This window comes from Dermacentor variabilis, chromosome 11, assembly GCF_050947875.1.
Source record: "Dermacentor variabilis isolate Ectoservices chromosome 11, ASM5094787v1, whole genome shotgun sequence".
NCBI classification, from domain to species: Eukaryota; Metazoa; Arthropoda; class Arachnida; order Ixodida; family Ixodidae; genus Dermacentor; species Dermacentor variabilis.
In genome coordinates, this window is record NC_134578.1 from 125,939,324 (window position 1) to 126,082,915 (window position 143,592).

Sequence of the window (143,592 nt, forward strand, 5' to 3'; positions counted from 1 at the left end):
CCTCCTCGTGCATAGACGGCAGACAGGTTAAATAAGCTGGACCAGACTGCCACATTGTGTAAGCAAAGATGGTCACTTCGGGGAGCAGCCTATAGGCTGCGGCCCGAAGGTTTACTGACATGCGTAACAAGCAGTTTGTGATACCACGTTATTACATCCTGCAACTGATGTGACATCAGAGATCAGCTTAAAGCTTGACGCTAAGCTATACTAGGGACACATAATGAACTGGCTACATTAAAATCTAAAGCAAAAGTGTTGAACACTGTTTGCCAGACCTGCCAGCCTGTGCACTTCATATTTTGCAAAAATTCTAGACAGAAATCCTGTGTTGGAAAGACAGCACGCACTTTCCTAAAGCTTTCTCCCAGCACCCACATTTTTCTATGCATACATTATTAGCCATTATTTACCTTGACACGCTGTACACAAGCAGCACACTTGGAAACGCAGAAACTAACATGTTTTTAGATCAGTGAGTTTTTCTCAGTGCTTTTGTTGCTGCAAATTTAGCCTGCTTCTGGAACGTATCTTAATAAACTTGCCTAAAGCAAGTGCCCCTCTGGTATTTTTGTTAGGGATTTTTCATTGCTAGCAATTAAGAAAGCAGCATAAGCGTCATGCCTAATTTTTTACGTGCATTTTCGCAATCCTATGCCACCCCACATCTCAACAGCTTGAGAACATCTTCACTAATAGAACTTCGTTCTCATTACTTAATGGAACATTAGTAAAATTGTAGAATAGCAAGAATTTATAAATTGCATGAGAGACTCAGGAAAGTTGGCAGGTACCAAATACACGAACAGAACCTAGAACACATAAATGGCTGTGACCGTTTTGAACGTACGTTTTCAAGTCAGGCAGATCAGATGCTTTCTCGTGCTGTTCAGTCTGCATAGTGCCGCAGTCTCGTATGTGGTGCAGAGATGCCTCCGTCTCAGGAAATTGTGACATCCCTAAACAATAAATGTTCAGCTTATTGTAATCACTGCTGAAACTGCAAACTTGTGATTTAACAACATCGCGTCAAATTGTGGAAAGCTCTCGTGCAGCCAGCTACATGAAGCTGCATACGCTTAGACAAATTAAATATTTCATTCTTGCATCCAGACGGTTATTCAACGTGTCAAAGGCACGAAAACAAACAGAACACGAGAAATACAGGTTGCCTTGGCGACAATCTATAAGCATCAAAGTTTGCATACAAGCTAAAATCTTCCCACGAGTCAGATCATTTGGATGCCGTCGCGCGTTGACGTTAGCTGTGAAAACATTTGCACAACACATCAACGTACTTGTAGAATTGTCTATACGACTTGCTGAGAAATCACGTACAGAAGCAGTGACATTCCCTGCTTGAATTTTTGTGCCCGTTCAGACCAAGCGATGCCCCGGCGCTAGCATACTTTATAACAAAAAGGAAATAAACAATAGATGAAGCTCTTAACAACATCAATCTCGGGGTAATTTCCGTGAAACTTTTTGCTAAATGTGCACTACGATATCGAACGAACATTAAGGAATCACTGTTATTGTTTTTGTAGCTGTACTAATCATCTTCTGCTGCGCATGGCAAGGTACAATCGCCCAATTTTTTAACCTGAACGCGCGAGCATCGACCGGCCAGTCGATAAGCGCCGTATAACGGAGTACAGCGGCGAAGTGTGCGAGAATACGCGCGTGCGCGCAATGCACAGTCCAATGCAGCTTCCCTCTGCCAGGCTGTTCCGGCAACCGGACCCCACCCCCTTTCGAGCACCGTTATCGTCTTCGTCTTTTGTTTTCTGAACGCTGCCATCACGCTATAAATAAAGGGTCAAGTGGCACCGCTTGGGCTCGATGGAATGCGACATACACCGGCTGATTGCACTACGTGCGAATCAGCACTTATTTTTATTTTTATTTTCCCTACGGCTCACGCAGCAAATTCCTGCGGCAAAAAGATATCTGCCGCTGGAAGTCCTGCTGATTAGAAACTTCGATGTTGCAAAGAATAGCGTGCCTTGCCTATGTCTGACCAGAAATAAATTTATTGCTTTTCTCGAGAGCAAAAACAGAAGAAAAAGAACGCCTCAATAAGGATACCTTTGCTCGCACTGGTTACCAAGGGGTACTAGAGATTTTGGTAATTCCAGCTGCTTGAGAAATTGTGGGGTCCCGGGTGTCGCAACTCGCTTGTTGCCCTTCAGTATTTGGAGAAGGCTCCACCAGACTGAACAACCGTTGCGATGCGTCGCGGAAGAGAGTCGTACAGCGCTGGTACGAGGTCGTGGTCGATTTTCAACAGCTCCCATTCGGCTTCAACTTTGCGCCATAGTTCATCGCAGCTCACGTTGTGAAGCCCCATTTTTGATAAGTTCTTTTTCATTAGGCCCCACACGTTTTCAATTACATTCATGTCCGCTCCTTGTGGCGGCCAGTCAATGGTCATGATTCCGAGTTCTTCCAGGCGGCCTTTGGCAGCGCGAGACGTGTGCACGGGGGACAAGTCCTGCTGTAGGATGAAGCAGCCGTCATTGAAAGGACCGTCGAGCACATGAGGCAGGAGCACCTGTTCGACGATATTAATGTAGGAGGCGGTACAAAATCGGCCCTGTATTCTGTGTAGTGGTCCAAGGCCCTCTTTGGTTACAATCCCCCAAACGTTGATGCTTTTGCGTCCACTGGCTCTTACTTGGTGGACGTATCGGGGGTCATACCTACAAGAGAGGAGAACAATAAGTCAATTTAAAATTGCGGCAATTTACACCACAAACGTATCTTAAATTAACAATAACAAGAAAAGGCTCACAGGAATAAATTTGTGAAAATAGAAACAGGCACAAACTAACTAAATATTCATAATAGGAAGAAACGAACCTCGTTAGGTCTGGTCTGTATACTTTGCGTTTTTGGTCCCACTGCGTACAGAATGTGGACTCGTCGGTAAAGACGACATTGTGCCAGTCATCTGCTGTCCAGTGCAGATGGGCCTGTGCAAAATCCAGTCTTTTTGCTTTCGCTGTGTCGGAAAGAAGCGGCTTTTGGGCAGCACTTCGATTCTTCAGGCCTTCTTCCAAAAGCCGTTTTCTCACCAATTCTTCGCTGACATCGAGGCCAACCGCATCTCTAACCTGGCCAGCCGTCATGAAGGGATTAGTCTCGGCGACGAGAACCAAGGCGGCATCCTCTTCTGCTGTCGTCTTCCGAACGCAGTTCCTTGCTGCATCACCTATGCGCCCTTCGTCTCTAAACGCGCAAATTATCCTGTTCACTGTCGCTACATGTAAATCCAAAGCCATCGCGATCTGTCTTTGGGATGTGCCGCTCAAAGACATGCGTACTGCAGCTACTCTCTTTTCCTCTGGCATTTCCTCTGGCACCCGAGGAGGCATTGTTGATGCTGCGTGAAGCAAACACTCCAGAAAGCGGATGCAAGGCCTTATATACTGTGAAGCGCGATAGCAATGACATCTGATCGGATTCTTTCACTTATCAATTCACACTTCCCTCTCCTACAGAAAAGAAGGCGGTACCACGTTGCCTTTTCTAATCCTTTGTCAGTGGCGTGCAGAAAACAGAAGGAAAGGCGATAAAGGACAAAAAAGCAGGTGGGGTGGGGTCCGGTTGCCGGAACAGCCTGGCAGAGGGAAGCTGCATTGGACTGTGCATTGCGCGCACGCGCGTATTCTCGCACACTTCGCCGCTGTACTCCGTTATACGGCGCTTATCGACTGGCCGGTCGATGCTCGCGCGTTCAGGTTAAAAAATTGGGCGATTGTACACTACATGAACCATAAGAATGTGCTAGGCGCCGGACTTACCTTCTGAGGCGAGCGCTCCTTCGTGTCCGTTCACGCCGCATCGACTGCACGAACAGTCCGTCCAGCGTAGTGTTGAATTGCGGTGAACTACAGCACGCGATAGCACAACTATCAACACATTCTTCCGTGCACTGTGAGCCGATGCAGGAGCAGCGAGAGTTCAACAGCTTCTCATGAGCCGGGACAAAGAAAGCGCGAATGGACCGCACTACGATAATCACAACGGCGCACCGCAAGAAACATACAGCGAGGTAATAGCGTTGCACAGGCCCCAGGGCTTAGTGATCGTTAATTCACGCAAAAAAGGAGCACATGTTCTCTAAGCACCGCGTAAATATGATGAAACGATTAGGATCAGATCGGCCGCCCACGCCGTCGCACCAACGATTATAGATCCTCTTTAAGTACCCTAACTCCTCGCCTATGTGTACCATGCAGCACGCTGTCGTTCCCGCCACCGCAGCGCTGCCATGGACCTCTGCGCCAAGCGTCGTCTGCTATAGCCTGGCATGGTTAGGGTTGTTTGTCTCGGCACTCGGCATTTACATGGTGCTCGATGAATAAAGCAGGTGTTATTTCTTTCTGTTGTTGTTTAAGCTGAAGTATGATATTCTACTGACACCATACCTGGGGGTGCACGTCCGAAGAAAGGAATGAGATGAAAAAGAAGTGGGTCTACAAACCAAAGTGCGCACGCAATGTTAACGCTCGGTGACCCACACTTCGCCGGTACTGGCGTCTCCGTGAGCGCAAAACTTGCACCGGACGCTATACACCTCGACCGCCAGCCACGTGCACGAGGACAGTGACAAGGCACACGCAGTGAGAAAATAAAATCGGCTACGGCACAAGAAGCGCAAACACCCGCAACTAACATGCACATGTCAGCAGAGCAGCGCCGCTCACTTGGTGCCGAGCTCGACCGCAGCGCCCTCACAGTCCCAGGAACAAGTCGCGCCCTGCTCCAAGGGAAGAGCCGTGCAATTGAGATAGTCTCGGTCCGAAATGAGGGGAAATGACGTCTTTTGGTTACTTCGCCGTCCGTGGTTCCGGTAACCGTGATCGCATGGGTAGCGTGGGTAGTAGAGGCGTATTATTTCTATGTTTTTGCGTGTTTTAGGTGGCCTTTTTCAACAACTTTTCTGACATTGCTTTCAACAGTGAGGACAGCCTGTGGAGCAGCCCTATCAACCGGCCAGGGCCGTAAAATCTGTGTGAACTTCGCAGCACATCGTCGTTTGGTTTGTGAATCTTAGAAGGTGTTCGTGTTTCTCAGCAGCGTAATCGACGACGGATTTGGCGTCGAGTGGTGTGCGCTTTGTTCCCGCTTGTTGTGCGCCGTTCTACGGATGTGTACTGTTAATGAGTGGTGCTCTTTGTGCATCGGGAAATGGGGCCACGCCGGCGGGATTTGCTTTCTTGTAAAAACATCCGTACCGTCTTTGGCGAGTGCTTTCGGAAACTGCTCGCCTTTTGTGCGTGTGTGTGTGTGCTAGCGCGCGCGCTTCTGATATGCGTCGAACGCGTAGGAACGTCCGTACAGTCTTTCGCGAGTGCTCTCGGAAACTGCTCGCATTCTGTCTGTGTGCGCGCGCGTGTGACATTCGTCGTTATTGCGATTTGCAAAGGTGTTTTTCATTCGGTGACTACGTGCGCGAATGCCAGGATGTGATACACGTTCGTCATTTAAAGACCCTGCTTCAGTGTAGGGTCACTTACATTTTGGTTGCTTGGAGGTCAGCTTTCAACGCATGGCAAGGCATTGCAGTTCGCTTAACCATCATTGGCACACGAACTGCTTTGTAATTTCTCCTTTAAATTCAAATTCAGTTTTGTGTAGTATGTAGGCAGATAATGGTCACCAAGATGCGACGCTCATCTCGATTTTTGCCACTGCTGTGCACATATGAGGATTTTCTACTAGGTCAAGCTCTCTCAGCAAACTGTGAAACACTTAGTGCAAATAATTTTTCACAACAGTAACTGTGATCATGACCACAATTGATCACAAGACATTTTAGGGATTGTTATATAATTACAATATTTTTTATTTATTTGTAAGAAAGTGCGATAGATTTTGACTGCTATTTTGGCTATCTGTTCACCAACCTATTTAGACTCTTGTGGTTCTGCTTTTATTTTTATATGTGGGCATGCATGGCCAATCTCATTCCTGCCTCCTACAATTGGACATAAACAGGCACTAATATGTTCTTAGCAAATTTGTATTTGACAGTATTGTGGTATGCAGGATCAAGTTCGCCCATTACTACCTCTGACTGATATCTCTGATGCAAGCAATATTATTAGGATGTGACAAAGTGCATACATAATTTGGCACTGATCAAACTGCTTGCAATAAACTTTGCCAACTCGTCCTTGTATGAAGTGTCTCCAATGTGCTATAATGACATTGCCAGATTATTTTATTGCGTGCACAAACAAACATGTAGCATTTTATTATGAAACTTTGATGGTACCTGACTCCTATATTGCAATAAAATCTTAGGCAGATCTACTCTGAACAAGGGATTCAAACTCTGATGATAGCTTTCAACAATATCATTGTGCTATCCAGTGCTTACTGGCTGGTCGAGGAATGCGTCATGCAAAGGCAGTAGTATCGCCATAAGTGTTCATCCGAGAATATGTCCCCAAGTGAAAATCATTGCATTAAATGTACCGACACCAGCTTTGATGGGGATGTATATGTGTTCGTTTCATGAAATTCCAGAAGTTGTACTCTGAATATCTTATTTGCTCTGTAGTTTATATCTGTCGCAATGGTTCAATGTGATCATACAGCACATTGATCACGCTCTTGCATGTACTACAAGCAACTAATAAATCTGACTGTCATTAATGAGCTTTTGTATGCACTACACGACTTAAGTGCACACACTTTGCAATTCAGAGTCATCTTCAAAGATCAAGTTGCTCATACGACTACAGTGCGTACACATCACACGCCACCTCACACACGTCATACACAATCTCGTCAGGTCTACACAACTCATCGCACACATGTCATACAAGCTCTATGCATTCTTATCGCACATCTCATAAATCTCGTGCACTTCGTAAAAGTCTGCGTAGCACATCATACAGATATCGCCCGTTTTCTACGAGAGTTCGTTCAATATGCATTTCATATCGTTCATTTCTCGTCAAATCTGTGCGACATGCATACATATCGTTCAATTTCTCGTCAAATCTGTGCGACATGCATACATCTCGTTCAATTTCTCATACAAATTTTTCAATAGGGTCACCGTGCCAGAATTCGCTGCGCCGCAACAATGTATCTTTTTTTCATTCGTGGGGCGAGGGCACCGAAATGAAAAAAAAAAAGAAAACGCGAAGGAGAATATGTTGGCCACAATGAATGCCTACTTTAGGCACCTAATGTGGCTCCTGAATGAATATCGAAGAAAACGTGAGGCGCTTGGTCCACCGAGAACCATAGGCATAGTGCTCGGTATCCTACACCGGCGAGAGAAGACTTTCCGGAGAGGTTGCGCTCAAGCGAACGCAGTGCAATCCGTCGAGTCTTCACAGTGATGGTGTTGAGCGACCACTGTTTCTTTTTCTCGTCTGCTAGTCAGAAGGCCAGAGAAAACCAAACGCGCACCGATGTGCGCCGCGCGGTGGTCGGGGCAACACGAGAAAAACGCATGCGCTCTGGCTGGCCCTGGCAGCCTGCGGGTAGGGTAGAAAGTACAAAAAAAAATTTAAGAGGCTCAATGTGTTCTCACGAATAAAAGTCAAAGTTGAAAAAATAAATAACGTAGTTAGTCTGGCTGGCTTTAGTGTCTTGACATGAATACTATGGCGAGGTGAAAAAAAATGTTGATATTTTTTGTGCGACACGATAGCACAAATTAACCACCACAACGCTTCGTCTCGTCGGATCTCGCTACGTGTTGTAAAATTGTCTGATAGTGTGTTGATTTGGCTTGTCTCGTATGTTCCGATCTAAGACTTTAGAAAAGTCAATGCACCTTTGGTGTCAAATATTTGTAACAACATTAAACCAACAAACTTTCGCACTTGAATATCTGAAGCACAACTTTGGAAATGTCAATGCACGTTTCGCATCAATAGTTTATGAGAACTTTGTGGCCATAAAGTTTCGGAATTTAAATCCATGCGCTCCGTAGATTGCGTGGCCTCCGCGCGATTCCGCGGCGAGCCCGTTCGCCATCAAAACTCCTTTGAATATGTGTGCTCAGATGAGGCTCCTGGCGTTATGTGACCCTCGGGGCATGGGCGTTGCCGCGAAATGCAGCCCGAGTTCGCAATGTTCGCGGTAAAATGTGTTTTCGAGCGTGAAAAAGACATTCAAGACAATATCCAGAATTATTTCATGGCGCCGGGGGTTCTTTGGTCGACGGTGCATGGACAGCAGAAAAAAAATTCGAGAGGGGGGCTGAAGCCACATAAGCCCCTCCCCCCCTGGCTACGCCGCTGGTGCGTAATTAGCAAAGTTACGCTAATTAACGTTTTAATTATCAGCAATAGGTGGTTACAGAAAATGAGTACTTTGGTGCCCGTGTTCGACACTACCTATCCCAATGATCAAATTTTGAATAGCGGATTTCATGTGGGAGCTTCGCGAACAATTAGTTCCCCTTGGCAGGCTCCTTGAAATCGAAACTGGCTGGACAATGAGCGCCTGTGTCGTCGTCGACGTAGCTTCATGCCTTCCTCAATGCATGCAGAAGCATCCAGAATACTGAGAGGTAACCGGTTTTTGAACTTTTGTTTCGAGCTTATCGCTCGTCGATGTACGGATCCTACTGGTGCTCACCAAAATGTCTATTACGTGACATCACAAGCTACCACACCGATGCAGAGCCTGCGCAAAGGCGAGCTCGCGTAAATTGACACTATTACATTACGGTAAGATATGCAACAATAAAATTGGAGGACGCTTAAGAGGAAGCTTTAGCTCGGGGGCTCCTATCTAAATACATGTAAAAGGAGAATTCGTTTTTCTCGGCAACCACCGCACCGAATTTGACGAGGTTTGTTGCATTTAAAAGAAAAACTCAAAATCTAGTGACTGTTGGTTTCGAATTTTTGAGTTAGGTTGTCAATTTTTTATTAAAAAGTACCGAAATGTGAGTAAAAGTCATGTTTTTCCGACCGTCGAATTTACAACTGAATATGTCGGAAAAGAAGGCCAAAACGGAAAAACTAAAACCAACAGTCACTAGATCAATCTTAGAGGACAAATTTAAGACCGCTGGTGGCATCATACGTGATGCATGTGATTGGTAAAACTAATTTTCCTAAAGCATGTAGCAACAAACAAACGAAGGCCTCAAAGACACTCTATCATGTGCTGCCACCTCACAGAATAAACTAAAACTATTCTTCGTATTGTATGGCCTTTGAAATTGCTGTCAAAATTTCCGCCTATCGTTTAACAACGGGAATCTCGGAAGCTGTACACGCGGAACGGTACACTTTTTGTGTTGTTTTCGTGAGGACTACTTTTTGCCGTCTGGGAAATAGCATTGTCCAGGCAAGAAAACACGTGTTTTGTGTTGCGGTGTCGTACCTGTAGGATTTCGCCATGACATTTGTGTACGCGAGTGGCAGTGTCGAGGTTGTGCAGTGTTCATTTAGGAGCGCTAGAGCATTGTACGCACCAGCAGGTAGCGTAATATATGTGACAGCAGCCGGTATGCCGGATCGAAAGCACATGGGAAGGCCATGTGAACGACGTCCTGAGTCGGGAGCTCGTGGTCTGATTGAAACCGCTGGCGAGCAAAAATGGAATGTGAGAAGGATGAAGAAATTGCTTGCGTTTCGTGATGTCTCTAAACTAAATGATCCGCATAATTTCGATGTGGCTGAAACTTGCGAGTCCATGAAAAAGCTGTGGCGTGTGCAGTTATTCTGTCGATAGGGAAATAATATTGGCGCACTCAGGTAAGGTGCTCTTGCACGAAATACTGAGCACTCACCACCGCACAGTTGTATGTAAGCATAACTAAAGAACTGCCCGTGAGAAACCCGCGTTGTTCAACATTCTGCGCAGTGTGTTTTTGCAACTGTTATAGCTTGATTTGTTTCGATTTCTGCAAGCTTTAGAAACTTAGAGGTACACTAGTGTGAACGCTGCCGCACGGAATATGTAAGGGTGATTTGCAATAAGAAGCTGCCTGCGCGCGTTCGGAGTACTTTTATTCCTCAAGTGACTTTGCCTAAATATGCAATGGGTGCAGCTGCGTACACATTTTGCCACATATTGTCGCGCTCACTGCGAGTCGCAACGCGAGCGTCTGTTTTTTGTTTCTTTTCTTTTTCTATGAGGGCGCAGGCACGGCGCGTGGCTGCGCCAACGCGCGCGCGCACACGAACACACACACAAATAAAAACTGAAGAGCGATGATAATAGTGTTATATGACAACGGCACTGTACGCACCGTGTTTACAAGGGAAGTTGCACTTTTTTTTGTTAGAATAATTTACTAGTGTATGCCGTATCGCAACTCGTATTGAGCGCAATAGTGCATTTAACCTGCGTAGGCGTAATAAAGAAGCTTTCCGCATTACTAATGGCATTTGCTTGCGTGTAGATTATTACACATCGAGGTTTTATGTACCTGCGCTAGCGCGTACGTGACTAATTTTACAGCCTTACCTGCTCGGCTAGCTGAAGAAGGCGTCGAGTGGTGTGTGATCATTTGCAAGTTTGTTTCAATTTTTTTTTTTCATATAATTTTTGTTTGCTTGTTTTGGCTGCATGTTGAGTATTTGATCACGCTGACGAGAGCAGAGGCCAAAGTGCTAAACGAATTTCTCTGAAGGCAGCGTGTCCAAGCACGCCTCATACATTCTTTAAAACTGCAAGGTCAAACAAATTGCTGCATGTGTAGGTCTCAGGATATAGGGAGCTTTCCTTGCATATCGGGGTAACTGTGCAAAAGGGAATCTAGTAATTTCAATAAGGTGCCAGCTAACACTCGTGTGCTAGTTTAGCATGGCGGTTAAGTGTCACTTTTTTTGCTGCTAATGTCCTGCCAAGTGTTTCGTGTGTCCTTCTCGAGAGGCAATCCTTTCCAAATGAATATAGGCTTTCATTGAATATGTAGCAACTACAAAGCAGAGGTGCCTTGGCAAGAGATACATTTTGAAGGGAGGAGTCGAAGAGCAACAGTGCACAAATGCAGGATAATCAGACAGCTGGAAGATGCAGCGAGGTAGAAACCGCACTATGTGTTAGTATCACACCTGCTTTGTAGAGTCTCGCAGTAGTAGGGTTACGAAGCCCTGCAATGCACTATGCATGACTGCAGAAAATTTGTAGCCAGTGCGGATTGAAAAATGCACCATTTCTTGTCTTGCTCACCCCATTTGAAATGTGCCGAGTGCCTGATGTGCTTGTAAAGGTTACCATGGAGAGGGACACCCCAATGAGGCTATGGCATGTCGCAGCAAACAAACGTGGGTGCCATAAAACTATTGTGCTACGAGCAAGCGCATGAAGAAACCTGACTTTGAACACAGCCGTGTGAGCATACATGGCATGGGAAAAAATGTGTACCTGAAGTAAGGGTAAAAAGTAATATCATAGTAAGAGACATACTACGGATGTCACCGATTTGAGATATGAAATGCATAGGCGTGTGTATACTCGAAGTATGCTATTTTATGTAGGATGTCAATAATTCGACAAAAACAAACCATACAGGATTAGCATTCGCAATGTTTAGATGTCGTGTGGGGTCAGTATGCTGTGAGAATTAGGTCGAGCTATTCAGAAGTTGCAGCGTTATTGATTTTAAAACAGAGCTTTTATTCGTAGTGGTGATGAGCCAAAAGACAAGCTGCAACACAATTAGCGAGTACCAACAGGTGAAGATGTAGCCTCGTGCACCAGCGACAGGCAATGGACAGTCTTCCCAACGGTCATGGTGGTGTGTGTCATTGCAAGGTAATCAAGTAGGCGTTATTCATGCTGCAAATGGCTTGAATAGTCATAGTAGAAGATATCATTTGGCACGTGGAAATAACCTGGAAAAGGAAATGATGTAAACAATACAGGTATTGCATATACAGCGGTCAGTAGTGTGCATGTACAAGAGTCAGGATATTTTTATTTCTGTACACAGCACATGTAGCAGGCATCCAAAAGGAGCGTGTATGGCACTGGACTGTCGCGCACAATATCTAACCTATGTTTCTCCAAGCTTGCCATCATCAATTTCTGCATTTCTGTACAGATTCAGCGAAAAGAAAGAATGCAAGTTTGGGCATGTCGGTATGCCAGTGTAACATTTTAGGGCACACAAAACACACAGTGTGACAGTTGTGTGCCTGTGTCCCTGCATCTTGTGTGTGGTGCAATGTCCAAAAGGTGAAATGAATGTACAGGACCACGAGATGTTTAGAGTGGCATGTGGGAGCATATGTTTTCTTAGGGGCAAACATTAATGTAACAAAAGACAATCTGTAGCAAATTGTACCCAGGAAAAAGACAATGAATGCTTTTGAAGCAAACTTTGAGCAGTGCAAAGAAAAAGAGAAGAAAGACAAGGAACAGGAAGAAACAAAATCATGAACTAACTCTCACCAGAGTCCTACTGAACAATAAATGTACATTTCACGACCAGCCAAGTGCAGTTAAAAAGAGACAGAAGAAAGGGAATTACAGGTGAAGTTAAACAGTAAGTAAAATCCTGTTTGATAACCCACAGTAGCCAACAGGGCATGTAAGTGAGGAGATAGAAAATTAGACAGACGAAGAGCACAAGCACAACTGCAACGGGTTTCTATCTCCACACACTTACACAGCACGGTTGTGCTTGTGGCAGTGTGAGCACAAAGTGATGCTACAGCCTCTTCTAAATGTCTGTTGATCTTACGAACTGTAACGGATGCCTTGTCACCATCAGCTGCTATGGCTTGTGGCAGTGAGGCTGTAAATGTGAAGATGGATGTGGTATGGTGCAGCCATAGGACAAAGTGATGCAGAGAATAAAGTAAATGTTCCCATACTGTGTTCCAAGTAACGATGTGCAGAAACACACATAAAGATGCGCATGGACATCAACATGCTGTGTTAGTTTGCAAGTACAGGTTCAAATTGTGTTTAAATCCATGCAAATTGCAGTTATTTGAAAGAGTTAAACAACACGTTCCATTTTGAGAACATCCAGAAATAAAGGATGTCGCAACACTGCAGTTTGTACAATGTAACACAATCTAACATAGCAATTGTTTGTGATGGTGTACGTCAAGTGATGATGTATACAACCTAACGCTGTGTAACACAGCAGTATGGCGTGATTAATGCATGCATTTAATTTCTCTGGATGCCTCGTTTACACTGTTACAGCAAATGTTATTGTCCATGTGTCACGTGCAAAGAGATGGTTGCCGAACAACATGTTTATGTTGTCATAGCAATGGTTAATAACCAGATTAATGTGATATGATCAAGGCACATGTAATGCATGACACCATGCACGTTGCAACGGTATTATTCAATAAACAGCGTTGTGTGAGTTGAACTATGTGTATGTATCTGAAATGTTTTAATCAGGACTACACCTCACACTGCTAGGTCAACACGTGTTATATGACCAAGGTACACCAGGAAGCACAAGCAGGGTGTTATTAAGAATGATGCAAGCCTCTTCCAGAGAAACAATAACATTAGAAAAAGAGAGAAAAAAAGAAAAGCAGGGAGGATGACTGGGTGGAGGTTTGCTTTACTGCCCTGCAGGGAAGAGGGGGATGGCAGCATGAAAGGAAAAAGGAAGAGGTACAGGTATGATTCATTCGCACAGCAGTAGAGGGAGGGTGCCTATAACCATCCTTTTATTTCATGGTAACATTGTCCCATGATACCCTTATTAAGGGCTTGTGGCCTTCAGCTTGCAATGAATTTTCATTGTTGAACACATGACATTGCTGTTAATGTATGGGTGACACCTAGCAGGAGTATAGCAAACATACCCAATCACCTGTGTGTCGTGTGTCACACTCCAAGGCCACCTTTCGATATGAACGGCAAGCACGGTGACACCTCCAAAGCAACCGATAAGGTAATTTTTGGGCTGCTGTGTTATCTGTAAAGAAGAAGTGTTGTGAGCAGACGGCATAAAGAACGGCAATTGTGTATACTTAACATGAATAAAGCAATGAGACTGACCAAAGCAAACTGGTGGGCTCCAACACATTTCTGTTGTGAAGTTACAAAGGATGTACGCAGACACAAGCAAGCAAAACAATAAAATGACATAAAAGAAAAATACCAAGCTAGCTCGAAAAACAATTTAAGTTGGCTGAAGCAATGAGAAGTAGATGTATTACAAAGTAATCTTACATTTAAGCTCGCTTGCGGAAGTATGGTTGACAAGAATTGTTTTAAAATGCACCTGATAGAGTAGTCACGTTGACTGCGACACTGTTTTACTGTAGCGCTGCTGAAGTTAGAAGAAATATTTGAGAAAAAAAAATTTATTCATTTCTTCACTGGATGCACAAGTGTACTTGCATATGAGCACGTATAAAAGGCCCATAGAAAACGTGCCGAAGTGTCGCTGAGAGTATGCTGTCGTACGCGCAAGAGTTGTTCGCTACTTTCGTTGAAGAAAAGCTGAAAGCATGGGTACAGTCATACTTCTAGTCACCGTACGACCCCAATATATCGCTCACCCTCCTCGAGTCCGCGCACTTTCAGGTCTAAAAAGTGCTTCAAGCCGTCGCCCGCAACCCTACGAATCGGGCTACATTTAAAAACTAGTACTGGAAATTGCATGCAATATTTATTTGTACATGCTGTTGGCAACATGACATCTATATCGCTCGAACGTGTTATTGGCTCAAATGGCACGTTTCATGCGATGTTGTATATCATTAGCGCCCCAAATAAGTAACATTTTTTTGGTTGTGGCAAACGTGCAGGAAATCGTACGATCAATTATGGCGGTCGGCTGCTTTTCACGTCCTGCACCCGAGAGCAGTGGGAGGGCGGCCTTCCCGACGGCGCGTGCAAGTACCGACGGGCACTGATCCTAGAGGCACGGGCCGTGGGCCGTCGCCGCAGACTCCGTGACTAGCAGCGCCTTCACGACTTCTCCTTTGCTGTCAATAAAGATGTTTCTATCATCATCCCACCGCTTGTTCCTGTGGCATGTTCGGCTCATGAATTTTTATTGTTTACTGAGCGATAACGGGGAACATGTTTCTCTCCCCCGTCGGTTCATGAAGTTAGTACCTGAGATGTAGCCGTACCGCTGCTCTGGGGGTAGAAACCCCAGCACGCGGTAACTCATGAGGTTGTGGTACGCAGCAAGAAAATATAAACTGTAATAACAGCCATAGCCATAACGACATGAAAACAGCAACTTACGTGAGAAAACGTGCAGTCCGCTTCATGCCTCGCGCGTTCTTTGCGTCACACCAGGTGTATTCACTCGAACGAAGATAAGGAGAAACTGACGGAATGACGACAAATGGCGCACGCATTGCTCCGTACCAGCATGGTACGGCAGGAACGCGTGAAATGTAATAACCGACTTAAGGTACTGCAGTTGCGCATGGTGTACCATGCACTCGATGTACACCACTACGGCGCCATTGCTACACAAGACGTTGTTTAGTGTTGTTACTTTCAGCCGATTTGCCGTATGATATATTCAATGGAAATGATTGTTTAAAAAGGATTTTCAGTCGCTTTAATGATAACATAAATAGTAAATTATATGTGCTGAGGTGCAAGCGTAGAAAACAAAAGGGCACCAAAGTAAGCGCGTCGATTACGTACATTGGCACGGAGCAATAGCAGACGACACCAAAGGGTGTGCTTGTTTGACATGTCCTTGTGCATAGCATGGGCCAAAGTAACGGCCCCGAGACGCAGTGTGGATTTATCTAAATGCTTTAGTTAGCTAACGCTCATTTGGTGTTAATTTTGTGCGTGCGCATAACTTAAGAATGTAATTTCAACGCACAAGAAATACGAAGCTGCGCCTAGCATACTCTCAACAATCCCCGGAGCAGACGGCTTTAGCGCGGGCTTTCTTGACGCGAAAAAGAGCGGTCAGTTGTTGTTAGTGCTGCTGTACGTGAGAAAGTGGTCACTTCGTTGTGTGAAGTTGAGTTCGGCAGTTTCTCGCACGCTACAGTAAGCCATGGCACGGAAGCGTAGCCAGAAGTTCGGTAAGAAGAGAAAGCGCATACTTCTAAATATGCGCAAGTTTCGCTCCTTCGCTACGTCCTCGACGTCTGGTGCTGGGCAAATGGCAAGTTCACCAACGGAAAGCGTTGCTTCAGAAGTGCTATTTCGTGAGGATGATGACACTTCTCAGCAACTAGCACAGTCAGCACCTTTGCAAGTCTCCGCATCGTTGGCGAATGAAGACACACAAGACAAGGTCGGCGAAATACTGGAAGGGAGGCGGCTGGTCGACATCAACCATTTCATTGCCTCTTGCCAGGCACTGTCGAGGCACGAGCCTTTCGATTGCTCCTTTGCGGACATGCAGTTTATGAAGGAGCGCCGGCAAGGGCTGATCAGCGCGTTCACCTTCAAATGCAGAATGTGCAACAGGGAAGACGTCATCACCACAGAGCCGCCCCCAAAGGAAAATCCGGCTAAGATGGACGCAAACACGGCAGCGACGTCGGGAGCTGTGGCCATTGGCGCCGGTTACACGAACCTCTCCGAACTTCTGGGCACGCTAAATGTTCCAACGATGTCATCAGCAACTTTCTCCAAGTGCCAGGACAAAGTCGCCGACACCATCGAGATAGCTGCATGGGACATGATGAAAGCGGCTGGCGTCGAGGAAGCACGCCTAGCCCGCGAGTGTGGAGACGTGGACGAGGACGGGGTACCGACGATCACAGTTGTTGCTGACGGCGCCTGGTCCAAGAGGTCATACAAGAACCACTACGATGCCTCATCCGGAGTAGTGAGTTTGCATTGCACTCATCGGATACCTCAATATATAATGCCGAATACAGGCCCCTGTGTTCATAGCTACGCATTTTAAACGCAAATTGTATGTATGTCAGAGCCCAGAGCACAGTAGCGTAATTTCTTTAAGATTTGCACAACAAGTGATCGCAGAGGGTATGCAGCGGTGCTTATATGTTTTGTAGTGGTGCCCGAAGTGGTATAAGCGTGTATCAGGGGCAGGAGAGCGGTTGGGGCCCCGACTGCTCCCGAACAAGTCGTCATGCGGAGACTTCTTGTATGACATTGTTCTAGCGAACGTGTTCGGTAATACTGCAGTATGAATGTGGGTTGTACGTTTCAGTGAAAGTATGCATTCAGCAGCATTGGTAGCCATTGCCGTAAATTTATTTTTATTTTATTTATTTCCCGTTTACACCGGCTTGAACTGTATTAAGTACTTGCGATCGGAAAACATATAGTGATGCTTCGTCCCAAAAGAGTAGGCAGGCGTTGTGGCCCTCTCGGTGTCAGCTGTCAACTTGCGCCACTCTTGTTTCCTTTGTGTGTTTGTATGTTTCCATGGCTAATAATAGTAATAATAGTAATAGTAATAATGCCACACGAACTTGCAGTCATGTTGAACATTTGGGCTTCGTAAGAACATGAATGTAGGTGTGCAGGTGCGCAAAGCATACAAGAAATAATTAATGTAACCTCTGTACGAGCGAACTTTCCACATGTTGTGCAAATTTAGTCGGTGCCCTGAACCCAGCTTGAACCATCACAACGAGTAACTGTAATTTATTTGCTAAGAAAGAAAGTAAGATATTCTGAACAAGTTTGCGGTGAAAGATGAGCTAGAAGGTTCTGCGTTAAGTGAAATATAAGAACATCGAGTGGGAGAATAGTAGAAAATGAAGCAGGCGCACAGAAGGTCGGCGGGCTATTAAACGACGGTTCCAAAGAAGCGTGTAAACCGTCTTTTCTTTTTTTTTTCTTTTTGCTGTTCGCACTCTCCTTGAAGGCTTCAGCGGTGCAGCGTCTAATTGCGCACTTGTTTCGTATTCCAAGTCTTTTGTAGAATCAAAGTTATTGTAATGCGCATAACTCAGACAATGTTAACATATTTTCGATTAAGTGTTACTGACTGCAATATAATCGCAATGCACAATATTTAACGTGCAATTGATGCGACCTTTTCGGCGACGCATTCAAAAATTTGTTCGATTGCAAGCGCAAGGAACTGTGGTGGTCGCGAAAGTTCCTCTCTGTGACGAGAAGAGGGAAATTTAGGTCACGCCACTCGTGCCGGCCTTGGAACGACGACAGTAAAGCGCGTCGCACGAGTGAACAGCACTTGAACGTCAATATACTTGGTGACGTATGCGAATTAGGAGTAATTCCATCTTCCCCAATAGTGACTACAAACAAAAAAAACTCCGTCATTGCGCTGCATTAAAGCAATGTTGCGTAGTCGTGCTGTTCGACAAATCTTGTTGTATGAAAGAGAAAAAAGCATGAGAATCCCCTGCATCAATTTGTTAGGCAAAGAATTGAAAAAGATGAGAAGTGCAGTACTGGAAGCACATGCACCAATTCATTTCACCGCGGATCTGAGTGCACAGACATTAGGACGTTTTATGGGAGATCTGTCCTTCTATTACACGCAAGGCTTTACCTTTTAGTTATAGTATTCCCTGTGCACGTGCAACGTTCGACATAAGAAGGTATGGAATTCATTAAAGGGATAAAATTTGTCTGTTCCGCCAACAAGGAAGACGTGCACAGAAGTACCTTGTACTGCGGAAGAAAATGCGGTTAGCCGGTACACGCAGGCGTAATAGCGTCGTAAGAGTAGCTTGTACATGAATATGTCGCTTTTGCCAGTGATGTGACGTCCATGTATGAAAAATGTATATACACGCCCTGTAACATCAGTCTTCGTACATTATTCCCGTTGTTTCCCATTATGTAGGACAGCTAACTTCTCCCACTTGGTGTTTATTTTGCTCCCCACAATGTTTGACTTAGGTCGTAAAATAAGACAGCAATGACATCGCAAAAGCACTCTTTTTAGGTCAGTTACGATTTTCACGTGCCTTTTACACCAACGGCGTTGCCAAGGGGATTCCTATGAGCAGGAAATTTTATCCTCTCAATGCACTGCACTTTGTCAGTGTGCACATTCCTATTTGCACCGGGACCGTTTATCATGTGTGTCCCTAAACTCAGGAGCCACAGCTAATCTGTTCACTTTTTATGCGGTTAAAATTGCCTAAACGTCGGGGTTTTCGCGTGACAAGACCTCGATCTCACTATGACGCACAAACTATGAAGCATAGTTTCGACCGACTCCTGCTCTTTAATGTACAGCCAACGCACAATGCACGGGCCTTTCGTACATTTCACTCTCGGCGAAATACGGCCGCCTCTAAGCCACCACGGCGGGTACCATTTGTCAATTGACATGTCTCCCTTCTAAACGCGGCTACAACTCATCGAATTGTTCTACTATGGTGTCACTGTTACAGTACGGAAAGAGTTCACTCTAGACAGATGTACAGGATGAGGGGAATAATTTAGTGAAACCTGGAATATGCACGACCAGACACGTACCCAGGATTTTTTTTCGGGGGATGGGGGGCAACCCAGTGTAACCTTTCTGTGTAAATGAGGGGGGGGGGGAGGTACCTTTAGTAGTATAAATCTTAATAAGGCCCACCATTCGCCATAAAGACGCGCAAACCCGCAAAGCACAATTGAACTAAGGTGTATCTGACAGGAACGCCTATGAGCTACACTTCTCCTTTACTTGGCAAACAAGGAACCACGTCAAATGCACTCGAGCATGAAAGAAGTAACGGAAGAACACTGACAACAGCAAGTGAACAAGAGAAAGCGTAAAGGAAAGATTTCTAGTAGCGTTTTTCTAATAAACTCTGGAAGAATTGTAGAGAAATGTATATATTTCCGGATCAACCACAGTTCTTTTGGATGCCTCATTTACTGCTTTACCAATTAGAGTGCCAAAGCCGACTGGTGTTGTTACTTGGGAAGTTGGGTAACGATGCGCGGTCACGAGTCCCGTAAAACCGCGTAGAGCGCAGGACGCTGAGGTTCTAAACGTACTGCGGCCGCCACCGGAGGGTATAAAGCACCCAATCTAGCAAAGCAGTGAAGTGGCTACATCAGATGGCTCGACTAATAACTATAGAAGCATCATTTAAAACAGACGGCATTATTCTCCAGTTTCGGCGACGTTTTCTCAGCTTCCTTTTCCAATAAAAAGATGTTCATATCCATAAATATTTTCACACATAACAGGTAAATTTGTTCATTTTCGCTTTTTTTTTCCTGCTTGGTTGTTGCCTTGGCTCTCTCGCTTGTTTCCAGTTGGCGATTTCGTAGGAACAGTGCTGCACAATTACGGAAACGCCAGACGAGGTAACGGGTGACAGTCATATTGCTTATGAGTTTAACGGTCATTGCAGGCTGTGATATTGGACGCTGGTTCGCGTTATGTTATTCTCCAACTTAACTAACCCATAGCGCGGTTACGTGGTTCTGAGGATCTGCCAGCGTCGCGGCGAGCAGTCACTCGAGGAAATGTTGTAGGAAAAGAAAAAGTTCAAGGCAACCGGCGTTTTTTCCGGCCATAACTCGTTGCACGAGCACACAGACCGGCTGAGAACGAACCAAATCGCTTTGTTGGTCCCTGGATCAGTCTAAACAAAGAAGGTTGAACTGACGAAGCAACAGCGATACGCGTGATCGTTGAATAGGTGATGGCAACTGAACGCATCTCGAGTTAATCGCGCGGGCACCGAACTGAGGAGAAAACTGGCCCAGGAGTTGCCAATAGCATACTGCCTACCAAAAGGAAAGGAAAAATTGACGACCATTCCACTATGTGAATATGGAATGGCAGCGGAAGCTGACGACAGCGAAAGCTCTCAAACGAAAAGCGAAGTACTACACCTTTGCCGTGGGTCGGCCCCAAGGTAGTACAAAGCCGGGCCATTACCTCCTGAACAGCTAATGGCCGGGCCGACCTGCGGCGGAGGTGACGTAGGCAGTCCCCATACGTGGGCCGATTCCCTAGATAGTGCAATGCCGGGCCGACCCGCGGTGGAGGTGAAGCAGGCGTTAAGCACTTTCCATACGTGGGCCCATCCGGATGATCTCGAAGGGCGCGTGTTCCCGGCCCACAGGGGTATGTGCGATTGAGCTTGTACTCTTTCTGCACTATCACCAGGATCAGCCCACATGATGATTTCTTCTGATGGCGGACGCTGGAAAAACTACGGAAGGTTAGTCGTACACAGCTTTCCTTGTAAAAGGCAGCGACATCTTGACCGCCGAATAGATTGATTTGTCGGCGCTCTAGGAATGTGTCTGAGAAGTGGTGGCGTGGGCAGGAAGGGGGGGGGGATGCCGCTTAATGTGGGGTTGGGGGGGGGGGCTCGGGCCATCCTTTGGGCGTACACGTGCCTGTGCGCGACCGTTACTGAATGGTTGAGACTGTATACGGTGCTATGACGTGGACAAACATATGACACACTTGATCAGTGAATGAAATAGCTAATTCCTTATAATGAACTGTTGCACCATTTTAATACAAGAAAAATTGTGTGTGAATAGTAATGTAATTGTTCTTATTAAAGAAAGGTACTTGTTAGTGAAACTGAATACGTGTACCCTTTGTAACAGGAATGTGAAGAGCGTTTGGTATAAGCGTTTCTTACATTGTCGCACTGACTATGCGCTGGTTAATGTGACGGTGAGGGTGCGTAGTACCAACATCGAAATAAGTTACAAGCGAAACAAGTGAAAAATAATATATAAATGTCGACGTAACGTCGGGTTAATGAAAGACAATTGCAACGTTGCGTTTAGCACACTGTACAAGATTTTCTCAGAGTTGTTCTTTCCACTACGCCTCACTCCAGATCACACTATGCCCTCCATCAATGAATAGTTGATATAGTTTAAGTTTTCCTTAGCACACTAGCTGCTTGTCATCGGCAGAACGACCTGGATGTGCTCGTCATCACCATTAGTCAGCACGTGTACTTGCAGAGCGCGTCATTCACAACCTGCTTTTTCGTGAAAGCACAAGCCACGCAGAACGTGCATCGGTGAGCGTACGCATACAGCGTAAATTTTCGCAAAGTTGTTTACTTTTCACTTGCAAGATCTACAACTGCATATATGTTGAAAAACGAAGGGAACGTGCACATTTCCATAACGAGGTAGCTCAAATGACAAAGCTTTATCGCTATTAAAAGGACATTTCTCTAGACAGATTTCAAATACCATTTATTGTGCTGCTTCTTTTCGTGGTGCATCAGATTTTCCTTTCGTCTAACAAAAACAGTGATGATGTAAATGCATTACATCTAGGAAATGCGCATTTGTTGCATCAGTGTAACCTGCCCTGAATTCGTGCATAATTTCACGTCTCCCCATGGAGGATTGAAACGGAATGAGGCTGTTCTTATTTCTCCTTGCACAGTTTCCACCTATTGCACAACGTCATCTTGAAGAAATGTTGCTTTTATTTTCGGGTTGTAAGTCGATAGTAACTGCAGCCGCCAGAAACTGGCATGGTCATATTCGGTGGCGCCCCTATCCGTTGAGGGTACTCCGAAGAACTCGTTCATGCAAGCGGTTACCCATAATAAGGCACATTTTTTTTTCATTTCCTGCACTTCCGGTCGCAGATGCGCAAATTGAAAGGATCGCTCGTTTTTCACACAATATAAAATGGTTGATAGTCACTACCCTTCCTTTTTTGCCCAGGCTGCCATCATCGGATTCCGGACGAAGAAGGTCCTTTTCGTAGGCGTGCGAAATAAATTTTGCACGTTTTGCGCAAGGGCAAAGGTCATTGGAGGACCGAGGGAGCACACTTGCTACCGAAATTGGCGTGGTAGCTCGACGAGCATGGAGCGCGACATAATTGTCGAAGGCTTTCGTCGCAGCCTGGACATCCACGGCCTAAAATACACTAGGCTGATAGCCGACGGTGACTCTAGCACTTACAAGTGCGTACTAGAAGCAGCACCGTATGGCCACCACATTGTGCAGAAGGTGGAATGCCGCAATCATGTCCTGCGGAACTACTCAGGCTGCATCAGAGACATTGCCCAGAGAAAAAGACCGCAAAGGCTGCCATCCTCCCAAAAGGTGCTCCTGCTTCAGGCAGCAGTGCGGCTGCGCAGTGGCGTCGCCTCTGCAATAAGATACCGCAGTTCGCAGGACGGCCCTCTGCATCAGAAAATTAGACAACTCGAGGCCGACATAAGAAACGGACCAAGCCACGTGTTCGGCGAGCACCAGAACTGTGCGACTTACTTCTGTTCCGGCCCAAAAAATGACGAATTTAACCGAGTTCCCGAGTTGCGGTCCACGGGCGTGTATGAAGAAATACTCGTAGCAATGAATCGAGTGGCTGACAACTCGTTCAGCCTGATACACGACGTGGACAACAATGCCGCGGAACACTTCAACTCGGTGGTTGCAAAGTTTGTCGGAGGCAAACGCGTAAACTTCTGCCAGAGGCGTTCGTACAACACAAGATGCCTCGGTGCGGCAGTATCGTTCAATGCTCGAGGAGGCTATCACCGTGTGCTACATAAGAGCATGTACAGAAGCAGCCCAGGGCGATGGACAAAAGCCCACGTAAAGAGCAAGGAAGCGCGACTGACCAGAACTCTTGGTCACAAAATCGCCGCAAGATCAAGGGCACGGAGTACCCACGGAGAGGACCCGCTGTCGCATAAAAATGCGAACGCGGATCATGATTACGGCCCGAACGCACAGAGACCCGACATGGCAGAAGAACGCTTCGCAGCGGCATGCGAGACCTTTCTGGAGACTCTCGAGCTGTCGCAAGCGCAACGAGAACAACTCGAACGAGACACGAGAGGACAGGCCGAGAGCCCAGTGTGGTTCCAGGAGCGAAGGAAGCGCCTGACCGCTTCTTCTTTCGGCAGGGTATGCAAAATGAGAGAGCATACCAGCTGCGAGAAGACCGTGCGCGCGCTCTTGTATAGTTCTGTGGATACTGACGCAATGCGCTTCGGCCGACAACACGAAGCACTAGCCATTCAGGAGCTGGAGGAGCATCTGGGGGTCCAGGTGCAAAAGTGCGGTTTGTTTGTCCACCCTGCGCACTGCTACTTGGCTGCAAGCCCTGATGGCCTAGTAGGAAAGGACAAAGTTGTCGAAGTGAAGTGCCCGAAGTCAGCTAGCACCATGACCATCGCCGAAGCAATGGAGCAAAAAAAGCTACATTACATGACCATCGACAGAAGTGGCAACATTGCACTAAAACCCAGAAGCGATTATTGGTATCAAATCCAAGGGCAGCTCAATATAACTGAGAGACAAGCTTGCTTCTTCGTTGTGAGAACGGAGAAAAGTCTGTTTGTGCAGGAGATAGCAAGAGATGACAACTTCTGGAGTGACCACATGTTGCCGCTCTTGAGTAGGTTTTACCGGTTTTGCCTTGTGCCAGAACTGGTTGACCCACGCGTACCGCGCAGCCTGCCCGTACGAGAGCCCTCGTATATTTGTGAGGCACAAAAGCGGCAATTGAAAAAGCAAGCGACTGGCACATAGATGGACGCAAATGAGTTCGGTGTAGAGGCGAGGGAGGAGCAGGACGTAATACACTACATAGTGTATATATGCTCGACAGGTGCGGAGAACTTCAAGGGCACTATGACGAGTGTGAGCAAGCACGATGACTGCAGCAAGCGAAAGTCACATAGGCAACGCCGCGTGGGATGTCCCTGTACGCATCCAGTATTACAATTACATAAATGCCCACCAGTATGAACAGCGTGGAGCGATGTTTGGGGCATGCCAGTGACATTCGTGGTGTGCTGAAGTTTCAGTGCTGCTAAATGTGCAGTGGACATCTGTTCTCCGAAGCTTTGTTCTTCAACTATTGGTGTTGTGGGTGGTGCGAGTGCGCATAAACATGCCTAATTTGTGAGACGACTCAAGACAGCAAGTCAGCTCGTCTTCTGGATTGTTTCTGTCCCCCAGCAGAGTGTAAGGTATGCGGCGTTTGGCCAGTACTGCGGCGTAAGTTCCTGTACTCCGACGAGAGTTCTTGTTCAGCTACTGGTGTTGTGTTATGGATGGTGCGAGTGCCCATAAACATGCCTAATTTGTGAGACGACTCAAGACAGCAAGTCCGCTCGTCTTCTGGATTGTTTCTGTCCCCCTGCAGACTCGTAAGGTATGCGGCGTAAGTTCCTGTGCTCCGACGAGAGTTCTTGTTCAGCTATTGGTGTTGTGTTGTGGGTGGTGCGAGTGCGCATAAACATGCCTAATTTGTGAGACGACTCAAGACCGCAAGTCCGCTCGTCTTCTGGATTGTTTCTGTCCCCCTGCAGACTCGTAAGGTATGCGGCGTAAGTTCCTGTACTCCGACGAGAGTTCTTGTTCAGCTACTGGTGTTGTGTTGTGCATGGTGCGAGTGCGCATAAGCATGCCTAACTTGTGAGCCGACTCAAGACCGCAAGTCCGCTCGTCTTCTGGATTGTTACTGTCCCCCTGCAGACTGTAAGGTATGCGGCGTAAGTTCCTGTGCTCCGACGAGAGTTCTTGTTCAGCTACTGGTGTTGTGTTGTGGATGGTGCGAGTGCGCATAAACATGCCTAATTTGTGAGACGACTCAAGACAGCAAGTCCGCTCGTCTTCTGGATTGTTTCTGTCCCCCTGCAGACTCGTAAGGTATGCGGCGTAAGTTCCTGTGCTCCGACGAGAGTTCTTGTTCAGCTATTGGTGTTGTGTTGTGGGTGGTGCGAGTGCGCATAAACATGCCTAATTTGTGAGACGACTCAAGACAGCAAGTCCGCTCTTCTTCTGCATTGTTTCTGTCCCCCTGCAGACTCGTTAGGTATGCGGCGTAAGTTCCTGTGCTCCGACGAGAGTTCTTGTTCAGCTATTGGTGTTGTGTTGTGGGTGGTGCGAGTGCGCATAAACATGCCTAATTTGTGAGACGACTCAAGACAGCAAGTCCGCTCGTCTTCTGGATTGTTTCTGTCCCCCTGCAGACTCGTAAGGTATGCGGCGTTTGGCCAGTGCTGCAGCGTAAGTTCCTGTGCTCCGACGAGAGTTCTTGTTCAGCTACTGGTGTTGTGTTGTGGGTGGTGCGAGTGCGCATAAACATGCCTAACTTGTGAGACGACTCAAGACAGCAAGTCCGCTCGTCTTCTGGATTGTTTCTGTCCCCCTGCAGACTGGTAAGGTATGCGGCGTAAGTTCCTGTACTCCGACGAGAGTTCTTGTTCAACTATTGGTGTTGTGTTGTGGGTGGTGCAAGTGCGCATAAACATGCCTAATTTGTGAGCCGACTCAAGGGAGCAATTAAGTGCGCTCTTCTTCTGCATTGTTTCTGTCCCCCTGCAGACTCGTTAGGTATGCGGCGTAAGTTCCTGTGCTCCGACGAGAGTTCTTGTTCAGCTATTGGTGTTGTGTTGTGGGTGATGCGAGTGCGCACAAACATGCCTAATTTGTGAGACGACTCAAGACAGCAAGTCCGCTCGTCTTCTGGATTGTTTCTGTCCCCCTGCAGACTCGTAAGGTATGCGGCGTTTGGCCAGTGCTGCAGCGTAAGTTCCTGTGCTCCGACGAGAGTTCTTGTTCAGCTACTGGTGTTGTGTTGTGGGTGGTGCGAGTGCGCATAAACATGCCTAACTTGTGAGACGACTCAACGGAGCAGGTCTGGCCATACATGATAGTCATTTGAACCTTGCAGTGCTGTTACTTCTTCTACTCCGTGTTTTTACTTTGTGCACACGTGGGCATTGTCATGCGTGTTTTAACGTTACTTATGCTATATCGTTCGTCACTGTTTGTTTTCATATACTCATCTATGCATTTATTTACTCATTCTATTTATTTTTTCCTTACGTGTTGCTATTTGCAGTAATTTATCTGCTTTGGCTAACATCAGGAGTTTGCTGTTGTGGCTCAGTTGACGTTACATTGTTTCCGTTTTAGTGACTTAGTCGCTTGCCGAAACCAATATTCGGTGCCATTCTGCAGAGCAAGTTGCTTTTCAAGCTGTGCCAAAATTAATGCGAGTGCGTGCGGTCGCAGTCAGCAGCAGTACGGGAAATTGTTTTGTCCCCGGTATACTAGAGCACGCGCGTTGTATTTGCTGCTTGACAATGACATTAACCGCTTACCTTGTAGCATCGTCTTGGTGGCCAGCAAAGGCATACAATGAGGCAAAAAGGAAAGCCGGTAGCTGGTGAGCGACTTGTGCTGCTGCCAGCGGGGATAACGTGCCTTCAACCTGGCACCGTAAACATCACCTCGTTGCCGGGGTATACGTCAGTGGCGGCCTTTGCGTCCCCCTCAGCAAGGCCTTGGTATGTGACGTCTCTAACCTAGTGAAGTGCCAGATAAAGGGCAAAATATCGACGTCAAAGCTCCCCCAATGTAACGCGCTAGCGAATAGGTGTCTCCCCGTATGCTTTAGCACCAGGCTGATACGTGAAGTCTCAGTGGCGTTAAGGTTGTATCGGTGGCCGTCTTTGCATTGGTGATAGCGCACATACATCCGCGTATGCTCGCGCGGATCTTGAGCACATCGAGCCAATTTGGCGCCACCCGCAGTGAAAGTTGGGCGATGTTTTTGCGGGAAGCAGAGAGTGGCGGTGATTACTTGTACAGCAGTGCCATAGGCGAACCAATGTCGATCCAAATAGGTTTCGAAGCGTCGGGCGAAAAGCTGTTCAGCACAATCTGTCACTGACAACGCAAGGGTGGTTGTAAGAGCAGCGAATAAAGCGCGACTATATTGAAAGGGAACGAACGAAGGATGCAAGAAGCCAGCGGGCTTGAAGTACTTACGCCGTGTGCGCACGTGGATGTGACTGCCAAATGTTTGTCGCATCTCTCATGCACTTCTTGCGACGAGCTCCCGCTCGTCGTGAGGGGTGCGCAAGAGCTCGTTACTGAGCAACGGCGTTGTATTGCAATGAGGCAGGCGCCTTTGTTCGTTTCTGAAAGTTTGTGCAGGAGTGAATGGCGCTGAAGAAACGAACGTAGCGTAGAAACAAACGTTGATTGGATTTTCCAGTATGCTAATTTCAAGGGAGTCGATGAGTGGCCGCATTTGTGGATTTTTTCGCTGACGATCGGCTTTGTCGGAACGAGGATGGCGGAGGGAAATATATCTGCTTCACCGACGTCGAGTAGGTCGACTACGGATCCAGCGTCGATCTATGCACTCGCCAAATGCGACCATGACTTGTTATTGCAACCAAAGACTGCAGCGTGCAACACGGCCACACTCTCCTTTCTGTTTGGCGAGCTCGCACAAGGATCGTTGTTCTGCCAAAGCTCTAATGGCTGGCCGTAGAAAGTTGGGCATATCGTTGCAATTGTTCACACAACCGCCAAACATTCTTCTTTGTCGTGAGATTCAATCCTTTAGACACAGGCAGATTGCAGCTCGCGGCACACGACCACTCGCTCAGCTCTATCTTGCTAATGCACAAGTAATGCATCGAGGACAATGTTCCTGGCATCCGTGTGAAATGCAATAGCGCTTGATTCGTCGAAGTGTTCCAGAACGCAAGGCGTTTGCTAACCTTTGTGGAGCTCGTAGAACGCATCCCATTGGCTCTCTACCTAAACCAACAGAATTTCGTGCTTCGCGGTACGGCTTTCATCAAAGAAATTGTTGCGAAGCGTACGTAGAGTACGGAGATACAGTAACATTGCCGAATGTCACTTTTGTTCGTCGGTCTTGGAAAGCCGGCAACAAGTATGGCTTTAAAGGTATGGCCTTGAATGACCCCACACCAAACAGTTCGCAAAACGTTCACATTGGCGCAGGCATTTTTAGGGCCCTAAAAACGGGCTGGCCCTTCGATTTGTGTTAGGCATGGCATTTGTAGTCACTGGGGAGGTCATGCTGAAAAGTTGGGAAAACACCACTGTCTCGCTAAACATACAGGGCGTTAGTGCCACTCCAGCCCTCGTATAAAAACTTGTTCATCACGCACTCAAAAGCATTAGGCTCTGGGCATAATTCGAATGGAATCGCCATAATTTCGTATTGTACTTTCTCTCAGACGAAATGATTCCGTTTTTTGTTTTAGGTTGCGGTTACTATTTCTTACAAGCTACCAGTTGCTGCGGATACGTGCTGATGAGGGGAAAAAAAGAAACAGACGTGCCGAAAATGGTGGAAACAGTCCTCGACGCGTGGAAGGATATAAACGTCCTTCTTCGTCACTTTGTTGAGCTGGAGGCATTCAACACCAAAGGCTTCGTATACCACCGTTATATTTCACGAAACCCGCAGGTGGCACCCAGTTATTAGTTGATAGATGTAGGACGTCGCCTGCAAGTGTATGGTCTCGAATGGCGTCTTGCTATATGAGAAATGCAGTAGGCACGGTGGTGCACATGTCGGTCCGTAGGGTCGGTTATGCATGTCACTGTCATAGTTGTGGTCTGGTTGAACTTCGATGTTTGAAACAAAGCACGCAGGAAAGCATTCTAAGTCTCTTCGATTGCTGGGCTTCTAAGCTCGACGTCGCGGAAACGGATCCCGGCCACGGGGGCCGCATTTTGATGGGGGTGAAATGCGGGAACACCCGGTGTTGTTACTTCGGGGTGGAAGACGAAATACGGACTCCTTCCGTAGAAGAAGAAGGAACGAAAAACCTCGTACAATATTTACAGATAGTGGATGATAGCGTACAGGTAGCAGTAGGAGCGCTTCCGACCGACTGGGCGGCTGCAAGCGACTCTGTGTTCTCACAATGGAACGGTTCTCCCGGCGACCCCTAGTCGGCAGGAACCGGCTTGGGCGAGTGCTCGTCGGCAGGAACCAGGCGTGGCAGGGTGATGACTTCGCCTGCGTCGAATTTTTGATTCGTCGCGGAGATGGCTGGGCGCCGCGGAGATGGCTTGGCGCTACTTGTACTCGCCTCCCGTGTCGAATTCTTCATTCGTCGAGGAGAAGTGGGTGCTCTCGTCGCATCGTGGCAGCCACGTGGTGCATGTGGTAAGGCAGCACCCGTCGCCTCGTGGTCGCCACGTGGTGCTCGTAGTATGGCACAACACCGTGTATACTTAGATTTAGGTGCACGTTAAAGAACCCCAGGTGGGCCGAATTTCCAGAATCTTCCACTTCGGCGTGGCTCATAATAAGATCCTGGTTCTGGCACGTCAACACCGTGAAGTTTTTCTTTTTCAATTGCTGGATTTTGTGTAGACTGTAGTCACGTCTTTTTCGCTGTCCATCGTAAGGTTACAGTTTCCAAACAACTGTCGGATTGTCAAGCAAATAGTAGAGCCGCTACTTTGTTCCAAATATATTACCGACGAACGTCCGACACAGTTTTCATATTCGTGATTGAGCTTAGGTGCCAAGATTTCTGCTGTCAGAGGTGTCAGCTGTAGGAAACCGCGGCACACGCAGACATGTCCAGCAAGCAGAACTAATAGCTTGCCTTCAATGATACCATGACGGCGAGCGTCATTGTAGCTTTCCAGAGTGATCAACGCGGTGGACCGGGTACGTCGCCGACAAGAGCGGTGACGGGATGTTATCAAGCGAAATGTGACTGTCGGTGGAACTACTTTGAGCGGTATTACATGACTGCGTCAAACGCAAACAGTCGTGCTCATCACATCAATGTGTACAATTTCTTCAAGGAAAACGGAACATATCAACGACCTTGTCCAGCATGATTTTTCAGCTGTCCTATGAGTGGCACGCAATGCCGCCAATGTGACGTTTACACGAATGACGTGGATGTCACCGCGTGTTTGCACATTACGTAGCATGTCCATGCTTATGTTTCTTCCGTGAAATGTATACAGCAAAAAAAGAAGAGAAAAGAATGTAGCCTTTCCAGTTTATTCATGTTTCCATTAGCTTTTTTACACTGTGTTATGACGACGAAAACATAGTTCAAGTGGCCGAAGAAGCATATTGCACTCCGCTAGTGCTTTCCCAATGTCGATCATGCACGCATGTCGGTATCGACGGAGAGAAAAGGAGAAATGTAACCGAAGCCCTGTGAATCCGGTAGCAACACATTTGCAAATGAGTAATAGATACGGGTACCGCACTATACTGAGTAGACGTTAAGGTAATAAGGACGGTCCTCAAATTTTCTCTCATTCCTGGCTGTCCTGGCGCTTGCCGCAATGGTTTCGCATTCAGTCACACGGACATGTTCTTACGCGCGAGTGGGCGATGTCACAGAATGCCTACATAGCATATTACTCATCGGTTTATTAGCGAGTCTTTCTTTCACATTCGCGTTCAACATTGCACATATACTCTTCACAAGCAGCCTCCTTATTACCTTCAGCGTGGAGGTAATCGCTCAGTTGCGTCACACTTCGAACATGCGGCCGTTGTTCGTATAGCAAAGGTACCAGTAAGCAAGAGAAATGCAGCACGCAGTCGAATAGAAATTAACGCGTCATCGCGCAGCAGTCACTTCGAAGACGACGGCAGAGGACAAAGCGGGCGAATCAATGAACAAACACGCTTGCCTATGCGCTTGCATTATATTTACGTTTCACGTGCCCTGACGAGTAGTTATGCGCCTCGGGAAGCATGGTCTGTATCATGCTTGAGTTGGGCGATGTACTGTTGCGGCTAGGGTAGCGTTCAGGGCATGAAATCCACCATCGACTGCGGCGTCAAGTTGCAGAAAATGAAGGAAAAAGGCTTTATTTAGCTAAGTTACACTGCTCCAGTGAGGGAGCCCACTCAATTCAGGAGCAATTTGACCGTCTCAGTTCACATCAGGGGCGCTATAACGTAAAACTATTGCAAATTTTTCCATTCCAATTCTGCTATCAGCCCTCCACGATTGGCCAAAAACTTTTTTCAACCACCCCCACTTCACTTGTCTGTCACGCGACGTCACGAAAACCGCGATACCTCCCCCTCCGATATACGTGTACACACTGATTATGCATGACTTGACCGAACAAAACAAGTATAGTTACTTCTGATTCGACGCCTTTTCACCATTAGCCCTCGGCTATTGGTCAAGAGTTTTCGCGTTGAACCCACTTCACCTGCCTGTCACGCGACGTCACAGAACCACAAAAACTCACCGCGTCAAAGAGATGTGCACGCGTTAAAGATGCATTATTATGCCGAACAAAACTGAGCTTTCTTCGGAATAGCCGCAGGCTGCCCCGTTCCGAAAGGAATAAAAGATGGCTGCCGCCGATCGCTCAGACACTGGCTACTCGCACCTGCCGGAGAGCATGGGTATATTTGCGTATAATAAATCTTCTTGCGTGGCCGTGCAACGTTTTCAAGCACTTTGGGCACGTTTACCCCCTCATTCTGCCAAATATTGTTTGTTGAAGGTCCGTTTTAGGGTCATTCTTCAGCTTCCGTTTCATGCCCCCGCGATTTTCCACCAGCAACCGCAAGCTAAGGCAAAGCCGACCAATCGTAGACGCCGGCACCACCCTCTTCATCCGGTTATCGACTTTCAGTGCAGTGGCTCGGCCCCATCGAATCCCTCTCCACTTGAGCGTTCTCCTCGCCTCTTGTCAGCCAATTAGATACGAGAAGCCGCTTAGTGTAGGCAATGTTATTCGTTTTTCAAGCAAACAAAAGTGACCTCCTATAAACGAGGAGAGCGTTTGATTGGTATGTTCAGACAACGCTGCGCGTGACCGCCCGGTGGTTGCGTTGACGCAAATTTGACGTCAGGAGATTGGAATCGAAACATATTGGAATGGTTTTACGTTATAGGGCCCCAGCACCCTCTGTCTTCACTTTCGCAAAGTGTCTGCTTTTAATCCCCTCGTGTTCTCTAGACGAGTCGGCTAGGGAATCTGAAGACTATCCAGCAGCAAATCACCATCGTCGACTCCGTTACGATGCCACTCCCATGCTATCCATAACCCGCAGTAACTCCGCCTCGAAGAAACTAGGTTGGAATCTGCAGAAAGTAGATAGGAGCTGCTGTGGTTTGATATGTGGCATACGTTCAATGAACACCCTTGTTGGAGTTGAGACGGTACAGTACGTAAGAACAGCGAGCGAAAAATAACAAAAAAAGAGAGAAAACTTCCGCGCCATGTTTACGGCAGTGCTCATTGTATGCGCTGTGCATGGAGAACTTTGCCGCGATGAGGCTGTCCGCATATTGTACTCGATCGCCTGTTCAAACGGCTACTGTGCACAGCTTGTTGAGGAAAGTTGAACAAATTCTCTCTATTTTTTTCCCTGAATTGGCGAGTTGACGCTGTGAATCACTCCAATTTCGCGGTTTAAAATGCGCCGATAAAGCACGTCTATGTTTTTTTTTATTTCTTTCTACACCACTTACCATAGCTCATTGTTGATGACTTCTTCACTATTATGTTCTGCCTGACCAGTGCTTGTATAATCCGCCTCTTTCACGGTGCGACGGCGCATGCGCCCTGCCCTAGCGGATTAGTTGCGAAACGTTTTGGAAGGGACGCTAGCGAGGCCGCGCGGCCAGATATCGGCAGAAAGTACCCCAAAAAAAAAAAGCACTTGGACGCTCGCTGTTGCAAACGCTCGTGCTATGTACCGCGTTGAAGCTCTACTGGTAGCTCGACGTCGGTTCGGTGCCGAAAACCTGCGTAGGACTGCAACTTCAATTTGAAACAGAAAAGGGCCAGGCCTTCGTCCGGACTGCACCGTGAAACACGTAGTTGCCGCCTTTAATTGACGGTTGTCAAATTTATCGATAAACCCCTGCGTTACACTTGGACGACACTTCAAAAACACGTTGCTGACGCAGTCTTCTTGCAGCGTCAGCCCACTGTTGCTGGTAGTGGCAGCGCGTGCCTGACTTCATGTACTGTTTTAAGGCGTGGTAACATTGATACGAGACCGACAAGTAACTGGCGCCGATGATTGGCCGACTATTCAGCACTGTATCACTAAGACCATTTGATCGTAATGGGCCGACAACCACGTAGCCGACGGGTGCGAGTTGTCATATAGCGCGACGGGCTTTCGTGTCAACAGCACCGACAAAATCATCGAGCCGACAGTGATAGCTTGACCGAACCCTACGTGATATCGAACCGACAACGCGATAGCTGCAGCCAATGTTGCAGCTCATTCACTTGTAAATAAAATTATTCGCGCTCAAAATGCGCCGAGATGCCTTCGAAGTTGAAATGCACGAGCTTCACTCCTCTCAAGCTGTGCGTGTGAAGTTTGAGTCAATGTTGATCCTATTTAGCGAAGTTTGGGTTAGGCCTCACCCCATCGAGTTCGTGCACCTGCTACCGATGGAGCTGGACTTAAAAAATAAGCAGTCAGGACGAAGGAAACCGCTCTTAGTTGCTGCCCTATAGCGATTTGATAACTGCTCTTCACCTCGCACGGCACGCACATAATAAGCGGCAAGCGGTGACACAGCCCTGTGCCAACATTTTGTATTTCGGTCACCGTTCCCGAACGCTGCCGGCCGAATCCCCGTGGATGGTGGGCCTGAGTGTATTGTTATGGTGACATTTGTTAATTCCAAATAAGTATTGTTTACCTCTGCGTCAAACCGGAAAGGAGAGACAGCGCATTCGATACAGCAGCATAAACTCGCTCAGTTGCCAACGGTTTCAGCGATGGCATCCGCCTTTGAGCGAGAGAACTACACGGCATATAAGTGGGGACTTACGCCGAGCACAGTTGTCTCTAATAATACTTTATAGCACGCGCAAACTGTAAGTACGATGAAGTTAAACAAAAGCGAGAATCAGCAGTAACAGCCCGTAATATATATGTGTCTGGATCACAGTTGCAGTTGTTTAAGGGACTCGGCCGCTCATACTGACTCGTCTGTATGTTTTGCTACGTTTCGAGACTATTTCACACCAGCGACGCGCCGTTTCTACAATAACCGAAGCTTACAGCGATCTGAAGCTGCAGAGGTAAACAAATGCACCGCTTTGGCAAATCCCACCTGGAAGGCTGCGCTCGAAGGCTTCTTGAATATGCGAAATGTTTAGTGAATGTGCAAAAGGAATACAAAAAGCAATGTGCAATTGCAGACATCAGCGACAACGAACTCAAGGCAGGCTCCTCGGCAGACGGAACTCAGCGTGCCTTTATGGGCCGCGCTGTTTCCGCAACAGCGCACTCGGGCCTGTACACCCACTATACTCAATGGGTGAACGACATGCTGCCCCAGAGAAACCGTTAATAATTAATCGCGATCCACGAACCGCACAACGGACGTAAAGCCAACATGGGCGCAGATACACAAATCAACCGGCGAAATCCCCGACACCCTTCCAAAACGTTTCCAGCGGCGTGCGTCAGAGGGCAGCTCAGGAACATGAAAGACGCGGATTGCTTATGTTGAATTCTTGTCTCGCTGTGTTTGATGTACCACTGTTCTTGATATGTTACTCCGCACCATCTGCACCGACGTGTAATGCGGGTGTTCGGCCTCGTCAGGAGACATGTTAGCCTCCTGTAGCCTCTCCCCGCGTACACCATGTGTTGTTGTCCGAAATAAAATAAAATAAAAACAGTGATGAATAAACGTGCAAAGACCACTTTTCGTGAGAGTATATATGACACCGGTTCGTGTGAGCTCAAATGTGTAACCTGACAGAGCTGCTCGGAAGTGCGAAAGACGAAGAGGCTGTATTGAGTTTCCACAAAAGAGCGCCACTGTGGACACATCATGACAGCGGACCATGCTTATATGGCACCCTGCGAAAGCCATTGTTATATAAGGTGGAAGCTTATAACCATAAGCCTTACATCGATGACTTCGTACCGCCTGTGTGAGCTGAAACTTAGTTATTCTCTTACGTTCTGCTGTTTGTACAAGGCGAAACCAACTATAGCTCGGAAGCACTGCTCGGGGGCCAGCGTGCCACATGCAGTACGTAGTGCGGATCATGCGCTCGCAGTGCAGCCTCTATAGATAGAGTGCGACGAGCGCTGTCTCTGTCTTCGACACACCCTAGTGCACGCGAGCTCTCCTGATTGGAATCAGTGGGTGTTACTTGCCAGTCCCATGAAACCCCTCTCGGTATATGTTGTTTTCGATCAGAAAGTTGTGCCCGTTTATGTATTAATTGTTGGACTAGTGTAGACGTTTTGTTAAACCAAAGTTTTTGGTGGGCAAGCCCCTTTTTCTTCCCTAGAGAGGTTTCGCCCGGCGCTCGGCAACGCGGTGAGGAGGCAAACGCGTAGTCAAGCGAGTTGGGTGAACAGCACTCCTGCCTATACATATACAGGCAAGGAGAGATGGAGTTTCGCGCATTCGTGGAATTATGATCAACCACCATTTCTGTTGCCCTTCCGTTTGATAAAGAAAAAGCGACAGGTTTTGAACCACAGTGTCACCGCAACAGAGCCGTCGCTTCTAATCGAGGAAATTGTTCACGCGCAGGCACACAGACCTTCAGCAACAAAGAATTGCGTCTGCGCCGGGAAGTGATTATCACCATGAGCAGCAGCTCATGGTGATAATCACGAGAGGTGAGGGGGCTGGGGAACTTTTGCACGCGGTTCTTTTGCACGTGTACATGTGTTACATCGTGTATGTCTCTCCTTGCCGTTCTTTGATTGCGGAGTGTGCGAGATGGAGCGAAATCTGGAAATGCGCGTTTTTTTTTTTTTGCGAGTTTTTAATGAGGTAGCTCTGCACCCTGTAAATAAACTGTTTCGTCTGCTTTTTTTTCGTCTCTTCCTTTAGCCGTTTCGGAAGCCTCTGTCAGCGCGGCACATACCTTATCGGTAAGCAGGAATGCCGCGAAGTCCGCATGCTCGTACTTGCGGAGGTTACGGCTTGTATGCAAATTGCCGTGAAAGCGTGCACTGGCAGTTTGAATAAAGCCTTGCGTTTTCAGCGCCAAACCCAGCATCTGATAATGACGTGCTTAGTAGTGGGGAATACTGGATTATTGTTTAACGTGCACACAAATATGAACAAGGCCGCTTTAGATTACCACCTGCATGTGTCTTTGCCGCGTCTTGAATGGGAGCCCCAAGCTTCACATTAGTACGGTTCAAGAGTCCTGGCTCAAGCAAATCCAGCAACGCAGAACCCCGAGAGAAATAAAATTATCCTACAGTAGTAACAATAGTGCTATTGGCAGATAGCAGAAGGAAATCTTTTCACCAATGAGGTCGCAGGACCCAATGACATTCCGATACCTGTAATCAAACAGCCGGGCCCAAGGAGAAAAGCGCTGCTGATTAAGGTCTTGGCCGGAATGATTAAAATAAAGGAAATTATGTTTGAGAGGCATGAAAGCAAGAACAGCATTATCTATTAGGGGAAAGAAGACAACAACAACACGAGCTCCTGCAGACTAATACAGGAATCTCGAGCTCGTGCAGGAATACAGGAATACAGACTATAATACAGGAATTTGGGGCTAGGACAAATGCCAGGTCGCGCGAGGAATTGGGAAATGTTTAATGGTGCCAGCGCTAGCGGTCGAAATAACAAATCTGCGCTATAAATCAGAAATATTACCGAGGTTGTATGTCAGAGGGCGGTGGGCCAACTGGCTTTGAGAGGCCATGGTAAAAACACAAATGAGGCAATGCATTGGGACATGGCTTGGGCTTCTGTTGATGTTGGAGAAGCGCATGCAGGGCAAGACTAGTTTTGAAGATACACTGTAATGTACATGGATGGAAAGAAATGGCCGGAGTTTGTGCACAAATATGTTCGCCTGAAAAGCGTGGACACGGAATAGAGGAAGATATCAAGAAAGTAGGCAACCAGGTGCAGCACAATTGAGAGTGTGTATAGACAAACATGAATAATAAAAAAAGGATTATTACAAAATCAACAAGAAATAAATCAGGATAGAATGGAAATGCGTATGATACTGCAGACGGTGGCCGCGCATGAGCTGCCGATAGCCGGACTGCCCGACGACAACGAGGCACACACCGACGGCGCAAACGGGCCTCGAGCGTCCGCGCCATTGTTATCGCCATAAATCCCGCAAATGAATCCTGCAATTACGTAAGGCGTACATGCATAGATATACCAAGATATAGCGTGACGTAACTCGGTCAGAATGAATAATCTTGAACCTGGTTGTAAGAAGACGGCTTATAATGAAGTAATGAATAAAACGAAGTGCAACTCCCCTTGAAAACCCCATAGATATACACCTATTCGACACCTCGATTTCACGTAGTGAAATTGTGCTGCCAATGGTTATGATGAACTGCATTCGGCCCCGGAACCAAAAATACCGACCGAATTGCGCCACGTGAGCCGCACCGGGCTCCGCACTTGTCTGGCGCGGCTTATCAAAAACACCCCCTTCGAATAGGACGTCGAGCAGCTGTGCTTCTTCGCACCATGGCACGTGACCGCGCGCAAACAAAATGTTTTTTTTTTCTTTCTTCTCGCACCTCCCTCTAGCTGCGGCGCGTGGCGGGCGAAGATAGGCGCATTTTTCAAAATGTCGATGTTGCAGGGCGCGCCTACCTGAGCTGCGCCACACAGTGTATAAGTAATTATCCTTAGGCGCAGCATCTTAAAAAAAAAAAAATGGCCTTCCCTTCTTTGCCTCAGTGCGGCCCGCAGCTCTGTGCTGACGCAGCTAGCGTGCCCTCCTAGAGCGCGTGCAACCAGCTCGAGCCGGGCAATCCAAGCAGGAAACACGAGAAAGGGGCGGATCAGATAGTTTCGCTTTGAAGTTGCACTCTCCAAGCGCGTCCTCATTTCTGGCGCTGTGCCAAGCTTTGTCGGCAGTATACTTGGACGCGTTTGCGAAATCTCGCGTAGGTGAACCTGCCTCCGAAAGTCATGGAGGTAGACCGAGAATAAAGATCCAGCTCGAGAGCAAGGAGCATGATATCACTGCGCAAGCGCTGTCACGTGGCTTTTTTTTTTTCCTATTTTGCGGGCCTTCTGGGCTACACGGAGACAAGGACTACATGAGCAGTATCGCACAGGAAACAACTCGATCGGTGGTTTCTGAAGGGGCTGTACAAATCTGCGTATCATACACGGGGTTCTCAGCCAACAATTTAAACAGTTGGATAATGAAACTTCATTAATTACTGAGTTATGGGGAAAACAAGAAAAAATTGTATGAGTTACTATATAGCGTAGTGCGAATAGTATGCGTTCGGTTCAATGTCGCTTCCGATGCGCCTTTCATCTCTCTATTCTTGGCTGACGTTATGTTGGACACAGTGTATATTTATGACCTTTGCATGCAAGTAGCGATGTTTCCATCTCTACAAAATGTTGTAGATTACTGGATTTTTCTATTTCTCTGAGTCGTTATCATTGCTTACTGGAAAGAGAAGCATTACTAGCAGACACAACATTTACTTGCATTTCGCACGCCATTGATAAAAGACTCTGCCGAAGGGGTCACTGAAGTCTAGTTTTCTGTCATGGTCAAAAAATCCCGCAAAGCAATTTAAAGCGAGGTGAATGTGCAGCTACATATTAATTCTCTAGGTATGAGCTATCCATACCTTTTGAAATGATTGATAATTGGGTACATTCTTCTGTTTCAAAAAATGAAATAAACTTTGTGCTGCACGTATACTGAAATGCATTGTATACGTTCGTGGTGTTTACAGTGCAAATGTAAACAATGTTGAAGTGAGAAAATACGAATGACGCTGAAGCCGCTAGTGCTTCTAATGCGCGCGTCCTCCTACATAATGTCAGGATTTGCAGAAATAAAGCGACTCGCCGTGGTTGCTTCGTGAGAATGGTGTTGGGCTACAAATCACGAGATCGCAGGATATAATTCCGGCCAGGCAGACCGTATTTCGATTGGGGCGAATTGCGAAAACTCCCGTGTACTTAGATTGAGGTGCTCGTTGAAGGACCCCAGGTGGTCCAAACTTCTGGAGTACCCTACCACGGCGTGCCTCATGATCAGATCGTGGTTTGGCAGGCGAAACCCCATAATTTAATTTTTCTTTTTGAAGAATGAAAGCGAAAGTATGAATTCGAAGCCGTTCTCATCCGCGCCAACAAGGTTGCCCCAGCAGAATTTCAAGTGAAAACGTCGAGGAAAGTTAAAAGAAACGTCACATAATGTGGGTGACAAAGCACTGGTATTGGAACGTTTGGTGGTGGTGGGGGGTGACGTGGCTCAGACTTTCCCGGAAAACTCCGGAGGGGGCTCGCGCACGTAGTGGGCGCCTATGGTCAGCAACAACCCCCGAAGTCGGAAAAGGTCGCAAACAGGCACTTCGGTCTGAGCATAACCACCTATTCCCGGAGGAAGTTTTGATTCGAAAGCGTTTTTCTCTCATTGAGAGAAAAAAAGCCAGCACCCGACGTCTGTAGCAGCTAAGCCGTAAAGTAGACACACTACGCGTCTACGTACATGCGTGTGCTCTCAGCGTCACGAGTGCAGATGACACTGCCTGTCATACAGATGCGTAAAAATGAGATAACCTCCCATAGCCACTGCAGGCTTGGTTTCTGAAATGCAGGAACATTTATTGTTATGCTAGTACACCGAGGACACGTAGCACAAGGTCCGGGTGCCCCTCTATTAGGCGAATTAGGTCGTAAGCGAGTAGTGTTGCTCTGCTGCTGCCACGAAAAAATCTAGGACGCGCGCTCGGTTCCCTGCGCCGTTACTATAGCAACCATGGCTGCTGGGCCATGCTACCGGGTGGAATACGCCCCGAGTCCACTTGCGCATCTGCTCTGTCGTCTGCTCGGCGCGTACCCTGCGTCTGCTGCGGGCAGCGGAGAGACGTTTGCAGCCGACCGACACTTCAGTTCAGAAGACAGTACAAATTGTGTTATAACAGGAACCCTTTTATTAGAACTTTCACACGTCAGATACAAGCCAGAAGAGATTGCGGCGGCTCTGGCTGCCTGTCGGGTCCACCATATAGAAGTTGTTGCTGGTCAAGCGGGTTCGAATTGGACAGTGCGGCCTCCCACTGTTCGGATGTGTGGTTGAGTATGAGGAGAGTATCGGTGCGTTGGGACATGTCCAGGCAGTATACTGTACAGTGACGCGCAAGCATCGCAGTGGGACCGGTTATAGGGACCGAGGGTGGGGCATATTGCTCACATTGAAACAAACAGCTCTCCGTCACCTGGGCGCCGATAGAGATGTGGCTAATGAAAGAGGAAAAGCGGGACGAACACTTGGACAATAATAAAACATGTGCGAAAGAGCGAGAGAGGAGATGACCGTATGGCAAGAGCGAAAGCCATGGCAAAAGCAAACCGATAAACTAGACGCGCAGCGTCTGCGTTTCAGGACCACAAGCGAATGTAGTGCGTGACACGTAGAAACTTGGGCTCTGTTATCTCGCTGCCTGGTGTAAATAACATCGAAACAAAGAATGTCATCTTGTCTACACACACGTCAACACACACCCACGTGTCAACACACACGCATGCACCAACGTAGTCTGTTTCTCACTCAGGGGAAAACTCGGAACACACATGTATCGCGATGCGGCGAGCGCTGGAGTCGGTAAGGACCGAAGCGGCTGGCGGCTGCAGCTCGCGTGGCCGCAGAGTGGCACCGTAGACCCTATACAGGAGGGGCGGAGTCGTGTTCTGCGTCGTCTGCCACGGCGGCGCGCGCTGGCTGCATTGTTTTAGCATTGTTGGGAAGCGTGCTACTGTCAGGGGCGGGGCACCGCTTTCATCGTAACTGCGGGAACTGAGCTGACATTCTGTACTGAACGTTGTGCGACGCCAAACTCTGAGCCTTCATTGGCGATGATGGAGTTCAACAAACTTATTTTGGCGGCATGCTTCGTTTGTTCTTTCAAAAGGCCGGGGTACCGAGTGCGTGCGTGTAAATTTCTTCAGTACGTGTGCTATGTAATATGTAGGGCAAGACGCACCAAGATATGCGCGCAACGTGCTGTCTTTGACTCTAAAGGAAAACGAGGCACTCAATAATGATAACTTCTGGGGGCCATACACGATGAAAGAAACGGATACGAATAAAGGAATCTTTTAAAGGTTACGACAACGAGCTGGAAGTGATTTTTTTCCACAATCATTCCGTAAACCAAACAGGCCCTGCTCGCCGGCGGAGAGTTAGACGCGTCATGTTCCGAACTTGACTTAGTAGTATCTCGTCATGTCCCCAGCGGCCGCGATGACAGCGCACTTCCTGGAAGGCAGTGAAGTGCAGAGTGACTTGGACAGCGATGTGTTCATTCGCAGCACGTCTCACGCCATGACGATGGTGGCCCAAAGCCTATCCCTCGGGCAAACAATAGAGAGGGTGGTGAGTCAGCGATGCTTTCAATACTCCCTAGACATTTTAAATGATGTTGACGCCCGGGGATTGGGGCGGCCACTTCAGGAGAGTGACGGCACGCTCCTTGAGCGTTCCTTGCAACACACGAGCAATGTGAATCGGCGGCCTATCGTGTTGGAATATATAGTCGCCTTCCGGGATTGGGCTGTCAATATAACGTATGGAATCACTACATCGTCTATGATTGCCCTGCACCTTTCAGCGATGAACTTACCGTCGAGGCATATTAGTGGGCGTCGCGCAACGCTTAGTAAAGAATACCGGCTCATTTCACGCAGTAACGATGACATCAGCGCACCACCCTGACAGTAGCACATTTGCAGACAATGCGGCCAGCGCGCGTCGCCGTAGCAGACGATGCCGTTCAAGACCCGCACCTCGAGCACTTGCGCCTGCGCGAGCTGCTGCCGCAACCTCACTCAAGCGCTCGCCGCATCGCCGATGGAATGCGCTCCTAACCCTCTCGCTCGCACGCATTACATCATACGCGGTCATTCGAAACCGAAACTCGAAAGTGCCCTGGGGCGTGCTATAAGCCAATGGCGGTAATAGCCGCAGCCAAAGTATTGTTGCATTCACGTGGCTGCCATTTACTGCGCGCTGGCGTGTTGTGTGTCGTGGTGCGTGTGGCATGAGACCAGTGATGTTGTGCTACAGGTGATTCTCTCTGCGAATCATTGCCTCACCAGACCACCCGTACGACGGACACGTATTGAGTGTTGACCAGATACTACGTGCTGTTCCGTGTCGCAACTTCGTCGAATAATTATTTCGGCGAGGCAGATGGAAATACCTACTGTTTCGTCGCACGCTATTTCGCGCGCCCTGCGTTCTGGCGAAATCCGCAGCAAGTCAACAACGCAAGGTGTGGAAGCATTGCAACGAAAACGTCCGGGAAAGGTATGCGTATGTGACAGCAGCATTGTCGAAGTAGCAAGTCTAGGCGCACTTAACAGAAAGTGCACATGCATTTAGCTTGCAACAAAAGGTTCTCTTGTATCTCAGCGGCGACGCGTTTTTGAAGCCGCTTGCTACGTTTCCGTTCCACTTCGCTTTACTTCCAGGCGTAGCTGTAACGATTGCTAGTCCTTTGTCGTGTTACGTGGGCTTGTGTCGCTTGGGGCCACGTAACAGGTTTGCCGCTTCACAGTGCGCCATTGGTGCTCTGCAGGCGACAAGCGCGTGCTCTCGCCCGTCGCCTCCGGCTGCGCGTATGAAAAAAAAAAAAAGAGAGAGAGAGACCATCCATCCTCGGAAACGTGCAATCGGATTGGAGACTGTAACAACAGCTCCATAAAAAAATGTACTAAACGCAACGCACAAATGACTGGACCCATTTTTAGCATAAGCGAATTTCACTCATTTGTACGGGCAGTTCTGATGTAATTACCTTTCACTGTTGATATAATGCTTCATCTAAATATTAATAACATTTTTTGCCACTAGAAGGCAGCATAACTTCGAACACTTTAAATGACTATCTTGTTCCCCTCCTCATTCCCTAGGAATCGCTGCATCTGGTTCGTTTTCATGTTCATCTTCCGCCCCGCACACCTACACTTCCTCCATGGTGTAACCGGCTATGGCGTAACCGTTACCGAACGTCCCCCCTCATTTTTTTTTTTCCGTGTTGCGATAGCACACATATATGAACAATTCTGGCGGATTTCCGCCGTCGGCATCGCCGCGTGATGTTCCGTGCAGAGTGCAAGTGCGATAAGATCGTGGCCGCAAGCCGCATCCACCGGCGACTGCGTATGCGCGGCCGCGCAGGTCCTATCTTGATGCCGGTCTACGATAGGCTACGCTCAGCGAGGGTTCGTGTGCGCTGCGTTCTCGCTGTTCGCGTTGAAGCGACGGGCAATACGAGGGTCGCTTGCTGCTACTACCGCTCTTCCTCAAACCATACTTCCGACACCGCGGACATTCCGGAGCGCGCGTGACACCGTGTCTGTTAATCTGCTTAGTAAGCGCATGCTTACAAGTTTACGCAGCCGATAAAACTGCTGTCTACCAATTTGTAGCTGCGACAACTTTGTTCCACATTACCCCACGAGGTTACGCTCCAACCCGACATGGCTACTTAGTGGCTGTGGTGTTGGGCTGCTCAACACGAAGTCGCCGGATCGAATTCCGGCCACGACGGCCGCCTTTCGAGTGGGGCGAAATGCGATAAGATCCGCGTATTTAGATTTTAGTGCACGTTGAAGAATCCCTGGTGGTTCAAATTATTCCGAAGTCTCTCACTACGGCGTGCCGCATAATCATTTCGTGGGTTTGGCACGTAAAAAACCCATAATATATTTTTTACTTCACGCTCCGCCAGCATCTTGCGATGAATTACAGTACACTCCCTTGGATTTTTTTAACGTTAGGTGATTCTGCTTGGGAGTAAATTGTACACAACATGCACGGACTTTTCTTTTTATTTACATACCTACTTCGCCCATTGGGCATTACAGTAGGGAGGACAGGTAATCAATATAAAATACAAGATTGCACACTCTTAAAAGTTTAAACACTTCAGACCATGGGTACAATACTAATCATACATGTGTTACATTCTGAGAGAGCAAATGAGACAGCACAAAGAACAAAGCAGCCTCTAAGAGTCTACTCTCACAATCACCACTCTTCACAAACAGGTTCTCATCGCTACTGTGCAGTGATAGAATAAATAGCTGTTTCACTAGGGCTCTGTCGTACGCCACAATGTACGTTCCGCATAGGGTAATACTCGATTCGTTGTTTGCAACAGCTTGGCATAGCAGAGGATGAGCTCAATATGATGTGAGGTCTTGTGCACAAGTTAATAATTCATTTGCACTTCATCCTCTGAGCATGCTCAAAACTGTTAGTTTTCATCGTTGCACTCCATTGATAGTACTGAATGTCACGGGGTTCTCTAGACAGTACAGATATGATGTGCGTACTTGGAGGTAACTCTAGTGATGATAACTGTTATGTGTGGGAGTAACGCTGGTCACTACCCTTATGACTAAGTTCAATCGAGCACTGTGGGCATGACGATCTTACTGTGTCACAAAGGAATTGCAGACTTGTAATGCTGGCTGACTCAGTCAGAACAGTGCCACATAGTACTGGTCTTCTACATCACATATTCCCGATATATGTAATGTAGCACATAGCTGCAACCATAAACCATTACCAAGCAAACACCACGCATCAAGATTCCTGCAGCAGCGCATTTCGACAGGCATTTTACGTTAAACGGCACCTTTACCAAACATCGCACTGCTTGTTGATCAGCACATGCACATGTAATGGAAGAAGATTTCAAGTAATGAATAGAACGAACATGAGGGGCATGACAGCTACTGCAATCATGTACTGTCCTCTGTTGGAGAAGCAATATGACGCTGATAGAAAACTGCATATTGTTGTGCTACAGGTGTTGTACTCACGTTTATTCACTGCGCTTCAACATGTATGCATGTTCATATGGATTGTTGAATACTCCTATCAGTTTGTGAACATAGAAGAGCCCGAGTGCCTTCTTTCATGTGTGGTAACGTGCACAAAGACGGAGTATGGCTTGGTACTGTTAATAATAGGCACGCTTTTGGCCTGATTGATAAAGAGAAAGATGCTGTAACACAAGTGCATTATTCGCACTCATTTTCTTTGAAGAAGGTGCCACTATGTTATGTCTTTTTCTAGTTAATGTTGGTGCTGCAGTGCTAATGCAGCCACTGTTTACTTGTTTAAATAAATGTCCACCTATGAGCAATGCCAATATGCGATTTTAAAATGCCAAATTAAACTTCATTATACTCTTTTTCTCTGTGCATTTTTGCCTACAAGTTGCGCCATTTGACACAAATGCTGTATCGTTTGCTTGCAGCACCACGTACCTTCACACATTCTCTGGAGACCATCTTCCAGGACCTTACGTGTATGCGCGCCAAGCTCGGGGAGACTTCAGTAAGGCAGGTATATAAGCAGCGAGTGACTTCTATTTAATTTTTAATTCCATTTTGTGCAGCAATTTGTAGAATCAGTACAGTGTAGTTGAAGCAATGTTGCAGGATTTCACATAAATTTTAATCTCTGGTATCAGAAATGATTACAAACCTATGTGCTTACTCCGTGTAACCTGTGTATTTTCTCAAGGTGTTGGGAATCTGTACATACTGCAACAATAAATTGCACTTGCTTAAATGCACCCATTCATCCACATCTACCTACGTTTCACACGTCAGTAGGGATATAAGCAACTATGGATTAACAAGATTGTGTGAATTGCAGTGAAATCCCCAGTGAGTGCGACACTGACTGTGCGCATACTCCCTGTCGGCCTCATACTTTTATTGGCCGGTAATAGCAGCACAATCTTATTTGTTAACTGCTGAATTCAGGTTCGCATTTCACAGTCAGTTTTCTGTTAGGGTGACTCTTGTTGTGGCAGTTGTATGCATTATTTGGCTTCTAATTTGTTGCTTGGACTTGAATTCCGTCGTGGTCCATGTGCGAAGAAAATGCAAAGTAAACACGGACAAAGGAAGAACACAGCACGTGTGTGTTGTCCGTGTTTGCACTGTTTTTCACCCATGAATTTGTACCAACTAGCTCACATTCATAGCCTTTAGGGTGTTCATGATGATAGACACAATTATGCATTTTAATGTAGCGGCATTAATTGTGTAGTTATTGTGACAAAGCAACAACATTCAATGTCTGCTGGGGAAACTTTTCATCAAGTGATTTATGGAAGAACTGTGCTCCTGTACCAAACTATCCGTACATATGAAAACTATGTGACATTACGACAGATGCATGACATTTGTTCTTATTACAGCAGATCCTCTTCGGGATTTTCACACACACACACACACACACACACACACACACACACACACACACACACACACACACACACACACACACACACACACACACACACACACACACACACACACACACACACACACACACACACACACACACACACACACACACACACACACACACACACACACACACACACACACACACACACACACACACACACACACACACACACACACACACACACACACACACACACACACACACACAGGTACCATCACAGACTGTTGCTGCACATCATTGTTTCATTGCCTACCAGGTAACAATGTCCACGTCATCCAGACGGAGTAACACATACATTTCATTAAAGCACACTGATGTTTTCAATGAAAGACACACCTCTTCCATTATCGCACCTCAGTTATCCCCTTTAAACATACATTGTAGAACCAACTGCACCACCGTGGCATGCAAGAAGTGCAAAGAGCAAGTAATGGCAAGATGCATGATTGAAGATAAGTGTGAGTGAAAGGCAGTGTGCCTATGAGCACATTGTAAACTCCAGTGTTTGTGGCAGTGTATGTGGTTGCAAGCTAGTGGAAATTATTGCTACCTTATTATGGGCGAATGGAAATAACTGTGTTTTTAAACTTGTGTCAGTAAGTATGGACGGATATTGTTATCACAAGTGCGTTCATGCTGCTCAGAGCATCAGAGCAGACGAGTATGAGCTTTCAGTAAGTTCTCCCAAGTGTCATTTGCACCAAGGAGGAACAGACCTGCGAGTGAGCTGATGAATATGTGAATAAAACGTCGCAGCGCAAGTGCGAGTTTATGATGCGTTTGATTATATGTTGAGATAACCTTATGGAGCTGATTGTGCCTCAGCATGTTTGTTTGCTTCCACATTTTCTTGTGTCCCTCAAGGCAAATCATGTGACCTGTCACACCTGGCAAGTTTTTATTCTTTCTGAAGGGTCACCTGATGGACACTATCACATGCTTGGCGCTAAACTATCTCCACTTTCTTTCCAAGATGCTGTGGCATTTCAAGAACTTGCTCCACATATTTTTTTTTGGCTGACAGATTCCAACAATGAGCACAATTTCTATGTGTTGAGCTCGTAAGGCTGTTCATGAAAGTTTGCGCTGTAATGTGGCAGCTGCAATTAGTGCACTGGCGAAAAATTTTTGCATAACACTTTCTCAAAAATTTATTAAGTTCATAAGCTAACACACATGCCTTAGAATTTTCTGTCACTCTACACAAATCGACATCGTTGAAATAACAGAAAGAGGAACTATATACAGCTGCTTTGCTACTTACACACTGCCTAACAAAAAAGCGTGTGTCACGTTTCTTGAGATATTTAATCTCCAATTCTGAAAGCTTGATGGCCACATTGTTTACTTCCGCAACCAAGCCTTCTTCTCATCACTCTGCTAACATTGCGACATTACCAGAGACTGAGACCTTAGAAATGTGCCATTTCATGTAAGTGATGTCGTTATCATACCTTACTAACTTATGGGCAACTGAGTGGGCTAATTGCTGGCTGTTCATCTATGCAACCTGCCTCAAGCCATTTTATTGTGAAAACAATCTGAATTTCACAATAAAGGGGGGGAGTCAGTGGGTTGAGTCCCGAAGGAAATCATACTTTATCCTCAAATGCACAGCGTTAGAACTTATTATTTGAGCCTGTATTGGGGGTCGGGGGAGCAGCCTAAAGGACAGTCATTGATTCTTATATATGCCTCAAATGGCAGCCTTAGTGCCTTTTATGGGCACCTATATCCATAATTTTGAAGTATTTCACTTTTCTTGAGGTTACCCGGCTGCATAGACATTCACATGCAAACTTGTTACTACATACTACTTGCAAATTTTCTACTACGTCTGTGGTTTTTCGTTGGCAGGAATTGCTTGTTCCAACTGCAGAATAAAGGGCCATCTCTGCAATCTCCAGTCACCCCTGTCGTGTGCGAGCTGACTACATCATCACTACCGCATCTGAGCTTGACGCTCAAGCTTTACAGCACTTCCCCTTTCATTTTGTATGTATTTCATTACAGTTACATACTATTGCTATTTGTATAGCACACTACGTGATCTGCTTATGTGATCTAACACTTATTATTTATTATGGCAGCTACACAGGTTTGACATATCCTTCAAATGCCCATTGTAAAATGTATTTAACATTGCCTTCATTACCCAGTTCGACCTACAGATCAGATTGAGCATGTACATGACAGAGCAGTTACGAGGAACAGTATCAGTTCTGTTAATATGACTTTCAAATGTCAGGACCCTGCATTGGACAAAACATAATTTACAATTATAAATCCTTCGAAATACCTTGCTATCCTGGTCATCAGAGGAAGTAGGTGTCGAGAGATGAAATGTGTCATAATGCCAAGTAACTGCTACAATGTTGCATAGCGTATGTTCACGCTCTATGCAACGAAAGCACAAATCATAGTCATTTCTCTCTTTCGTTAGCTCAAAAGAAACAACAATAGCAGTGCAATCTAGCTGTATGACAAGGGAGTCTCATTTTCTTGAGGTAATAGTCATGTTGGCCATTGCAGGCATGGCAGGGCACTATCAAGGAACATCTAAGGTACAAGAGGTCTAGGAAAGAGTAGTGCATTGATTGGATTTACGGGAGAAAAATTATGCAGACATCTCACACTGTGGGAATAGGTGTACGAGAAGCTTTCATGAGCCTGCAAAGGTAAATGGTGTATTGAATCAAAACACCCTCTGAAGATTTATGTGATGAGAAATCCCTCCGTCACCAATGTGGACATTGCAGAGCATGCATAATTTGTATCACTGAGTGAACTGCGACGTGACTTGCAACACACCATGTGTTTAGCCTTTAGAACCGCACTAAACTGACATGTGATAGCGAATTTCAGTGGAAATTGAATCCCGTATCATCTCTATTCATCGTGAGCCGAAAGAATCATGCACTCACTCTTTGTCATCATAGCTATTTAACATGACTACAATGCCGAACGTCATTAAGCGCTGGCTTGCATGATGAAACATTGCAAGGGTGTTTTTCTTTGCCTCTTTCGGGAATGCATTCTTGGCGTAATGGTTAAAGCAGCAAGCTTGGTGCTGGAAATACTGCGTTAAAACGAACCTTTAATTTAGCAACACCTTTACTTAGTGTGCACTTTCACTTGGTGTCATAGCGCACCTGTACCGTGTGCTAGCAGCTAATTGAGACAGTTATAACGTTCAAGACGCTAAGAAAACTTCGCTTTAGGAGCTCATCTAGTGCAGTGACTTCACGTAAAGAAATCAACATGGCTAATTAAGGAAAACACTCATATTGCTATTAGAAACACATGCTACCTATGAGCACACTGTCACCAATGCCACTAACCATCAAGAAATGGGACCTTGTCTTGCAGCAGTGCCCAAAATCGACTAACGAGCTTGTCTGAGTTGCTGTAACATGTTAGGCCACTGCCTCTGCATTTCATGCATCTGACCACCTCAAGGAAGGTGTATGCGTAATACATACACTGTTATGTCATGTCTAACGGTCACGTAATGAAAGTGGTAAGCTCTGGTTACTATGTATAAACTTTCAGAATATTCCATGCAGCATGTTCCACATATGGTGCACTCTTTCCTAGTGGCCATAGGACAATGGCACTGGCCGTTGCAAATGACAGAATGGCATTTTAGAATTTGCGCAATGTAGTATTTTTTTAATCTGCATTAAACTTTTGCTATTGTTTCAAATCCAATAAAATGTATTGTACAAGTTGAAAGGGTACGCTTGATTACGTGGGCATGAACATTTTGTATCTTCGGGTTTTGCATTTCGCTCTAGCCACCTTGCGTGGGTGCCAAACGTGGACAGTGTTCACATCTTTTATGCTTCCGAGGTGGAATGCTGGTTGATCTCTCATGAACAGCTTTCAGAATCTGTCATGGCCAACTGATAGGGCGCTGTCATGGTAAACAGGCAAGATGCTTGGCCGCACGGTGTCTGGCACATAATGCTTCTCGCCCTGTGGTCAAATTGACTTTTTTGACTATATTACTTTTTTGGCAGCAGCAGTGGGGCGCATTGCATGCAGCCCGCTGAATCCTTTTCTCTACTGTCACAGGCTATACCCCTGTCACGGAATCGGAGGCTGCGAACGGCAAGCTTCGTAGGTGCCGTAAACTTCGTTGCCCTGTGTTATCCTGGACCTGGCGGTCTGACCTTTTGAATCCGCGCCGCATTGCTGCCGGCCACATCATTCTACTCAAGCGCTGTTGTTACCACATGCAGGCCACGGCCACAGCTGGGGCAGTGCCCTTCACTTTGGCAGCAGCGGCGAAGTGCATCGCATGCAGCCCGCCGAATCCTTGTTTTATCTACCGTCGCAGGTTGGTTACTATTCTTTGGTATTATTCGCACTGTACATAGACACTCCGCCGTTTGCTGTTTGCTGCCAGTGTGATGGGTTACTGATGATGTAAACATGACATGCACGGTTGAAAGTGTTCTAGGTCGAGGCAATAATCCTGTCATCTTTTGTGTTCTTGTTATCATGGAGCAGTGTAACTTATGGCAATGTGTGCTGAGTGATGGTGATCTTGCAGTGACCTGTACAGTGTGAATTTTTATTTCACGTAGGAGCATGGTCGCATGTCACTGAGCAACACTTTAAGGTAAAAAAGTTTGCAAACAAGCACTGGAAGCGTGAAAGGTGTAGGACAGAAGACGGCATGAACACAGTTGCAAGAACATACAACAGTGAAGTGGTCACTAGGCTTGTAGATGTGGACCGCAAGCTAAACATGCTGCTCGAATTGCTGACTAAGGTTAACGGCAGTGAAGAAGCCATCTAGCTACTCTCAGATTGCTTTGATGTCATACAGCAGTGCCAGGACCGCCAAGATAGAGAACTTAAAGATCTTAGGGGCAAAGTGGAGAATATGCAGAAATGCAGCACCACAAAAGAGCTAGACCACCTTCAGGCTGACATCGAGGCTCTTGAGTGGCCTAGTCCAAGCCTCAACGTCGCAATCCACGGCATTGCTGAAACGAAGGGGGGAAGATGTTCTTGAGAAGGTGAATGACTTGGCGAGAGAGCTAGAGCCAAAAGTGATAACTAGAGAAGACGTAGTAGCACTCCACAGATTGCCATCAAAGCCTGGATAGACACCAGGGATTATCATGTGCTGTGCTCGCCGTGAACTTAAGAGTGCTTTCATGGCTAAAAGAATGGCTCAAAATGGCCCCAACGATAAGCGGTACATCTGTGAAAATGTGACATCTCGGTCTAGGAAAGTGCTTACATCCACCAAAGAATGTGCGAAGGGATCAGGCTATCAGTTCGTATGGCACACAGGTGGTACGATTCTCGTGCGTAGGGCACCAGGTGAAATTGCTGCGGTGATTAAACATGAAGATGACTTGAAGGCTCTACATTTGTAGGCGTGCTGTTCGTTTGGTTGCTTTCTGAAACTGCGTTGCCTCATGCACAGTTTTCAACATATACCAAAAGAAAAATGCTTCACTCCTCGAGGCCTCGGTAGAAAACAACTGAGCTGTGTACGTATGAATGGTCAGTCGCTGAATAATGACATTCCGGAATTGGAAGCTAGCTACTCTCAGAAGATCGCTTTGATGTCATACAGCAGCGCCAGGACCACCAAGAAAGAAAGAAACATCTTAGGCACAAAGTGGAGAATGTGGATACATACAGACACTGTGATGTTATGTTTAGTGAAACATTGTACAATGAAGATACTGAGGTGTTTAAATTGCCTAACAAAAACACATTTTACTTGAACAGGACATCAAGACGTGGCAGAAGTCTCTCGTTATTTATAGATGACTGTGGGAAAACTGATTTGTTAACTGATTTCTGTTGCATTACCAATGACTACGAAATGCTTTTTGTTGAAAGCAAGTGCTTGCTTCTTGCCACACGTTGTCGTGCCCCTGATGAAGACTATTGCACGTTTTTCACTTGAGAAATTTTTTATTTTTACAAGTTAGAATAGGCAGAGAGTTATGATTGGCGGTGACTTTAAGACTGACATGAAAGGTGCTACTCGCAAAACAATAGACTTTGAAAGACTACTTACACATATGGTTACGCGAGTGTTATAAAGTGTGAAACATCAACCTCCACATCAGATGCACTGCTTGACCTTTTTATCACAAACTATGACCCAACCAACGTCTCAAATGCCGTTCTAAGCTGCTGTGTAGGTGACCATATGCCAATATGTATGTCTCTTAACGCTCCCAAAAGTACAAATAAAACAAAGAAAATGTGTGTAACCTTGCAAAGCATCAGGGAAACTCTGTGGAAGTATTTCAGATCAAGATACACGGGACCTGCTGGGATAAAGCTTTTTCTAGAAGACTCGCCAGAAAAGGCTTACGATATCTTCATTAGTAACGTCGTGGTCGTGGCAGCATACAGGAAACACTTTGTCACGAAAGAGCGAAAAATCAGTACAAAGATTCGAAAGCCTTGGGTAAACGAAGAGCTCTTAACGAAAATTAGAAAACAAGATAGGTTGTAGGCGAACTTTTAAGAAACTCGGGAACCTTTATGTTACAGTGTTTAAGACCTTCAGAAGTAAATTAACAAAACAATTATGAACGGCAAAGCGATGCACATTATATTAGGGAGTTTGAATCTTGCACAGTACAATTTGATAAACTATGGAACAAGATAAACACTCTTACGAGACAGAAGCAGAAGAGAGAGTCACCACAAGAAATTTAATTAAACGGACACCTAGTCTAAGACTAGGAACTTGGTGATGTATTTAACCAATACTTTGCAGCCAAGAATGTTGACCCAAATTATTGCCACACTAATGATATCACAACACCTAGAAACAAAAAATTCCGTTTTTTCTCACACCGACTCTGCTGAGGTATGTTACGTTTATTTGAACCTCAAAAGTTCACGTAGCTGTGACATAGACGGCCTGCGCATACAGCCTATTGTATATGTCATTTATGATATCGCCCCAATTTTAGTGTATATTTACAACTTGTGTACTTCTTGTACTTTTCTTGACAGAATGACAACTGCCAGAGTAACCACCACTTTTAAAAAAAGGTGACAAACAGAAATGTACAAAATTATCACCCAACATCGATCCTCCCAATTTTCTTAAAGGGCTTGGAGAAAATTATGCAAAATCGGTTTTCATCATTTTTGTACCAGATACCACCTTATAACTGAAGCTCAGTAGGGATTTCTGAAGCACAAATCCACAGAACTGGCACTATTAGATCAGAAAGAGTACACGTTAAAAAAACTTTGACAACAGGTTATTAGCAATCCGTATATTTGTTGATTACACGCAGGCTTTTCACTACATCAATCACAATATTCTCCTCAGTAAGCTATAATGGTATGGGGTAAGGGGCACACCACTCGCAGTATTATTCTCCTATCTCAATAACAGACATCAGTTTGTCTCAATAAATGAATTTCAATCTCAACCCAAACAAATAATTTCAGGTTACCACAAGGAAGTATTCTCGGGCCGCTACTTTTCAACATTTATGTCAATGATCTAATACCTATTTACCAACAAGCAAAATTTGTTATGTATTGTGATGACACTAGTATTTTCTTATCGTCTCAAAGCTACACAGAATTGCTGAGAATGGCAAATGAACTTTTGATAGGCTTTCTTTTTGGCCAAACAAGAATTGTGTACACGTTAATCGCAATAAGACCAAAGCAGTAATTTTTTGAACTCCAGGTAAACAAATCCCACAGCATAACAATATAACGTTTGAGTCTATGAATATTGAGGTTGTGAACACAATTATAATTCTTGGTGTAACCTTTTCCAACAGCTTACAATAGGATGGCCACATAGACTAATCCCCCAAGAAACTCAGCAGCACACTTAGTATGCCAAGTCACAGTAGACACACTTTCCCCACTTCTGTTAAAATACTGCTTTATAAACGCTTTGTTTGCGTCGCATATCAATTACGGTCATTTAGTATGAGGTACTACCACACAGACAAATCTTAACAATATGCTCGTCATGCAGAAAAGGGTGCTACGTATTATTACCGATGTATCTTACATTGAACACACCGCACCACTTTTCGATAGGTACCACATAAGAAAAATTAATGAATTGTACACATATAGACTCCTACGGGAGTTACTTAAGTATAAAGAAACATAATGTTACGCTTGCGGAAATTGCCAACCAGCATCACAATGTACCTGCCTACACCACCCGCCGCACTGAAATATGGAATGTTGTGAGACATACGACAAATATAGCAAACAGATGCTTGAAAGTAATTTACCGAGGTTATTAAATTCTTTTAAAGAAATAGACATTGATATTGGAAGAATGAACCCTCCAGAATTCGAGGCTTTTCTACGCTCTTATGCTTGGGTGTTACTATACAAATTGTAACATGGTCTTCCCTTAATAAATTTTAAATAAATCTTTGATATAGCTTATCTCTCAACACTGATTTAGAAACATTATTACATTGCCTTGTTTATGAGCTTCTTCTGAACATTTTCTTTTGCTTTGCAACCACTCCTGTGCCAAGTTTATAAGATGCAGGGCCAGTCATGCCTCAAGAGGGCTTTTGACCTCTCATCCTCGAAAATGCATTTCCCTTGTTATGTTGTAACGACTATTTTGAGGTGATTTTGATTTCAAATTTCCTCTGTGCCCTCCAAGATGCCGTTGGCGACCACTTTGTTCGTATTTATTGCTGGTGAAATAGCCAGCCTTAACAATGCATCTACTTCTGGCAGCTTGCCCATTTGTCTATTGATCAACTCAAATGTTAATTTCTACAGTACGCTCATCCACCTCACAATTGTAAATGAATGCTCGTGCCTTTGGGCTAACTCTAATTGCTGTCGCTCTTGGACGACTCCGCTTACTTTTGCTGCGTGTTAACTAAGGTGGACGGCGTTGGCCGTGCACGCAGGAGCCTCGAAGGAAGGAACTTCACTCGTTGGGATCCGTTTCGAGACTGGTTTACTTACAAAAGATAGATCGAAGAAAGGAGGATGGAAAGAGAGAAGTTACAGAAAGTCCACGTTCTCTTTTGGCCGCACCGAGGCCTTCGTCCTTGTCAAGGGCGCCCGCGCCTCGCACTGAGTTGGCGGTTCGCCGAATAGCTGGTGGAACGGATCAGCTTGTCAGTAGATGTGCCGGCCGGTACGTGGTGCAGTGGGGCGTCCCTCGCCCGTTCGCCGTCTCCTTCTCTCTCTTGCGTCGTCGGTCCCCCAACCACGGGTGCAAATATATGGTGCTCGCTTGCGACTTTCATCCTCCCCCGCAATGAGTGCCGGCTCATTCCCGGCCACCATTGTTAGCACAGGCTGGCACCTCCCTGGGCTCGAGTGGGTACAAGGCTTGTACGGGTTGTCGCAGTTCGCTTTAGTTCGGGAGAAGGATCTTGCAAGCGCGTACTCGGCCATCTCTTCCAGGAAAGGTCTCCAAAACACGACACATTTTCCACATCTGGCGTGGAGCCCGATCATCCCGGAGGAGAACTATGTCTCCCTCACCGATGCCTCTACCACTGCCTGGCTTTGTGATAAGCGCTAAATGAAGTTGCAGTAGGCATTCGCGTCTCCACCGTTGCCAGAATGAGTGAACAAGCCCGGTGCGTCGCCTCCATTGGTGTGTCTCTGCTGCCGATTTGACTTCGGTGGTTTCTCGGAAGGGAGGCAATTTCGTTAGCTGGCGGCTGACAAGGAAATGGGCTGGAATCAAGGGCATAAGCTCCCCCGCGTCCGAAGACGCGAAAGTCAGTAGGCGAGAATTTACGGCAGTTTCGGCTTGGGTTAGCGTTTGAATTTAGATCAGGTCCTGCGAAGAAGACGTCGTTCAGTGACAGCTTTTCCGCCGCTTTGGAAGAGGCATCGAATACGGCTCTCAACTTGGTTGTTTTGCTACCAGGCCAGAGCACACCTCGGTGTGGCATGGCGCGTAGTAAATGGGCCCCAGCGGGGACTCACCAAGTTCATTCGCTTCCTCGGTGTGTCCAGCTTGCAGGTAGTTCCTCATTGCCTGATCGTAGTCTAGAATGGCTTCTTCATGTCGCAGCAGCTTCGCCGTTAATGAGCGAAGTCTGTGCGATGATGTGCTCTGATTGTCCGTCATGTCTGATGCGTTCTCTTTCCATGGGAGAGCTACTTGGTATCTATCGTTCTTGTGGATGATTGTTTCTTCAAAGACCCGCAGAATGCTGTCGTCTTTGGCAGTCAGCTGTACATCGGCGACGATCCCAAGGTGCTCCATCTCCCAGAATGATTCTAGTTGACGAGAAATTTCGTCGGGTGCTGTGGTCACACCTACCCGCATCACTCCGGTGGTTGCTGATAGTGGCTGGAATGCCACAGGTGGTACGGAAACAATGTGGTATGCTTCCTGCTCTGACACGTTGCCTGTCACTGACGGAGTTGTCGACCGGCTCTCGTTAGCTGTCTGACTCCTGAGAGCTCTCTTGATCTTTGTTTTGAGGAAGCAGATTTTCTGGGTGTATGCAGCACAAGCTTCTAATTCTGCATCTAATTCTTGAAGATCTATCTTCTTTTCGATGCTCTCGTTAACAGATTTCAACTCATCTGCTTGTTCAAGGAGAAGGTCGAGGTGTTCCTCAAGCTCACCGACCTGGATGGTTGGCGATTGCAGTAGGTCGCTGGCCGCTGCGATGATTTTCTCGATTGCTTGTCGCAGGGCGGCCTGCTTCTTTTTGTAGTCGTTCCATGGCCCTTTCGATGTCAGCAGACGAAGTATTCCCGGGTTTCGGCACGAAAAATGTAAATGAATGCTCGCGCCTTTGGGCTAACTCTAATTGCTGTCGCTCTTGGACGACTCCGCCTACTTTTGCTGCGTGTTAACTAAGGTGGACGGCGTGGGTCGTGCACGCAGGAGCCTCGAAGGAAGGAACTTCACTCGTTGGGATCCGTTTCGAGACTGGTTTATTTACAAAAGATAGATCGAAGAAAGGAGAATGGAAAGAGAGAAGTTACAGAAAGTCCACGTTCTCTTTTGGCCACACCAAGGCCTTCGTCTTTGTCGGGGACGCCTGCGCCTCGCACTGAGTTGGCGGTTCGCCGAAAAGCCGGTGGAACGGATCAGCTTGTCAGTAGATGTGCCGGCCGGTACGTGGTGCAGTGGGGTGCCCCTCGCCCGTTCGCCGGCTCCCCCTCTCTCTCGTGTTTCGTCGGTCCCCCAACCACGTGTGCAACAATGTATGGTTCTCGCTTGCGACTTTCAACAACAATTATATCCGTGGGGTTGCGTGAAATTGAAAAGGTAGGCAAGTGCTTCGGTGTCTCATGCCAGTTTAACCTATTGATTATCAGCGCATGTTTGGAAATGCCCGACAGCCGTCACCATTGCAAGAAGCGTGTTTACTCGAATCTAGGCCGACCCCAATTCTAAGCCGACCGCCTAAAGTCTGAGGCCAACAAAAATATATATATATTACCTTGAATGTACTGAACAAAAAAAACGAGGACAGCGTTCACAAAATGCAAACAGCATTTATTTAGCCTGAACGTGCAGAGCTCGTTCAACGTCGTCACTGCTAGACTCGTTGCTGTGTTCCTTGTCCCTGTCAGCTTCAAACAGTGCACTATCTTCGGTACCGTCAAGCGCATTAGATATGCTGCACTTTAAATTTAAAGCTGCGCATGATCAAAGTACCTGAGATGTCGCCCCATGCTGCAGCTACCCAGGCCGTTAGCTGCGATAGCGATGCACATTTGGTGCGGCCTGTTGCCGTTAGCATGTGGTCTCCATCAGTCAACGAGCCCGTGTAATATTTCCGCAGACGATCCTTGAAAGGTTCGTTGATGCAGACATTAAGTGGCTGCAGCTGGCCCATCATGCCGCCCGGAATGACAGGAAGGTCCGTGTTCGCTTGGGCGAGCGCTGCCTTCACGTCTGTCAAGTGCCCACGGTAAGATTTGACGACAAGGAGTGAGTTCTTTGTCAAAGGGCACCTGAACGCTGTCGCCACACAGTCTTATCCCACTATTCCACCATCGCACCCGTCATCCACCCGTTCTTATTTGCCTGCACAATGACATTTCTTGGGACAGTTTCTCGAGCAGGCAGTGTCTTGCTTTTAAATATCATATAAGGAGGGACTTTATGTCCATCAGCTGTGCAGCAGAGCATCACAGTTGCGCGCTGCTTCTCGTAGGCCGCACCTTCACCTCCTTGGCATCCTTTTCATTCATGGTGTACGCCACTGGCATATCAAAATACACAGCCGTGTGGTCACCGTTGCCAATTTGCCCAAGGTTGTAGCCTGCCGCTTCTCTCTTTCGCAGCATGTAGTGCTGAAAAGCTATCGCCTTTTCTTCAAAACAGCTTGGGAGCTTCTAGGTGATTGAAGTGCGATGTCGGAGGCTGAAGCCGAAGCGCTTCATGAATTTCTGAAGCCAGCCCTGGCTGGCTTTGAAATGCTTTGGCGTTAGGCCTCGCTCCCTCGAAAGTTCCCTAGCTGTCGCTTGGAGCACTTCTGTTGTCACTGGAAGGGCAGCTGTTCTCTGCATCCAAACAAAGTCGGCCAAAACTGTCTCCACTTTGTGCTGACGGCCTTTCTTTAGTCCGCTAAATGCCATCCTCGTTGTGGTGCACGCAAAAAGCTGCTGTCGTTGTCCCCTACAACGACGGACATTTTTCTTGTCGACGCTGAGGTCCCACCCAGCTTGAAGGTTCGACAGTGCCTCTGCGGCTATCACAACTTTTCGTTTGATAGCGGCACTGTAATGGCATATCCTGCTTGGTGCCATCGCGATACCACCACGCCGCACACCAATACGGCTGACACGACACAGGTCAAAATGGTGACCGTGCTTGTGTACGGTTGGCTACTGGCATGGCTAGTAGGGGCTGCAATACTGAATTTTTTAGATGGCCCTAGCTATGCACCATATTTAGCTGTTTCAATGAAAAGCTGGCGCATTTTTTAATATCCTCGATTCTAAGCCGACCCTAGAGTTGTGAATATTGACACGTGTACTTGTTACCCTTTTATCAAGCGACACGTTTCACTGCCTAACAAGTGTTATCGCACAGCGCAGGACGCGCCTGCATATATCGGAAGTTTCGGAAATGTTATCGATGCTTCCATCCGCTGTCTGTGGCCGAACCTTGTGTAATCTGAGTGCATGTGTGCGCGACGCAAATAATGTGAACTTTGTGGAAGGCACGCGGGTCCCAGCAATTACTCTGGAACATTCGACGACTGATGTATAAAAGCCAATGCGCTTGACCCGCTGATGAGATAGCACCGCTACCGTTGTGCTATAAGTGTAGCCTGTTTTTGTGGGCACAGGTTTGCCCAATAAAGTTAGTTTGTATTTCACAGTATTGCTACTGTGTTTTTCAACGTCACCACCACGTGACAATATGGTTATATGAAAAAAAAAAACTATCGGCCTAGATTAGAATAAGTACGGTAGTTACTTTTCTGTACTCGGGTACTTTTCGTGGGATTTCGTATATATGTATGAGTAATAACATGCGACCTTGGCTTGGCACCCCGATGGCCGTGAGTCATCTCCTGTAGGTAGAGGACAATCGCAGTTACATAAAGGTATGCATCCAGGCTGAGCTATTCGAAGCCCACCACTATCAAGGCAGCAAGCACCTGAAGATGTAATTATATGAAGGTCTTGATATTTTCGTTAGGAATGTAGACTGCAAGCAAAAAGTGCACCTGTCTTACAGATGTCAAGCACTTCCTCATGTTGGCATTGCGTGGCATGAAGGCTGGAAAGTGTCCAGATGGACTTAGAAAGAGTCGCGCAAGGAATGCAAATTGTGATGGTTTGGCCTTTGCTACTTTTCGTGTGGTCATTCGAACATTTCGCCCTGAGATTTTGTGTGCTTATCGTTAATTTGGCATACCTCACTGCTTTGAAAAGGTGTGATACATGACTTACGTGCTGGTTGTATGGTTTTTATGACAGAATATTGTCCATGTAGACGTAAAAGTGACCAGCAAAAGTTCGAACATTGTTCCTAATTTTTTTTAACCAGGCACACGAACTCTTCCAGCCAAATGAGAAAGCATTATGTTCGTACGCATGAAAAGTCTTATCAAAGCTAAACACAATTCTTTTGTCTACTTGGATAATACTTTGGCATTACACTTTGCGCATACTTAGGTGAAAGAAGCACTCACATTCTCCACTTTCATTAGTTGTCATACATTCGTGGCATAGCAAATGGAAACACATATGTCTGTTGGTTTGTATGTCGGTACTGTATGCACAACCTGAAAGTACTGTTCTCATCAGGCACACTTTTTAGAAGTGATGAAACTGGGATGTGGAACGCATTATCATTTTATTGTGCACCATGTGTTCCAGTTCAATTTCGAACCGTACTTCTCACAATACAGTGCACAGGACCTCTTGTGGACTACACTTGTGTCTCACAGCTTGAATGCAAATTCCAGGAAATACATCGCAGGAGCGTCATACATGCAGCATTACGTGGAGTTGAAAGAAGTTGTTTATTGAGCAGACTGTTCAGTTTCCCATAGTGCAGCATAGTAGTACCTCATGTGCTAACTCATTTAACACAAACACTATTGCACTATACAAGGAACGCGACGTCAATAATACAATTCGAGGTGATCCTCCCAACATTTATCAACAATTTCTCGATTTCTCATTCAGACACCCCATATTTTGCAGCTATGACAGTGGGAATCAGGCAGCAGGTAGCAGTAAATAGTTGGACGTTTAGGCACGAACTTGCTCTTACAAAAATATTCACTCTAGAACTGGTGTAATGGTGCTAGCTGTTCTATAGAACACTCAAACTGCAGGTGAATTTCGACATTTTGGTGAAATCTCCAATGTGCATTATATCGAAACTTTAAGTCTTATATTGCAGTTTCACTTACTATGCATATAAGTGCAGTAGTACATGAGTTTTACACAGTAGAGGCCACATTTTCGGAAATATCATGCAATTGGAATAAGCAAATTTGTATGAGAAAAAGATAAAAATGTTATTGAATATGAAAGTTGGAGACAGCAGACGGTTTCGTGCAGTGTTGCCAAGTTCTTCACATTGGCGTTGCGAACCAGTGGCAGCCATGCTTGGTTTGGCCCCATGGCTTTGGCCCTGCTGCTGACAGTGTCGCCTGAATTGGGACTACACTGGCATTGTAAGTGCCGGCGATGGGGAGCGAGTGCTTTGTCTGCCTCTCGCATCGAAGTGTCTCAGAAACTCGAGTTTACTCAGTCTCCAAACCTTAAGGCACCTGAAAACAGTGCACATGATGCCACACCATCTCAGCGCACCCACTCTTTGCACTCACTGCAGATTACTTTTAAACGGTGCACAGGCGGCACATGTGCTCAGCCACATGCACCTACGACTGCGAACGTGCTTAAAATATATAAGCAGTGGGGTCTTCGTGCTAAACAACACGGAGCAGAGTGAGACAAGATGACGGGCGCTAACTTTCAACTCCGTGTTTATTTTATAAAAAAACGTATTTGTAGGCCCACACACCGAACAGGCGCAATCACCGCCCATGAAAACCAGCCGCTTCCAGGAACACAAATTCACTTGTAGTCGGAGCAACTGAAGGGTGAACTGGTGCAGTTATCATTGGTCCTTACTGTCACATCAGCTTCAACAAATCCTTTGCTATGACTGCCATTGCTGTATCTAGCCAAATAGCCCAGACAACTATATTTCTAAAACACATGTGCCAACTCCCCCCCCCCCCCCCTCTGCGTTCTTGATAGTGTAACCGCACCCCACCCCTTTCCCCGTGATTGCACAGGAAAACGGTGCTATCAAACCACCGTCCTCCTCCACTCACCATCGTCTCCCATTACTCACTCGCAGCCAAACATTACATCGTGTGAGGCACAAAAATTGCACTCACACATTTCATCGTTAATGACAGTGCTTCACCTCAGTGGTCGTGCAGCGCACAATTTTAGAGGTACATGCGTAAGCAGCTGCATATAGTTCAACCATTCAACCATCTTCATCTGGACAAGCTTGGTATGTTGTCTCGGTATACCTTTGCGGTGAAAGTGACATTTCCTTACGTTGATATCGAGTATAAACACACTTCAGTATATTGAAATTTGAAACACATGTTCGAGGGACAACTCCTAGAAAGGTAAATATTTTGTTCCATTGATGAATCTGTTACACTGACAATCTCTTATGTGAAGGCGCAAATGTATATTAATGCTATGTTTACTTACACTGTCTGATTAAATTCATTCAGTGTGTAAATTGAAATGCTGTTGTAAGCTAAAGTTTACTTTACGTACTTTCATACACCTCATTTGTGCACTTTCTAATCGCCATGTTGACACTTGATGAATGACGAACCGTTCATCACAAACCATTGTTACAAGTTACCATCCTCAGCTGTCAAGTTTCTTGCCTCTGTTGCAGCCTTCCATAATCGTATCGAAGCAAGTGCAAGTTGTTTATGCTCCCTCATTTTTCTTTTTTTCAGGCAAATATGGAAAGACTGCCTTTCAACTTCGGGACAGCACCTGAGCTCTCTATTCCTGTACCATCGCATCGCTATATACAAGGATCACACAAGTGCCACGACAAGAATACTGAATAAATATGCCATTACATTTCGACTTGCATAAGCTCATAACATAATGAGAGAAAGTTGATGTAAATTCTGCTGCCGTGACCATATCTGTGGCATGTATGGCACGTTTACTTTCATTGTCATCACTTCTAATTATCTGTGGCACTGCGCTGTTCACAGTATTTTGTGCCACAACTTCTTCTATGCGAGGAATGGTAGGGCTCTGTATAGCTGACATTTCAAAGATGGTACACACGGCATGATGTGTAAAAAATGAGGCATTAGCATGGGCATGACAAACTAGACAAACTGTACATGCAGCAGCCACACCGAATGTTTTAAAAATTAGGTATGTGTCACCGTGTTTGTGTCAATTCAGCAATATATCATCACTGAAATAACCTGTACTTGACATGTAACATATTTTATCGCTTTTTTTAGGGCTAATCACTTTCACAAGACTGCATTTTCTTAGTAGGCTACAGTTTCCCATCAAGACGACTTATGTCACCTGGCTGAGTTACGATATAATCTAAACACTACCAGTCTGCGCATAAGTGGCAATTAAAGGTAGTTATTGGACTTTTTTGTGTCTTTGCATGAATATTAACAAATAGAAAGCAAACAATGTTGCATCATCTCAGAGATGTTTTTCTGCATTGTATCATGTGAGCCAATTTAAGTCTATCTGACAAACACATTTATGATTGGTGGTGTCCACTCGCATCAATAAAACATTTTCGTAACTGAGCTTACTAAATGGTCATGTACAGTGGCAACCACAAGTATGCAGACGAATGATGCAGCCCCGGCATGCCGGTTAAAATCAAGTGCTACAGCCTACGTACGTGTACTCAATCCATGCAATGCCTTTCGGCAATGCCACATTGCAGAGCTGTGCAAGGTAGAATTTTCTTGCTTATTTCATGATCTCGTATCCTTTCCTCTTAGGTACCGTTGCCATAACAAACAAAAATTTACTGAACATTTCCCCCACATTCTTTGTGTTATGGGTGTATGTTAGGGTTTCACATCTATGGTGTTTTCGTAAATTCATTACCCTGTTCAGCTTTCTCCATTTCAATATGTATGTATGCTTTGCCAAGTACCTCGGCAAAGTGCTTGTGTCACGCGCAAAGTGTAATATGCTTTGCATATGTCAAAAAAATTAATTCGCGAATTTAACACATTTAATCAATAGTGCACATGCTGATGATTGGTATATTAAAATGGGATAAGAAACAATTGAAACAAAAAACTAAATTGCTCTCAGAAATCCCCGAGATCACATTTATGCAAACCCTTTGACATACATAGGTCTGCGTAGGAATTTCGTGGGGAATCCTGTAGTAAAAGTTAGCCAAGTGAAATTTGTTGGCAGAACAATTGCGATTTGGCAATCGGCCAACTTGAAATTTGGGGGTGGGCTAACTTGACATTTCGCCGTAAGCCAACTAATTTGAGAACACGCCAACTGCAAGTTTATGGGTAAGCCAAATAGAAAGTTGAAGATGGGCCAACATGATTTCGCGGGTGGGCTAACTTGAGGTTTCGTTGTAAGCCAGCATAAATTTGAGGGTCGGCCAACTTTAAATGTATGGGTGGCCCAACTGAAGTTTGGAGGCAGACCAGCTTAAATTTAGAGGTTGCACAACGTGACATTTCAGTGTGAGCCAACCCTAAGTTTGCGGGTAGTCCTACTTGAAATTTACGGGTGGCCTTACTAACATTTCGGGGTGCCCAAACTGAAATTTGAGGGTATGCCAACACATACTTCAACAACTCCAGTGCACTTTCTGCATATGTTGTCATAAGCCCTCTTTTCTGGTGAAAGGGGGCCTATCAATTACTTTCTGCGCATAGTAATATACGTTTTCTTAAAGAACAATCTCTATTTCCCACAATCATAACTTTTTTCGCATAAATTCTGGTCTTGCATGTTGCATTGTCATGTGTAATGCAGTGATCACATACAAATAACTCAATCTAATATACAATATGTGACTGCTGTGCAGTGAATGAGTGCTTCTATGAACCATTGCTTGCCTTCCACTCTCACATTGCGACTGAAAGCATGAGCCTATTGTATGCCTTCCCTGTACATATCTCATGTACTTCCTACTAGACATCTTCACCTGCTTTCAACAATTTCCTTCCACGCCGTGCCAATACCATTTCGTAGAAGTAATATTGCTGGGCCCCCCCCCATCTCCCCCTTTTCAGTCGGATAAAAGTCTGCAAATACTGCACAGGCGACCACGCCAACCTGTGCTCATGTGTTGCATAACTGCAGTCACCTGAGCTCCTGCAAGTGATGTTGACCACGTGAGCTACTGCACAAAGTGGTACTGGGTCGTTTATAGCTTATACTAGTAGTTGCATTTATTCACCTCAAGAAAGCTGGCCAGCTACGGACTGCCACTGCGAAGCTTGCCAAGAGTGACCGTAATGACCCCAAATGGAAATGAAAAAGAGAAAAGGAAACATCTATAGAGTGTTAATGTACAGCCCTTGCGATGGGTAGTTCTACTAATGTTGAATTACCTCTAGCATTGAACAATGAGGACGCTTAAAAAAGATTACGCATGGCAAGCAGCGACTACAAACTTCACTTAAAGTTGGCGCTCGTCCTATGTGTTGTTTCCGTTTGGTCTCGTTCTTCAGTACTGCACAGTTGTTTCAACATGTCTCATAAACTCTCCGAATCTTCTGCATGTCTAAGGTCAATTTCTAGAATTGTGTGGTCACTTCGTGGTACATTCAATGCAGAATGCTTGCATCAGTCAAAGGTGATGCACAGTGGCAGGCAAAATCCCACCCCCCACCCCTAAAAAAAAGCACACGGTGTGAGCAATGATTGCATTTGTGGTTCTAAAAATGGAATGCACTCTGTTGATGGCAGTTCAGCACAAGAGAGTGACAGCATCTAGACCCTAATAATCTCGCTAGGAAGCATACTGTGGCTACCTAGTGGCAGAAATTCAGCAACTCGCAACCAACCAAACATTGCCGCTCGTGGTAGGGACATGTGTTCCATACAAGACTGCACCAGACAGCGATGTACGCAACTTGACATTGCACCAACCCGAGCGATGAGGTGAGTTGCATGGGTGGATGAGGGACCGCACTTTCAGCTGTAGTATTTGAGTATCGGCAGGACTGTTGCTTTGGGGGGCATTTTAACAATGTCGACACCAACTTTTCTTGCCGTCCTATAGTCCCCATGCATTCAAGAATATCCCATGAGTGTACTGTCAGCAGCCGAGATGATGGTCAATGATAACGTTAAAAACAGAAAAGGGCAGTTTCTACACACTCCAGGGTTAATGGTCGCGCTGCTCCTAAGGAAATCAAAGCCACACGTGTAGGCGACCAACCCACACATTTGGAACGCACCAAATGCAAAATGTAACACTTGAAACCATTAACAGTGTATGTCCTTGCACTGTTCCTCAAGGTAACTAGCACAATGAGCAGAGGCAAAGTGATGTGCTGACTTTTCTGTAAGAGAACGTCTCGCAACCACGCAAGAACGTTCTGCAGCAAACATGGCAAGAACAACATCACAGCTCCTTCCAGGTTGAGAACCGTATCGGTAGCTCTCAACACATTTCAGGTCTCCATTGTGTTTGCCAATTGGCGTCGTGGAAATTAGTCTACGTATAGTTCGTACAATTTAGGCATATTCCCTTTGCATGGGGTTGTGACGGATGGTATCTTAATTCCCTTTCCATGAAAACATTAAAGATTTTAGTGAGCACCGGCCAACATGTCTGGCGCATGCTTTGTGGGGGCGCATGCTTGACAATCTGCTCAAGGCTGTTGTCATTTATGGAAAGAGCCTCAAAAGTCTCTGCAAGAGATCTGCCATCGTAGCGGAGACGCTAGTTTCTCTTCCAATACTATCTTATTGTGTAGAGCATTTTTTACAACCGCTGGATCTTCAGTGGCTATACGAGACATATAAGTTCGTACAGACACCGCGCAAAACTGCGAAGGTACTTCATAAGAGATCCCCGCCGCGGTGGCTTAGCGGCTGGGCGATAACGTCCGTGCCCCGTGCGTTGGGGCAGCGCCTGGGGTCACGTATAGGGCGGTCACAACTGATCTGGGGTCCCTCACTACGGCGTGCCTAATAACGAGATCGTGGTGTTGGCACGTAAAACCCCAGAATTGCGACATGAGACACTACGCTGCCTGTATCGTACGTCAAGTTCCTCGTTTGCGCCTTGTCATTGCACGAGCGAGGCGAGTCTATTTCCCATTGGCACAAGCCACTGCCAGCACAGTGTAGCAAAAAGGCAGGACAACGTTGGCATCGTATCCACTTTCATTTGAGAATAGTCTTTACCTCGCGAGGTACGCCGTATACAGTGCCGAATGCACGACTAATTCTTCGTTCCACGACCATGCACGCTGCTCGCGGACGTCGTACAGTTAGGTGTAAACTGCCGCCATGCGAGCCGTTGTGATATTGTTTATACAACAACCCACCTGGTCCTAGGGGCCCAACGAATTTTGCAAAACTTAGCGACAGCACGATAGGGTGACGGAGTCGGCAGCCGCTGGGCGAGATTAGGCCTACTGCTACGTACTATGAACGAACGGAGGGAATTACACTCAACGACGCAACGGTACACACCTGTACTGCTACGCTACCTTAGAAGTGTCTAAAATCCGATAAGCTATGCAGTCGTACGCCCAGCATTAAATATAAGCAACAAATAAACTACATGTGCACAAGAACCGCACAACGACACCAGCGCGTACTCGACCACTTTCAAGCGCCTCCTCGGAAGAAACAGGCTTCTTTTGTGATGGCACACATTCGTTGGAAACAAAATACCAGCGACGATGCAAAATATTGCACAAACCTTTCACACAACGCGTTGCTTATTCCAGAAAGACCGCTTTCACAAACACACCTACCACAGAATCTAAACAGCTGAACGGCCGCCATTTTGTTGTGCATTTTCAATGGGCGACTCTTGAAAAAGCATACAAAGTTTTTGGCAATTTAAGCGACGTCAAGATGCTTTGTAGCACAATTCACGTCTTCCTTGTAAGGCTCTGTCATATTAAATTTTGTTATTTCCCTGTACGCGGTCTTCATACTGCGCACTACTTTCTCGAGCGGCATAAATTGCTACGCGGTCTGCATAGAGTTCTTAAAACAGCTAGAATGTGCCTTGATTTAGTAGCGTAGGCTACGCCATCTGTTGAACAAAAAATTTCAAATCGGAGCAATAATTCAGCTAAAGCTTCCTCTTAAGCTTCGCCTTCAAGAGTGGAACGCGACAGCGTTCCCGTCGACCCGCCAAGGGGTTTAAGACAATGGGCTACGGCGCAGCGACTACGCGCCCCGCATCGGACGCGGTGAGCGTCGAGCAACGCAGCGTTCGGCGCGACAACGAAATGTGCGCCTGAGCAAGCGACGCACGCCTGAGCCTTAGAAACAGCTCGTTTCTAAGGCAACACCGCGTTCACTAGAGGCGCTTTTGTACCGCTTTGAAGCATCGAACTTTGGAACAGCCAATTTCCATGAAAGAAATAGAGGATGCAATAGATGCACTACCTGTCGGCAAGGCACCAGGCCCTGATGGCCTAGGTGTAGCATTTTATAAAACATTCAAAACAATTATAGCCCAGATTCTACTCAAAGTTATCGCCGAATCGTATCAGCAAAAACATATACCACTGTCCTTCACAACTTCGCACATCGTTCTCATCCCAAAAACTGAGGCACCTGAAAAACGTCAGTTAGTGGGGTCTTATCGCCCGATAAGCCTTACCAACGTCGACTACAAGATATTTATGAAGGTATTGGCCAAACGATTGCAGGGTGTGATAACGAGGCTGGTTGGCACGCATCAGACCTGTGGTATAAAGGGTAGAAGCATCGCCACGAACATACACGTAGCTCGAAGTGTGCTAGAATGTTGCGATGTATTTGGCGATCGAGTGGCAATGATGCAACTAGATCTCGCTAAAGCCTTCGACCGTGTTTCCCACGATGTTCTCTTCGCCATATTAGAGCATTGCAACGTGGGAAGCGTAATAACAGATGGTGTCCGGATGGCGTATGCTAACTGCTCAACTCGGGTCACTGTGAACGGGGAGCTGACAGACAGCGTGCAAGTGCTGTCTTCTGTCAGGCAGGGATGTCCGCTGTCGCCCCTGCTATTCGCGGCTTACCTTGAGCCTTTGTGCAAGGCCATCCAAAACAATGAACGGATAACTGGCTTCAGGTTGCAGTCCACACAGGTGAAAATATTGGCGTATGCCGATGACATCGCCATATTCTGTTCAAATAGAAATAGTATTTGTGAGGCCGTGGCGGTAGTCGAATCCTACTGCAAGTGCACCGGGGCGCAAATAAACTGGGAGAAGAGTTATGGGTTTTGGCATGGTGAATGGGAAGAAACGCCAGACTGCTTCGCTCGACTTCGGTGGTCAACCACTGCAACAACCTACCTAGGCGTGCCTCTCGACTCTTATCGCGACCCAGAGCCGTACTGGAATGAACAAGTGGCGATAATAAAGGAAAAGACTAACGCGTGGCAGGGGCGACAGCTGTCAATGTTCTCGCGCGCCACGGTCTGTAACCTATTTCTTACATCCAAGATATGGTATGTCATGAACGTGCTGTGTGCTTCGCGGATCAACATCCAAAAAATTCACCGTATCTTCGCCGTTTTCATATGGGCATCAACTTGGGAAAGGTCCAGCCGCACAAACTTGTTCTTGCCAGTAAAGAAAGGGGGCCTTGGGTTGGCACATTTATTTGTGCGACAAGTTGTGTCGCGCTTTATGTACCTTCGCGACCAGAATGATGTGTTCCTTCGCACAGTCATGCAAGTGCTTTTATGTCGACACCTTCCAGGATTTGTTGTATGCTCGTGTGAAGCAATGCATGATTCCGTTAAAGGTTACCTGCGAGAAGTCGTGCTTGCGTACAGAATGTTGCATGTGCGGTTTTCTGTGCAGTATCTCGCCAATATTACTAGGAAAAAACTGTATAAGGACCTAATTGACACTATGCTCCCTGTACCGATTTACCGTATGTCTAACCGTGGAGGCCCAGGAGACGTCCTCAAAAGGGTTAAAAGAATGCCAGTACACCCTTCGGTAAAAACCTTTTTCTTTAAACTACACACTAACACATTATCAGTTAAAACATGGATGCATAACAGGGGTATTTTTGTCCCGTGGTCCATAAACTGCTTCTTATGTAAAAAACCTGAAACGATAGAGCATGCGTTTCTAGATTGCTGGGATCCCATCTTTTTCTGGGATGTGCTACAAAGGACTTTAAAAAAAGAGTTACCTTTAGATCCACGTGGAATAAGATTCTTACCGGTAGAAACGGAGGCTTTTCCGTATGACGCTATAATGCTCCTGGGCCTCCACAGTTTGTGGAAAGCTAGAACGCAGTTCAACAATGCCGATGTCAATTCGCGACCTACACGTGATCACTTCATTGAATCTGTAGTACGGTTCAGGGATGTCCATCGGGCACTCCCTGAACAACCAACATGGATTGACATGCTAGATAAACTTGCAGCATTGGAAAAATTTTGATATGTCGTGCCAGCGAAATCCTTGTTGACATATTTTTCCTTTTTCTGTATTGTTTGTGTATGTCAAAGCCGGCAATAAAGAAAAAAAAAAACTCGTGGCTCAGTGGTAACGTCTCCGTCTCACACTTCGGAGACCCTGGTTCGATTCCCACCCAGCAACGTTGCTTTTTATTTATGAAGTGCCTGCCGTGACTTATCGCTCACGGCTAACGCCGCGGACGCCGACGACACCGGCTTTTCTGCGACACGAGCTCCTTAACGCTATCGCGTTAAAATTCAATGTAAGCGCACTCACACGCCGATTGGCAGAGGCCATGTGACCGACAACAATGATGATGATGGTGATAATTATCGGCACCAAAAACCTTTGAAACAGGGCGGAGTCAAATAGTATCCTAGGCTGCTTGATTTGTTCAGGTTTTACATCTATATATAGCGACCGAGACGCGACTCATACGGACCCATGTACGCATCAGCAAGCAGGACCTGCCCGTCGTCAGAACAAAACGTTTCTCGATTGATGCCGTTCACCTCTTCTCGCGCCATGGTTGCCGCTTAAGGTAACCTTCAGCGCATTGGTTAAGCAGCGTAGCTTTGCCAAACAACGAGCGCTTAGTGAATGAGCCAAACCAGTGATGAATCGCCACCATTAGCGATCACTCGCTTCGTGACCAACTTGATGGAATTGTAGCCTTCGAGATCAGAATGATGTGTCGTCACGGAGGGAATCTCGAAGGCTATGCTTCAATATTGCTGTCGATACTAAATCATTGTTTCAACGCGACAATTGCCATTTCCGCAACAACATATACTTTATTTTAATACACTTTGTGTGTAGTTGACAACTTTGCCGAAAATTCTAGGAGTTCTTCCCGAACGAAATTTTCTTGAAATTTTTTTACGAAACCTAGAGAAATGTACAAAAGTTAACAAGCAACATTGAAATTCTTTTTTTTAGCGTGTTTGGTTGTTTGGCATTTGTTTTCGTCGCCATTTTGCTTTTTTTCGTGGTCTCGGGGTGCGCGTTGTGTGTCGTGAGCTGTAAGCATGTGCGTGCGTTTTTATCTACTGTTGCGCGACAAGAGACATTTTTGACAAGAGCGTCGGACACGAAAAGCTGAATGTACCAGTCCGTACATTGGTTGACGCGGAGGTGCGCCAATGCCACCGACTGGGCTGCGTGAAAGCGTGCATGAAGAATGGAGCGCCGGCCTGCATGCACTCTTAATCTGGTTCCATGTGAGTTCCAGTTAAAAGTGTGATCCACATATTTTTATCTGGATCGGTACTGTTAATAAGTGGAACGATACATACAAGTGGATCTTATGTGGAACGTTCGTTCGGTTTATTTATGTTTATTGTTCTTATCTGGAACTCCATAAGGGGAGGAGGCAATGTTGTACGATTCAGTTATCGTTCCACTTAGGTTCCAGTAAAATTTCTAGACAGTGCATTTGTATATTTTTTGCTTGTGTCTTATTCCACATAACTTGTGCGCTACAGTGAAGTGTGCAGTGTATCGTGCATTAACTACATCACTGCACCACATATAAATTTGGCGCTCTTTGGGCGAAGATCCCCTTGACACATACACACATGGCATATAAAATTACAGAAACTTATGCAGTATCTGTGAAGCTATCTTACAGCAGTTGACATTTATAAACTGCTAAGGAGGATTTTTAGTGTTGTCATTTTACATAAAACAATATCCCTGTTCAACAACGCCGTAAAAAGAATAAACCATGCAAGGAAAGGATATATCTCAGCGGAAAGCAGAACTTGCAGGTACTTCTTTTCAGGTTGTCTGCGGCGCTCAAACGGCCTTTGTGTACCTGGTCTTGCTGTCACTAATTTCAGACGCGCAGTACACCAAAGCGTTGGTGTCGTTGCCCTCTGTTCTGCGTGTCTCAGTTTGCGCTTAAGTTTCAATGACGAATGTTCAACAACTACCTCATCTCTCCATTTTACTTCAGCACGTCTAAAATTAATAGCTTGAATTCTAGAAGTTCTGGCGTCTTTCGGTGCCCACTCTGCTGTTTGGACGAAGTCCATAACTGCCTGGGCTGAAGAATTTCTGGTGGACAGCGCGCTTTTCTGGACACCTTGGTTACGAAGCAGTTGTTGAGCCTGTCGCGTGTTGTGCATTTGACTAACAAGTAGCACCATAGAAACAACGGCTTTGGTTCGACGTTCAGCCATTTGCTCGCTGTGGTCTAGTACGATACAGTTTTCAACGCTTAACCAATATGTCTATGACTACAGCCTTCAGTTATAATGAGCCCTTGGGTCACGTTGCGGCATATTACGCATGCTTATACGCATTCAAGTGTGGTTGCATTTTTCTGCTCGTGGTGGCTCTTTCATTTCTACAAGCAAACAAAAATATCAGTTTGCAGGGAACAGTCGACTCTACACGATTCAGAAGTGGGGAACGAAATCAAACTTTGAGAGCTTCAAATACTTCACAGTATCTGGAGTAAACTCTGTGCATTAATGCTGATATCATATTATTTTTCTAAATTATGCACTTCAACAAAGAAAAAATTCGCATTGTAAACATTGATTTCTTCATGGTAACTGTAACTCACTGAATGACCCGAATTCCGTCTCCTGCGGCTCCCTTGTTTATTATTTTCCTGCAGAGCTGGCGTTTAGGAGGAAAAGAACTGTGTCGAAACGGGCCGCTCCATTACTTTCTAACAAACTGTGCCACACTTTCTCCTTGCTCTATGCGAGTAATCTTGTCATGTGTATATCAAAGAGTGTCCCATTATATTTTTTTGGTAATGACTAGGCTTGCTGTGGTCAAGGAAACGCAGCAAATGAAGCAGTGTACATTTTGTGCTTATTGTTATAAACAGCAACGCTGAAAAGCTGTCTTAAAAATTACGTAGAGTTATTGCGCGCGCTCACGGCGAGCAGCGGGAAAAAACTTCAGTAGAAGTTAACGTGCTAAGCGGTTATATATATATATATATATATATATATATATATATATATATATATATATATATATATATATATATATATAAATTGCAAGTATACATATTAACCTGTTAATACCTAAACACTGCGCCCTGACGGCGCGCGGCGCGTTGTCATTTCCGGACAGAAAAAAAAGCGCCGACGGCCGCGAAGTTTTCACGCGCTGTTCCGCGGGCTGGCCCAAGGGACACATCACCCATCCAATCGGTATACCTCCAGGTGCGCATGCGCGACGTCTGACGAGCTCTTCTCGCCGGCTCGCCGGCGCCGCCTTATCGCCGGCGCGGTTTCCGTTGCGACACGCAATACAGTGGGGCTGCAACACCTACAACACCAAAGTGCGAAAACGGGAATGCGCAAACACTTGTAACGATCGCAGCGCCCCGGTCTCTCAGTGTTTCCTCCGCTAGTTGTAAACGTTCTACTTCACCAACGCCACCAGTGGCAGGCGCACTACAGTGGCGCGTGCCGCGCCTGATTTGGACTACTAGAACTGGAGGTGGTGTGGTGTCGGCCAGTTTAGCGGAAACCGTTGATTTGTGTCGACGTACGACTGCGACATTCTTCGAATCCTGTGGCTGTATCACTGTGTTCGCCGCTGGGCGAAGCGGGGTGGTCAAGTTGCCAGGAGGCGCCAAAAAAAAAAGTCAGTGCTGCATATTTATGTGCTCGTTACGATTGTTGCTCAGTGAAACCAAGAATGCCACTTTCTCGGGTAGGATACCGCTACGCATCCTTGTGTATTCAGTTGAATTCAGGCACGCCTGCTAAACTCGTTCTACGAAGACAATACTGCTTATATAGTCCCATAGCTTAATTCGAGTACCATCCCGGCGGATTTGTTTCCAGCGCTTGTAATAGAGCAATCTAGATTACGGAATGATGACAGTTCTTCCGCCTAATTGCGGATCGCGAGACAGAGAGCGATTAGGCAGATCGAATTATGCGTACTTAGTCATTTATGACTCCATCCACGTTGCTGGTTCGCGTGTTAGTTTCCCAGTAATCTGTATGCCCCCTTACAGTATGTTGCTTAGTAGGATATTGACGGTCGCTTTAGGTGACAGCGGGTGTGAATCTTCGCACCGTGCAACCGCGTTTTTGCCGCTCGCCATCTCCTCGCGTTCACACGCTTAGCAACTTCCAAGCAAGTTTGTAGGAGCTTGCGTCCTTGGACTTATTGGTACCTTTTAAAACTTGTGGGTTATTCCCGCTGGTGTTTTATTCTGCTAGGTAGCATGGATCTACAGGGCTTGCGAAACCGGGATCTTCGTCCCGGGAATCTTCGTCCTTGCCCCTTGCGCGCACGTAATGCACCAAGCAGAGCGCGCGAGTAAAATGCCTTTCCGCATAACTGTTAATGATGGTTCAAGGCGTTGGCGGCCGCACTGCCCAGGTTTGGCTGCGTACGTTAGGTAGTTGTTTCATGTTTCTTCCAATGCCGTCGGCCTTTGCATATGTTATGTCCACGCTACCGTTAGCTTGCTCCCTGACGTAGTGAAATGGAAGGGACGGTGGTTGTCTTAGCAGTAACGTGAGCTCACGCTGCTGTCGTTTTATAATATGACCATTTTGCGGCACCTTATATTGGTTAACAAAAATATTTCAGTCGTGGAGAGAAGAAAGGGAGGAACACATGCCTGACCTGGTACTCAGAAATTGTGCCGCCACTGCTATGCTGTAGACGTCAGTTCTGCTAGCACGACAGAACAATTGCCTACAACGCGTACGTGATGATTAAGTTCTTACATCATGATGTGCCCACAAAAATTATGCCATTTCTGCGCGTCCTCAAACTTAATATACTGCAAACATAGCTACCAGGGTGTCTACCAACCGGGAAAACTGAGAAAACCGGGAATTCTCAGGGATGATGAGTAGTCTGGAAAAAGTCAGGGAAAACTCAGAGAATTTGTGCTTCTATCAGGAAAAATTAGCTCTAATTTTATTGAAAGGGAACGAAAGTCGTGGTATATGCTGGCTCGAGTAACAGACAGGGATCGTAACGAATCGTCTTTGATGCCCCATCGTCCACTGGAGGAGTTGCCAGTACACTGAACGACCGACTTTTCGGAAGGTTTCGCGGTACCACCACGTACCGCATAGACTCAATGTGTCAGAACGTCTGAAATTTCGGACGCAAGAACCCTTCGCCGTACGATTTTCCCGAGTTTTCTGCCGGCACCACCGGTCCGAAACGGCATTAATCAAAGCCACCACCGCGGCCATTTTGAGTACCTCGCCGCCTCGAACCGGCGCTCTTGCATGCAGATCCTGCGGCAGCGCTAGGCCTAGCTGCTTCGACGTTCGCGTGAACTAGTTGTGGACAAGGAAGAATGCACAAATCACGTAGCCAAGCGTCTAGGCACTGCACTTAGGAAGCTTCCAACACGACTTCCACGTGGAGAGAAGTTGAAAGATCGCATGATTCAGAAGCTGCAGGACTATTATCACATTGCTATAACCACCAACAGGGGTGATCGATCTCCTGAAGATCTCGTGCTATCTGGGCCTCATACTTTCGCTCGTCAACCAGCAACACCGCAGGCAGCCACAGATACTGTCCAGAAGGGGCGACTTCCTGGTGCAAACACCGGCGAGCTAAAGCTCTTGGGGAGCCTCAGACCACACACCCCAATCCTTACGATCGAAGGCTCAGTGGTTGGCTGTGCTTCCTATATATAAGCGCCTCACGGATGAAAAACTGTTGGTTCGCTGTCTACAAGAAAAGACGCAAAATGCTGCAGAATCTTTGAACAGCAAAATCTGGCTTCTCTGTCCAAAGACCAAGTTTGCATCTCGGACAGCAGTGGAAACTGCAGCCGCAATGGCTGTGTTATGGTTCAACAAGGGACAAGCTTTGAACACGTCCTTCAAGAGCTGGGTGTACTGCCACCTGATGAACTGATCACCTTGGGCCAATCGCGTCACCACAGAAGAGTTCAAAGAATGTCTGCATGCGAGACAGCTGAGGCAATAAGGGCTCATCGTCGCCACGTGGCAAAGAGAGCGCGCTTTGACGACTCCATTCTCCAGTGCCGAGAAGGACGAACCTATGGTTCTGGATGTTTTTAAAGGCACTGACTGTGGAAAGGGTGGTTTGTTCTATACTGTCACAAAGTTTCATGCAAATCCCACTGTATATTGAAGAATAAGCATGTTTACAACTTTCAAATGCGTTTTTCTCAATTTGTATCTTGAGGCAATTCAGACATGTGGTGCACAAACTTTCATGCACTTAAAATTGTTCTATCTTACGAAATTTTGCACAGAGCGTCTTCAAACACTCTCGAGTGCTGATATTTATTTAAAGTTGCAATGTACATTACATATCTTTTGTTTCATAACTTAAAATTCTGATGGGGACATGTGAAATATAGATTTAGTATTCTCGACTTTTTTAAAGAAAGGTAGCATGTTATGCCTACATTTGTGGTTCTTTTCAGAAATATACTGCTCATGTGCAGCAAAATGAGCTGTATTAGCATTCTGTGTGAAAAATGTTAGTAAGCTAAAATGTGTGCACAAAAAACCATATATTCTGTTATCAAAGTTGTTGGAACTCTGGAACTATTGCAGTTACAAGAAAATCAATTACAGTTTTAAAATCAGCATCACAAACTCTACTAATACCTAAAATTTCAAAGTTCTAGGTCAAGAAATAAAAAAAATACTTTTTCGAGTAGCATTTCCTATTAAGCTTCTTGCTGTTGGGTGCAGTGTTTTTCATTGAATGAATTCGCCGCCGTCAGCAATGGCACCGACTCCGCATTAGTGGTCCTCACGATTGGCTTCGAAGCTCGGAAGAAAGGTGCGTTGCATAATGACGGTTCCCGAAAGTCAGCTTCGCCTCTGTACTGAAATCGTAAGCATACGTGAGCTTCGTGAAGCATACGCAAAAGATATTGCGGTGAAGCGTAACCAGCGCGTGAAGGGGCTATTGCCACGGGACACAGTATGTATTCCTTAATTGTACACGCGTGCACCCGATATTTCCTGTCACAGTCCGAGCACTGATTTGACTAATACGTCTACTGGCAGGCCTTCAGAGCTTTTGCGAATGTGCCCGTGGCGGTTTGAGTCTTTTAAGGGCAGTAAAAGGCATGCGTTCTTTTCCAGCTGGCCGATTTTTTGGACGTTATCTCGGGCCCTAAGGAGTTCAAAAAATCGGACCTTGACTGTAGAACTGACCAAAAATATCCTTCAAATGGTCCGTGGGGCAAACGAGCGGCAGAAGGAGAACAAGAACAGCAAGGACCTACGCATTGAGGAATGAACAGGAAAGGAAGCGTGCTGTCACCGTTTTGAAGGAGATTGAGCTCAACAAACAGTTGGCTGGTGCCGAAATGCAGTTGTCCCTCATCTACACCAAAATAAACTCTTTAAAGCAGTGAAACAGCACTGAGGCATCGTGCGCGAGTTGAGAGTATGTCAGGACAGTTGAGGTTGACTTACAAGCTGTTGAGAGAGAATCTCAATAGTGACAAAATTCGTGCCTCGTGCGACTAAGCTTGCTATCAGTCGATAGAAATAGCTCATATTCGAAAATATTTGCTTCTTTATGCATCTCCTTTTTATTCGTATTTGAGAATGTCCGACTCGATTTACAATTTTTTTTCCGAAAACATTTCATTTGCTGTGCATTTTACTAACCCCTCGCTTCTGTTCTCTTTTTGAATAAAATAAACACTACAATACATTGAACTGGATCATGTCGTTTTTTTAGTCCTTTTTTCACATGCTTACTAGAGAGTGACAGCATCGTCCGACATGTTTCACCCGTCTCGACATAAAACATAATTCTGCGTCACTCATGGAATTTTACAAAGGCACTTGGGGAAAACCTGGAAAACTCAGGGAATTTGGAAATGTCAAATTGGTAGACACCCTGGCTACGTTCTCTGTTCGACAAAAGCCTGTGCAGAAACCGAATATGGCTGTGTCCACTTTGATAGTTTCTGACAAATATTCTTATTTTTGTATGCAAAATAACAATGAAAACATTATTTCCAGTCTCTACACGAACCCTTCACGTCATGGCTGTGGCATCCACTGTGGCCGAAGAGATCTCGGGTGTACAGAGGGGTCGTTGTGACGAGTAAGACTGCGACGAGTTCCGGCTCACTCTGGAGCATATAAGCCACGAACGAGTGCCGCTTAGGTGGTGAATATTATGAGGACATTAACCAGTCGCGCTTGGAATATTTACAGGTGAGCCTAAAATATGTTCAAATATTTTTATGTCTCTAAGTGTTTAGCAATGAAACCTTACCAGAGCTTCCGCAGTGGATGTTTTTTTTTTCGTAAGAAGGCTCCTCTCCAATTTTTTAGCTGGTTTCAACCACCTGTCCTGAATGATGAGCAAGCCTTCTGAGCGATTTTGGTCTGTGGAGTCGTAACTGGGTCAGTTGAGTATTGCAAACAAACAAAAAAAAAACCCTTGAAACCGCCACTGATGGAAAGGAGCAACATATCTTGAACATGTGGCATATCATTCCTTCACTTTCAGTCTTGCCCCTTTTTTTTAGTTTTTCTGTGTGCTGAAGTACAATAGAGCCAGTACATATTTCTAAAATAAAATTTATTACCTAATTGTAACTGTAGTCATATTTCTTTTTTTGTGCGCCATCAGTTGCAGCGTCATATGCGTTGCACCGAGGAACGCGAATGTATGCTGCTTATTAGCATGACTCTTTTGGGTCGTTTGTAGAAGGCTTTATGATTATTTGTTTAGCATATTCTTCTACAAGATAGGCTCAGTTCGGCCATACTAAAATATTCTATAGAATGCATTGAAGCTGATGCTGCAAAAGCGAAAGAGATGGAGTCGTGCACACATCATATTTCATCCTCTGATTTGCTACTCTGCTAACAGCTTTACCCCAAAAAATTAAAACCCCTACAAGCGTTTCGAGCGAATGCCTTAACGACTCGTTGTTGCTTATAATAGAGTACCTGACGTTGAAGAGCACGCTACTATAATTATGGGAAAATGAAATGCTTTGTAGAGTGAATATTGTTATTTGACCTGTTATTGAAATGAAAAATACAGTAGACGTTTGTCACTGTGTACTTCTTAAGCCATTTCTAAAATGGAAAAGTCGCAAAAGGTTGATATAGGCAAGTTTGTGCATGATACTTGTAGTTAACAACGGCCAAAGAAAACGGGAATGAAAAGGGTTCACGTACAACAACATGGTGCCGAACTTCCAACTAGATTTTGGTAGTACGGCAGTTGGAAATTTTAAGTGCCACGTGTTCTACGCTTTCCCTTTTCATCCCCATTTTTTGCGCCGTTGTTAACCACAAGATGACAAAAATAGCACTCTTGTACCCCTATACAAGCATCCTCACCTCATTCTTCTTTAGGTGTTCTACAGTGTTATAATTGGTTATGCTTATTAGTGATTTCTGCACAGTCTTGCCTTCTTGTAACACATGGTTTAGCGAGGTTTCCTACGTATATCATTTACTGCATTCTCAGCAGCCAACTTGCAAATCTTCTAGCCCTCTTACGAAGCAAACTCAGAACTGTAATCTGCTTTGAAATTTTTGTAAAAGCTGAAAATATAAGTACTTGGAATTAAGTAAAATGGTAATGCTGTAAAGTTTTTCAATAAAAAATAAATTTCTTACTTCATTTTATGATGCGGGGATGGCTAACCCATTGGGAATGAAGCGAGTGGCCTGTGCAAAACTGACGATCTTCTATATCATGTTTGCGAATTTCCCACCTTCGAAGCGTTCACAAACGAACTCAATTTTTTTTCTTGGAGTAGGCCAGTCAAGCGATCATAAACCACTGAGTCAAACAGAATTGCTGCAGGACTTTCTTTTAGCAGTGAATGAACTTGCAGCTGAAGGTATTGTCTTCACAGTACAAGGAACAGAAACAAAATTTTGCGTACATGTTCTTGCCATTCTTATGTTAAGCATCGTAACAGCACGAGAAAGCACATAATGGAGTAAAGAGGACATTTATGTGTAGTGGGAAGGTGCATGGAGTATGAAGTACACATAGATTATTAGATTCTTTGGCTGCTAACTAAAACACCTCAAGGCTGGAGAAGCCAAATGATGTTTAGGTCATTCAACTGAAAAAGCGTAATGCTTTTTCCAGAAATGAAGCAGCGATTCCATTTACATTGTCGATGCTTAATCGTTGATGCTGCATGCTCATATAATTTTTGTGCACACTGGTACCTTTTGCAGGGTTGAAAGAAGAGAAACCAAGAAATCGGTGAACTAACTTATTAGTTCTATGCAAAAGGGTATTATCACGAACGCCATAATTTAAAGCCATTGTGTAGTTAAAATTTGCTTCTTCTCTTTTCATTAAAGGCACAGGGGTTGGCAAGAGGTCTCCGCCAGGCCCATGCATATTGAAAGAGAATGGAAACTTCAAAATTGCCTGCAAGGAAAGAATCGTGGCTTTACCACCTGCATTATCACCTGAGAAGCAGTCAGCCTTCTGTTGACTGTATATTTTATTTTAAGCTTGTCGTACCCATACGCTTTTTGGACAGTTTTTGGGACTTGTGCAGACAGTTGTGAAGGGTGAGCCATTTGACAGGGGCTTGATGTCGTTTAAGGTAGTCTCTGTTGAAAACCTGAAAGTCAGGCGTAATATTCACGTGCTAAATGTTTGGTAGGTAGAAGCGACATTTCAGTTGCAAAACTGTGAAGTTGTGCCTTCTTTTACGATTTTTTATCACCAGGACAAAGCGCCGGCTGTATGTCTCAAGGCTGGCTTTTTTTCTTTTTATTAAAGATATTTCACTTGCATTTTTCAAGGCTGAGTTTTTTAGCTATTTAAAGATTTCTCACTTGTTATCCAGAATTTCTTACCATGTATGTCGTTGTTGCCTTGTTGAATCTTTAAAATGCGTAGCATGCTTCCAGCTATTTGGTGCATAAAATTTTATAAACAGTTACGCTAGCTTTCATGGTAATGTTTGGGATGAGCTATCCCAAACTACATAATGCTGGGGCAAGTAATCTGCTTCAAGTGGGAGGCTTTTTCAGGGTGCTTATAAAGTGTTTTGGTCACAATTAGCTTTGAATTATACGTACATCTGTGATCTGCCAACTGTATTGTTTCTAGTGTTCATGTTCTTGTTGTGAATTTGGCACCTGCTTCTGCCAAGTTTTTGTGTGCACATGTTCCATTGTTTATTTTGGCTTGCATTGTCTTTCCCCTTTAATAACTCATCCACTACATTCTTCATCGGTCTTGTGATAATCCAACTGTACAAGTCCATTGTTTTGTGCCTTTTTCGTATAATTTTAGAGTACTGAATTCTTTTGGAACGGGGATGCGTAAACTCGGTAAATCGCAAACAGATACTTGCGCATTTGAGTTACGTCATTTCCTGTGATAAGCCAGGATATTTTATAGTCTGTTTAATGTTTCTTTGTTCCACAGCCAATGTGCAAGTTTATTTGCATGTGGTGCACTTATGTCACGGGCCATTTTTATTACCGAATTTTTAAATATCGGGACATGCGTGTGATGCCACTTAGTGTCTGGTCTCCTTTCCTTTTTGGTATTTGTTCCTTGTTGACTAGACATTTTCTATGAAATTTGAGACGAAGATATAATAAATGTATGCAATACTGCGACTCAATAAAGTATACTCATTTTGAAAAGCAGTGTAATAATTTGTTTCATAGATGTTTTAATTTAGGTACCTAGTTTCTTTTACATGCAGCTAAAGGCCAGAGCAGCATCCGGCATGCGAAGCCAAAGTTTCGACTGTGCCATTCCAGGTACCTCAAACCTACTTTTATATAAAACTGTGCTCTAACAGGCAGCTGTTGGGAACTGCCAGGAACCACACTGATGCTAAAATTTCTACTTTCGAATTGTTGGTATCACCGCAGGCCACATGCCAAGGCTGTGCTGTCAGACTGTGATGTCGGTGGTTTCCTTCTGACGCAAATGCATCAGCCAGCTTGGCTTATAACCTCAGTTTGTACTAACAGGGGAAAGCAGAAATATTGCAAAAGTGCGGAACACATAGACAGTTTCCTGTCTATTAGAACACCGTTTTATATAAAAAGCAGGGCTGAAAATACCTGGAACGGCGCACCGGATATAACCATGACTATTTTATGTGGATCAACGTTTCAGTAACTGAAATAACCCTTTTATTTGGAACAGGGTTCCATATACTCTTATGTGGAACGATCATCCACTTAATAAGTAAAAATAAGTGGTGCACTGTTCCATCTACATTTTAATGTGGAACCTGGTTCCAAATATATAAACGGAACTTTCTTGAAAGAAAGTTCCAGCTACTAAGTGGATCTTATGTGGATCCAGATTAAGAGTGTACCCGACGGTAAGCACGTTTCTTGTATTGTGTGTATAACTGATCGACAACGTCCTGAGTGGTGTTATAGAAGTTGCGGGGCGCTTTTTTCGTTGCTGGGTGTACGTCGGGCAGACTTGCGCCCGTGGCGCCCGTGCTGTGTCAGTCACAACCACTCCGAGCTGTACGTCTGATTCACGTGTGGTGCACGGCGCCGGTCTTTCAAAACATTTTGTGCCGGGCCGGTCCCGGGTGCATATGTAGCGTGTTGCATGCTCATTCGGTCGGTCGATCGCCGAGGTGGGGCCATGTCGTCTGTTTGAGCTGTGTATTTAGGAGCCTAGCCTATCCGCCTGTACTACATGGTAGGCGAGTTTATCGCGAACTGAAATGCACGAAACCGCTTAAAACAAGGGCGTCTCTTCCTGTGTTCTCATGCTTGTCCCCACCCGTTGCGGTAGCTTAGTTTTGCGCCACTCACCTTGGGGCCGCGAATACAACTCCGGCTGCGGCAGCCTGATTTCGATGGGGCGAAATGCAAAAAAAAAAAAAAAAAACGCTCGTGTTTGGGTATGGGTGCTTGGTAAAGATCGGGGTCGTGGTCAAATTTAATTCAGTCATACACTGCGCCGTGCCTTGTAATGAGATTGTGGCTTTGGATAGTAAAATCACAGAATTTTAATGTTCAACTTGCTTGACCTTGTTTTAAGTATTACCGTTGCAGCAGGGCCTATGCCACAGCCGTTTATATGGACATCAAATTTGCGGGGAGCCTTTTCCTTGTATCGTCATCAAATAATCATGCAGAAATGTCGTGGCCGATATCGTGTCAAGTCTAAGAAACGTGGATCGTCCTATAAAGCAGGCTGTCCGATCGTTCGCGAATCGAATGCCGCCGTATTGTAAAAAAGCAGAAAAAAATGCCAAAGCACATGTGATCCACGCCACCAGTTTCTCTCCCAGCCCTGGATATCTTTTTCATGCTGCAAAATTATTTCTACGAAATTATTTGTGTACTCTGGATATATTAAACAACAAGATTTTACTGAAAGCTGTAGAGTATCACAGAAAAAACATGTTAATCCGGTGTTACTATAAAGATATGCCTTCTCGCAAAAAAAAGAAAAAAAGAGATTATGAAAGCATGCAAGCCTCTGAATACGAGAGAGAAAAGATGCAACCTTTAGACCAAATCTGGGTTATATTTCCCTTCGGAGGACTGACTCACACTACTACTTCTATGTTCTCCGCACAGAAAAGTGCCTTGTGATAAAGATGTCATAATATCAGACACTTTCTTTTGAAGTTTTCTCTTAAACGCTCCGTGAAAAACTGTTGGTAAGAGAATTTGGTTCTTGCTATTTCAATATACCTAAAACATATGCAGTGAACAATAAAAATATTCAACTAATTCATTCAGTCACAAAAACATTGCCAACACAGTAGCTGGTAGCAAGAAAGAATTAGTTACATAAGCATCAAGCGCTTATATACATTTTTTATTCTTGATGGTATTTCATTGTGTAGCTGATATGTAATACTGCATTTACAATATACTTTAAATAGTGGCATCCACAGCATCTGGAGAACAGTGCAGGGCACATTGTGTCTGATGCTGATGCAAACTTGCATGACACATCAACAGCAGGCAACAATCTTACACCATCTGATTAATGCTTTCTGTGAACATAAAAAAAGGATCTCTAAGGCCCTTCCCTGCATGTGCGAATCTCCTTTACCACACTGAATAAACAGTGGTAACATAACAAGAACCAGTTGAACATGCCCTTCCACATAAGCTCCTGTGTGCGGGCCCTGTAATATTTATGGAAGTATAGGTGTCGAGGCCCTCTAGCCAGTTTATGTATGGAACTCCATGACTCGGGATCAACAAGCCGCGAAGGGTCTCTTAGTGTTCAATCCGTACTAGAATTTATCAGGAATATTGAAAACTGTAGCATCCTTAAAAAAACTAAAATGTATTGATCCTACCGATTTTTCCCTTTTGCTGCTTGAAATAAATACCCGTTAATTTTTTGTTTTAATTTTGTGGATAAACATGCCTATTCTTAAATTCAAAACTATGTGCAGCATGTGTGAAGACCTACAACACTTTAACGGAAGGCTTCTCGGCTTCACTCGACTATGACAGTGTCATGCACCCGACTCATGTTAAATGCCAGGCTCACCAAATCACGCATGAGTGACTGATGCACAAAAAGAACTGAAGTGTCGCAAAATTCATTATTAAGTGTGAAATATTTCGCTGCATAATGAATTAGCATTTGTTTTTTTGCGCTGAAATGGTTGAAGTACTTATTACTTTTATTCAGTGGTTATATTGCTTTCTCATTACGCAGGAGCTGGCAAGAGAGTGAAGAGGCTACGAAAAATCATCAACATTGAGAGCAAGCCAGAACCAGTACTGCTTGCACAGAGGTACGCTTATTGTGCGCTTCCAGTTGCTTTCCCTACTTTTTTATACTTTCTTTTTTGGCAATATAGTGCGTTTGAAGTGATTCCTTCAACACAACAAGATTAAATCAGTGCTTCCCAACTTCTGGCCCCTGGAATCACTTGAGATGGTGAAAGGGATCTGCGTGGATCACTTAAAGATTTGGAGTTGATTATGTGATCTGTGGCTATGACTAAAATTGATATATGGCCAGCATGGTGGCAGGTAGCAAGCCATCGCAGGAAAGTTGCTGGTGGCCTGGTGTTGTATGCTATTTAGCAATCATTAACAATGATCGTGTACGAGATCACACTCACTGACGACAGCTTGTGTATCTGTGGGCAACCAGCCGGCAACTACTAAGTCCACCTCTGAGCAACTTATATTTGTTCGCACACGTGCACATGTGCTGCAGTGTCAGTAACTGTAAGTAATTGTGAAAGAAATGCCTCTGCAATGCAAACCATGCAACGATGCTGCAAGACACTTGTTTTTCTTCTGCTGTCATTTATGGCTAGTCCACTTGAGGATAAATTGTTCACATTTATGCTCTGTGTGATGAAAAATGAGCTTCTCAAGTGTCGCTTAATTTTCTGTGTACAGGTTGACATTGGCGGCGGGACGCTGATTGATAAGAGCATCCTCGATCAGCTGAACCAGGCCTGTCACAGTACCAGTGGTCGTGGAAAATTCGTCAGGGCACTTTTGCACCACGTCTTTACTGATGGCGGGCTCCACGGCAAGCCGCTGTTTGGGGACAAGAGCTGCCTTCGTGGCGAGACGGTTCAGGAGGAGACCCTCAACTCCGTATGCGTGGACACCGATCGGTCTGTACGCTATTTTAATAGTCATTTAGTCTGAAATAATGAAATCAAAACATGCATGTAAGTTGAAGGCTATTTATACGAATTGTACTGTTAGCAACTGGATCAAGTATAGTATAGTATAGTATATAGTTATACAGTTATATAGTTACAGTATTAGTTACATATATAGTATATAGTTATAGTACTATATATATTTATATAGGTATAGTATAGTATATAGTATAGTTCCTAATATTTGGTGAATAAAAACAAATAGTTCACTTCTTTTATTATGTACATTATGGCCACAATGTTATGCACCTGGAGCTTACCTATAGGCTTACGAAAAGGGTTCTACTCAAATTGAGGACGACGCAACGATCTATGGAAAGAAGAATGATAGGTGTAACGTTAAGGGATAAGAAAAGAGCAGATTGGGTGAGGGATCAAACGCGAGTTAATGACATCTTAGTTGAAATCAAGAAAAAGAAATGTGCATGGGCAGGACATGTAATGAGGAGGGAAGATAACCAATGGTCATTAAGGGTTACGGACTGGATCCCAAGGGAAGGGAAGCGTAGCAGGGGGCGGCAGAAAGTTAGGTGGGCGGATGAGATTAAGTTTGCAGGCATGGCATGGCCACAATTAGTACATGACCGGGGTTGTTGGAGAAGTATGGGAGAGACCTTTGCCCTGCAGTGGGCGTAACCAGGCTGATGATGATGATATGCACAAATTTTAGACGCCTCATAAAATAAATGAATGGTTGAGCTATGGATTGATCGCAGCTGCTTAAAAGATACTGATGGGCTAGTTGGTGAGCCATGATATTGAAGTAGCACACTTACATCTGACACATACACGTACACATAGAAAGGACATACACAGGCGCTGGACTGCATATTCTGCTTTATTGCTTAAAGACGACCCGTCTTTTGTAGTTCCCCTTGAGAAGTGCACATGCTCTGATGGCAGTGAGGTGTGACCAGAGCAAGAGTAAAATATATAAAAACACAAATAAAGGGGACATTTTTGGATTCCCACTCTGTGAATAATCAATGTCCAAATAGCGGCACGCTTTTTCAGAGAATGATACCAAGGGGCAACTGATACACCTATCTTTCCATTTGTCAATTTCTGTAGCTTTGTTTTTTGTGTTCCGTGCGCAAAACTTCCGTATCTTTCAGGACGGCTTTGCAGCCACAACCATTGTAATGAAAGGCTAAATGACTCGTATATTTAGCTGTGCAGCTATAATTAGGCTCAGTTAGCCGGGTATATTCAAGAACCTGCCTGTCTGCCCAGTGTATACCTTGTTACAGGACAGAAGGATCTTATAAACCACTCTGTCTGCGCAAGTGACGTAGGTCTTTCGATGGTTGATTGCACAGGGACTTGTTCCTTTTTTGCGCCATTCACCTTTTTGCACAGGCTCGACAGCCGCACAGATGTGGAAAACACTACATTAGCGCCGGCCCTTGGACCTATCTTTTGGAGATTGTGGGAAATTCTGTGTACATAAGGTATGACTGCGTTGTCTTCAAAGACCTTGTGACTGCGAGTGGATCCGCTCGCTTTTTTTTGTCTTTAGTAAGCATTCTGAAATATATCAAGGGCTTCGATGAATACCCAGAGCTTCTGAGGCGGCTTACCTGGTTTGTGAAGCTGGTTTCACATCTGTGATGGCATGATTTTTGCAGTGCGTTAAAAAAGCAAGATCGGACAATCGCCCTCTTCACAAGCTATGAATGTGCAGATTGGTAGGGAAGGACAGATTTGTTGCTCCTTGGTTCATCAGATCAACATACAGACCAAGGCAGTGTTTTATAAATGTCTCACGTCATCATCGGTTTTATTGGGTTTTTAGACCTTGATTCGTATGTATCCTCTGATCATATCTGTTGGTCATATGAGCCAAGGAGCAACAAAGCTGTCCTTCCCTACCACTCGGCCTATTCAAAGCTTGTGAAGAGGATGATTGTCCGCTCTTGCTTTCTTAACGCACTGCAAAAAACATGCCATCACAAATGTGAAACAAGCTTAATAAACCAGGTAACCTGTGTCAGGAGCTCCGGCTATCCATCGAAGCTCCTGATATCAGTTGCAGAATGCTTACTGAAGAAGACAGAAAGGGCGAGCGGATCCACGCACAGTCACAAGGGCTGTCAAGACAAGCTGGTCATTCCTTATGTACACGCAATTTCCCAGAATCTGCGAAAGATAGGGTACGGCGCTGGCATTGATCTGGTGTTTTCTGCGCCTTTGTGATTGTCGAGCCTGTGCAAAAAGGTGAATGGCGCAAAAAAGGAACAAGTGCCTGTGCAATCAACCGCTGAAAGCTCTATGTCAATTGTACAGAGAGAGTGGTTTATAAGATCCCTCTGTCGTGTAACAAGGTATACGTCGGGCAGGCGGGCAGGTCATTGAATGCGTGGCTAACGGAGCACAATTATCACTGCACGGCTAAAGATTCAGATCATTCAGCGTTTCACTGCAAGGATTGTGGCACCAAACCCATACTGAAAGATATCGAAGTTGTGCGCAGAGAACACAAAAAATAGGGGAAATTCTTGAAGCAATAGAAATTGACAAATGGAAAGATAGGTGTATCAGTTGCCCCTCGGTATCATTCTCTCAAGAAGCACGCTGCTATCTTGGACTTTGATTATTCATAGAGTAAAAATCCAAAAATGTCATTTCTTTTGTGTTTTATTCTGGCTCTCGTCACACCTCATTGCCATCAGAGCATGTACGCTTCACAAGAGACACTACAAAAGATGGGTCTTTGAGCAATAAAACAGTAGTTGCAGTCCGGCGCCTGTGTACGTACTTTCTAAGTGTACGTGTCAGATGTAAGTGTGCTGCTTCAAGATCATAGCTGGCCAGATAGCACACATATATTCCTAGGTCGACTTTTGCACCAGCTGTTTCTGGTGGCACATTTTAAAGTATGCTCGGCGATTTTCTACGGGCTAGCTATCTTATAGCTTTCTTCTTTTACAAAGAAAAGCCTGCACTATTTTCCAGGACTTCTTGGGTTAACTCAGCACTTACTGGTATTATAAAGTCTCAAATATATACGTTGCATGAAAGGCTCACTCTAGAAAGACCTTAGTGAATCCATAGAGAGGATGAGCCCCATCACATTCGTGTGACAGTCACGTTGAGCATGGAGCTGATTTAGGTCATTTGCCGGATGTCTCACCAGCACTTCTGTGATGTGTAAGCAGCAGGCTGCACCTACTTTTAAAATGCTGAATGTTTTCTCTTAAACCTATTAAAGAGTGACAGAAAGTAGTGCATTACAGATGCAATGTTTTCATATGCTATATTCCAGCCTTGCATTGTCATAGTGACCATCAGATAATTTAAAGCGTAATGCTATTTGTAATAACATTTATTCAAGGATAAAACAAAAATATTACAGGATTTTTCAGGTAGATAATTCGAGCATGAAGCTAGTTTAATCTACACGGAAGCCCACTTTGTTGTACACTTTGTCTAGCAGCTGGTACAAAGCTCTTGCCACATTTACCATGACTTAATATAGCTCCTTATACAGAACATCAGTAGTACATGTATTAAACATGAAAGCGAGTGTGCCGTACATCAAGAGCCTATCCTTGCTTCTTTCGTGATAAATAAAATGAAGTAAGACCATGCCTCTTCATATGCCTTCTTGTTTGTTACTGCTGGCTGCACCTCATATTCAGCCTCAGTAAGCATTATCTTAAATGAAGTCATTGCATTGAAGACTAAATCAATGACAATTTTATGAAGATTATGCGCAATACAATGACAACCCACGGGAAAAACAGTACAATTGAAAATCCAATGAAGATCCCATGAAAAACAACGCAATAAAAGTACTATAGAGACCCCATGGAAAAACTACACCATAATACTCCAATGGAAATACAATGGATTCACGGTGGCCACTTTTCCATCAGTTCTCAGCAAATCCACCATGAAATACCAATGGAATTTCCAGAATTTTTCTGTTGATGGTACAATAAAATATCGATGGAACATCAATGGATTTCCAACATCTTTTTGTAAGGGATGCCAAAAGCCGCCGTTTATGCGCGTCGCTAATAGAATGACGAGGCACTTTGTTGACCAGAAGAAACGCTTGCGACACAACGCACACAGCGCAGCTCCGCGGCTGCTTCACGACAATCAAGATCGGCAACACCCTCCAACTCTGGCGCCGCGATTTGCTAGACGCGTGCATCCACTTTCGTGCGCCACAAGTGGATGCGAACGCACCAGTGGCTCCTCTCGTCGCAGGTGCTAACAGCAATGGTCTGCTGCCATTGCACTTGAGCAGAACGTGTAAGCAAAACATCCTCTTGCACAGCAAGACTAGCCGTTCCAAGCGGCGCCATACCGCGACAACGGTCCCCTTCCGTTTCGCCCTTTTCTGCACGGAGTTGCGACGGAAGGAAAAAAAGAAAAAAAAAGGCTGCGCTTAACGGCAACCGTTTCGAGCGAGTCTTGCCACCGGCAAAGAGCTCGCTCCTCCTTTCGCGACTGCGTGCAAATCGCCGACTTCGTTTCTTCTCTGTGGTCCGTCTCACGAGAGGACCCAACACTCTTCGCACCTGTCGGAACTGCGATCGCTTGCTGGGGAAAGGTGTACGTTTCATTTGTGTACCGCGGACAAACCTTCCAGTCACAGGCTAAGCCTCAATAGATCGCAGTGTGGTGACTGCTCACCTACTTACGACATCGCGACAGGTACCTAAGTCGAAGCCAGAATGATCGAGGGGCCACGCTTTCGCGGTCTCAAATCGTACTGAAATTCAAGATCAGGCAAGCATTTGCCCTTTTGCCCTACGCGAGGTTTCTGTCCTCACTGAGCTCGCCTTAGGACACCTGCGTCACCGTTGGAATTTGTACCGCCCCTTTTCAAAGTCGGCTCCCCCTTATGACATAAAAGAAACTAAATAAATGGAGGGAAAAGCCCGTTCTTACGATTGCAATAACAGCCTTAAGCCAATCTAAAATAAATGAAATGTGATGAGAAATACGACCCAAAGCGCTTATTTTGAATGTATAAAGAGCCAATAGGAAAAAGAAACTGTGGACACGGTAACTCCTAGCATCCCAAAACGTGGTCAGCGAGGTCACAAGATCCTCGCGTATAGCGTCTATTGTGTTCACATGTGAAATAAAATGTGAATAATGAAAATCGGGATTCAAAGTGCCCGTTTAAGTCGTAAAGGACGACGGCGATGACGATGATGATGATGATGGAAGGGATATCCGTGCCCCTTAAATGTCTCCTTCAGTCCGCGGTGGCTCTTCTGGTCAATGCCTGAAAATAATCTACACAACAAACATGAAATGCGGTGCCAATGACAGCCCGGTCAACATAGAATGTCAACCGGGCAGCCATGACCGCCAAGACAAAGATTGCTTACGAGAGCGGCATACTTGTGAGCCTCCATCCTACCCATGGACAGATAGCCTATATGGAAAGCAAAGTATGAAACGACAAGCATTTGTGTAATCCACTAAATTAACCATGATGTGTCGCTCAGAGGCCTGCCCCTCCCGGCAAGGCTTGTCATTAACATGTAATGTAGTAATTCAGACTATGGTTCTAAGTAGAAAGCAAAGTACAGTAAACTCTCAGTTGTACGAACGTCGGTTTTTCGAATATTTCAGAATAACGAACTTTAAAAAAATCCCCGGCAGTTTTTTATAGATTCTATGCAAAAATGTTTCACTTAAACGAATTTCGGAACAGTTAATATTTCAGTTTAACGAACTCGCTCAGAGGACCAAGGCTTATTTTTACGACCCACGTGGTGCGTTTCTCATCGGCTCCGTTCAGCCTTCCAGTTTTATTTAACAACGGCAATTCGCGTGCCTTTTCGAGATGAGTGCTACGAAACGGAAGCGGTTGTCTCTCTCGGACAAGCTGGAAATCCTTCAGCGCCTGGACAACAGTGAAAGGCAAGTGGAGGTTACAAAGGACTATGGAATTGCACCGTCGACGTTGTCAACGATTGTGAAACAAAAATCGAAACTTGAAGGAGAAACAGCGCTGAATCCCGCCAGGAAACGACTCTGCACGGGGTACTTCAAAGAAGTGGACGATGCCGTTGCGCTATGGCTTCGCGACCTACGATCTCACAACATTCCAGTGTCCGGCCCGATGATACAGGGCAAAGCGAAGGAATTTGCTCTTCTTCTGGACGTTCGCGGCTTCGAAGCAAGCAGTGGATGGCTTACGCGATTTCGGGATAGGCATGGGATCGCGTGGAAAACGATTTGCGGCGAAAGCAACGATACCGACCAAGAGGCAGCGAGAACCTGGAGGGATGAGGTTGTAGGGTACATTGGAAAGTAGAGAGACTTTGTGTCTCAACCGCAAGCTGTGCCAGAAGTGTACAAAACATTGACACTTTGGGTAGTTTTGTTACTTCCTGTGCTTTAAAAGTACAAGTGCGGAAGAAGATTACAGATTTTTTTTTCTAAGTGAGAAAGGCAGCATTATAACTGTTATGAACCTTGTACTTGTTGATATGTACAAATCCCATTTCACACATTTCTAACACTATGGATGCCATGGCTTTTGCTCCGTGAATTGCACTTCAAACTTTTGACTTTGTATGCCATGTCTTGTGTTGGTGTAGTGAATATTCAGTTTAGTGAACTTTCAGTTAAGTGAACTATTTCCTTCGGTCCCTGGAAGTTCACTCAAATGAGAATTCACTGTATAAATCTAAAAGCCTTTGTGTGATACACAAAATGAACCACGGTGTGTCACTCAGCGGCCTGCCCCTCCCGCCAGGGCTTTCCATTACCAAATGTTAAAAGGTGAGAAATGAGCGAAAATTAACGTGTGTTCTGTATCTGGTAAAGAAGACCTAAAAGGGAATGAAAATAAAAATTAACTGAAAGCATTTATACAATAAAAGAAGAAAAATGAATAAAGTAACGTGAGATGAAAATAAAGAAGGGTTAAGAAAACATAAGTGACGAGATTTGACCCCCGGACTGATGACCGGTGCACTCAAAGCTCCGTACTGGCCAGCGTTCGCACAGTGCCGTCGATGTCGGACACTAGAATTATCACCATTATCGGTGACTTAGCTCATGAAAGGAGCCGGCGGACACGACAGGGCATCCGCAGCCGCTTGGACGTCGTCCCCAGCGCCTCAGATTGGTCTCGAGTAACCAGATGGACGCGTGCTCCATAGACGCCTGCCATTTTAGGGCTCATAGACGGATGACGCCAATCTACTAGATGTGTGCGCGGCGGCGCCCGGACTCGACCGCGGATTCAATGGCACCGATAACACCATGACCACGTCGCCACCGGGGCGCGCGTCGCCGATAAGGCTCCGGCCAACATTCAACTGACCGACACCATTAGCCAAGAGGTCATTCCTCAATAGAAGTCGAAATGAAATGCTCGAACAGCAGCAAGATGGAAAAGCACTTTAGTGACTCAAGAACGGGGCTCCTAGTGTCTTTTATTCACGAATTACCGGACGTGCAAGTAGAAGGCGTCGGCCTTTAAGGGAAGCCCAACTGACTTCACGTGATCGGAAATATTAAATGTGTTTGGTCAAGCACGGACCCGCAGAATGATGGAATGTTGTTGAAGGCGTCCCGCAAGGGCAAAGCTCAGTGCGCGCCAATCCAAATCTATATAAGTAGAAAGGGAAGCGACCGTGTCCCGTGATGACATGTATTAATTCCCTTGATGGCGGGAAGAACGCCGGAATCTGAGCAACGCTGGGAACCCAGGGAAACAGATCCGTATTTCAGTTTTCCAGTCTCCATTTGCGGCCCCAATCGCGCTCCATCTGGGAATATAGTTGGTTCTTAAATGACCTTATGGAGGCCCTTGCCACTCTCGGAAGCCCGTATCGTGCGGCACTAGCTGTCGCCTCATCCGCCAGTTCATTGCCTAGAATACTACTGCGCCCGCGCACGTGGTACAGATCAATGTGAAATCTCCTTGATAGCCGCCGAAGCGCTTTTTGGATCTGTACCACACGCGCGTCTGTCGACGTCAGAGCGGCAACCGCCGACAAAGTGAAAGGCAATCTGTCAAAGATTGGTGGTAACTTATTCGCACTCTCCCAACTGGAGGTGATGGGGCGATAACAAACCCAACCCGCGTGCGTTTATTGAGGGTTCGACTGCTGACCGGCGATAAGGACAACACCTGATCGACCGTGAACCTGGGGCATGAGACGGAGGGCGACGTACAAACACACACTCAACTTAAAGTAAAAGCATGTCGAAGATACAATGAAAAACAGAACATACAAACTACAAGCAGTGGGTCCTAGCTCGCGGAAGGCGTGCGGGTCACACAACACAGGCCCTGGCGCCACTCGCGCGACATTAAGTCCACCGCGTGGGAACTCCTAACACTCGCGAAATAAAAAAAATACGCCACACAAATGCGGCATGAATAATTAAATGAAAGATTAAACGCGATTAAAAAAATACAGTCCGGCGGAAAGTTCTCAGAGGGGGCTGGAACACGAGGCTTATCTGTGACGTGCTCGCCGAGATCCCGATCTGAAGAGGTCGGGCTGCTGGTACCTCGCTGCCGAAGATCTTGACGGACTTGCACCGTCTGTCAATCGACCGGCGAAGACTGTGGCTTGGAGATTTCAGCCTGCCGACCACATCTTCAGTTGTCTCCCGGTGCACGGCCAGGCTGCTCCGTCTCCCGAACCACTCTGCCCGCTCGCCGAGCCGCCTCGTCCCTTTTCACGCTCCGGCGACCGACGTGACGAACGGGTCCGGCGGGCCCGGGAATAATGGGGAGCCCTCTTCCCCATCGCCGTGCAAGCGGCGTTGCGGCTGCGGCGGCAATGGCGGCCATCTCGAGAGGGGCGCGGGCACGCACTTTGTGACACCACCCCGACGACAAGAATGTTATTCTGATAACATTCAAAACTAACACACAGTCGTGCACGCACACCTTAAGGAGACCACACTCCCTAGGCACTCGAAGGTCACGCGCACGATCACGTCGTCGTGTTGGTCACGGTCCGTGAAGTCCTCCGCACAAGGCACTTCGCCGCGCACATCGCTGCCTCGCTCTCACCCAGTCAGTGCACTCCGCAACACAACTCAGACGCAAAAAGATAACAGAAAACTAGCTAGAAAATAGTGGTCCCGAGAATCCACAAGTTCAAGATGAATGTGATACGGCATTGTCTCCTTGCGCCGTGTGACTGGCAAACCACGGCAGAGCTGGTACGCGCACTCTACACGCAACACGCATCACACACACAAAACATAAACAAAAAAATCAAATCGGTGTATTGAAGCGCAGAAAAATTAACAATTAACAAATGCAATCAAACATAAAAAGTTATGTAGCACTATCAGCAAAACCAAAGGATCAATACAATGCCGGCTGCCCTTCTCAATACCCCCTGCTATTTAAACGTACTCGCTGGCGTCGCATTCCTGCCATCCCGCGAGCTTTCCCTACACAAAGGTGGCGAGACGCACTACGCGCTCCGCAGCGACATGGAGTTTCGCGCCCCGGTTGCCTGCTTTTGTCTCGGTGAGCAGGGTACGCTGACCCCTGCCCGGGCCTCACCCATGCGTAGCGCCTGACTAATCGGGTGCCACGAAGGATGCGGCTCAGTGGCACCTGCCGATGGTACACTGAATATCTCGCTCGTGCCCTCTTTCGCGGCGACGACCAACGCTCCGCGACCGCGAAGTCCTGTCGACGCCTCCGTCACCTCTGCATCATTTTGCGCGGCCTATTCCTCACTCTCTGGAGTCTGCCAATGGTCCGTACCTCGTGCCCCCGCGGTGTGTGGTAACTCGCCAGCGCCCGCCGCGCCACAAACTTCACCGCCTCTCTCGGCTTGCGATATCGGCATCATTTACCTGCGCGGCGGCTGAAGTTTTTCGTGGCCAGCCTCTGACCATCGTCACCCACCAAACCGCCTGATTCTCGAAGTACCGGCCTCTCGTTCACTTCAAAGGCCCCGGCACCGAAGGGCTCAGGCACCAGGGAGGATACGGGCTGGGCACGAACCTGAGCAAGGCTCACTGCAGAAGGATGAGGTTTGTCAGCGGCGGCGGTCCAGCCCGGCAGGCACTCTTCAGTTTCGAATGCTCTCGACACGGCCCTCCCTCGCGCTTAACAGAGCAATTTCCCTTTCAAGCTCGAGGGCGCGCCGGGAAGACCGTGCCGCATCGTACTCGTCGGCCTCGCGTTGTCGCAACTCTCGCGGTTTCTTGCGTTGACGACGATCTGCCTCTGCTTTGAAGCTCATGTCGCGCAGAAACTCCCGGAGCGCTGGTCCCTTAAGGCCCGCCTGCCTGCCGACGGCCACGATGCGCTCCAGTTCATCGAGCAGTCCGTCGGCCATATCTCGGCCTACTCCCGCTCTCGGCGCTCCGCGTCTGCTCCACCCGCTATGCCTCGTGGTCACGGAAGATCGCGGCCAGCGAGCCCTGTCGCGGACGCCAGTTGTCGAAGATCGGTGTTAAGGTAGTCGCACTCTCCGAACCGGAGGGGATGTGGCGATAACAAACCCACCCCGCGTGCGTTTATTGCGGGTTCGACTGCTGACCGGCGATAAGGTCCACGCCTGATCGACCGTGAACCAGAGGCATGAGACGGAGGGCGACGTACAGACACTCAATTTAATAAAGTAAAACCATATCCAAGATATAATGAAAAAAAACATGCGAACTACAAGCAGTGGTACCTAGCTCGCGGAAGGCGTGCGGGTCACACAACACACGCCCTGGCGCCACTCGCGCAACATTAAGTCCACCGCGTGGGAACTCCTAACACTCGCGAAATAAAAAAAAATACGCGACACAAATGCAAAATACACGCGACAATAAACGCGCCAGACACTACCCTAACACGACATACAAGAATCAACACGCGATGAATAATTAAATGAAAGACTAAACGCGATTAAAGAAAATACAGTCAGGCGGAAAGTTCTGAGAGGGGGCTGGAACACGAAGCTGATCTGTGGCCTGCTCGCCGAGATCCCGATCTGAAGGGCGTCGGGCTGCTGGTACCTCGCTGCCGAAGATCTTGACGGACTTGCACCGTCTGTCGATCGACCGGCGATGATTTCGGCCTGGACATTTCACCCTGCCGACCACATCTTCAGTTGTTACCCGGTGCACGGCCACGCTGCTCCGTCTCCCAAACCACTCTGCCTGCTCGCCGAGCCGCCTGGTCCCTCGTCACGCTCCGGCGACCCACGTGACGAACGGCTCCGGCGGGCCCGGGAACAATGGGGAGCCCTCTTCCCCATCGCCGTGCAAGCGGCGTTGCGGCTGCGGCGGCTGCGGCGGCAATTGCGGCCATCTCGAGAGGGGCGCGGGCACGCACTTCGTGACACAATCTGAGTAAACATTCACCGCGGCGGGAGATGTCGGTATGTAAAACAAATATTGAAGCGCTTCATTTAGCGCAATCGCCTCCGCGCAATACGCAGTGCTCCCGTCTTGTATGCGAAATTTACCGATCTTGATAATACGATTCTGAGACTTCATCACTATATATGCCGCTCTCGCAGAAGACTGAGTGTAGGAACCGTCAGTGAATATGTGCAAAGCCGGCTCCATTGATTTGATAATGCCACGTTAGGTGTTAACTGCCGAAAAGGATAACGATGCCTCTCCGACGGGTGGTCATTCCAGGGGTCGTATCTGAATTCGATCTTATCTGGGTGATAGTAATTTGGCTCGAAACACATTGGATGGCGTAAGGTAAACAGCCGGAATTCCGCCACGATTCGGTCCAGCTCAAGTGTGGGCGGCGCGTGGGCGAGTATCTGTAACACCGCCGTTCTGATGGTCCGATACGCTCCAGTGATTTCTAAGAGCGGCACCCGGTGCAGCGATTCAACCTTCTCCTTAAGTTGACTGTCCGGGCGATCGGACCACCACACCGGTGAAGCATAGGTGATTACTGGAAGAATAACTTGACGGTAAAGCTTCTGGATGGTGCCCATATTAGTTAAATAATGCAACTGGAAATAAGATAAAATGTTTTGAGTTCTTTGTTCCATTTTTGGCGAATGTAATCTACGTGATTTTGAAAGCTTAACCTCGAATCAAAAACTACTCCTGAAATTTTTAAGCTGTCTTTTTTTCGGAGCCTGCCTTCACCCATGCACACTTTAAGCCCTTGCCCTCCCACCGATGCAGTGCCGTGGGTGAACGCCACAAAAAAGGACTTAGTAACGTTTATCTCTACGCGTACTTCTTTCGATCATTCTAGGACACCGAACCAGAATCCTCGCCGCCATTCTTTCAATATCCGCGCGGCTCTCGGCCGGCACGACAATGACCGTATCGTCTGCATATGCCTGCACAAACGCCTCCCCCCCCCCCCCGGTAATACTACCTCAAGGAGCCCCTGGACCACCACCTTCCACAGGAGCGGACTGATGGGGGACCCCTGTGGGCTGCCCAACGTGGGCGTCTCGGACATCTCCCCCGATTTTGAGCGGTAAACGATCAATCGGCCTGTTAAGAATGATCTGACAAGGTTAAATGTGTTTGCGCGGGCAGGCATATCTTTGCATGAACGATAGCACTTGCGGGTGCCACACTGAATCAAATGCACACTTGCAATCAAGTGCGATCATTATACTGCAGTAAAACACGTTGTGGGGCTAGTTGGTGCATAGCTTTCAATAGATTAGGCGCCAAAAGTGACAGCACACAAGAAGAAATACAGACAGAACCTGTTTGTATTTCCTGTCTGTATTTCTTCTTGTGTGCTGTCACTTTTGGCGCCTAATCTATTGAAAGCGATCATTATTGCTGGCGTCTTTGCTCGCTTTAAATCCAGCAGTCGGCTGCGTAGTTCGTACAGGGCCATGACGGCACTCCCTGCATGTGTAAAGCCAAATTGATTTTTGTGAATAAGGTGATGAGAATTTAAGAAGTAATATAAACGGGAGTTCAATAATCTTTCAAGGATTTTACCAAAGAACGAGTTCATTACTATAAGTCTATATGAGCCCGGTTTATCTGGTGGTCGCCCAGGTTTCGTAATGAATACTACCCTTCCCTTCTTCCATGTTTCTGGAAAATGCCCCAATTTCAAGGCCGCATTAAATATAAACGAAAAGAACACCAAGTGGTATTCGAATATTATTTTCAACGTAGGAAGGGTTATGCCGTCAAGGCCCGGAGCCGAACTGGTCTTACCAAGATTTAAGGCGTACTCTATTTCAGCCAGGGTGAATGGGTCATCGTCGCGCCTCGTAACGGCCAGGGCTCCCGCTACTGCACCACATCAAACCATGGCTCATTTATGAGCCAGCGTATTAAAGGGATACGGACACAAAATCTGGAAATTTTATGAAAATGCTGAAAATGAGTCCTCAGTGTGCGAGTACAGCGAGAACAAATGGCCACTTAGCTCATTTTTCAGCGGATGGATTTATTTTTGGCGTTTTTGTGAGCGCGCGGAACGCCGCCCGGCCCACGCGAGTCGGAAGGCGTGACGTCACGACACCCTCGTCGGATAGCCAGCCGGCCTGCCGCGGTCATTCTAGGGGCGCCGCCGCCGTCATCGCGAGCATGGATACGGGTTCAGGCACCTCTACCAGCGATGAGTATATCTCTGAAGACGAGGACCGTTCCAGCTTGGCAAAAAATATAATCGCTTACGGTTACGAGCCTTCCGCGTCAAGCGACGAAGAGGAGCAGGTGGCCGTAGACGTGCCGGTCAGGCAGCCCGGGCCAGCACCATGGTAAGCCTTTTTTCTAGTAAAATTAACGTGCAGCGGCAGCAGTTTGGAAAGTAATGTTACGTAGGATGTAAAGCGCCTAGTTTCGGGACCTACGCGAGGCAGAGTGGCAGCTATTATGGCTGAATCGTAGAGCATCGTAGCTCGTCGCCTTGTGCTTACCTACGCGGTGGGCTTTCGACCGCTACGCAGTTCGTTTTTGCGTGACGAGGCACAGCATGGGTGTGAAATTTTCCAGCTGTTTCATAGCCCTGCGTTTACGGCTACTGTCACATTCACGCCATTAGAAGCCATTTACTGGTTGAACTCGTTGAGATGAGCGGCTGCGCTGGAGACCCGTCAACCAGATCACTTAGCTACACCGATTCTGTGGCCATAGAGAAAGAAAAAACTTTGGCTGTAACATTAACTAGGGAAATGCTGCGCGAACAATCAAGTCATGAAATCCGAGGCTTGATCATGCAGAGACCTATGAAAACCCGTCATTTTTTGCTTCAAGTTGAAAAGGAACGGGTGAAAAAGCAATGTAGATAAATGTGCTGTGTATTTTAAATTGTCTGGCGTTCATTCACTCGCTTTTTTGTATATTTTATAAATTAAAATGGCGCTCATATGCTTTAATTCGATATTAGACACAGCGAAAGTGTACACAACATGACTATTTTGTTTTGTGACAATAACATGCATCCACAGGATGAACAATTTCTGTCACAACCAGAGAATATTTGTTCTTGCACAGCAATTGATAGGGTAATTTTCCTTCTTTCAACAGGTGCTCCTGCGGTCACCGCTGCGGCGACATGCCTACAGAAAAAGAGAGGGTCTGTTGTACAGAGCAGCAAAAGGTGGCAAACGCCGCTGAAACTTACGAATGCATCACGAAGCACCCGCTTTTTCAATTGTATTGCCTCAATAGGCACATACTCGACCTGGAATACCTCAAGTTGAAGCATTACTGCCCATACCACCTTGGACAACGCACCTTGAATGAGTAAGTACAATAAGAAATCAGTAATCAGGCGAGAAAAAAAAATCCTGAAGCCCTGTTACCGCTGCATATATTTCGTGCTATTGGTGCATAGCATGAACGAGACAGAGGGAATGAATCGAGGGCTCGTTTTATTTGTTAGATGAATTCAAACGAACAGTGCATGGCATGCAATAGAAAAACACCAAGTGAATTTTTTAATCTATATTGTTGTGTTTGTGTTTCTTTTTTTTGCAGGCAATACCGATACACTGCCTACCGACAGTTGGTTTGGTGGGTGTACAGGCGACTTGGTCAAGGTAACCGGGTCGTTTTGCCAAGCTGTGCTGTCCACAGAATCAGGAAAGAGTTCCCTACGCCAGGAGGGCATTACACTGGCTACCTGGACGCATGATGGCAGTTTCTCCTGAATAAACACCCAGAGTTTTCTTCTCAGAATGACGTGTCTTGTTCAGTGAACTACTGCAGTCTGTAACACGAGACAGGGAAATAAGTGGTTACACAAGAAGCTGCAGTTCCAGCTGCAACATGAAAGGAAAGTAGCCTTACGTTGGTAAAATATTAAAGCGCCTTGTATGTGCTGCCACGAGAGCTTCTTTGTCAGCCCGTTCAAAGTTGCTTGAAAGTGGAGGGGGCACGTTCACACTTGTACGTGCCGATGCCTCCCTGTAGGAGCTCGCATTCTGGCACAGGTCCACGGCACACTTCAGCAATTCTTTCACATAGCCTGGAACAAAGCATAGTAAATGGCAATGTGTGTGCAAAAACACGCAAACGAAGTACCGTATGTGCAAGATTCTTTCACTGGTGCGACAACGGCAGCCTTTTTTGCCTTCGGGTATTTGACCAGCCACCTCTTTGTCTCATTGTCAGTGGTTGCTTGCTGCCTTGCACTATTTTCATTATAGTGAAGTGCGGCAAGGCGTGTTCTGAAAGAAAACAGGACCATATCCGTTTACATCACAACAGTCCACCTAAACAGCTTAGGCACAAAGTATGTTTTACCTTGCTACCATGCTGGAATACCCAAAATGGGTATTTTTCGGTGCGAACTGAGTGATGGTGCTGTGAAAGCATTCAACAGCAAATGTTTGTGCACTCGTGGATAGTCGAGGAATGTCTTTGAGCAAAGCCTTGTTTAGGACGATGGCTTTCAGTTTTTGGTGCGCTGGTGATCCTAAAGGAATTCATTGGAAATAATGCAAAAATACTGAAAAAACAATATTTCAAAGCCACATACCTTCTTCCAGCCACTTCTTCTTAGGCAATGGCTCATGCTCGCACCTCGGATAAAGTCTCTCATCATGTACGTGAATGTCAACGACATGACGGACAACGGAGCACCACTTGGCATGAATTAGCTCAAGTTGCGCCCGGCTTGAAAGGGCGCACCAATACAGGTGGTTGATGACAGCAGGAATCCATAGAGTCAGCTCCTGAAACTTCTTGAGCTTCGCTGCGGCTGTCAGCTTCTTTTTGAGCACTGTACAAAAATGGAGATAACCAGATGCATCATGAATAAAAATTTGAGAGCCCAGATATCTTACTGGTACTTGTGCTTCTAAAAAAATTATTAATGCAGAACCTACTCTTGGCAACGTGCCAGCAATCAAAGCTGTGCTCTATGCAGGTCTCCTTTGATGTAAATGCCTTTATGTGAGAATGACGGTCAGTCACAAGAGTTGAAATCTCGAGGCCATTAGCCTCGCATATTTGCAGTGTCCTCTTGAGTCCTTCAACCTCCATATGGTTGCTTCCCTTGGTTTCATTTGACTGCAACATAAGCATCATTAAACCAAGCACATGTGCCTGTAGTCACGAATGCTTGCAGGTTTCTTGGGAAACAACAGTGCTGTCTTATTGACAGCGCCGTTGTTTCTCAAAGGCTGTGTACAACCAACTAGTCTACCCATTACCTCCTAAGCAAGCCTGCAGATTTTCCTATAGCACTCTCTCATGCAACAATAATAACTACCTGGAGAGTTTCGATGTGCAACACCTTGTTCTGCTCTATATCCAGAATAGAGTATGTGCCATACTTGGCAGAATGTCCAGGGGAATCTGCCCTACCATCCCCAGCAACCTGGAGTGGACGGCCAATGGCTTCATCAAAAAGCACATTTTGGTGGTGTGTCCAGACCTTGAAGTAGTGAACGTGTACGGCTCATGAATCTATATGCATACACTGTAAGGTTGGTTACATGACCTAACCAATTTGATGAGCCTACGCACCTTGGTGACTGCAGGAATGACGAATGCATTTTGGACTCTGAAGTGTGTTTTGTCACAGCTGCAGGCAACACCCACACTCCTTAGTGCCCTATAAAACTTCGAAGCTTTGCAGCCTGAAAAAAATACTGCCGCAGAAAGAAGCAAGCTACCAGCTGCCTTCCAATTAATTATTGACTGTGTTGTCCATGTAGAGACATGATGGTTTATGCACATACGTGTCTCCTGCAATAATATGCCTTTCACAGTTTTGTCAATGGCTCTGCATGGATGTGAACACAGAGGGCAGACCGAGAGCAGTTCATCCAGGCTAGACTCGAAAACAATGAACTTCCTCTCTTCATAAAGCGGCACCGCTGTGTTAACAGTGCTGTCTCTGAAAAAAGAAAAAGATCTGTTTGAGCACTGCACAATATTATATGATGGTCTAATACATACTTATCCAAACTGACATCAGAGAGTGCATAGGAAGGATCATATTGAATTCGGTTTTCATTTTCATCCATTTCGTCTTCAGATGCATCCGTCCATTCTGGCAATGATGTCGAAGACTGTGGTGGCATAAAGGAGCTAGTTGAAATACTACGTTTGTCCCCGTGGATGTTAACCTGTGTTGCTAGAAAAAAAATAGCATAAGCGAAAATATAATTTAGCAGCAACAGTAGAACTGCTCCGATATGCTATTTTCAACAAAACGCCAGGAACAACACGGATACAGAAAAAACAGACGCGAAGGTGCACTCGTCTGTGTCCAGGTGGTTCCTAGTGCGGTGGAAAACGACATACCTGCACCATCTGGCTCAATGTGCCAAAAGAACTTTAGGTGCGTTGATTAGTAATGACAGTGCAAAGATTTTATGCTGGTACCTGTTACGTATATATGCTATGCATAGCGAGGCTAGTTACAAAAGAGCAGTGACATAAGGATGCACATTGGTTCCTCTGATACACCTACCCCAGTCTCTGCAGATCATTGATGTCTGAACAGCTGCATCAGCCTGAAGTGGTTTTGCTGTAATTTGTCTTTCATTGGCGGCATGAGGTTCTGCTGCAAATTGCTGGAGAAGTGCTGCAGAGCATTTCTCCTGATGTGCCTCACACTCACTGTTCTGCCTGCTATTTGTACATGCCTCTGCACTGCCTTCACAGGAAACTTAAAGAGATGGAAACAGTTGACAAAACTATTTAATGAACACACACCAAAGCATAAAATTTTATCAAGATGACCTGAAGATTTTTACATGCATTTTTGTTTTCTTCCCTTTACACCCACGCAAAGGAAATCGCTCTTTTTAAGATAAAACGCTCCACTGACAAATATGAAATACGTTTGTTATTCGTGAATTATGAAATGTACCTGCTTAGGTGACTTCTTCAAACGGAACATGATCAATTGGAGGTGTATGCATTTCGCAAGCATCACACTGTGGTCCTTGGATGTGAACTGCTTCTGTGTGGCAGGCTTTTTCTGTGGTAGGTTGTTCTTGCAATATTTGATCACTGATCTGCAAGATAGGAATACGAGAGTGCACATGAAAACGGGGCACAAAACACGTAGGTAGAATGTACAGGTGACGAAATTGTGTATTCAGTCATGCACGCATAGTTATTTATGCCGTCGTTGTGAGCAACTACACAGGAAGGCGGCAAATGAACGGAAACGGTACCAACCTCTTTTCGTCTCCTCTTTTCAAACGCGCCGCTGATCCTTCCTGCCTTGCGTTTTCGTGAGAAGACCGAGGGCACAGCGTCAGGCTTTAGGCGTTGCCCTTTGAGCGGCATGCCGAGGCTTTTCAGCACAGCCGGGCTTGTCGCATAATCATCGTCGACGAAGTGGTCCGGGCAAATGAAGTCATCTTTTAGAGGTTTCCAGGCTGGGCGTGATGGCTGACAGGCACGTATCCAAAGTTTACGCACCTTCTCGTCTTTGGGAAACGTGTGTGACGGCGAGTCACGACCGACGATGCTGTTATAACAGCCTTGGGCGCAGCAGTGTCTGGGCATTTCCTTCCACCGCGACGAATGCGTCGATGCCAATCGACGACCGTGGGAACACACGTGTAACTCACTACCTGCGTGGAGCGCCGACGGGGATTACGTTTCAGACGGACCACGTGCGAAGATCGCCGATAGCGGTAAACAAACGCGGCAAGCGACCGACACTCCGGAAAGACTGCGACGGCTTTGGCTGGCCTTGGCCGCGCGCGCGCGCGCGAGGGTGTCATGACGTCAAATTTCAGCTTCTGCCGGCGGCCGCTTGGAGGCAAGGCGCAATAGAAAATTGCAAAAGAAAGATGTTTCTCCTTCTTTTTTTCAAAGCAGCTTGTTGTAATCGTCATTTTCAGGAGATCAACTTTTGTTCTCACGCATAAGATCACCCGCCAACTTTTGTGTCCGTATCCCTTTAATTGTGCTCGTCCTGCAAAGGTATCACTGGCATTCCCTCGAATGAGAATTCGATATGACGGTGTTCTGATAGTGTCTCTTCATCAGACACACTCCACAGGTAACCACTGTTGGCCATTGTTGCACTGGCCAGTGTGACATCGATCCAGCTTGCGGTATAGTGGTTTTCGTATGTGGCTTCTGACTCTGGATCGTTTAATATATGCAAGCCGTAGTCGCACACCATCTGCATTACCGCTGCACCCCTGTTATCACTACCACCACGACCCCAGTTAATATCTTTCGCGTTGAGATCGCCCACAATGATGACATTGTCATCCCGAGACCGTTCAATACAGTCTGACACGATATCTAAGAACGAAGCAATATCTACGTGCGGAGGCGCATACACTCCTATCAGTAAGAATGCGAGAGAGCGCGTCGACAGTCTCACAGCAACGACATTGGTGCTGACGGTGACTTGGAAACAATCAAATCTCGATCCGTCCCCGAATATAACTACTCGGGGGTGGTCAGGTGAGGCAAATCTGTGGTGACGCTCCGGAATACTGGGGATCACGTTTGTCGTGATGTAGGGATCACAAGCCATTGCGAGAGCAATTCCATTCTCCTGCATGACGCGCACCAGCACCATCGCCGCCGCTTTCGCACGCTCTAAATTTGCCTGAATGAATTTTAAATTATTATTTAGAATCATTTTGGAAGCAGCCCCGTATCGCCAATAAAGTTATTTCGAACAGGTTGATTTAATCTAATACCAACCGCCAATCGCCCCCATCCACGCATCGCTGCACTCTTCAAACCCCGTCCCGTCGCACGCCACCACGCCTTCTGCCCTACGGCGGGACGCCACACCTGTGCAGGGGACCCGCAGCGCACCGACCTCGAGGGGGGGGGACGTTGCGGGCCCCGCCCCAATTAGTTACCATAATCAGAGCGCGCGGGCGGAGTGCCCGCTCCGCCCGCGTCGGGCAGCGAACATCTCCCGTCGGGTGTCCCGCGGATTCCAGCCCGACTCCCCTACACGCCGCACAGGCAACCTCCGCATCGCCCATTCTTACATTACAAGTCTGTGCCAGGAGGTTCCGGCACACTTTGTGCAGGTTGCCCTGGACGCCACGCCTTTAACGGGGCAAAATCGGCGCGCGTGTCCATACGACGCGCAATATGTACAGGGGAGACATATAAGTCCTCCACTGCACGCGCCGCGGGCCACCCGACACAGATTCTTTCTTTTCGCATGATTTCTTTAAATCGGCAGGCTGTACTTCGAATTGGTGAGACGTCAGGGTAAACTCCAGTCAGTTTTACGTGTGGTTTTCTTTTTTTCTGGTACTCATATTCATCGCAGTACGCGTGTCCGTGCTCGCATTCACTGCTCTCTGCAGGTGGTCTAGTGTGACTTTATCTTTCGCTATTACGGTGACACCCGAACGTGTCTCACGAAGGGATAATTCTCTTATGCCTGCACTACTAGGATCTACAATCGCCTTTAGTCGCATGACGTCTTCTACAGGAGAATTAGATTTACTTACCGGCGTCAAGAAGGCAACGTGACCCTGCATCCAAGGCCTTGTCGTCTATGTTCAGGCCGTCACTCCAGTGGCGTCCGGAAGCCCCGAGGCCTGCCAGAGGCCCCGCGCCCCCGCCGGCGTCGGCCGGCAGTCAGCTCGACCAGCCACCGCCGTGGCGTAGGACCGCCCGAGCCCCGATACTCCCGCAACTGCCACTTGTATCCGTAAGTCCGTTGCCTCCTGTCTGGCTTGGTCAAGCTGCCTTCGAAGTTCCTGCATTTTTGCCTCTCGCCGCGCCGCCGCCGCTTGAAAATCTGGGCAATTCTTTACTATGACATTTAATTCGGTTGTGATTTGTGCTCGAACCAAATTTGTTATTTTAGTTTTGTCATCAAAGAGGATTTTTTCGACTCGCATTTTTCGCGTCGCAATCTCGTCCCACTCCTTCATTAGCTTGTATTCTGTTTCCGAATTGACCTGATTAGTAGTCAAAAGACCGGCATTCGCAACCGCCGTATTGCGCTCCTCCCTTAATTCAATTCCTGCTGTCGCGCCCCTCTGCATAGCTGTGCCCTGTCCGACCATGCTAATAATCTCATCTCCGTCCTGTCAGAACGCACGATCTCCCGATCCTAGAGAGCTTCCGATGCTTGTCCGCCTGTTTTCTCGGGGCGACGCCCCGCGCGCATGCCTCAGCCGCGACATGGACTCATACCCGTGTAGGTACGGCCATGTTGGCCTCCTCGCCTAGAGCCGAAAGATGCTTTCGTTAAAAAAAAAAAAAAACAAATAAGCCCTTTTTGGTTCCTGCCGACGCGTCGAATGGTTTCGCTGGATGTTCTAAAATAACCCACAACTACAATTTAGTACGTAAGAGGAAAATTACAAAATTGCCGAAAGAACGGAGCCCGATGCAGCCAGCCGGCGAAGCAGTTGCACGAGCGCTCGTGCAACTGTACCGCCCCGGCCGACTACTTCCCCGTCATTCCTGAAAGCAAAACAAAAATAAAGGGTGGGGAAAACCTGTACCTGCAGAAAAGCATACCAGGTTTAAAGCCAATTTAAAATAAATGAAAAGGGGTTTTGAAGTAATACCCAAAGCGCATGTTTTGGTTAAAGAAAAGCCAATTGGAAAAATAAAAGTGTGGGCATAGGTAACGCACAGGTGTCCGAAGGTGTCTCATCGAGGGCAGAAACCCTCGCACAGGGCTATCTTTTAATGAATGAATGAGGCGGAGACGTGAGGGCATAGCCGTGGCCATGAAAATGATGAAAGAAAAATGAAAAGGGAAAAAAAAACCAAGAAAACTAAGAAATAGTAAATAAACAAGCAACAGGAAATCAAAGGGAAAGAGAAGGGCAAGAATGAAATAAAAGGAGAGGCAAGAAATGAAAGGACTGTCCGTCGTGAACGAAAAAAAGAAAGTCATGGTGGGGACAAGAGGAACAATAAAGAAAATTAAAAAGTGAAAGGAAAGGAGAAAGAAAGAAAAAAATTACCGACGATTACGTTACTTCCTAATGCGAAATTTGAGCGCAGCAAATAAGCTGTTTCACCTTTTGGATAGATTGAGGCAAAGAAATCGAGCAACACATGTATGCGCTATCACAGAATTTTTATTTTTATTTTTCACACGTATTCCTTTAACAAAGACTCCACTAACCGTTCTTGACAGTCATGAAGGAAGCTTTGTGGTCGGAGAAATAGACTGATATATGTTCGACTTGGTACACCAATGCTTGATTCTCAAAGACGAGATCTATACAAGTGCCTCGCGAGGTTGTCACAGCCGTGGGGGAAGCAGAGGCTAAGCGCCGCCGCCGAGAAGACCCTGCCGTTCGCGCCGCCGAAGCGGAGGCTCATCGCCGCCGTCGAGAGCAACCAGCAGTAAGCGAGGCTGAAGCAGAAGCTCATCGCCGCCGCCGAGAAGACCCTGCAGTTCGCGCCGCCGAAGCGGAGGCTCATCGCCGCCGTCGAGAGCAACCAGCAGTAAGCGGAAGCGGAGGGGGGCGGCGTGTACACCCAGCGGCAAACGATGGGGGCAGAAGCGCGCGCAGCAAGCGGACAACACGATAAAGGGAGGAGGGAAGAGATAGCAGCGACTGACTGATGCCTTTGACTGATACTCTTTCTGCATGGCGGCGACGGTGTTCTATGCAGTCACGTTATCTTGACTCTCTAGCGGCGTCAGCGGCATCCAGCGGTATCAGTCGGTCGCTGCTAGCGCTGGGGGGATGAAAGGGGGGCGGAGCTGGTTACGAGGCCGACGACGACGACGACGCGAAACCCAGGAACGGACGCCAAAGAGCTGCGCTCTAAAAAAAACACAGTACACAGAAGTACACAAAACACACAGCTGGCACTGTGACGCTGTGCCGTGACCTGTCCTCGTGTAGGGTGAAGCCGCCGCGCAGCGCACGGCGAGGCAGGCGAGAGTCGAACTTCCAACATGCTTGTCACGACGCCCGGTTGTTAGCAGCCGTTGCGGCAGGCCTCCGGAATGATGGTTGGTTTGGCCGATAAGGGCGCTCCCGCCTCGTTCGTGAGGAGGACGGAGGGTAATCGCCGCATAGTAAGGCAAGTTGCCTTGACACGGCGGAGTCCAGCGGGTGCTCGAAACCTGCGATTACAGGGCGCGTCCGTCCTCGAAGATTGCGGTATAGGCCAAGGGTGAAAGACAAAGTGGCACAGCGTCACGGTTTTTCCAGACATCGACCGAAAGGTCGCACAGCCGGCCGGTTGCGCGAGGTCGTGTCGCCAGGGGCGCGAAGCCCCGCCGTCTCCGGTCGACAAGACGACAGCGGCCTCCGCAAACCGACATCTGTTAGTGTAGTGTACGTGTATAAGAAAAAGAAAAGAAAAAAAATGTGTTAAGGGCAATGCCGCGGGCGGGAATCGAACCCCCAGCCGGACGGCGGGTATGCGCCGGTGGCAGGGCGCGCCGCTGGGGTCGCATGACGGTCCTGGCAGATGGGGGCGCAGGAGGGGCTGCGTCACAGATCGCAGTGGCCCCGCGGACCATATGCGCCCGGCGGGCTAAACTCACGCCCACACGGAGGTTGTCAGCAGGGCGCCGGACGCTCAGGCCCACGCAGCGCTCAGCCCCACCCGGCCATGGCCGGCGCGCAAACGGTAGGCAGTTAACTTCGATCATAAAGGAGCGTGTCGGTGTGAAAATGTCATCGGACGTAGTCGGGCAGGTGGTCACTAATGAGCCGTACTATCTGTATCAAAATCGCTCTATTACGACTGGAGCGCAAAATCCCAGGAAGGTCAAGTCTAGTCAAAGAGCTCTGCGGCTCGAGAGAGGCGGGCAACGGTCTAGTGAGGCTGCATTCCCCCAAGTAATGATCAAAAGACGAGCACTCTGTGCCACAGGGGCACAGAGAGTCGTGAGCGAGGCCGAAGCGGTAGAAATAGAAGGGGAAACGGCCGTGCCCCGTAAGCAGGGTAACCAAAGCCCGAGGGGGAGGAAAAAAAGGATGGCGTCTCCTCGAGGCGCGGTACCCAGCGAAAAAGCGCCGTGCCCGCGTGGTTCTCGCGCCATGACCGTGCCCACCGCTCTCGTTGGACCGCCCTGAATACATTCCGGATCGATCTGAAAGGTATGGGCGCTCTGCGGTCGAGCCCGTACCGAGCGGCCCGCGACGCGAGGAAATCGGCGAGTTCATTGCCGAAAATCCCGCAATGCCCGGGCACGTGATAGAGATGCACGTCGGACCAACCGGCAACCTCCCCGAGCGCGGTCTGAACACGGATAATGCGGGGATCGGCCGAGCCGGGCGTCGCGATCGCTTGCAGCAGAGATAGGCAGTCGGTATATAAAGATACCGCGCCCGTCTGCCGGTGGCCGCACAGGTAATTCAAGGCTTCCGCAAAGGCGATTACCTCGGCGCAATAGGCACTCGTGGCGGCGCACACACGAAAGCGGCCCAACGCCCCGATCCGTTCCCGCGGGCCGAGGACGACGAAGGCGGCGCCCGATGAGTGCGGCGTGTAGGAGCCGTCAGTGAACACATGAAGCCCCCCGGCACGCGACCTGCTGCGCGCCTCCGGCGCCGACGGTTGCGCAAACGAAAAAGCGCGCGTCGAGGCCGGGTGTACTCTCCAAGGGTCGGCGGGGTAGAGGATATCGCGCGGGGAGAACGCGAGGTCGCCGAACTCGACGGCCTCGCGCAGCCCGAAGAGCCGAAATTCCGCCGCGGTCCTGTCTAACTCAAGCGACAGTGGCGGCACCTTCATTAAAACCTGCAGGGAAGCCGTGCGCGTCGTCCGATAGGCGCCCGACAACGCCAGCAGGATCGTGCGTTGCATTGTTGTTACGCGGGCGCTGAGTCTGCAGTCGGGCTTGGCAGACCACCACACTGCCGACGCGTACGTGAGGGCCGGCAGCATCACCTGATGGTAAAGGTGTGTCAATGCCGCCGGCTGCAGGGCACCCTGCATTTGGACGAACGTCAGCGCCCGGCAGGCCAGATGTTCGGCCTTCTCCTTGAGGCTGTCGGCATGTTGAAAAAAGTGGAGGCGCCTGTCAAAAGTCACGCCTAAGACCTTGAGGGCCTCCACGAATTTCAAGCCTCTGCCCGAAGTGCCCAGGCGGATGGTAGGGTGGACGCGTTCCATGCCGCCATGCCCATGAGAAAATAGAACACAGTAGGATTTATCGATGTTCAGGGAGACCTTGACGCTCGCGGCCCATGCTACCACTCGCCGAAGAGCCTCCGAGCCCACCGCGCCGAGCCCGTCACGCGTCCGAGCCGAAATGACAAGAATTGTGTCGTCGGCGTACGCCTGTGCGGTCACTCCGGCGGGCATGGGAAGCTCGAGGAGCCCATGTACGATGACGTTCCACAAAAGTGGAGACAGTGGCGAACCCTGAGGGCTACCCAGCGACGGCCTGGCCTCGACCTCACCCGCGTGGGAGGTGAACACCACACGGCGGTCCTCGAGGAAAGAACGAAGGAGATGGTATAAATTCGTCGGAAGCCCCCGGTCCCGAAAGAATTTAAGGACGAGGGTGTGCCACACGCTATCGAAGGCGCCGCGAAAATCCAGCGACATTAGGATGGCCGGTGTCTTGGCCTCCTTGAGTGCAAGCAGGCGGGTCTTTAAGGCATATAAAGCCATGACAGCGCTCCTGGCGTGGGTAAACCCGTATTGTTGTTCGTGCAGGTGTCCACCGCTCTTCAAAAAATAATATAATCGGCCGTTCAAGAGGCGCTCCAGCACCTTGCCCAGTGCCGACGTGACACAGATCGGCCTGTAGGAGGTGGGTAATTCGGGCGCGCGCTGCGGTTTCGGGAGGAAGATGATTCTCCCCGTACGCCAGCAACGGGGGAAGTATCCCAACGCAAGCGCCGCGTTGAAGAGCCCGAGCAGAAAAGCGCTATGCGACCGCGCAAGCCCCTTGATGGTATAGGGCGTGATCTTATCCGGCCCGGGTGCTGATGAGTCCATCGTTTTGCGAAGGACTCATTGTAATTCGGCTGCCGTAAAAGGCGCGTCGCGTACGCGCGTACAATAGGGCGACTCCGCGAGCGCCCTGATTTCTGCGTGGCAGGGCCCGTCAGAGGAGGGATCATCGATCGCCACGTGCGTCTTCAGTAGGAGGGCCGCCGACTCTAGGTGTGTAGTCGTGCGGGTACCGTCCGGCAGCTCAAGCGGCGGCAAACACTGTCGCGGGCGCACCCTGCCGAACGCTTCCCGATACGCGGCGGAAAAAATGGAGCGCCGCGTACAACTAGAATACCACCCGCGGAGGTGCGAGGTCTTGGCCGCGCGAACATGGCAGCGAAAAACTGCAAGGGCCTTCCTTGCTGTATGCCGTCCGGAATTGCGCCCGCAATTCGTCCGCCGCGCAGCGCTGGTATTTGCGCCGCAGCGCGTTCACGGCACGTCGTTCCCGCGCCAGCGCCGGGGTCCACCAAGGCCTCCCCGGGCCCCTGACAGGGCGGACGTTCGCCCGGTAATACCGGTCAAAGAGCCGTTGGAACCCTGCCAGGAGCTCGTCGAGGGCGCCCGGTGATTGTAGGGCAGCCCCCGAGACCCGCGCGAACCACGGCTCGCTTGCGAGGGCAGTCAACAATTCCTCCCGCGCATAGCGGGTGAGACGGCGAGGACGGTTGTCGCGAACAGCGCCAATGCGAACCGCAACGTTCTTATGTCCCGAGAACGTGATGTCCTCGCGAACAGTCCAATCGAATCCAGCCGCGACGAGGGCCGGCGCCGCCAGCGTGACGTCGAGCCAGCTGGCCGCGTAGCGCGTCTCGTACGTTGGTGGCGACTGGGGATCATTAAGGACAACAAGGCGGTTCGCCCCGGCAAACTCTATAAGGCGGGCGCCGCGTTCGTCCCCCGCGCAGGGACCCCACGCCGGGTGCTTCGCGTTAAAGTCTCCCGCGACGACGATGTTAGGCGTGCGGGCCTTCGCGAGAGCCTCCTGGATGCCCCGAAAGGTTTCGTCCATCGGTCGGTGGGGCGGCGCGTACGCGGAGACAAACACGAATTGGAAATCGCGTGCCTCACAGTACACGGCTACGACCAGTTTGGAGAAAAACAAGGGAGAAACGTCGTATGGCGGCCCTCGCGTAACCACCGCGGCCACCGGATCCCGATCGATGGCGTACACGGTGAACTGCGGCGGCATACGTGGTAGCTTGCCTCCGGGCCTGTAAAGGTCGGACACGGCCGCCAACGAGACGTCCGTCTCCGACATGCAGTCGCCCAAGTGTTGCGAGGCCAGTCTGGCATGATCAAGATTTAATTGGATGAAGGCGATGCTGACCGCCGTGTCCGCGCGCGCCGCGCCCCGTCGGGCGTTCCCCCCGCCTGCCGCACGCCCGCCGGCGCCGCGCCACCCCGCTCCCCCATTCGCGCATCGCCCCCCTTTCCCGCAGCGCTCGTCGCGCTACTGCCCGCCGTAGTTTGTGCGCGCTCGCAGCCGCGCCACCCTCTCCATCAGGATAGGGCACTGCGGGAATCCCGCGGGGTGGGCAGACGATAAACCGGCCCTATCGCACTCCGCGCAACGCACCGCCTCGTCTCCCATGCGCACCTTGCAGGAGCCGCCCAGGTGATTTTGCGCGCAACGCATGCACACTGCTTTCGCAGCGTCAGTGCGAACCGGACACGTGGTGCGGCCGTGACCATACGTGGCACAAAAGGTGCACGTAGGGACGTGAAGGTCCTCGTGGGCACGCACCATAGTCCAGCCCACAGAAAGGCGTTGACGACCCATGAGAGCGCGGAAAGCCGGCGGGTCAACCTCCGCTATGTAGGCGTTGGTGCCCGACCGTTCCTTAAAGGTCTCGCGGACCCTACATTTATCGGGGTCAGGATTGAGGCCCGGGTTGCGGTCGTTGAGCCTCGCGATAAAATCCTGCGGCGCAACGTCAGGGTCGACACCCGAAAACCGCACGTGCGGATTACGCTTTTCCGCAACCCTAACGATTAGCGCGGCTCTCGTGACGGCATTGTCCTGTATGGCCTTGTGTAAATTGTCGATCGACTGTTTTATGTTTTAAAAAACCGTAACGCCGTACCGGGTGTGTCGCAGTGACACGTCCTTGATACCCTTGGCCGCAGGATCGATGTTTGCCTTGAGCAAACGGACGACGTCCCTCGCTGGAGTGGTTGTCTGGGCCGTCGGCGTGAGGAAACAGACGTGGTCGTGCAGGGGTTGCCCAGGCCCCCGGGCGGCGCCTCCGGGCGCACCAGGCGCCGCGCCCGCATCGGGGAGACCGCCCGACCGCAGGGCGGCGGCGTAACTCGCCGCGCCGGGCGCTACCGGCACAGCGCCCGAAGCGCATGCGCCCGCAACACCAACAGACGACGGGCGCCCGGCCGCCGACGCCGCGGCGCCCACCGCCACTGCACCCCCGGCGCCAGGAAGGCCGGCACACGCAGGGCCAGTCACGGCCCCGACAAGGCCCTCCAGCCTGCACTCAGCGACGCCTGCCCGTCGCTGCACCGCGGCCAGCTCCCGGCGGATCTCCACAAGTTGGCCCTGCAAGGCCGCAGCCGCGCCGCGCTCCGCGGCCGCCTCCGTCATCAGGCTGGAACATAGGGCGGCCAGCTCAAATATCTTGCTCATGACGAAGACTCGAGCGTCCACAGACACCTTGTTCGCGGGCACCGAGCAGAAGGCGAGCACCTCAGCCTGGATATCCTGGCACCGCCGCTCGGCCCCGCCCGTAAGGCCCGCCGGGAGCGCCGCGGCCACGGCCGTCCCCTCCGAAACGGAGGATTGGATGTCGTCCTCCCCGCCATCGCCGGCCGGGGGCTGGTCCTCCTCCTCGGCGACGGGGATCTGGTCCACGAGGGCACAGAATCGCGCGATAACCGCGTCGCCGTCCTCAGAAAACTCGGAGTCCCGCGAGCGGGGCGACCCCCCGGTGGCCGAGGGCCGCGGGGGCGAGCGGGACGGCGACGCGTTTTTGCCTCTGCGCGTGTGGGGCATGGCCGGGGCTCAGCGGGTATGAGCCCAGGCCATTTTGAACCCGACAGCCGGCAGCAAAGAGATAACGAATAAATGCGAAATTAAGCCCCTTTTTGCCCCGGTTTTGCGTCGAATGTGTGCCCTACGTGTTTAAAAGCAAGTCCAGCTAAAATTTAGAGAATCCAAATGCAAAATACCGTATTTTAGGAAAGAAAAGCAGGAGCCCGATTTCGCCGGCCAGCCGAGCACTTGCACGAGCGCTCGGCTGACACTGTCCTCGGAACAGGTCGCGCAGGGCCGACCGGCACCGCCCCGAAGGGAGACCTAGGGCCAATCGCTTGGCGCTAGAAGCGTGGACAACTCAATGGTCCGCTTCCCTCTCCACCGAGAAAGCAAAGAAACGATGAGAGTAGCGGTATTTCACTGGCGGCCACGAGGACCCCGCCGAAACGAGGCCGTATCCCGTGACCTCCCATTTATGCTACAGCTCTCATGTCTCTTCACAGAGTCAGATTAGAGTCAAGCTCAACAGGGTCTTCTTTCCGCGCTGATTTTTCCAAGCCCGTTCCCTTGGCTGTGGTTTCGCTTGATAGTAGATAGGAACAGAATGTGAAAGGCGTTAGGTGTACCCCACCTGCACCGCTCAAGTATCGCAGGTTAGAAATAGGAAATCAGGGGGTAGGATTAGAAGATTGTTGAGATTAGGGTAAGGAATAAGAGGGTGTATAGAGGAAAGGGGAGAGGGGGTAGGTAAAGGGAAAAAGTTAGTTATAGCAAAGGTGTGGGTGAGAGAGAGTGAAATAGACAGAGAGATAAAGCTGCTATCAGCATCCACCGCGAACGGGACAGGCTCAGCACAGCGGGCATTTATTGAACAAAAGTAAATAAAACGATTATTTGATTTTTTTTCTTCCTACGTCTTGGGGGGATCTTATGTTCTTAGATATCTTGCTTTTCATGTTGAAAGCTTCGATTCTTCTTGGCTCCCATTTGTCTTGTTGGGTCCGTTGTTAGTCTTTGCTTTGATGGTTCTAGCCCTTGTGTTCTTGTTTGTGTATCTGTTGTTTCGTTGTTTTGTTGTGATTTGATTGGCTTGATGAGAAATAGTGGTTGAGGAATTCTCAGCAATAATGGCTTTTCTGCACTATTTCTTCCTCATAACCGTGTTTAATATGTTTGAAGCTGTTGTTAACTTTGTGTTGTTTTAGCACTATAGCGTTCTCGTTAATTTTCTTTACTATTTCTCCTAGAATCGCCAATGTTTCTTTAGTCTTCATTTCTGGTTTTCTATTCTGCAGTTATCTCATAATGTTTTAGTAAGTTCGTTTTGTTGTTTAGTTACAATTTGGCAGTCTTCGAGATATTGGTCGAAGACTTCAATGGTTTTCTCGCATTGACATGGTGAATATGTTATGTTGAATGTTGAAAAGTGAAAGGGAAACCTCCCATGTCCAGTCAGTGCCTAAGAGGTATAAAAATTTGCAGGAAAGTGTGTAGGAATGTGGTTGACGTTCTCTATCCATTTGTATGTGTAGCTTTTAGTTCCTTCTTCGTTCCATATTTTATTCCATTCTATATATAGATTTGCTTGCAATTGTTTTGATATAACTGCTTTTGTAATTGGGATCAATGTTTCTATTCCTTATATTGTGGCTTCTTTTGCTAGTTCATCAGCTAATGTGTTTCCTAATACACCACTGTGGCCTTTCACGTACGTTAATTTTATACTAAGTTCCTTTGATTGATCTGGTATGTTTAATTTCGCATATCATTGGATTTTAATTATTTGGATTTTTTAAAGCTTGAAGTGCTGATAAGCTATCTGTGAATAGCTGATATCTAAACTGTTTTTGTGATGATCTGATGTGTTTGATTGCTTCTGAAATGGCTAACACTTCTGCGTCGTAATTGGAACTGTATCCTGGTAGTTTGTATTACTAGACAAAGAAAACAAAATTCAAAGCCAAAGATAATACAAAGGCTGCTTTTTCTTTCTTTGATCCATCTTTATATACTCTGTAATCTAGCAGTTCTTCAGTTTGCACAAAAGGTGTACTAATTTTCTTAGACGGGTGGTTATGCCATTGGCCATGTTTCCGCATTATTTGATTTTCCGTATATGCATATCGTTCCAAGTGAAGTTTTTACCTTCGTTAAGTATTTTATATTGTTCGTTTTCTTTTTCAAGAGTTATATATACAGGTGAGATTCTTGATAGAATACTAAGTGAAAGATTTGATGTTGTTTTGAACGATTTAGATATTATTAGTGCTAGTGTTTGAATCACTCTCAGTTTCTTCATTGTGATAACTTGTGTACCAAACAGGTGAAGCATATGCTATCATTTTCTCTATTCCTTTTTTATAAATAAACTGTAGTGTGTTCCTGTTTGTGTTCTTGTTGTCTTTTATGGTTCTGCTTAATTTGTAGGTTACGTCTGCAACTTTTTCTTTTAAATACTGCAAGTGCGGTAAGAATGTTAGTTTATTGTCAATGATGACTCCTAATATTTTCATCTCCTGCACCGATTTGACTTTTTCCATTCCTATCCTTATTTGTGGTTGATCGCTTGTATATTGTTTTCCTACTATCATATAGTGAGATTTGTCTTTATTAAATGAAATTCCTTTTTCTTTCGACCTTTCATCGATGGTTGCTACTGTTTTGTCGGCTTTTCCCTCTGCATTTTTTCTAGACTTGAATTTTATAACTATGACCACATCATCTGCGAATGCTTGTACGTTGGTATGACTAGGAAATTTCCTCTGAAGCAAATCTGAGATTTTTAGGTTCCAATAAATTGGACTTAAGGGTGAGCCTTGCGGTGATCCAATGGGTAATGTTTTGCATATGTTGATATTGTCGTTTTCGTAGATTATCTGCCTTTTCTTTAGCGTGTTATCTGCTAATTTGTTTATATTATCATGGCATTTATATTCCTTTAGTTTATAACGGCAATCGATGGTTTTATTGAATCGAACGCACTCTTGACATCTAATGAAATTATTAGACAGTTCATTTTGTCTATTTTAGTCTGTTGTATTCTTTTAGTTATTTCCTGTAAAGCCCTGGTTGTTGAAGTATTATGTGTAATTCCAAACTGATATTTTTGGAAGTGTTGGTATTTCTATAAAAATGATAAAGCCTGTCCTTCAGTAACTTTTCTAGAATTTTCCCTAAAATTGAGTTAATAGCAATCGTTCGATACTGAATTTCTTCTGTTTTAACTTCAGATTTTGCTTTTGGTATGAGAATAACGTTTGATTGTTTCCACCTTTTGGGAAAATGTCCCACTCTTAGGCACGCATTGAATAGATTTAAGAAATATAGTTTGTGTTTGTCGTATATTGCTTGAATGAACGTAGTTTTCAGACTGTCGGGGCCTGGCGTTACATCTTTTCTAAGATTTTTTACAATCTTGGTAACTTCTGCTTCAGTAAAGGGAAGGTCATTATTGAATATGATAGCGTCTCCCTTGTAAATTTTTGTTCCTTCAATTCTGTTTTCCTCAATTTCCTCTCTGAGATCGTTTAGTTCTCCTTATATATTGTCTTCTATGACATTCCCTATCCAGTTAGGGTATATACTCTCTAGTAAGTGCTCAACCTTTTGTTTTATTGACGTTGTAAGCTCTCCATTTTCTTTCTTGATGCTCCTGAATACAGCACTAGTTTTTATTTGATTTCTTACTATTTTGTATGGTAGGTTGAATGGTTTTTTCTTTGTTGTTTTGGTACATAGTATTTTCCAGCTATTGTTCTTGGCTTCTTCCAACATGTTGTTATATACATCATGTTCTTTATAATATTCTTTTTTAAATTGTTGCCTTTTATCGCCTTTGGATCTTTGGTATCTCCTTCTGTAGGCCCTAACCATCTTTCTTTCAACTTCTAACTCATTTGTCCACCATGGGTTAGTTTTCTGTTTTGATGGTTGTTTTTTCTTTCTGTATCTGTTTTCTAGTTCTTCAGATTATTTTTACAGGGTGGTTACATTTTATATCTCGTTGACATTATTAATCCGGCTTTGTATTTCCGTAAACCATTGGTCATTTTGCAAATGTTCAATTATTTTTGTTTGACCTTTCAATGTTATACCATATTCTTCCTACGGTTCTACATTTTCAATACTATTTTCTTATACCGATGATCACTATTATAATTTTTTAGAACTTCCCACTGTGCTATGTTTGTATATTGGTTGTCATTGGTTATATAAAGATCGATCCACCCTTTTTGTCGTAAAGGTAGGTGGCGAGTCTTTTTCATTAAGAATTATTACGTTGTGTTTTATTATGAATTCTAGAATTCCTTCCCCCTTTTGATCATTGGTTTGGCAGCCCCATATTTTGTTTTTGAGTTAAAGTCTCCTGTAATTAAAATGTCTGTAAAACTAATGGTATTTATTACCTTCTCTAACGTTGATAGTACTTGACCTATATTTTCATGGAGAGGACAGTAGCAATTGATGATGAGCAGCTCTCTGGTTCCTTTCGCAACTGTTGCAGCTATCATTTTCTGTTCTATTGATACTGGAAATATACTAATGTCCCCTTTACGTATAATTATTGCTGTTTTTGTTTCTTTCTCCTATGCGATTATCTTGTGTTTTATTGGAAATCCAATAATCTTGTTTAGAGCATATGGCTCCTGAATGATTGATATATCTATTTGCTCTTCTTGCTACAAGTTGTTCAATGACTGATTCGCTTTATAAGCTCTTGCTAAATTTACCTGGATTATTTGGATTTCGTTAACGTTATTCATTCTTATTATGTTGTAAGTAGCGTTGTTCTGCCTTTAGGTCATTCTGCTTCTAGTTTGTCCCGGTATACCGGGAATTCCCATGACATCACTGCATGAGCCCTTTCATCTTGTGTATCCTCCAATTCGCATACCTTACAATAGGAATCGTTCTCACATTCATTCTGTTGATGTCCTTCTTGACCGCTGTTCACACAATGCCATACTGCTTGACATTCGCCGGAATTGTGTCCATGTCGGGCACACCTTGTGCATCTTGGCAGGAAGATGTGGTCAAAGCTAGGGCATCTATTCCATGCTACGTTGAGGAAGTTCTTGTCCTTCAGCGGTTAGTTCCTTCCTGTTTAAACCAAGCACGATTGTGTCTCCTAAATATCTAAGCGTCTTCGCCGGCCGGCGAAGCAGAGGGACGTCGAGGACTACCTCAGCGGGTCCACGGAGGGCGACTTCCGTGCGCCAGCTTCGCAGCTTCGTTCGGCTTGGACGGAGGCACGTAAGGCGTCTCGCCGCCTGGATGTGCTGTAGCAGCTGGACCCTGAGGGCGTCCGGATAACCTGCGGTGAAAAAAACCCTCACTTCTTCCCACCGCAGGAAGGTTATCCGAACGCTGCGCGCTCTTCAATCGGCGACCAGAGACGAAGCTCTCCACTGCAATACTAACCAGGGCTATGTGATGCAGTGCGTGGCCGCCGACCCCGCCAGTTCTCATTTATGCACACCTGGTCCTTCACCCGGTTTGCGGACTGGCGTTTTACCCATAGGACCAGGCTCAGCCTTCTACCCCTGAATGGAGCCAGCTGATGGACTGGACGGGACCAGCGTTGCAGAGTGTGTGGGTACGAGACGGAGTCTCTAGCCAACGTGCTCTGCCATTGCATGACAAACAGCGCCATGTACACGGCCCGGCAGAACAGCATAACGGCGCGACTGCGTACTGCCAGCCGAAACCGGTTCACCATCACATACGAAAATCGTCCGGTTGGCAACACCAACCTGCGCCCGTATCTCGTTATGTTGCGCGGAGAGGAGGCAATCGTCCTCGATGTTTATTGCCCCTTCGACAACCAACCCGAGGCCTTCGCCGCAGCTCGTGCCGCGCAAATCGCCAGATATGAACCTGTGCGTCTACATCTAGCACAAAGATATCAGCGTGTGACAGTGAACGCCATCGTCGTCGGCGCTGTTGGTTCTTGGGGCTCCAGCAATCACTCCATCATGCGACGCCTCTGTTCGCGATCCTACCTTCGTCTATTCAAAAAGTTGGTAGTGAGTAAAGTGATCACTGCGTCAAGGACAATTTATAATAAACACGTTGCTCCCCGATAAGGAGCGCCTCGGATGTGACCCCGATGCCCAATAATGGGCAGGACATATATACCCATGAAAAAGCGTGCCTACATTGACTGACTGTTGACTTTGGCAATTAGTCTAGGCCTTTTTTTCCTCTCCTATTATTGTTCTTACAAATGTTGATTATTTAGTTGCTTACCCACTCTATAAATTTGGAACATGTGAATAAAACCCATCTGTTCTTATCAGCTTAATATCTGATACGGGTTCTATATGGACCCACGATATTACACCTATTTTTGGAAGTTGGCAGAGTGCTTGAAACCTGCTTCACCTCCGTCGCAGGTCGGCCCGGTATTGCACTACCTCCGGGATCGGCCCCCGCACACTTAGGTGAGACTTCATTCAATCAAAATGAACACAAGCTCGAAGCGAGCACTGACTTGACACGCAGCACCATTCCTATACTATACGCAACGATGACTATCGCTGACCACGAAAGTAATTAAACTGCCACTCCATCTGTGTTGAGCGTCGCACTTGTTGCGTTGCAAATGGGACGGCCGCACCTGCAAATTTCTAATTACGGCCTTTGAGAAAAATAAATGAAAGCAAAAGAAAGAACCAGGAGGGAGAATCGGCAAATTATATGCCTAAGAAATAGAATTGTCTGCTGTAATGAGCCACTAAGGGGGGGGGGGATGTATGATTAGCCGTGTGTTTTGCAACCAATGTGAATCCCACTCAAAGCCAACACTGAATTTTTGAGTTCACTATTGCTTGGATCCGTAAACCACAGCGCCGACGCAAGCTCGCCCTGCCAAAATCCGCTGCCCTAGTGGAAGAAAGATTCCCTATGCAAGAAAAATAGAGCGCCCTTTTTCTGGCAACTACTGTGCAGCCTTTGAGTGCACATTTTCGCAGCAGTGGGACCGAGAGCCTCGAAAACAAACTTGTCGTATGGCCAAGTGTGGCGAAATATATTCAAGGATTCAAAGGTGCCTCAGCTTTCCAACTTGTATGTTATGAAGACCTGTTGCTACCTTTTCATCATCATCATCATCGTGCTACGCCCACTGAAGGTCAAAGGCCTCCCATAATTTTCCAAGTACCCCGGTCACGTGCTAATTGTCGCCATGTAGTCCCTGCAAACTTCTTAATCAAATCTGCCCTCGTAACTTTCTGCCACCCCCTGCTACGTTTCCGTTCTCTTGGAATCCAGTCCGTAACCCTTAATGACCATCGGTTATCTTCCCGCCACATTGCATGCCCTGCGCATGCCCCATTTCTTTTTCTTGGTTTCAACTAAGGTGTCATTAACTCGTGTTTGTTCCCTCACCCCCCAATCTGCTCTATTCTTATCCCCCGTAACGCTACACCCATCATGCTTCTTTCCAAAGCTCGTTGAGTCGCCCTCAATTACCCTTTGGTAATCCTTAAGGCTTTTGGTTGGGGCATTCGTGGCATCTTTCTCGTTTAAATAAGGGTAATTTTGTCAGTTTTGGGAGAAAACTCAATGAGCTAGGTGCGATTGTGTCCCTGGCGCTGCTCTCAACAAGTTGGCGGCGCCCGGGCTTTTTGCCTGCTGGTTCGGCTTAACGTGGAACAGAACTGCAGGGCAGTGAAGCCGTAATGAAGGGGCAAAGAGTAGCGCAGTGAAGCGCATGGTCGGGCGAAAAACGCAAATATAGCCAAAAATACAAAAAAAAAAGAAACCAAGAAAGAAAGGAAATGGAAAGACAACGCGCCCACCTGTGCAGAAAGAGACACTTCCGAGCTCGGCTCGCGAATACGCCACCACTCCAGCTTTGAACGTAGGGTTTTTGGAAACGCCAGGAAGATGTGGAGTGAATCGGGCGCAACACAACAAAAGGAGAGAAGAGAGGAAGAGACAGAAAGATGAAACAAAGCTGCCCTTTTTATGAACGGATCTTGTTTGTCCTTGTAACGCGGCTTTTCCGCGCTCTGTCCACCCCTTCACCCCCATTAACGTTATTTACGTGCCATGCATAGGGGCATTGCTGTAGCAGGTCCACGTCGCGCTTTCTTGGGCAGCAGATTTCTTAGGGTAGAATGCTGCTGAGCATTTTCTATCAGTACAACATATCTTTCAGACCAAGCCAGCCCGCTTGAGAATAGGTTTCCTCGTGTCCCGCCGCTCCTCTTGCGACAACAGAGTGCCACCCGAGAGTTGGTAGAGCTCTGGGCGGAGCCGATACTCCCCCGGTATCCAATGTCGCCTTGGATACCGGCCTAATGGCGACGCATTACTGCCAATATCGAGACTAACCCCCCCCCCCACCCGCTAGCAGCGGCGGCGCAAAAGGCGTGCTCAGCGCAAAGGAATGGTTACTTTGCCCTGGCGCTCGGCGTTTGCTACGCCCAGTCTTATGCCATTTCGCAAATATAGAGTCGACCGATTCTTTACCAGTACCGCAAGAGCGTCAACCTACAGGCCACCGACTTGTGACAACGCGAAACAAAGAGACGAGAGGCGCACTAACGACAATCGAAGTGCAAGTTTCGCATGCGTCATGCCACTACGACAGAGCCCCACCCGGCAATTACAATTTAGCACAAGCCTATTACCGGCCTATTGTATATAGCAGTGTTCATTTCTTGCGTCACAGTTTCTAACTAGAAATAACTAGAAATAATTGATTGCCGCACACCGAAGCACCCGCCACGTGAGCGCGACTTTGGCGAGATTTGTGTGAACCTGCGAGCAGACAGCAGAAGTAATGACCTCCCTAATGATGTGACACGCAAGAAGGTGGCGTGATATTTAACCAGCTGACTAGTGGAAATACGAGTTCACTTTGTGCATTGCGTCCGCCTAAGGTAAAGAACATAAATGCGAGTGCCACAGCAGCCAAGTCAAAGCTTAGGATGCGTACCATTTTTTTTCTTGCCTTTTACTCCTGGCCTGCGTGGCCCTAGCGCGCATGCACACGAAAGTATTGAAATAGTGAAAACACGAAATAATGCGGTGCGGCTGTATCATGTCTATTTTGTGCGCTTTGTTCTTTGTGGACTACAGCGGTGTGCGTTATGAGAAAGTTTCAGTGCCCTTCTACTGTCACCTGCGAAGCTATATTTAAAACCACATTGATTTGTACGGTTATTGCTACAAACTGCCTGTTTTTTTGTTTTTTTCGCTGCCAACGATTGGTTATCGCAACCGCGATCGGTTGTGCTGCTACGCTAGACGCGTTCTTGCCAACGGTTGGCTCTATACGCGACCCGTGACGCGTGGTCGGCACATTCAAGCAGTGAATTGCAAACCGTTCCAAAAAGAAAGATGCAGTCCACTTGCCGCCGGGAGCGCTAGGTCGACGATTATACTTTTCGAATCTCGAGGAAGCGCCGCCATTCCACGTTTTCTATAATACGCTAATGGTATCTTCGACTGGTCGCCTGTATGCCCCGAAGCAGAGTCGGGTAGATCGGTCGTTTCCCGAGCTCAAAGGTAGGGGACAAGCGCGCAAGCTGAACGTGCGACTCGCTCTCGGAGGAGGAAATTGCTGATGCGAAACCACGTGACTACTGCCAACGTCCGATGTTTCGCCTATCCAAAGCTCCTGGCGCTGCCGGAAAAACCGGCGGACGTGCCGGCGGGACGAACGTTCGTCGAGACGTCAGCATGCAGTGGCCTAGGTTTGTAGCCGCCTTCGCATCATAAAATTCCCGTACGAAGAAATTTGCGTGCGCATATGACAGCGCAAACGAGAGAAACCATGCAAAGAAGAATGGCTGCCTTTTACGTGATCTCTCGCATGAAACCAGACGATAGATTAATTTCAGCCGTTCATTTTGATTTGCCGAATGTAAACCGGAACACTTTCTCCACACGGTCTTCAGATTTGAATGGCAATCAATGAGATACTTTTTTTTAAATTTCTGTTTGTTCTATCTGAACCCAAAAAAATTCAGAACGCCATTTCAATGTTAGACTTGATTAGATCCCGTGAGTGATAAACTGAAAAATCACGCCTTGCATTACGTCACTCCTGGTACATCTGTTGAACATGCTGTGGGGTTAACCTTCATGATCACGGCATTAAAAATTGCCAGTTCCCAAACTTTAATCGCGCCGATGATGAACCAATATGCTGGATTCTTATTGTAATGATTTTATATAAAGCGCTTGTTCTATGGCTAGCTTTAAGAATGAAACACGTCATTTAGGAATGTATAACGCAAAACAACTAAAAAATCTGCAGGCGATTCATGCTACAATGAGAATACTAAGAATATTGCAAAAGATGAAATCTAAGCATGCTGCAAGAAGCCAACAAATGCAATTGAAACAACGAACTGAACTGAAATTATTTCATCAGGACATGCCCCGAAAAACATGGCCACTTTCAATGATCATTTCAAACCTGTTTTTTTTACGACGGATAATAATTATCTTCCAATGGCGGATGTGAAAATTTCAGAGCGCGGCATTTTAGAAATCTCAAGGCCCCGGATGCTTTCTTTTTTCTTTAAGTATTTTGGTGATGGCGTATTGGTGCAGATGGAGAAAATTTTCGCGCACATAATTTATAAACATGTAGTTGATTTTCTTGAAGAACATAAAGGGCTGACAAACGACGAACCAGGACACAATTAAATTCCTATTACGCACGATTTCGCAGCCGCAGCAAAAAAAGATAATAAACAGACGTTCATTTCATGATGCGGATTTCCCTTCTCTCACAGTAAAAAAAAAACTACTGCATAAATTAGGTATTCCCAAATGGATGGTTTCGATCAGCTTTTGAACAGCTCTTCCTTAAATTGAGTTGGTGTTGATTGAGAAGGTGCGGGCCTCTCTTTAGGTTTTATGTAAATGGCATCATTACTGGATAGATACGGACGACTGCGTGATGTATGAAAGAGTCTATTCATATTGTTGTGTGATAAGTGGCAGAGGAGTGCAGTTATTTGAAGAAAAAAAAGAAAACCGCCTCGTACAAAGGAGCCACTCCTCCTACATGTGAAGCTCCAAACCAATGCTTTTTCTTGAGACGCTCTATAAAGTTATACACAGCTCCTTAAAGCAGTACCCGTACACGAATACAAATGTCCAAACTGGAAAGAAAGCATGAAATTCGCGGCGCCCGTTTGCTGTGAAACAACTCGCAACATTATGCAAAGTTCGTTACCACGTCAGCCGGGGCGGCCACGGAGAGCACAGAACGCCCGCGCTTAGGGCTGAAAATGCTTCGCGCATAAGCAATACGTAGCGACTAAAAATTATCGGCGCTTAAGCCACGTATACACACGGCGACTAAAAATGCTTCGCAGTGAAGCCACGGGGTTGTTTCTGAAATTGTATGTAGTCCGGTAGGAGTCGGTCGGCGCCTGCGCGCGGCAGTCTACTACCACGTCAGCCGGGGCGGCGAAAAAAACAAAAAAAAAAGCAGCCCCTCTGTTTAGTGTGCGCGAGGTGGCACTCAATGCCGGCCTCGCTGTTATAGCCCCAGGAGGAACACAAGGTCCTCTCTGAAGTCTGTCTGTCTCTCGTTCGATCAGACGCCGCACGACTGGAACAGGAAATGGCGTGCATTTGCAACTCGGGGTGCGAGGTCCTCGTGTATAGCGCCAACACGCGCACAGACATCGCCCCGAAAATCGGCCGCTTCGCGTTCGAGACGCAACCGCACTATTCATCATTCGGGAGCGCGGCTTTCGACGATGCCAAAAGCCGCCGTTTATGCGCGTCACTAATAGAATGACAAGGCACTTTGTTGACCAGAAGAAATGCGTGCGACACAACGCACGCAGCGCAGCTCCGCGGCTGCTTCACGACAATCAAGATCGGCAACGCCCTCCCACTCTGGCGCCGCGATTCGCTAGACGCGTGCATCCTCTTTTGTGCGCCACAAGTGGAATTCGAACGCAACAATGGCTCCTCTCGTCGCAGGTGCTAACATAGTAACTTAGTATACGACAAGAGCGGACACTCGAGCAGTTTCGCGGCCGAGCTGTGGAGCTTCGCCGATTCCGCTAGGTGGCAGAGCCCATCAAGAAAAATGCGGCTGTGGCTGCGGCTGCGGGCTTGACAGGCGGCACGACCACTGGGCACGGCCCAACATGTGCGAAGCCTTGTCAGACCGCTCCGCCGGGCTCTTTCTGTAAAATGCACCTGAGCATCGTTGTTGGGTTCTTCTGACAGCGCCTGCTTCGTCGCCGTTTCATGGTAAGGCCACAGCAAGTTCTTTTGCGCGTTGTTAACGACTTATTCTCTTCGCATTTCGTTATGTCACTGTTAGCCGCACGAACGAGTGACGGCGGCCTTGCAGCCATGAACAGCTGCTACCCATTTGCTACGCTGACTTTAATTTCGTGTTCTTGTTTGTATGCGAAGCAATGAGCGGTGATGCTGGCGATAAGAACGATGCGGCAGCGTCCGAGCTGCGGTGCACGTTCGATACAATGACGAAGTTAGAAAATAAAATAAAATGGTTCGTTAAGAAATGTGGCCTATGAACACATGCCGTTCGGGGCAGAGACCTTTATGATACGCGCGGCGACTGCTGAAAAAGTATGCTCTCCTTCTGCAAAAGAAATGTAGTTATTTCTAAAGCGGTACACGTGCAATATTTGCAGTATGGCAATAATGCGCTCTCTCCCAACCTCTATAGAAGGCTATGTGCGCTCGAGAGTTGTTAGCTGTTCTGCATAGGGACTGAGAATACGTGTTTTCATTTCTTAATTGTGTATGGAGTCGTTACCGTAGAAAGTTCTTTGTTTCCTAGCCTTTATAACCAGTGCTTCCTTAACCAAAAAAATAAAATAAAATAAGATACGCATTGCATAAAAGAACGCAGCATCTCCATTATAAAGCTTTGCAGGCACCAATATTGCTTATACGAAGGAACGTAGCGTCTACATTCAATAGCTTTGAAGGCTCCAGTATTGCTTACCTTCTGTCTGTCATTCTGCGTATTGCAGGAATCTCCACCATTTGCTGAAAATACACCGCACAGCCAAAGGACATCACGCATACTCAAGTGCAAAATTCCAAGTATCAGAAGACGATTGCAAGGCTTCGAAGACAGCAGGTGAAGACCCCCAACACAAAATGCTTAATTGGAGCTCTTTAATGACGGCACACTGGCTTACACATTCGAGATGAAGATGTTGGTGCATGCTCAATTATTTTTGCAGCCATTTTATTTCGGCACGCTACCATTTACATAATTTTGCTGTCCTAATTCACCCTCCTTCGCAGAAGTACATGAAAAAAAGTCATATTTTTTCCCTTCTAAAACAATTCCATTTTAAGCAAATTAATTGCTGTCCTCTATTTGCAGTTTTTTTTTCATTATCTGGATAGTTGCAACACGTCTTCTATGTGTTTTGCTCGTGCAAAGTTATTGCCATCACGCCATTCGTTTCCGACTATTGTCCATTTACCGGTGTCACACTACCACTTTCGATCGCGCACAAGTCCGATCCGGATTGAAATTCGCGACTAATATTGGCGCCATCGCGCAGCTTGCGCGAAAGAACCAATCGTGACTGAGAAATACAAATCGGATTGGGCTTGATCGCGCTTAAAAGTGCGCCGTGTGACACCCGTATTACTTGCATTTCGCTGTTTATTCCCGTTTTCATGTGTCTGCCTCTTACAATCTTACTTCAATGAATTGTCTGCTATTTTCGTGTTCTTGACTATGCAGCAATTTCATTTATATTTACGAACACGGCACATTTATTTAGGATACACCTTTTGGCGTGAGTTACTAGACGTACAATATCATAAACGAAAAAGTTCTACTTCCGAAACAGTTCGCATGAATGTTGCGCTAAGTTACAGGTTGAAACAGCAAATATGAATTTAACTGAAACTAACATGAGTGAAACACCTTTGCGCGGTCGTCGTCACAACATATAAACAGCGGCACAAGCACCTGCATGAAATCACGCGATATAAGCATAGGTATGGGTCCCCCCCCAAAAAAAAGAAAAAAAAAACATGAAACTGAAATTGGAGCCTCCGAGATTCGGCAGCGTGCGCGACTATCTTGGAAGCTGGTGCATTTCGCCAATTCCGCTTGGTGCGCTGAGAGCCAATGTCGGCCGCAGGCGCCTATTGAGTGTCCGCTCTTGTCGTACACTATGTTACTCTATGGGTGCTAGCAGCAATGGTCTGCTGTCATTGCACGTGAGCAGAACGCGTCTGCAAAGCACCCTCTTGCGCAAGCAAGACTAGCCGTTCGAAGCAGCGCCATACTGCGACAACCATCCCCTTCCGTTTCGCCTTTTTCTGCACGGAGTTTCGACGGAGCGAAAAAAGAAAAAAAAAGGCTGCGCTTAAACGGCAACCATTTCGTGCGAGTCTTGCCGCCGGCAAAGAGTTCGCACCTCCTCTGTGGTCCGTCTGAAGAGAGGACCCAACACTCTTCGCACCTGTCGGTACTGCGATCGCCTGCTCGGGAAGGATGTACGTTTCAGTTGTGTACCGCGGACAAACCTTCCAGTCAGAGGCTAAGCCTAAATAGGTCGCAGTGTGGTGGCTGCTCTACTACTTAGGACACCGCGACAGCTACCTAAGTCGTCTTCAGACGATTTGACAGTGCAGCGATTCAGGCCAGCCATAGCCCCGGAGAGCGACCAGTGGCCTCGACAATACTCGGCCTCCGGTGTAGCGCTCTCTGGGTTCATTTGGCATCATCGAGCCGGGAAGCGCGGCAGCCCGACGCCCTCGACCCGGCGCTAATCTTACCCGCTTTCGCCGCAAGTGCACACGATATCGTTGCGGTGCTTAGACAGGATTCTTACTTAAAGGCGTTCAGTCGTAATCCGACGGATGGTAGTTTCGCACCACTGGTCTCTCGACCAAGCACGTGAACCAAGTGTCCGAATCTGCGGTTCCACTCGTACTGAGCAGAATTACTATCGCAACGACCGGTCATCAGTAGGGTAAAACTAACCTGTATCACGACGGTCTATACCCAGCTGACGTTCCCTATTAGTAGGTGAACAATCCAACCCTTGGCTAATCCTGCTTCGCAATGATAGGAACAGGCGACATCAAAGGATCAAAAAGCGACGTCACTATGAATGCTTGGCCGCCACAGGCCAGTTGTCCCTGTGGTAACTTTTCTGACACCTCTTGCTTAAAACTCTTAAAGCCAAAAGGATCGAGGGGCCCCGCTTTCGCGGTCTCGAATCGTACTGAAATTCTAGATCAAGCAAGTATTTGCCCTTTTGCTCTACGCGAGGTTTCTGTCCTCGCTGAGCTCGCCTTAGGACACCAGCGTTACTGTTTGACAGATGTACCACCCCGTATAACTACTTCCCCGCCATTCCTGAAATCAAAGGCAAAAATAAATGGGGGGGAAAGAGAGAAAGAAAGAGAGAAGATTTAAAAACAAAACGTGAATGTTAGTAAACGAAAGAAACTACGGAGCACACACACACGGCAGCACAGGCGTTGCTGTCCTGGCATCTTGCACTTCTTAACGAAGCTCAAGTAAAACTCTTGCTTTGGCAATTTGGTTCATGCTTGAAGTAGTAAAGGCAAGGTGCAGAAGACCAGGACTCAGGAACAAGGCGCCGCTCCTGTCGTTTGTGTTCTTCTTCCTGAGTCCTGGTCTTCTGCGCCTTGCCTGTACTACTTCTAACGAAGGCGTTCCCGCGGCATTGGGTGCTGTGTGTAGGGCGAGGAGGGACCGTCGCACGTGCGTCGCACAACGTTTGTACAGTTCTCGATAGAACTGGCGTCGTTCTCCATAGTTCCGGCTGTGTCGGCGAAGTCACTGCCGCCGCGGAAGTCAAGTCCAGGGCGATGGGCAACGACCACCGCGTGTTGAAGCTCGGCGAATGTCACCGCGGCCATCCAGAGGACTTTTCATGCGTGGAAACGCCGAGGACTGCGGGTCGCGCTGCCGTCGCCCTGCGCGCGTCCTTGAAGACCGCGGTCGTTGTTCGGCGAGGGCCAAGGGCGAAAGCGGCACGGTGTCACGGTTTTTTTTTAACAGTCGTGTCTGGCCCATGCAGCCAGACAGTTGTGCGACGCCGTCTCACCAGGGCCACTGTGCCCCGCCGTGTCCGGTTGACAGGACGACACGGCCACCACAATCCGACGTTGTGTGTGGGATTATAAAAAAACAATAAAAATTAGCATTTCGCGTGGCTGGTATGAGCTTTTGCTGGGGCTGTCGTCGTCATGCTGCAGGGTCGCGCGACGTCTCGGCGGGTTGCCCTTCACGGCAGGGTCGTGGTCGCAGCTCCGGGCATCCTTGCGGACCTCCCACGGTCGGGCGGCGCCGCCCACGCCCGCATGAGGGTCACCATCGGGTCCCGAGCCCCCCCGCTGGCTGCCTTCTTCAACCAACGCGGCCGCAAAGGGCCGGCGGCGAGCAAACGGGGAGTGGTTGTCGCAAACGCGACTACTGCGCGGTGCGGCGCGAAGCTCAGCGAACGTAGTCCGGCAAGATGTCGGTATTGAGCCGGATCATTTTAGTGTTGCTCTGGTCTTATTAAGAGCGTAGGAGCGCGGGCAAGTCCCGCCTCGCCAGTGCGTCCGACGGCTTTAAAGAGTTTGCCAATGTTCTTGTGAGGGTGCAGTCGTGTAGATAATGACTGAATCACTCACACGCTGCACCGCAGCGGCACGAAGAGCCCCGAGCAAGGCCGAAGCGGCGAAAGTAGAACGTGAAACGGCGGTGCCCCGTGAGCATCTTCACCAACCGTCGCGGAGGGGGGAAGGACGGTATCTCGTCGAGGCGCGGCACCCACTGGAAAGAGCGCCGTATCCGAGTGCTCCTCGCGCCACGAGTGCGCCCACTGCGCTCGCTGAACGGCACTGAACGCAGCGCGAACCCACTTGAAAAGCAGGGCGCGTTTCGGTCGAACCCGTTCCTGGCGGCCCGCGACGCGAGGAAGTCGGCCAGCTCATTTCCAAGGACGCAGCAGTGTCCGGGTGCGTGGTGGAGTCGTGCCTCGGATGAGCGCGCGATCTCCCCTAGCGCGGTCTTAATATGGGTGACTCGGGGGTCAGTGGAGGCAGGCGCGCGACCGCTTGCAGCAGGGATAGAGAGTCGGTGTAAATGGACACTGCGCCCGTCCCCTCGCGGCCGCGAACGTGTGCCAGGGCCTCCGCGAAAGCAATCACCTCCGTGCAGTAGGCGCTCGTTGCGGCGTGCACGCGGAAACGTCCCACGGCCCCAATCCTTTCCCCCGGGCCGAGGGTGACAAAAGCGGCTCCCGACGAAAGCGGCGTGTAAGACCCGTCGGTGAACACGTGTAGGCCCTCGTCGCGCGATCTCCTGCGCACCGCCGCCACCGACAATCGCACGAACGGGAACGCACGCACCTCGGGCGGGTGTGTTTCCCAGGGGTCGGCCGGGTATAGTATGTCGCGTGGGGAGAACGTGCAGTCGCCGCAGTCCACCGCTTCGCGCCGGGCGAAGAGGCGAAACTCCGCAGCGGTCCTGTCTAGTTCGAGTGACAGCGGCGGCACCCGCATCAATACCTGAAGAGAGGCCGTGCGCGTCGTGCGGAACGCGCCCGACAGCGACAGCAGCACTGTTCGCTGCATTGATGATATGCGGGCGCTGAGCCTACCGTCGGGCTTCGCGGACCACCACACTGCGGACGCGCATGTTAGGGCCGGCAGCATTACCTGATTGTATAGGCGCGTCAACGCCATCGGTAGCAGAGGCCCCTCCATCTGCGCGAACGTCATCGCTCCGCAGGCCAGATGTTCTGCCTCCTCTTTCAGGCTGTCCGCGTGTTGAAAGAAGTGGAGGCGTCTGTCGATGACCACCCCCAAGACTTTCAGGCCCTCCACGAATTTCAGGCCCCTGCCGGAACCGCCCAGGCGGATCGTGGAGTGCACGTGCTCCATGCCGCCGTGCCCGTGTGAAAATAGGACGCAGTGCGTCTTGTCCGTATTGAGCTTAAGGTTTACTCACTCCGCCCATTCCACCACCCGCCGAAGAGCCTGCGAGCCCTCCGCGCCGAGCTCATCGCGCGACTTGGCCGACGATGATGGTGGTGTCGGCGTATGCTTGCACGGTTACTCCGGCGGGCATAGGAAGCTCCAGGAGCTCGTGGATGACGATGTTCCACGAGAGTGGCGAAAGCGGCGATCCCTGCGGACTGCCCAGCGAGGGGCTGTCTTCTACCGTGCCCACGTGGAAGGCGAACCCCACTCGCCTGTCCTCCAGGAACGACCGGAGCAGGTGATACAAATTGCTAGGTAGCCCCCGTTCCTTAAAGAATTTAAGGACCAGGGCGTGCCACACACTGTCGAATTCGCCCTGGAAGTCCAGCGGCATGAGAATGGCCGGTGTTTTGGCCTCCTTGAGCTCCAGAAGACGAGTCTTCAACGCGTATAGGGTCATGGCGGCGCTCCTCCCGTGTGTGAAGCCGTAGTGTCGCTCGCGTAGGTGTCCTCCGCTCCTCAGAAAGTAATAGAGTAGGCGCTCTAGCACCTTGCTCAGCGCCGACTTGACGCATATCGGCCTGTACGAGGTCGGCAGCTCGGGCGCCCTTTGGGGCTTCGGGATAAAGATGACGCGTCCCGTAAGCCAGCACCGGTAGAAAGATCCTAACGCCATGGCCGCATTGAAAATTTGCAGAAGAAAGGCCCCGTGACATCGCGCAAGCCCCTTCACGACGTACGGCGTGATTTGGTCGGGCCCCGGAGCCCATGTATCCGCTGTCTTGCGCAGGACGCCAATTCCTCGGCCGTGAAAGGCGCGTCGCTTTCGCGAGTGTGGTACGGCGAAGCCGCCTGCGCCCTGATCTCCGCGTGGCGGGTCCGTCGTAGGAGGGGTCGTCGACCGCGATCTGCGTCGCGAGCAGGAGAGCCGCCGACTCCAAATGCGTCGCCGTGCGGGTGCCGTCGGGCAGCTGGAGCAGTGGTAGGCTCAGCTGTGGTCGCACTCGGCCGAACGCCTCCCGGTATGCTGCGGAAAAGATGGACTTTCGCGTGCAGTTTGCATACCACGAACGCAGGTGCGAGGCCTTGGCGTCGCGGACGCGACAGCGAAAATCCGCGAGGGCTTTGCTGTACTCTGCGCGGAACTGTGCCCGCAGGTCCTCCCCCGTGAAACCCTCATAGCTCCGTTGCAAGGCGTTCACGTCGCTCCTTTCTCGTGCCAGCGCCGGAGTCCACCAGGGCTTCCCCGGGCTCTTCACCGGGCGGAGTAACCATAGCTGGTTCTCGCCCGGAGAGGCGCCACCCTCTGCATCAGGATGGGGCACTGCGGGAATCCCGCAGGGTGGCGAGATGTTAGGCCCGCGCGATTACATTTAGCGCACCGAACCGCCTCCTCTCCCGTCCACACGGTGCATGTGCTGCCCAGGCGGTCGCCAGCACATCGCATGCACACTGCTTTTCCGGCATCGGCGCGAACCGGGCACGTGGTCCGGCCGTGACCGTAGGTGACACAAAACGCACACGTCGGGACGTCTAAGGCCTCGCGGGCCAGCACCATGGTCCACCCTACGGACAGTCGCGGACGCTTCATCAGCTCTCTGAATTCCGGCGGATCGACTTCCGCGACGCACGCGCTGGTACCCGACCTCTCTTTGAAAGTGACGCGCACTCTACATTTGTCGGGGTCGAGGTGGTGCGACCTCGACGCAGCACACCGCCTGACACTGTCCTCGGAACAGGTCGCGCAGGCCCGACCGGCACCTCCCCCAAGGGAGACCGGGGGCCCATCTCTTGGCGCTAGAAGCGTGGACAACTGAAAGGCCCGCTTCCCGCTCCACCGAGTAAATAAAGAAACGATGAGAGTAGTGGTATTGCACTGGCGGCCACGAGGACCCCCCGAAACGAGGCCGAATTCCGTGACCTCCCACTTATGCTACACCGCTCATGTCTCTTCACAGAGTCAGACTAGAGTCAAGCTCAGCAGGCTCTTCTTTCCCCGCTGATTTTGCCAAGCCCGTTCCCTTGGCTGTGGTTTCGCTAGATAGTAGATAGAGACAGCGGGACTCTCGTTAATCCATTCATGCGCGTCACTAATTAGGTGACGAGACATTTGGCTATTTTTAAAGTTCTCTTTATTCAATCAACATATTATTACGATATTATCGGTAGATACCCGAGAGACGAGCCGCCGAGAGAACGACAACGAAGCGGCTCGGTGCCCTTGGCGCGAGCAAATGTGAGCCTGGTGCTCTGGCTCCAGTGCAGTGTAAATAGCTTGTAAATAGCCTCTTCCGTCTGTATCTTTCTACACGTAACACTCTGGTGGAGGTGAGCGATCCCCGTCCGCGCCACGGAACTCCGGAGTGGTCGGTACATCGAGCTTGTCACCATGCCTCCCGGTGACGAGACCACTTCTGCAAAGGCTTCGGCTTGTCCGACTGCTCCCGTCGTCACCTTTCCCAACATCGCGACCCTGGTGTGTTCTCTGGCCTGGAGGGACAGGGCGTTGACGAATGGATCAAGCTATATGAACATACCAGCGCTATTAACAGGTGGGACCCAACGATGTCATCTTTTATCTCGGCGGCACCCCACGCGTGTGGCACCAGACGCATGACGACGAGATAACCAGTTGGGACAATTTCAAAGAAAAGCTCAGGGAACTGTTCGGCGACCCCATTGGCCGCAAGGTTGTCGCAAGAAAGGCTCTTGCGTCTCGTGTTCAGACATCTACAGAGCCGTACGTTTCATACATCCTCGACATCTTTGCTCTATGCCGAAAATGTGACGACGCTATGTCTGAAGCTGATAAAGTGTCGCATGTCCAAAAGGCATCGCCGACGACGCTTTCAATTTACTTGTTTTCGGCAACGTCTCGACAATTGACGCCATCATTAAAGAATGCCGTCGCCTGGAACAGGCTAAGAGCCGCCGTATCACACACCACATCACGCGGCTACCCAACACTGCTGCTACGTCGACACGCGAGGGTCGACCACGTCAGGCTACTACCTCTGACGACGTCAGCCGTATTGTTCGCCGCGAACTCGAGGCCGCCTGTCCGCCAGCTTTCGCCGCGACGCCTCCCGATCCGCCAGCAACCACGATTGCGATGATTCAGGCCTTAGTCAGACAGGAATGTGAGAACATGGGTCTGAACTCCGTGTGTAGAACGTCTCAACCCAACATTCCCCAGTTTTCTACCGGCCCTCCTCGTCCCCGACAGTCCTTTTCTGCCATATCTCGCCGCAACCCGTCCGAATGGCGTACGCCTGATGACAGGCCAATCTGCTTCCACTGCTGTGGCATCGGCCACGTCGCTCGTCACTGCCGCAACCGATGGCCACCACCTCCTCGGACATACGCCGCCACTTATTCCCGCACTTTTGGACCTTCTGTTCCCTATGCCACCCGCCATAAACCCACTGTTGCTGATGCCCCTGCTCCGAACCTTCGCTACAGCCGCTCGCCCTCACCTCGATGCCGTCAGTCTCGTTCGCCCCAAACCCGCCGCTTCTGTTCGCCGCCTATCGCCTCCCGAACCCAACCGGAAAACTAGGCACTGCAGCTTCTGGAGGTGAAGCTGCGTTGTCGACCCTGCCCTCAAATCCCCTTCTCACGTTACCAACGAACCAAAACCTTCTTGACGTTGACGGCTTTCCTGTCACTGCACTCATCGAGACAGGCGCACATCTTTCTATTATGAGTGCTGCCTTCCAACGACGACTCAAAAAGTTCCTCACCCGAGCGTCGGCATGCGTCGTCCGCGTTGCGGAAGGCGGTATTGTGCCTATTATTGGCATGTGTACGGCACGAGTCAGCATTGCCGGCCGCCACACCCCTTTCCTCTTCACCGTGATTGCTCATTCCCCCACGACCTAATTCTCGGCCTCGACTTTCTCTCCGCGCACCCCAGTGCGGCCTACGCCCCACCGGCTTTATTCGCCTGCCACCAAAATCAATAGCCTATATTGAACTCTTTTCTTCTCCACCAGTCCCTGATGGCGTGTACCTCGTCACTCCTCTGCCCGACATTCCACTACAGTATGACGTTACCGTGCCTCATAGTATACTTACTACTACTGCGAACCGCACTCGCATACCTATCTTTAACTTTGGATTGGCAAAGCAAATTCTACCGCAAGGTATCTGCCTTGCGAACGTTGATTGTCTCGACGACCATCACGTGGCAGCGTTATCAACCGATATTTCTTCCGAGTTTAGCAGGCCCATCGTGCCAGCCTCGGCCGCCGATGCCAAGATACAGAAAATGGTTGCGACGGACCTGTCTTGTGCGCAGGCTGAAGACATTTACCAAGTATTATCGTCCTACAGAGATATTTTCGACTTCGACGGCGGCCCTTTAAGCCAGACGCTGGCGGTCAAGCATCGGATTTTTACTGGCGATGCTACTCCATTTCACTGACGACCGTATCGAGTTTCTGCGTCGGAATGCCGAGTAATTCAAAGCGAAGGTAACAAAATGCTAGCCAAAACATTATTGAGACTTCTTCGAGTCCCTGGGCGTCACCTGTAGTGTTGGTTAAGAAGAAGGATGGCACGTGGCGCTTCTGTGTAGACTACCGCCATCTGAACAACATTACTAAGAAGGACGTCTACCCGCTCCGACGTATAGACGACGCCCTTGACTGCCTCCACGGTTCCAGATATTTCTCTTCTGTCGATCTTCGTTCTGGATACTGACAGATTGCTGTTGACGATATGGACAGGGAAAAGCCGCGTTCATCACACCTGATGGCCTATACCAAATTCAAGTAATGCCTTTTGGATTATGCAACGGCCTTGCCACCTTCGGGCGTATGATGGACACCTTGCTCTGTGGTTTCAAATGGTCCACATGTCTCTGCTACCTCGACGACGTCATCGTCGTCTCGCCCTCGTTCGACACACACATTGAGCGTCTAACGGCAATACTTGATGTATTTCGAAAGGCGAAACTGCAACTTTACTCGTCGAAATGTCGTTTGGGCCACCGCCAAATTACTGTTCTGGGCCACCTCGTTGATACTCGTTCCGGAGTACAGCCTGATCCCGACAAAACTCGCGCTGTCCGAGACTTTCCGGTTCCGAAGACAGCCGCAGACGTTCGAAGTTTAGTCGGGCTATGCTTGTACTTTCGTCGTTTCGTTCAAGATTTTGCGGCAATTGCTAGACCCCCCCACTAATCTTTTGAAGAAAGGCGTACAATTCTCGTGGGGTACTGCAGAAGCCGCCGCCTTCTCTCGTCTCGTCACTCTTCTCTCCTCACCACCCATTCTCGCCCACTTCGACCCTGATGCCCCTACAGAACTGCGTACAGATGAAAGCGGTCATGGCGTAGGTGCCGTCTTAGCCCAGCGCCAGCGTGGCCAGGATCGCGTTATTTCTTATGCAAGCCGCCTCCTCACACCATCGGAGCGCCTATTCCATTACGGAACGAGAATGCCTTGCTGTAGTCTGGGCGGTTGCGAAGTTCCGCCCTTAGCTCTACGGTCGCCCTTTTTCCGTAGTCCCTGACCATCATGCTCTCTGCTGGCTCTCATCCCAAGAAGATCCTACAGGCCGGCTTGGTCGATGGGCTTTGAGACTGCAAGAATTTTCGTATTCTGTGGTCTACAAGTCTGACCGCCTGCTCCAAGACGCTGACAGCCTGTCGCGTTCCGTTGACGACACTGACTCCTCCAATATTACCAGTGCTGCTTGTGTATTCTCTGTGTCGCAGCTGCTTCATTTCGCCGACGAGCAACCTCGTCACGCCAACATCAGAGGACTCATCGAACGTTTTGAACACTCTCCGGCCGACGCCACTCTACGCCTCTTCGTCCTCCGCGACGGTACTCTGTACCGTCGTAACCTTTATCCGGACGGCTCTGAGTTCCTACTTGTCGTACCTAAACACCTCCGCTCAACCGCTCTAGAAGAGCTCCAGGACGCACCAACGGCAGGACTCCTCGGTGTATCTCGAACCTATGACCGTGTACGTCGCCGTTTTTTTCTGGCCGGGCCTTGCCGTTCCGTACGACGTTACGTAGCCGCTTGTGAACTTTGCCAACGACGCAAGAAGCCTTCCCAGCCCCCCGCTGGTTACCTGCAGCCGCTCGACGCCCCTGCCGAGCCCTTCCATCGTGTTGGCTTAGACCTTCTGTGCCCATTTCCGGAATCTACATCAGGAAACAAGTGGGTTGCAATCGCGGCTAACTACGCGACCCGCTACGCCGTAACCCGCGCTCTTCCGACCAGTTGCGCAACTGACGTTGCGGACTTCCTTCTACATGATTTCATTTTGAAGCATGGTGCTCCGCGTCAATGGTGCTTGGTGCTTCCGTCCACCACAGCTTCAACTAGTGCTTATGCCCGTGATGCAATCGCCCGTGCTGACCATGCTGGTCAACTTGCGCGCGTTCGTCTACATGTCTCTCAAGACAAACAGAAGCGGCGCTACCACTTCCGTTACCGTGATGTCCATTTTGCACCCGGCACCCTCGTGTTGCTTTGGTCACCATCGCGTAAAGTTGGCCTTTGTGAGAAAGTGCTTTCCTGTCATACCGGCCCACATCGCATGCTCCGCCACGTGACCGATGTCACCTATGAAATTGTTCTAGCCACGCCCACTACATCCTCCGGTGTGACAACCAGTGACATTGCCCACGTCACCCGACTCAAGCCCTACAACTCTCCACGTGCCTTTGATATTTAAAAGCACCGTGACGGCGCTTGTGCCGCCGGGGGCTAGTATTACGATATTATCGGTAGATACCCGAGAGATGAGCCGCCGCGAGAACGACGACGAAGTGGGTCTGTGCCCTTGGCGCGAGAAAATGTCGGCCTGGCGCTCTGGCTCTAGTCCAGTGTAAATAGCTTGTAAATACCCTCTTCCGTCTGTATCTTTCTACACGTAACAATATAATGCGAACTGAGGTCAAGAGACCAAAAACTTATCACTCTGAGAAGACACAGGGACCTTCCTACTGGAAGCGAAACCATCAGCTCCCAGGGGGCCGCATACGCAGCATAGCGACGAGATGAGGAAGTTCATACTAGCCTTGAGCCAACGCGTGTTGACGTCATCCGCTGGTGCACGCGGAAAGCCCGTAGACCCCCCTGAAGACATCTGATTGTTAAGATCTTAAGGTCGTCACGACCAAGTCCAATATCGGCCAGGGTGTATGCAGATTGTCTAGACGAAGTCCCTCGGTACGATAAAGTCACCGAAGAGGCGACTGCGCGGGAGGTAGAGTCCACGAGGGCGAGAAGTTCAGGAAATAAGTATTTCTTCTTCTTATTTTCATGGGCTTCACCTAAAGGAATTGGAGTCCTCACTACATGGGCATCACGGATCATCGTCTAGCCGTCCCTTTTGATGACCAGATCCCGAATCCTCGTGCCCATTGTTGCTCGATAGTGGGGCTCTAGTTCGACCTGCCAACCCTTCTCTTCAAGCTGTTTTGCTAGGTATCTTACACTACAGTCGTGTCTTTGAATTCTGGGATGATGCGTCCTCTGACAGCGCTGCAGGCTGTGGCCAAGGACTCGGCTGTCTCGCAGCCGGCTCTGCATTGGATGCAAACATTTCTGCCTCTTTTTAGCCTTGTTAGATTTGGAATGGCAGCTATGTGAAACTACCCGATCGATATATTTTCTTCCCTTGAGAAAGGTCGTGCCTTCACCCAGCCAGGCTGTTGATCCTTTGGCATTTGAGCAGACCTTTAACGGCATACCATCAAAACTTTTGTGAAGTACTGCTTTCCAGAATTTCAGGGAATCTTCTGAATTCCGTATAATGTTATGCCTATATGAGCAGAGTTGTCTTGCTTGCCTTGTGCCATCCAGCACGGTGTCTGTGGTGGCAGCCACCACACAGGGGTAGTATGGGGAGTGTAGTAGTTTTTCATACCTCCTCACTCTCATCCCGGGAATTGTCTTCCTGAGGTTCATTATTCCTAGTCCACCTTCAGATATCGGGGCGTAGAAGAAGCCCAGAGTTACGTCGATCGGGAGTGCCAACCACTGTCTCACCGAAGAGCGGATCGTCCTATCTAGTCCTAGAAGTAGCTTGGCCGTTACTGGCCCAAGCACAAACGGTAGGGTAGGCGAGGAATAACACACTGACTAAGGGCGACCAGCCTTTGTTGGGGCTTTAGTGGCGCCTTGGACAAACGATGTCAACAGACTTTAAGGTCCTGCCCGACCCCATCGGATGTTGTTCCCGTCGCCATAAATCGGATGCCTAGGTACTTCCACTGGGTTGTACAGCCGATAGGTTCGAGCTGGTTTTCGCCTATGGTATAGGTACAGTCAGTTATGATTTTTGATTTATCTTTGCCGCTTGGCAAGATAGTCAACCTTCGGAACTTGGCGGCATTTGCTTCTAGTCCTCTTTGCTTCAGGTTCCCATGTAGATAGTCTAATTGGCATTGCAAGCCAGCCATGGTACTTGCAGTCAAAATGATGTTATCGGCAAATGCCATTGAGGTGACAGTCCCCCACTGTGAAAGGAGAGTTCAGGCTCCTGTGTCTCGAGGAACTCGTCCAGGACCAGGTTAAATAACAGTGGGGACAGTGGATCGCCTTGGCGAACTCCTCTTGTTGGATGAACTAAAAGTGTAGCCCCATCCCTGCAAAGGACGGTTGTGGCTAGACTGTAGAAGTAATTTATTGACAGAAGTCGTCTACTACTCCCTTCCGCATAAGGCCGTTTATTATGGCAATATTGGCTACCCTGTCGAAGGCCTTTGCAACGTCAATTGAAGCCATAGCAAGGGGCCGTAGCTTGTGCCTGGCTTCATCGATTACTGTTTTCAGGAGTGGAACGTTCTCTGCACATCCATCGGCCTGGATAAACGCTCGTTGCCAAATATGCATCTCGACCTCGGCCATAAATCTTGTTGCATATATCTTGTGGTGCACTCGAGTGAGCACATGCGATACAGTGATGGGCCGACGTAGTGCTGCGGTAGAGGCTCCGGGCACCTTGGGGATAAAGATAGTTCTTGTGTTGCACAGGACCAGCGGCAGTCGTTTCTTAACATGATAATATTCAGAAGGACATGGAGAAGAACCATCGGCACCAATCTAAGTTTCTTGGCCGAGAAGCCATCCGAACCTGCAGCAGAGCCACAAGGAGGCAGGGCGCTCTTAATATCTTCGGCTGTTATTGTCCGTCTTGGTTCTGTTTGCCTATTCCAGCGTGGTATCACTGAATTTGCCAGTGTGGCTCGGTCCAAAGGAGCTTCCGTAATTTTCTTCCAGTCCTCGAGAAAGGCAGCCGGATTCTCTATACTGGATCCACCAGTTTCGTCTAGGATACTTCTGATGCATTGCGTTCGGTCTTTCTTGTAAAGACGTTGACACATGGCGTATTCCCTTTTCTTCTTCTTGCGTCGGCTTGTAGTCGCAGGTTCCACAGGTCTCCTGGGGCGAGCCCTGCTGTCATTAGAGAGAATGTCACGGAGGTAAGCATTCAAAGGTGTCAGTATATCTTCGCCGTCAATAAATCTCTTGGCTAAGTCCCATAGTCTGAAGGCTTGGGACGAGCGTGGTGGCGGTTTCGTTACTAACTGTATGTTCTATTCTATTACAGCTTTTCGAGGATGATCAATTGCTGGAACCGCAGCTCTGACTTCAGTTTTAGCTGCACTTGCGGCTGCATCTTCTGGCTCCTCAGCAATCCTTTGTCGGTTTCGAGCCAATATGTCATTGACCAATCGCCTGTAGTCTTGATCACTGCAATGAGACTTGATACTGTCAAA

The 143,592-nt window shown here is 47.7% G+C and overlaps 6 protein-coding genes, 3 long non-coding RNA genes, 1 other non-coding gene and 1 pseudogene across 19 annotated transcripts; 6 read left to right on the forward strand and 5 right to left on the reverse strand.

Moving 5' to 3' along the window:
- Window positions 1-9,310: 9,310 nt before the first annotated feature.
- On the forward strand, window positions 9,311-14,939 carry LOC142564236 (uncharacterized). The gene is made up of 2 exons (XR_012824527.1): window positions 9,311-9,594; window positions 14,733-14,939. It is a non-coding gene; the product is annotated as an uncharacterized LOC142564236 (long non-coding RNA).
- On the reverse strand, window positions 11,593-15,432 carry LOC142564235 (uncharacterized). The gene is made up of 3 exons (XR_012824526.1): window positions 15,181-15,432; window positions 13,782-13,894; window positions 11,593-11,834 (listed from the first exon to the last, which is right to left on the reverse strand). It is a non-coding gene; the product is annotated as an uncharacterized LOC142564235 (long non-coding RNA).
- Window positions 15,433-22,211: 6,779 nt separating this feature from the next.
- On the forward strand, window positions 22,212-24,357 carry LOC142563505 (uncharacterized). The gene has a single exon (XM_075674053.1). The coding sequence runs from the start codon at window positions 22,498-22,500 to the stop codon at window positions 24,355-24,357; it is 1,860 nt and encodes a 619-aa protein (XP_075530168.1). The 5' UTR covers window positions 22,212-22,497.
- An 18,284-nt stretch (window positions 24,358-42,641) lies between these two features.
- Window positions 42,642-68,489, reverse strand: LOC142564238 (uncharacterized). The gene is made up of 2 exons (XR_012824532.1): window positions 68,312-68,489; window positions 42,642-43,217 (listed from the first exon to the last, which is right to left on the reverse strand). It is a non-coding gene; the product is annotated as an uncharacterized LOC142564238 (long non-coding RNA).
- LOC142564237 (uncharacterized) lies at window positions 42,772-63,483 on the forward strand. 10 transcript variants are annotated; one of them, XR_012824529.1, is made up of 6 exons: window positions 42,772-42,912; window positions 45,878-45,966; window positions 48,742-48,879; window positions 50,962-51,010; window positions 51,129-51,226; window positions 63,348-63,483. XR_012824529.1 is itself a non-coding variant. In XM_075675161.1 (6 exons), exons 4-6 carry the CDS (start codon window positions 51,123-51,125, stop codon window positions 63,389-63,391), a joined length of 264 nt encoding a protein of 87 aa, XP_075531276.1. In that variant the 5' UTR covers window positions 42,772-42,912; window positions 45,878-45,966; window positions 48,742-48,879; window positions 50,962-51,122; the 3' UTR covers window positions 63,392-63,483. The 10 variants fall into 10 exon arrangements, 6 of the variants coding, with proteins under 6 accessions (XP_075531276.1, XP_075531275.1, XP_075531272.1 ...); XM_075675161.1 differs by adding an exon at window positions 61,909-62,024 and having other exon boundaries at window positions 50,962-51,226; XM_075675160.1 differs by lacking the exon at window positions 48,742-48,879 and adding an exon at window positions 61,909-62,024 and having other exon boundaries at window positions 42,778-42,912.
- A 6,879-nt stretch (window positions 68,490-75,368) lies between the features above and the next one.
- Window positions 75,369-77,080, forward strand: LOC142563506 (uncharacterized; annotated as a pseudogene).
- Window positions 77,081-101,071: 23,991 nt separating this feature from the next.
- LOC142563651 (P2X purinoceptor 7-like) lies at window positions 101,072-101,707 on the forward strand. The gene is made up of 2 exons (XM_075674235.1): window positions 101,072-101,316; window positions 101,551-101,707. The coding sequence occupies exons 1-2, from the start codon at window positions 101,126-101,128 to the stop codon at window positions 101,705-101,707; spliced, it is 348 nt and encodes a 115-aa protein (XP_075530350.1). The 5' UTR covers window positions 101,072-101,125.
- Window positions 101,647-103,855, reverse strand: LOC142563650 (uncharacterized). Its single transcript, XM_075674234.1, has 8 exons — window positions 103,546-103,855; window positions 103,289-103,453; window positions 102,903-103,086; window positions 102,554-102,796; window positions 102,319-102,490; window positions 102,097-102,242; window positions 101,863-102,040; window positions 101,647-101,782 (listed from the first exon to the last, which is right to left on the reverse strand). The coding sequence occupies exons 1-8, from the start codon at window positions 103,756-103,758 to the stop codon at window positions 101,773-101,775; spliced, it is 1,311 nt and encodes a 436-aa protein (XP_075530349.1). The 5' UTR covers window positions 103,759-103,855; the 3' UTR covers window positions 101,647-101,772.
- A 9,348-nt stretch (window positions 103,856-113,203) lies between these two features.
- On the reverse strand, window positions 113,204-114,178 carry LOC142563507 (uncharacterized). Its single transcript, XM_075674055.1, has one exon. It carries the CDS (start codon window positions 114,176-114,178, stop codon window positions 113,204-113,206), a length of 975 nt encoding a protein of 324 aa, XP_075530170.1.
- A 7,972-nt stretch (window positions 114,179-122,150) lies between these two features.
- LOC142565060 (U2 spliceosomal RNA) lies at window positions 122,151-122,341 on the forward strand. The gene has a single exon (XR_012824779.1). It is a non-coding gene; the product is annotated as a U2 spliceosomal RNA (small nuclear RNA).
- Window positions 122,342-132,919: 10,578 nt separating this feature from the next.
- LOC142563508 (uncharacterized) lies at window positions 132,920-133,804 on the reverse strand. Its single transcript, XM_075674056.1, has one exon. The coding sequence runs from the start codon at window positions 133,802-133,804 to the stop codon at window positions 132,920-132,922; it is 885 nt and encodes a 294-aa protein (XP_075530171.1).
- Between the last annotated feature and the right edge of the window lie 9,788 nt (window positions 133,805-143,592).

Excerpts from the sequence above, each read along its gene's own strand:
- LOC142563505 (XM_075674053.1), top strand. The coding sequence starts at position 22,498 with ATGGTTGATAGTCACTACCCTTCCTTTTTTGCCCAGGCTGCCATCATC.
- LOC142564237 (XM_075675156.1), top strand. The coding sequence starts at position 45,931 with ATGCGCGCCAAGCTCGGGGAGACTTCAGTAAG. Across the intron at positions 45,963-48,741 it reads CTCGGGGAGACTTCAGTAAG|GAATTGCTTGTTCCAACTGC; the intron begins GCAGGTATATAA and ends TTTCGTTGGCAG. Across the intron at positions 51,245-63,347 it reads AGGTTGGTTACTATTCTTTG|GCAAATATGGAAAGACTGCC; the intron begins GTATTATTCGCA and ends TCTTTTTTTCAG.
- LOC142563651 (XM_075674235.1), top strand. The coding sequence starts at position 101,126 with ATGCCTACAGAAAAAGAGAGGGTCTGTTGTACAGAGCAGCAAAAGGTG. Across the intron at positions 101,317-101,550 it reads GGACAACGCACCTTGAATGA|GCAATACCGATACACTGCCT; the intron begins GTAAGTACAATA and ends TTTTTTTTGCAG.
- LOC142563650 (XM_075674234.1), bottom strand. The coding sequence starts at position 103,758 with ATGTGCATAAACCATCATGTCTCTACATGGACAACACAGTCAATAATT. Across the intron at positions 103,087-103,288 it reads TGCACATCGAAACTCTCCAG|TCAAATGAAACCAAGGGAAG; the intron begins GTAGTTATTATT and ends CTTATGTTGCAG. Across the intron at positions 102,041-102,096 it reads GAAAGAATCTTGCACATACG|GCTATGTGAAAGAATTGCTG; the intron begins GTACTTCGTTTG and ends GCTTTGTTCCAG.
- LOC142563507 (XM_075674055.1), bottom strand. The coding sequence starts at position 114,178 with ATGTCGGAGACGGACGTCTCGTTGGCGGCCGTGTCCGACCTTTACAGG.
- LOC142563508 (XM_075674056.1), bottom strand. The coding sequence starts at position 133,804 with ATGGAGCACGTGCACTCCACGATCCGCCTGGGCGGTTCCGGCAGGGGC.